The sequence below is a fragment of the Caloenas nicobarica genome, chromosome 15 (genome assembly GCF_036013445.1).
Source record: "Caloenas nicobarica isolate bCalNic1 chromosome 15, bCalNic1.hap1, whole genome shotgun sequence".
Taxonomy (NCBI): domain Eukaryota; kingdom Metazoa; phylum Chordata; class Aves; order Columbiformes; family Columbidae; genus Caloenas; species Caloenas nicobarica.
The window spans coordinates 7,691,932-7,804,326 of NC_088259.1; the positions used below are offsets into that span (position 1 = coordinate 7,691,932).

Here is a 112,395-nt window from a genome sequence, read left to right on the forward strand (position 1 = left end):
AGGTGGAATGTCAAGTCCAACCTGGCTGGCAAAATAATTCCTTTCTGTCCAAGGGCAGGATGAGCTTAACAGGCTCTGCAGAGCTCAGGTAGCACAGGCAAAGGAGCTTCTTGCAGAGTGGGGCTGAGTTCCACCATCCCGGGCTTTTCCCCTCCACACTCAGGAAACTGGTCCGTGCTCCACTTTTTCTCTCTCCTTTCTCCCCGCAGTGCCGCAAACCTTTAGTTAGTGAGAAATCCTGCCTCTAGAAACTCTGAAGAAGAAAGCGAATTGTTGTCAACTAGGCAAGGCACTAGATAGGATGAGAGGAAATGTCCTCAAGTTGCACTAGGGGAGGTTCAGATTGGATATCAGGAAAAATATATTCCTGGAAAGGGTTGTGAAGCACTGGAACAGGCTGCCCAGGGCAGTGGTGGGGTCACCATCCCTGGAAGGGTTTAAAAGGTGTGTAGATGAGGTTCTTAGGGACATGGTTTAGTGCTGGAGTTAGGTTATGGTTGTATTTATTGATCTTAAGGGTCTCTTCCGACTAAAATGACTCTGATTCTATGAGGTACATTAATTCCACTTTTCTTTTGCTCTCCCACCAGGTATGTGCTGTAAGTGCTGGAGATCGCTTCTTCAAACAGTTAGCCTAAACAGAAGGGAAAGTTTATGGCAAAGAAGAAGAGGTGACATGGTGTGAGCCACAAAGAGCCTTTTAAAGAGGGACCTGGGAGGCTGGGGGCTTTCTCAGCTAATAATCCAGGCTGAATTAGTAGGACCAGGGGTCCTACTGAGGTGGGGACAGGGATAGTGGTCCTGTGGCCCAGTTGGGCAAAGCATCTACATAATCCCATGTTTACAAAATGCCCACGCAGTGCTGGAGCAGGACACACTGGGATGGCTGCCTGTGCCAGGGAAATAGGCTTGCTCGGGGTGACAGGCTGCCCGCAGCACTGCACAGGCACGTAGGACAGGAAAACCAGCACAAATATCCTGTTCAAATACCAGAAGACAGCGTGTAATTACCTGAGCTGGGAGCCAGCCAGGACTCCAGGAGTTACAAGGCTGCAAGAGCAAAAGAGCTGAAAAGAGGGAGGGATAGGGGAGGTGGTACCAGAGAACCAGGCATAGAATTTGACTCTTTTTTTAGGAAGACAATAGCACAGCATCTCTGCACTGTGCCCATCACTGGGGCTTTGCTCCAGCTTGGATGGAGAGAGAGGTGGTCCCCAGCATGCCCTCAGCACCGACCCTCAGCCCTGACCTTCCATGTCTCCCTTGGGTTCTTACAGCTGGTACTGAACTGATTCAAAGGCCAACCTGGTGTTCAGAGCTGCATTTCGGTGTCCTCTGGAGCACCAGGCTATGCAGTTCCCTCCGTGGAGACGCAAACAGCCGCCGCCATCTCCTCCTTCCCATCCACATCTCTGCATATCCCATCACACTTTTCAAGAACAATTTTTCTCCTTAACCACCAGCCCCAAGTTTCAAAGTTAATTGGGGCTGGTGAGGTATAAATAGATTCTGGACCAGATGGAAACTCTGTCGTGATTTATAGCTAGCTGAGCCATCACATGTTCTGCTTGTACTCTGAGCAAGGGCACTATTAATTATAACACTGCCCAGGCAGATCGCATGGGAGGTTATGACAATGATATTCAAGCTGAGGACTTAAATATAACCTGGCTGTGACATTTTGCTGAGTGAGCGAGACGCAGAGAGGACCTGCCTGTTGCAGTGGCACAGTTTTCAGGGTGTTTCTCCAGTGAGCCCCAGGGCACCAGGTGTTTTGGAGAGCTTTGGGTGGACAAAACCAATGCAGCTGGTCCTTCGCAGTGACTGTTCCTTTGCAGGATCCTGCTTTCGTCCAGGCAGAGTGTGGTAAAGACAAGGGACGTTTTCTCCATGCTGAGGCTGTGCTTCCTCACTGTTCCTCAGCAGCCGCTTTGAGAAGAGCCCATGTTACAGGCACCCGCTCACTGAAGAAGACAAAACCCGCTCCAAACAGGGAATCAGGATTGAGCTTCACCCACAAGGCTTCACTTACAGTAATTTCCCATCCCTTTGAAGTCCCAGTAATGTGCTTCTGGATCCTGAAACAGCCCTCAGAGGAAGGAAAAGGCTCCTGTATGAGACCCCAGGAAAGGGAGGATGGGGATCAAGTGACGATGGAGGCAGAGCCCTGGCTGTGGCTGCCCTCGCCACACCAGGCAAACGCAGCCCTGGGAAGGGAGCACTGCGTGTTCTTGGCCTGAGGAAGCCCATTAATAAAAAATGCGGTGTGAGCATTTTCCAGCATCCCACCCCACCGCCCCCGCATCCCGCAGCTGGATGCGGAGCATCGTCACACCGGTCCAGAGCACACGTGTCACCCCACGGGGCTGCGGTCCAGGCTGACGAGAGCGGGGGAGAGGGACGGCTCCTCATCAGCGTTTCCAGGGGGGGTATAAGAATCAAAGGACTTGCTGAAGGTCATCTGGGAGAGTCTGGTGCTGCACCAGGTCTCCAGAGTTTCAGGCCTCTTTTCATCACTGCCTGTTTCTCCTTGTAGCCCACACTTAAAACAGCTATTCAGTTATCCATTGTGAATTGGGATTTTCCTAATTACTGGAAGAAAATGAAGCCCAGGGCAAGGGGGGTGACTATTCCTGACTTTCCCCAAGCCCCTTCAGCCTGAGGAACAGATTCTCCATCATTTATGAAACAGCCAGTTTGAGAAAAGTTTGCAGATGTCCTGATTTTTCTGGGACTTGCTGCTCAGTGGTAAAATGAGAACATGAGCCACAGCCTCTTCTTGCTTTTAGAAAGTATCGACCCCTTGCATTCCCAGCACTGCGTAGCTTTCAAAATACATACAAGTGTCACATAGTACTGTCAGATACGAAGAAATCTTTACAAAAGCTTCCTTGGGAACCCTTTGCATCACAAACTGAATAAGATGTGCAATTACAGAGCCATGATTTAAGAACTTAAAGCCCGGCTAAGCTCAATAGAAGGTATCAGACTTACAAACAATATGTAGGGAGAATTTAATTTTGCAGGGACTGCAGTTATTTGAGGGGAGAGATTGTGTTTGGGATTAAGAGCCAAATTACTGCACAAGTTTTTATTAAATCTTTGTATTTTCAGCCATTCCTCATTATGGTTGTTTTGGGACAGGAGCTTGGTTTCATCATGGGCACAAATCCTGAAAAATAGTTGGGATTCGCTGAAACAGGCCAAACATGAACAAAATGGATTTGGACCTTATCTGGGCTGCCAACTACTTTAAGCTCACACATAAGCATTTCATTAAGGTATGTGATTTTTCCAGAAAGAACCAAAAGGAGACCAAAAATATCTAATTTCCCTAGTATTTCTAAAGAAAACAAAAAACCAAAACAAAAATAACCCACACAAAAAAAAGAAAAAAAAAACCCAAAACAAAAGAAGCCCAGAGCATACACACACATCCCTCACTGGGAACCCTCCCTCTCTGTCTGCACTCATGCTGGGCAGCGCATCCCTGAGCATCCCTGTTTTGAACTGATCTCAGCATTGAGGCACCACAGAAATACTCACTTGGGGAAGCAATCTCCTTGTTATCTTACAGCTCAAGGGACCAAAGCCCAGCTCCTCCTGTGGGATGCTGGGCAGGCATTAATGTGCTTTGCATTAATGCCCCAGCTGAACACATGCAGTGGGTTCGCGGCAGCTGGGGGACATGAGGAGCTGCCGGGGGCTTGTGTCTGTGGCTGGGTCCACAGGTACCTATCTGCCACCTGACAAATTAATCCAAACACATCAACATCATGCCTTGGTGTGCAATGGACATACCTGTGCAAGACGAACATCTCATTTAGAGTTGGCATCACCGCTATAGCAGAGAGGGCAGGAGCTGGGACAAGTGCTTTTCCCCCTTAATGTCTCGAATGTATTAAAAAGTGGTTTATGCAGCTGGCAGCTGACTCTGGGACCGGGAGCTGAGCTCAGAGCTGAATAGAGCTGGTTGTCCCCAGCAACAGCGCAGCATCCCTCTCCTGCTGTGTGATGGGTAATGTTGTGTTATTAGAACAACATTGCCTGCAAAAATACTTGGGGAAGTAAAAACGAGTATCCCTGTCTTGATGCAGCCAGTGCTGGCCCCTGTGTCCCCGTGCAGCTTGTCCTTAGTGCTGGTCACCGAGGTTCAAGTGCTTGTCTTGCTGGGCGATGTTTAACAAACCTGTTCATGTCTCCGTATCTCTGTAAGTTGGGTGACAAATGCAAAGTGCTTTGAGATCCTCTGTGGGGAATAACTCGCACCTATTGCCAGGCCTGAGCATGTGAGCATCATTTTATTTACTGGGAATGCAGGTCTGTGCCAGGCAAACATGGATATAGGTCGCATGTCATTAAATGAACCATGGAGAGCAGGAATTGGGAGAAGGAAGGAGCAGTCTGGGATGAAGAGCAAAATACACACTTACTGAGCGGTTTGTGGGTCAAATCCATGGCACCAGAAACACCTCAGCCTCAGCTGCGAATAAATGCGTTTGCTGACATTCAGGCTCCCTGCTAGTTGAGTTGCTGGCTGAGGAGCAAAGCTGCTCCAGGGCCCGTGTGGTGCCGGTGTGGTGGGGACAGGAGGGCTGCGTCCCTGAGCCCGAGCCGTGCCACCTCCCCCGGGCACAGCTCCCGTGCCGGCTGCCGAGACGCCGCTGGGGCCGGGCACTGTCACGGCTGACACGGCAGCGGGAGAAATGCTCTGTTCCCTGCCACTTCTTGCTGGGTGCTGCTGGCTCACCTGCTGCTCTTTAACGGGTCACTCTTCCCGGGTGCATTTGCTGCTTTGCTCTTCCCATCCCAATGCAATTGTTTTATTCCTGCTGGGATTTGCATGGTTTCCTGAGCTGGGTCAGTCTGGGCAACTCCAGCTTGTGCCAGGTCTCAAAGACATTTTCCCCTTTGCATTTGCCATCTGGAGACACCAAGGGAAAGCCACAGCACGCACTGACCTGATGTGGGTACCAGGGAGCTGCACCTGCTGAGAACATCATGGGCACTGTGGACATATTATTTGAGGAAGAGTGTGATAACATACTGCTATGAAAGTGCCCTCCTTGTCCTGCTTGTCACCATGCCTGTGGTCCCCTGCCACTACAGCCTGATCCAGGCAAAGTCCTCTTTGTGTCAAACAGCCTCACAAACGCTGGCTGCTACTCCTAGGCCAGCCGGGCTCTCCTGGCTTTGAATGTCTCCAGGGATGTGGCATCCACCACCGCTCTGGGCAACCTGGGCCAGTGTTTCACCAGCCTCAGTGTAAAAAATTTCTTCCTCATGTCCAGCTTGAATCTCCCCTCTTTTGTCATATCATAACATAAAAATGGATCCTGCAGCATTGTCACAGGGCCGGCACTGCCCTGCCGGGACCAGCATCATCCTCCCAGGGCCAGCACCGTCCTCCCTGCCCCTGCCCACTGCTCTGCCCCAGCACCAGGAGGGCAATGGACAGGGAAATATTCAGCTAGTTCAGGGCTGGCTTCTTATTACAGAGAAGCCTGATTCTGTCAGAAGGACAAGCACTTCTAATTTACAGTGACAGAGGGAAGTAACTGGATGTTTCCTGGTGGCCGCACTCTTCTATCAGCCATAACTTAATCCCCGTTGTGAGCGGCAGACAAGGAGAAGCGATGTCCCTTCCCACCAGCACCTTTGCCCAGGCAGCACCGTCCCCGCCGCGGGGCTGAGCCCCCTCCCAGGGCCACCAGCTCCTTCCCAGTGACCCTGGCTCACTCCCACTGCAGTTGCTGCTGTTCTGGGTGATTAATTCACTGTGAGTAATTCTGGAGCAGATGATCTCATTCACGTGGTCCCTGCTACTTCTCCAGCAGAGTGGAGGGAAGCGGGGAGAGGAGCGGAACATGATGCCCATGAGAGCTGACCCTCTGTACATGCTCGGGGAGCCCGGCACCAGCCCGCAGACCACTTAGTGCCACAGGCGGAGCAGAAGGAAATTTGTTGGCAAATTGGTTTCTCTCAATAGAGAGCAATTGAATCATTTAGGCTGATAAGGACTCAATTATGGCTTTGCAACAAGGCCAGTGTTTGGGGCAGCAAGCGGCTGCCGTGACCAAGGAGCAGCTGGTGTTGCTGGGCTCCTGGGGGGCTTGGGAAGGGCCCCGACATGGGACATGGCACTGGATGGCCAGGACATTGGGGACTGCCAAGCTCTGTCCCTGCCAGGGGTCGGGGAGGCTTTATGAGGGGCTGCAGGGACCCACTGCAGTCCCCCCTCTTGCCAAGGGGAACCCCGGTGGATTTAGCACCCTCTGGCTTAGACAGTCAGAGGCAGTAAAGAGATCTGTGGCCCCGTGTTTGGAGGGATGGGACCTGTGTGGAGATGGCTGTCCCGTTCTGGGTCCCTGGGTGATGGGACAGCCATTGGCCAGGAGAGCAAGGGTGGCACCGCTGCCCTGCCCCGGGCTGCACCACGAGGAAACTGGAGTGAACCCCATGAAATGGGACGAGATTAACAAAGCAGCTGAATTATTCTAAGCTAATAAACTACCCCATCCAGATGGCTCCCACTATGAATACTATTAAAGAGAAAAACTCAGGGCAAATTAGGAGATTTGAGGCTAAGGCTTTTAATTCATGTGCAGAAGCAGCTTTGTGGGGTGGGGAGCATCCCCCTGCTCCCTGCCTGCCTCCAGAGGCAGAGATCTGTTTTTTCCTCGTGGCCCTGGAGAAATGAAGATGTGCTCTTTCTCCCCCAATTTCAGAACCTCGTGCTGGCTGCTCCTGTTGCCTCCTGGCAGCACCAGGTTTGGAGCCTGGAGGTACTTTCCTGCCACACATGTGCCCATGCAAACCCCAGCTGCTTGGGATACGTTTGCAGAATGATTTCCCATCCCCAAGGGTGCTCTGAGTGGAATTTCCTCCCCACCATGGTGTTTGGCTGTGGATGGGCATTTAAAGCACATCTTTATTCCAATGGAGAGAGGGAGAAACTACGGCAGGGAGAAAAGAGCTGTTTTTGCTCTGGCCGATGTGACTGGGGCAACGATGGCTGGTGTGTTTAGTTTTTGAATTACCCTGATGAGATGTTTAAGCTTGTTATTTGTTTTAATTAATGCAAAGGAAGTTGTCAGAGTGCCAGAAAGTAGCGAGAGAGGGGGAGCAGGGAGGGAAGATGGGGACATTTGGAATTGAAGCATCCTATTAATATCCCCGCTGTTGCATGAAAGGTCATTAATAAACAAAAGAAAAATGAATGGGGAGGGAAACGAGAACTGAATCCCTTTCTCTGCCTCCCACCGCCCATCAGGACATCTTCCAAGCTCTGCTGAAGCCCTGCTGTCCCTTGTCCCCTGCCTTTCTCTGCTGTTCGGAGCGGGACTACTGTTGGTGCTGGATGGGCTGAGAGCTGGTGCTTCACCACGCTGACACCGGGCTGCTTGAAACTGCTCCCACCCGCCGACATCCAGAGCAACATCTCCTGCCTTTGCCCCAGGACCTCACCCGACACAGCTTTGCACCCACGATGAGCAGCCAGGCTTGGCCACTGCTGCAAACCCCTGCTGAAGGCATTGAAAACCCAGCCCCAAGTGGTGTGTGGCAGGGAGAGGGGCTGCAACAGGCAGTAAAACCTCACTTGGTGTATTTATCTCGTTTTTTTCTGCTCTTTTGGAGGTTAACGTGACCAGCGTGTGTTCCCAGCACCGCGCTGAAGCTGTGCTTGCCCAGGAATTGATTTGCCACGCTTGAGATGGGAGAAAACAAAGATTAAATTTAAGCTATTTGTTCAGTATCTCAGTTATGCAATTGGACATCGTAGATTAGGGAAGGTGACCTCCTGTAGCACAGGGGGGATTTACTGACATGTTTGAACAAATATTACACTTCCTGGCAACCAGCACAGCTCAGGATGGAGGAGAAAAGGTACCAGCCCCGCGCCCAAGCCCTGGTGATCTCTGTCTTCCCCAGAGCCTCAGACTGGAGGACCCACGATCTCCACAGCAGGGTCCAGCCTTGCTTCCTCCAGCAAGGAGGAAAGGGGAAAAAGGAAAGAAAAGAAAGGTGAATGGGAGGGGAAGGGGAAAATGTGCATTTGCAGGATCTCCACCACCTGCTAAGCATGACCAGAGGGTTTTGTTCTGGTGACCAGCTCCCATGCTCCTGGTTCCTGAGAGCTTGGTGGTGGTGGTGGAGCCAAGGCTTCAGGCTCTTGCTGCACGGAGGCTCCTGGGGACCAGGGCTGGTCCCGAGGGCTGTGGCAGTGGGCAGGGGACAGGCAGAGGACAGGATGCAACACTAGACACCATGGGAAGCTTCACTAGCTCAGGAGGCCATCACTGAGCCAGCAATTTAAAATTTAAATCTATGTGCTTAAAAAAAAAAAAAGAAGAGAAAGCAGCCAGGCAGGACTGCTGTTTGCATTGCAAACTGTCACTGTCTCTGTTTGTGAAAAGGCTTTTGACTGACAGCAAAGTTTGTCAGAGGCATCTGACGTCAGAGCTCTGCGCAGGGAGGTGTCGGAGTGACAGTTTGCCAATGGCAACAGCAGCATCAGCCGCCTCTGGGTAGCTTCGAGCTCTCCTCCTCCTCCTCCTCCTCCTTCTCAGCCGGGTTTCAGAGCACCGAGCAGGCTGCCCCAGCACCAACCTGCCCGCTGCCCATGGAGCTCCTGGGTGGAGGAGGAAAGATGCTTCCATGTGTACTGGGTACCATGTGGCTATGGAGCAATATAGTAGAATAGCTCTGGCAGTGGCAAGGCCAGGACAGAGCTGAGGACAGAAGAGGCGGCTGGGGCGAAGGCGGCACGAATGGCTCGTGTTTGCTCTCTTGATGTGAGATCTTGCAAATGGAAATGATTCCCCAGGAGAGCATCTGCTCCTCAGGCAGGGTCTGTACCACTGCAGGCGTCCTCCAGAGACATTGCTGACCCTTTTTGCAGACAAATAAATCAATAAAAGTAGTGGCTACAGCAAGGGATTTGGCCACCTGTGCTTGGAAACACCTGAGCCATCTACAATAATTGCCCTGTGACTGTGGACCCACGGGTTTTCTGAGCCCCAAGACACCTGCTTGCTGCTGAAGTGGTTTAGTCCATCTATTTAATGCTGCGCTAGCTGGGAAATTGTTTCTCTGCTTTGGCTTTAAATGATGAGTTGTTGCCTGAAAGATTATCCTTTGTTTATCTCTCTTTGTTCCAGTGACCACCTTTGCTGCCTCTCCTCTCACCTCCGCAGGAGATGTGATCGTTCCCAGCCCTGAATATCCCACTGTTCGTCTTTCCTCCAAGCCATCCCCTCCCCAGCTGAAACCCTGCCTCCCTCCAGCTCACGGCTTCTCCAAAACACAGAGCGGGGTCTGGCACTCCTGAGACTAGAAAGGAGCATGAGGAACATGTGACGGCTGGAATGAGAAAGGTGGGGAGGAGAAGGACCAACCTCCATGCCTCCCATCACCTCCTGCCTCTAATCTCTTCCAGGTCCAGGAGAAAGCAGGGGCTGCAAACTGGGCTGGCACAGCCAGGTCTGTGTGTGCTGGGGGACGGAGCTGTGGAGGCATCTCCCTCCTGCTGAGGGCCAGAGGGATGTCCTGGGATGGAGGGACACACGGATGTTCCACCCCAGTTTGGCTCAGGCAAACTCCAGTGGGACTAAGCCAGGCTTTTGGCAGCTCGGCCACTGCTGGCAGGGCTGGATGCTGGGCGAGAAGAGCTGGGCTTGGAACTGGCTGCCAGACCCTGCATGGGTGCTCCCCGCTTCGCCCCAGCACCCCCAGCCCCAGCACTGCAGGCACCCAAATGTCCCCAGGGTGAGGCCACCGCTGTGGCTCTGCTCAGATGATTTCCCTGTCTCCAACAGAATGGTCTCTAGAGGAGGAATTCGCCAACTCGATTTGCAGTTTAGATAATTTCCCTCAGGAAAATCCTTGGGCTGTAACTCTCTTGAGAGGGCCATATATTTTCTCTCTGAAATTTGGCGTGGCTTGCTGCTCTGTCCATGCAGCGTGTGAAACCGTTAAATGTCCTAAGCCAGCTAGGTCTCCTACCCTAAATCAAAAGGAGCAGCAACCCCAAGCCCCAAAACCACCTGTGAGAAGCTTCTATTTCCTTTGGATGTTTCTGAGAACTGGAGCCTCAATTCCCCTCTGTTCCCTGACAACATGGACCAATCAACCACTTGGGAACCAGGTTTTCATGGAAATTAATTTGCAGAGGAAATGGAGCCATTACAAAAAACGAGTTGAATCTCACTGAAGAAGCTTTGCAGCAGGAGCCCGGCTCAGCCACAAGAGCCACAATAAAGAAATGCAGTGACAAGATGGATTCATCTGTAATTTAGTCAGAGCTGGGGTGGGAAATCTGCAGAAGGTCACAGCGACACTAAACAAGTGTCTGGTATTAAACCCAGCTCAAGTTTTCATGTCTCGGTAAAAGAGCTGGAGCATCTATAACTAGTAGCAGGCTATTTTTGGCATCCCAACCTATTTTGTAGCTCCCAGGAGGACCAAACCGCTTCTCTTTGACTTCGCAAAGCCTGGATTTCTTCTCATGTCTGCAGGATGCTGGAATATGCATTTAAATTCTTCTGCCACTGCCTGTCTTGACAAAAACTCGCAACTGCTGTTGCTTGCTTTGCACAGAGCAAAGTCCGCAACCTAGCTGAGGGCCGTGTTGTTCCAGCTGCTGTTCGAAATAATAGCGCAAACGGGGGTCGCAGCCTGAAAACGCCTAAATTCTCAGCAGACACAGCTGCCTGAGGGGTCACTGTCGTTCCCTGTGTTACAGGTCACTGGGCCACAGACATTGGCTCGAGGTCACCATGGAAAGTCAGCAGCAGAGGCTGGTACTAGAGCCAGGGCATCAGTGGTTTCCATGGATCTGTCACCAGGCAGAAACCATGGGGAAACCCCACAACTCTCCCTGTTCCTCAGCGTGTCCTGAGCCCCGGCTGCCCCCACACCGCGTCCCCTCCCTTCCCAGCGCTGTTTGTCAGATGGGTGCCAGATCTCCGGTTCCGCAACGCTCCGGGTGACATCTGGTCCACCTTCCCCCCCCAGCTTCTTCCAAACGGAGAGAGATGGAAAGACATTTAAGCCAGCATCCATGGACCCACCAAAATCAAAGTACTTCACAAAATCAACCACATTTCACTGGAATTTTGTTCTGAAGCGAAACAAACAAACAAACAGATCTGGCAGCATCAAAACATCTTGTTTCAGCATTTTCAGGAGAAAGAAAACCTTCCTGTTCTATTCTGAAAAGGCTTTTCACTGCTGAGATTGTTTCAGGAAATAGCTAAATCAAGCAGAAAGCAAATTAAAAAATCAAAGTCTTTTTGGAGACGGATCCAGTTTCCAGATTTTGCTCTGGTTGTCAGCCAAGGGGGGCCGTGCCACTCCGGTACCACGCTGGTGCAGGCTGCTCGCCCCTGTGTCAACGTCCTCCACAATTTTATTGGAATAAACTAAAACCCATTCTTGGACCTTGTAAGACAAGGTAGTTATCTGTACTGCCAGCCAGCAGCAGATTTATTGACCTCTAAGATGTATTCAAACCATATTTTCTTTCGTATGACAAGTGTATTATTTTATTAAAGCAGTTTTTCGGCAGTCCTGAATCACTGCTGCAACTCCATTTTGTCAAAAGCAAACTGAGGCTGTTTTCCACTGGAGTCAGGGAAATTAAATGCAGTACCTTTGTGAAATGGGGATCATCAAGCCTTTAATGGTAGAATTAAAGTAAAAAAGGGCAGCTTTTCAGGCAATAACGATAAACGCTTTAATAGCTGAATTTAAAAGTGAGGGAGTCTTTTTGGCAGCAAAAGTAAAAAAAATATGGTAAACTGTTTTTACAGTATTTTCACTGAGTATTTGAATGAGTGGGCCTAATATTTTGAAGATTGGAAGCAATTTGGGTGAACTTGAAGAATTCTCCTTGCCAAAAAGTGTGAAACTCAGTCTGAATTGCATTAGTGATGTTGACAACAATGTCCTCAAAAAGGTTGACAAAGGTGAATGATTTGATGAATTTGCAAATGTTAAAAAATCTTGAGATTAAATGCAAAGAGGGGAATAAAATTAAGACTGGTGAGATAAGAAATGGAGGGATATATCCAAGCGCTTGGTGTGAAATATAGTCTCAGTGAAAAACATGAAAACATTAGCTGGGGTTTTACTGGTACTACCAGAACCAATATATCTTTATAGACAGATGATAAGAAATATAATAGCTCTGAGACTACTAAAGCAATCAATGTAAAAATATATTTCCAAGACATGCTCGTAATGAATTTTTTCATATGCTTCTTTAATTTTAAACTTTCAGATGATATGCATGCTTCCCAGTACAAAATCCCTTACATCTCCTCCTACAGTTTTCTATACCTGAGAATTCAGGCAAAGTTGCAACACTCGAAGGAGCAGTCTGTTGACGGCATATATCGATAAGGCATTGTGAAAGGTAGAGCACATTATTTTTGGTTTTTGGACGGGTTACGGCAGAAGATGGAAGAGAGTTGTGCAGCTAAATGTGAGCTTGCTGGTGAAGGTTATTGAGATCTCTGTTTATTTTCAAGCTGATGCAATGTTTTAGGGTATTATGATAAAACTTGTGTTATCACTTGGTTGATCATAACTGGTCTTGCCTTCAGTTTGTAGTTACACAGTTTGAGTCACAGCTTCAAATTATTTGTCTTGTACAGTCTTCTATAAACAATCTGTTAGGGGCTTCTTATGTAACATTATTCCTCTCAAGTTCAGCGAAAAATGCTGCATCGTGAAAAATGTGCATAATGTATGACAAATTTAGCCCCTTCGGTAACTGCAGACAAGAGAACCTTCCTTTCATTTTGGAACATGGTTATCACAGCCTGGAGGGAGGAGGGAGGGAAAATCCAAGGCAAAACAAGAAAAAGGGTAAAAGCAGCCTTTACGGCAGTACAGTAAAAATAGCAATGCATTTTACCAAACTGTTGCTGGCATTTGAGGTGAAGAAAAAGCATTTTTCGCTTCCCCCGTTGCCTTTAGGGTCTCACCCCGCACTGCAGGACACAAGAGCCCTTTTTGGCTGAGAGCAGCCTCAGCACGAGCACAGACACAAGATGAAAACACATCTGAAGTATCCTCAAGTGTCTGCAGTGATTTCTCCCTCCAAGATGCAGTTTTGTGGTAGCCGCTGTGCCGCATCCCCTCTCATTCTATAAATCTGCCAATGTCTCTCCGAGCCCAGAGCAAATCCATTTTCTACAACTGTTACAAGTACTAAAGCCCATCCGTAGGAAGCCACACATGGGATTATTTCTGTCCTCTTCTTATTACAGACGCAGGAGACTAATTTTAAAAACATATTTCACAAACCTGTTGCAAAGCGAAGGGCAGTCCCAAAGCCACCGACTTGGGCAGCATCGCTGACCCCGACGGGAGCAGGAACGCTGAGATGAGCCATGCTGCGGCGAGGAACATTTTGTCCACATGATTATATGTTCTGGCAACTAAAGGACCTGAATCCCAACATTACGTCTAAATTAAATTGCCGTTCGCTGGGCTGCTGAGAGGTATTTGCTCTAAGGGAGGGTTTGTACCGCAGACTGCAGCACAGTGTGGCAAAATCATCTCCTAGTTGCTCCTGCACAGAGCTCACAGACCTTTATCTGCTGGGTTTCTTGGCCTCCTGACGAGGGGCTGAGCTCCCCAAACCCTGTGAATGTGGCTTGGTGCCTTGGGGCTGCCCGGGGCATGGGGTGGTCCCCGCTATGGGATGCTCCATATGGGCAGCTGGGATAAGTTCTGCACCGGGGTCTGCTGAGCTCCAGCACGTGGGGTTTGCTCACAAACATCCTCAGCCAAAAAGCTAGACTCACATTTTCAAACTCGGAAGCTAATATGGGAAAGCTGAGATGTCTATTTTCTGTACTCCTTCCAAGAAATGGTCTAGTCACACAGGTAGCAGAACTTCCCCGTCTTGGCACTGAATATTGACGTTACAACAGTAGTTAAACATTTACTCTCCTTTCACTCATGCAAACATAAGCTTGTGTCTGTGCACAGGGGAACCAGGCGGAGTCTCAGTCCTTTTAATGTGAGAGAAGTAAGCCTGAATCTTTCTAAGCATGACCTGGGATGGGTGCCATACTACTGCTATGTAATTTGGCTGGAGAGCTCTGAGCCATCTCAATTCTCCAGCCATCATTCTTTCGCTTGCTTATCATTCATACATTTCTATATGCTAGTTTGCTTGGAGGAAAGAGGTTGGAAATTTACAGCTAGAGTGGATGACTCCGTATTTTTGGAATTGGAGCTAAATTGCCCACCAGTTCAAGCATTATTGTGTTTTACAATAATTGCTGCTTAAAATTCAAATGCACTAAATTCCACCTGTCATTCCCAGTGTCGCCTCCGCTTGTGACAATGCCAACACCACGAGCGGGTATGAATGAAAGGACTGAAGGAAGCGGTTTGTCTGCATGATTCCATGCTTTCATTCTGCCACAATCTGCTAACTCCCCTCTCCTAAACCCTCGGGATATTTTCCACAAAGTGTCTGCTCCACAGGATGCTTTGTAGAACGAAGACACCGTGGCTCAGGTTTTCAAAAACAGTCTCTTCATTTTCACACACATGCAGGACGGACACCCACCCCCTGAGCTGTTCCATCATTTGTGGCCAGTCAGCCTGCTCCTTTAATACACAAACTCTTACGATTGTTGACTGGGTTTTCAGGTGGGTTTTTCTCTTACGAAGCTTTTCAGAGGAGCTAGATGGGCTGGGCAGTTCCTGTACGTGAGCTCCCACTTATTGTCTCATTTTTGCTCCTCGCCACAGAATGTGTCCCAAGTCCATTCCTTCAGCTCTCCTGAACTTGCTTGTGGCTGCAAACCTTTCTACTGGTTAAACACTCCAGTCCTTTCCTTCTCCTCTATTGTCTCCTCCAGTTCAGCATTTTTGGTGTTCTTGCTTTTGCTATTCCACCCTCTTTTTCCCAGGTGTCTTGAGCTTTTCCTCCCTGTGCTCAGCATTTCCCAGCCTGGAGAGCTGGGGAGCAGCACAGCCCTTGGGGAGGTGCTGTGTTGATGATCAATCAGGGAAGTGGATTAGTAAGTACCTGCTCTTAACAGCATTTTTTTTCCATGCAGGTGTTTCCTCATCCCTTCTGCTTGGGGCTGAATATTGCAACAGACAACACATGTCTGCAAATTACTGCTACCCTACACTTCATCAGTCTGGGTCCACCTTTTAGCCATTGGAAAAGAACCAGCCTCATTTAATATCCATTAACTTATCCCGGGTGTCTGAACCAAAAGAAAAACAAAACAAAACGACCAACCAACCACAACAAAAAAACAGAAACCAAAACAAAACCAAACCCCTCAAAACCCAACATTTGGGAAGGCACAGCATAGCAGAAGATGGTGCCCAGCCCATTCCCACACTGCTGCACCCAGGGGTTGGAAACCACTGAATGGGCTGAACCCGTCCAGATTTAGTAGACACCAACAGTAAAACCAGAGTGCAGCATGTGCCATGAAGCCTCGAGTTCTCTTAACCCTCAGGAAAAGGCTGGCTAGACATATGTGAGAAGAAGCAGGGCTAGCATGGGACCCAGAGCTGATGGCTCAGCATCTGATTACTCATCCTCTTGGCTCTGTCTCACTAGTGGTTTAGCACCTTCTTGGGCTTATTTTTGATAGCTAGAGGCAGAGAGAGATGTGACTCTAAGACAACAGGATATTAGGAGAGAAGGGTGGAGGAAGAGCAAGATTGAAAACAAATCTGCTTCTAGATGGGGTTTCAGGTTTAAATAAGTGCAGTGTACTCTGGACTACACTGTGCAGACAGCGTAGTGTTCTGTCCAGCTCCTCAGGCACAGCAGGGCATGTATGTGGTTGGGCTATCAGTAAACCAGAGTGCTCCTGGTTTGCCTGCATCCCAACCAGCAAGGATGCTGGAAAAGCCTGTCTGGCTTACAATGTCATTTTGCTAAGTTTAGAATATATGAATGCTTGTATTAGTGAAAAGCAGAAGGTAGTCTTGAGATTAAGGCAGGAAATCTGCATTCAATTCCCAGCTCCAACAGAGACTTTCCTGATGTGGTCTCGGGCAAGCCAAGTAAAACTCCCTTCATACCCTGAGCTTGTGCAAGAACAATTATACTGCCTTCTGGTCTTTGTCTTGACTACTCCGACAGCGAGCACTTGGGGAAGAGAAAGGCTTTCACTCTGTGTTTATACTATGCCTGGATCTTCAGGGCATCAGTCTCCCTCAACGCAAATAACAAGAAATAATAAATAAGTTAAAATGTGTATTGTTCCACAAGCATATGGCAATCAAGCCCAGTGAAACTGTGGTACTTGGTGTAGTTGGGCACACGAGTCAGTATCTCTCAGCATCATCCCATATGGATGCAAAGCCACAAGACAGAGGGGAAGGCAATGCCAGGCTGTTCTGCAGCATTCATTCACTGCTTATGTGTATCCCTGCTCAGCATCTCTCACCTCCTGCACTCCGGCCTGCCCAGAAAGACCAAGAAGAACACAAATCAAGTCAGGGAATCAATGAGAGCCCTGGAGAGCAGGGATGATGAGGCTTGCATTTGCTTTTGGGAGCTGGAGAACATCACATAGTGCTGACTATGAACTGCCCGGCTCCAGCAGCATCTTCACCCTGGAGAAAAAAGGGGTAATATTTACCCTGAGTAGATTTATGCACGAGATGTGTTCTCACTAGCAGAGTTTGTTTCTCCGTTGCAGTTGAGCTCCCAGCACCTGGACTCCTTTTTGAGCAAGCAGTGGGCAGACAGGGTAGAGAGAGCAACATACAGAAACCAGGGGGTTTGGTTTGGTTTCCAAACAGGCATACACAGAACTGTAGGTGAGTACAGGAGGGAGAGGGCAGCATAACCTCTCATCCCAGTTTATAAAAACTAACTTCCTAGCCTGACCCAGACACCTAAGACTCAAGACAAAAATATAAGCTACGTGACTAGAAGGAAGAGAAAGAGCCAGCAGGAAAAATCTATCAGAGCTTTCCATGGTTCAATCAGTCAGAGCCTGCTTTGCTGGGGAAACAATCAATTAGCCACTTCCACTAGAGCGGCCACAGACGTGCTATTCCAGAGGCACTAAATCTTTGAGTTTATTTGTTCTTGGTTGCACTCCCAGCTTATTTACAACATCACAGGAATATTCCTCCTTGCTTATCCTCAGTTCTCTAAGTTTCTCCCAAGGATCTCTCTGTCCATGATGATCAGCGAAGAGAAACACTTATGGACTAACAGTTTCCAGCTTCACTGCAAATCCTTATTTCCCTTAAACAGGCAGCCAAAACAAACTGTTTCCTCCAGGCATCTGGAGGGCATTACACCTTTAACTGTCCATCTGATTTCCAGCTGTCAATGCATTTTGTCTCACTTTAAAGCAGATGGTTTTGGTTCAGGGTGGTTTAGCCCAACCAGTAATCAAAGAGCCCCGCAGTACATGAATTAGGCAGATACCTGCCCTGAGGAGCAAAATGTAGCAGGCAAAGGAGAAGCAGATGACAGCAAAGCTGAGGGATGATGCTGAGAGTGCTCAGCCCAAGCCCCTCTGTAGCAGAAGGGTGCAAGAAAGGACTGGAGCGTGGCTGGTCCCACGGGTATGGTAAAGAGAGAGGTGTGAGACAGCTTGGGAAAAAAGGCACAAAAGGAGCATCGAGAAGACGTGACCACAGCATAAAGCTGAGATTAAATTTCCATTCCCCATTTCAGTTTTTCCTCACATTCTTTAAATGAATAGAAAGCAGCTCTCAGCACTTCTGCATAGCTCCTGTGTCTGGGAACCTGGGAGCCGATTTTGGATTTTGATTCACAGATGCCTCTTGCTCCTCCGATTAAATGTGCTGCCAGGGCTGGTAGACAGGAGCTGTTTTAAGAGCTTTCATGCACTTGGATTTGTCCCTATAGCTGCTGCTAATGCCTTGATTGGTGCTACTGAAATCTCTTCTTAAACATATGGTAATACATTCCTCACTGATGTCCCTGCCTTTCAAAACTCAGACCTGGAGTTATCATTGTCTGTAATAAGTTCATTCTGCTCCTTCTGCTTTACTGCCTGCCCAGCCTAGCTTTGAAGGAATTCATGTAACTAACTCCAAAGCAAATTTTGATTAGTTTTTGGATTAAAAAAAACCCAAACTATTTTCTATTGGAAAGCCCTGCAAACTCAGCTTAGCATCTGATACTTAAATGACCTTTGCTATTCTGAATGTAGCACCAGTAACGAAGACTCTGGATGTCAGGGCCAGGAGTTTACTAATAGGCCTTAATTGCCCTGATGAGCCTCATCTGGGGCTCACATTCACCGCTCTGCCAGAAGCTCTGTTTAACCTCCAGCCCTGGGGGCTCCCAGTTCCTGCCTGTGCTAAGTTGTGCCTCAGCCTGTTTAAGACCTGTTCCTGAGCTGGCATTTGGCCTTCCTTGCTTGACCTTGGAGGTGGTGTGTTGATATGACCCATTGCCATCACCACCCTGCTCTACCTCCCATGGTGTGGGACTGTGCCCGGTCAGTGGGATTGTTCCTGCCCTGGATGGGGCTGTTCCAGGGGGAATTGGTAGGATTTTCAGTAGATAGAAAACTCTTAGTGGACTGATTTATTAACTGTTTGAGAGAAGAATACAGGTAATATGATGGGCTATCATTCTTATGTTTCTTACTCTGTATGGAAATAAAAGCAAAACCAGTGTAAGTACAGAATCATAGACTCATAGAATCATTTTGGTTGGAAGAGACCCTCAGGATCATGGAGTCCAACCATAACCTAATTCTAGCATCAAGAAGTAGGAAGTCTCTAGCTCTATTACAGCCTTAAGCTCCAGTGGGGTTTAAGCCAAGTGCTGGGACTGACTGAGCTGGTGCTTTCGAGCCAGTAATCCTCCATAAGGAGAAAAACGCATGAAGCCAGTCTCTGGGAACGATCTAAAATTCACTCTCTTCATGGAGCAGCGTAGCTCCCACCAGCACCTGCCCAAAGGTGTGTGGCAGAACTGCTTTAAACACTGAGCCAGAACAGGCAGTGGCTTTCCAGTTTAATTTAACCCTCCAATCGATCACCAAGGAAAACCTCTTGGTTTATATGCTTTTCTGCCTGGGAGCTTGTATACTTCCAAACAGTGGCTTTTGTTTATTTTGGTGCCGGGGGGGGCGGAAGACTGTTCTGCCGGTGGTGACAATGACCCTTGGGATGGGGTTGGAAGGAAGGGGAGAAAGTTTAATGTGTGGAATTAGATGCTATTGTGGCCTGGTTGGGATCAGCCTTCTCTGGGGAAACAAGAGCCTTCTGATAGCAGCAATGGCTGGAACATCCCTTCAGAGGCGCGGGATGATCTCCCATTGCTGCAGGCTCCACGGGTGCCCAAAGACCCCGACTCTCCTGCTGCCTCCCCAGATTGTGGGGTTGAGCAGCCAGGCAGCTCTTTGAATTACACCAGCGCCGTTTATTTTTTGACACTTTTGGAAAAAACCCTCCTGAAAGTCTCAAGATTATTTTTGGAGGGGACACATAGGGGCGTGTGAGGAGCCGGCGGGGCGGGGGAAAGCCCGTCCCGCTTCCCCAAAGCCTCCTCCGTGGCCCCCATCACGAAGATGGCCGGGGGTTCCGAGACTCCCCCACATTCCCCTCCGTCCCCTCCGCCGGTCCCGTCCCGCCCCTGCGGGCGGCGCTTGGCGGCGGCGCTGCCGGCCGTGAGGCGGGGCGGGCGGGGCGGCGCGCACAGCGCCGGGCGGCAGCAGGTGGGGCGGCAGCAGGTGGGCCCGCAGCGCTGCGCCTCGCTCCGCGCTCCCGCCTCGCCTCGCCCCGCCGCCGCCGCGCGGCCCCCGCCGCAGCCAAGACGCCGCGGGCCGTGCTCCGAGTGAAGAATGGGGCGGCCAAGCTGGCCAAGCCGCCGGCGGCGGCGGGGGAGGCCCCCGGCGGCGCCCCCGGACCGGGGCTCTTCATGGAGCGCTCGCAGAGCCGCCTCAGCCTCTCCGCCTCCTTCGAGGCCCTGGCCATCTACTTCCCCTGCATGAACAGCTTCGACGAGGAGGACGCGGGTACGGGGGAGCGGCGGGGCGGGGGCTGCAGCCCCGTGGGGCCGCGGACGCGTGGGGGTGTAGAAGGGTGGGCGCCCAAAGCAGGGGGAGACCCGGTGGAGCCGGTGTCCGGGGGGTGCGGGTGGGCGCCAGCCCTGACCCCGCCGCAGTTCTGGGGCGTCACGGGTCCCCCCTCCGCTCCCGGCGGGCTGGCAGCGCGGGGTTGGTGTGCAGGAGGGTGCTGGGGGGCCCGAGGGCTTGTGCGGGGATGCGTGTGCCTGTGGAGGTTGAGTGGGAGAATTAATTCATGGCGATGAAACGCTCTCCCGGTCGATGGCGGACCCGGCGTGTTTGCGGATGGAGCGGTTTACGCTCCCGTCCTGCTCTTGCGCCGAGCCGGGCGAAGCGGTGAAGGGCAGTGCTCGGCGAGAACGCGTTTGTTCTGGATGCTGTGTCCAGCCTGCCGCCGGTTTATACACCGTGAACTCTCAGGCTAATTGTTCTGAGGGGTCATTAGCACGATGCTGCTTTCGGAGAGGGGAATAAAAGGGATTCGGTTAAAATGAGGGCAAAGTAGATCATACAACACATACAAAAAGCCTTTCAGAATGGATGCGGTGATTTTTTTTTTTTTGCCCTTTTCATAAAAACCTATCTGGCCTCAAAGAGTTGGCAGCGGTCATGAAATAGGACCAAGCCTCAAAAAGAGGAGTGTTGGTAGGGAAAAGTAGGAAAGAAATGGGGTTGAATGGGAAGGGAAGGGTGCTGGGTGCTGGGAGGGGAGGGCAGTGCAGCAGCTGCGTGCGGAGGGCGGACACGCTGGGGGAGGACGGGGAGCCGTGGATAAGCACTTTGTTCCCTGCAGCTCACCTATAAATGCAGGGTGCTTTTTACAGTACACACTGTACCAGAGACCAGACCTTGTAAGTGAGTCTTCTGAGCGGCAAATAATGAAAGTTGGTGACTAAGGCGTATTTTAACGCTGGCTGTCATGGTTGCATCCCTCAAAATGCCGGCATGCTCCTTTGTCTGGCGGCTCATCACAAGATGTGCAGATGCCAGCTGGAATAATGGGCAGATCAGCCCGCTAGCTGCTACACCTGTAACCCTGTTGTTTTTAAAGGAGTTGACGTAAGAATAAATTCATCATCTGCGTGATTAACCTAGGATTGTCATCAGCATCATGCAGGGGTGTCAGGCACAAGATTGTATCCACCAACAGATGTATTATTTTCAATTTGTTCTCAAATTTTGCTAATGATTTATTCGCAGTTCATGTTTGATTTGAATGCTGGGGAGCGTACATGGCAATAACGGGAGCTTTGGGAAGCCTGGGCGCTGTTGCTTCAGAAATGATTGATAGCGAGACATGCTGGAGTATGGGAGCCTCACACAATGCCTGGAACAGTGTTTCGTTCCCTGGCGTGCGACCCTTCTTGCTCTGAGCAGGGTGACAGTTTCAATGAATGCTCCCTCTTCCAGCACTTAGAAAAATGGTTTTGCACTAAGTGGTATTTATTCACACTTATTGAATGCTTATGCATGAATGTTAATAGGCTGCTCTTAATACAACACGATTACTTGTCTCTGAATTAAATAAATCTACAATTAAGACCTCATTCTGCAGCAGCTTATTACTGGATCTCGCCTGCCTGAGTTAGTCTTGTTAGTAAAGCTGCGTGGAGTAACATTCAGTACAGTGGGGACGTTGCAGTATCGCTCCTGTATTTTGTGCCTGTGAGTGTGTATTCAGACACGTATGAGCAAACAGCAGGAAAGAATATGAGCTGCTTTGTGTTTTTTGCGTTAAAACTGCAGGCGTATAATTTTCTCAATAAAATAAATGTCGTGAAAGAGAAATGATAAAAGAAATGCTGAAATTTTGCCAGACAAGATTCTATATTATTCATACCCATGCATGCTCCTGAAATTGAGAGAGATTCTGACCAGTTTTGGTTGCAGCGTGATTTCTGTCAAAAAAATAGATCTTGATAGCTCATTCAGGGAGATGAATACTGCACTTGGCAAGATGTTCTCCATAGGAGATGGCAGGAAAAAAAAGAAAAATTGATCCCACGAGCATTGACAAAGTAAACAATCCTATTTCAAGCAGACACATCATCCATTTTGTGTGAAGGGGAGAACCACGTCTTTAAGAGAATAGTCATCCTACAGAAAAAGGAGAGGAGCTGATAAATGCCAAGTTTCCTTGAAACTTGACCTTTTCCTCTGAAAAGGGAACACGGCCCAATGTGGGCTCAAATCTAAAAATGAGAAAAAAATATTGAGGTGTTTCATGTAAGTTACTACAGGTGGGTCAGATTAAAGGAGTTTAAAAGGAAATTCGCGGGCTTGTCTGCTCTGAGAGCTGTGGTGATATGCAAACAGCCACATCTGGGTCACGCTGACAATACCTCTGGGTCCCAGTATTTCCCACTTTTAGTCTTGGAAAAATGGCTCTGCTTTTGAAAAGTGCTTTTACTTACGGGGTATTTCCCTTTCTGCCATGGCTCTTCTGTTTTTCTTCGCTGTGCACCTTCTGGACATGAGTTGAGAGGACTCCTCATCTTGCACAGCTCCTCTGCCTCCACACCACCCGCGGGTCTGGTCTGAGTTCCCGGTGATGAAGTGGGTGCGGATGGTACCCGCTTATATATCAGTACACAAGAGCAGGAGAGCAGTGTAGGCAGGATAGCGACAGGACTTGGAGCAAGAACCTGCATCGCTTTCGAATGCTTCCAGAGCGTGACGGTGATTGAGCTTCAGATGTGTCCTATGGCAAATAAGGCCACGTGCCTGCCGCTCCGGAGAGGTGGATGTGGACTGACGCTCCTCTGTACTACACTTTTCATTCCTCAGCTGCGTTACAACGAGGATACTCTGAGCCAACACTGAGCTCTGCTCACCAGTAAGCTGCAGAGAGGCTTTAAAATTACAGAAATTATTGTCTGCGCTCACTAGTGTACGGACTCTGGGCTAATTTTTGGTCTTGGTGTGGTAATGTTTCTGTCCTTCCTGCTGGCCGAGTGCCGCTGTCTTCACTCCATTGAGGTCCCCAGCAATGTGAAGTTAAGGATTTTGAAACTGCAGTTGTTATCATAATTGTTGGTTTACTTATGTAAATGTTTGTCCTTAGTTCTGATAATTTTTCAGTTGTGGAGTAGTAGGCTAAAAAGACGTAAAAATAATTCACACGCTCTTTGTGTGTGCATTTGTAGAAATGTGAGCCTTAAATCAGTGCCTGTTTCTGACAGTGTGAACACGAGTCTTGGCTGTCCTGAGGGTCGGCTGTGTGTTTGATCTTGGTCTTGGCTGGGATCAGCTGTTCGGAATGCTGGTATTTGTGTGGTGACATGTCGGAAGGGACCAAACTAGCAAGTGGCAAGTGCATAGCGGTTAAAAATAGGGCATTGAGGGTTCATGATGACTGTGGGAACCTGCAGCTCGTGAGTGCTGGGTGCAGTTTGTGGTTAAAACCGTGGGATTGTGGAATGGGGGTGCATGAAATCTGCCTTTGACAGGAGTGTCAACACAGCCTTGCCCAGTCCAGGATCATAAAATCATAGAATGTCCTGAGTTGGAAGGGACCCACAAGGATCATCGAGTCCAGCTCCTGTCCCTGCAGAGGAAAACCCCAAAATGCACACCGTGTGTCTGAGGGACGAGGAACATCCTTAACGTTAATGGGGATGTGTTTGCTGGCATGGAGCTGGACCGGCTTGCTCCATGTGCGGAGCACGGAGTTTGGAAGATTTGCAAAAGCAGAACAGAAGGTGCAGTTTTGGTGGACAGCAACAGTAACTGATTTGAAGCTGCAGGTGCAAAACCCGGTGAGTTTTGGGCAAGAAAGTGAAGGTGGTTTAAGTAGCAGGGACAGTCAGCGTGGACCTGCTGGGAAGCCAGAAGTAGTCCTCAGCTCTGAAGAGATGAGAGCTTCCAGACAAGGACCCTGTGTGCTACACAGGACAAAGGCTACACCTAAAGAAACAAAGGTTGGGAAATGCCAAAAATCACTGAAAGGGTTGGGATTTCCTTAAGCCGCCGTGCCTAAACCACAGGATCCAGGAGCAGTTCTGGGGCCTGGTGTGTCCTCCTGCGCTGTGGCATAAGTGGGTGAGATGCAGTAAAGCTCCAGCTCCTTTTTCTTCCGTCACGTGTCCTGGTTTCCTCGGGAAGGACGCCCACTTGCACTGGCAGAAGGCATCCGAGGTGTACCCGGGAGGGACGCAGATTTGGATGTTTGGGAGATTATAGCCATGGGTTGTATTGCAGAGGCAGCTGCCCTGGAGTCCAGATACCACTTGACCATCTGCACGAGGCGAAACTCTTGTCTCTCAAGGGGATCTTGTACCCTTGCAAGTGTGGTTGGCGAGCAGGGAGGCTTTGATAGGAAGCAGGGGAAGGTGCAGAATAGCCGTGAGGGTCCTGCAGATTGGGACCCCAGCACAGGGACTGTCCAGCTTGGCAAATCTCTGCCCTGGCTACCACACGGCAGAATCAGGTCATGCCTCAGCCAGCTGGAACCAAGTGTCTGGCAGAGAGAAAATGGTTTCCAAAGTCAAAATGTCTCCTAGATACTGACGGTAAGCCTTCCTTGTGTCAGCTGCTCGTTCAGAAAAGAGTTGGGTTAGAGATAAAATTCAGCCTAGGCTGCTGCTTCCACACGCTATCGAGTGCTGGCAGATGCGCTGTGTTACAATCCACTGCTTTGAAGAGAAGCTATATGAAATATTATTTTAATGGATTGATAAAAACATTTAAAACATTGGGATGGAGGACTCTGCTGTGGACATGTAATTTAGTTTAGAATCTCTTTTGTCTGGGTTTTATCTGTTGAACTTCTCTATAATTTTAAACATTGAACTTCTCTGTAATTTTAAACATTCAAGTGTCACAAAGTTATTAAATAGAGGCTCTGTGTGTGTTTTCAAGTTGCCGTGGATTTTTCTCAGTTGCAGCACTGTATTAGATTGGGGTACATATGATTTTTAAAGAAAATGATGATTCAAGTCTTTTAACTAGTCCATTTATACATTTTTAAAATGTATATGTATCAAGCATGTTAAGTCCTTTTGATGTTTAGTCTGTTTTTGCTCCATCCCAAGCTACCTTTGAAGTTTTGTAAGCCTCTGACCAGTTTTGTTGTTTGTTAGTTAGGTAACTATGTTCACATGGCAAACATACAGAGGACAAGGGAAGTTATTTGCACAGCTGGAATGTTAACTATTTTTCTTATTCATCCTTTACAAATGAAACGATAGTTCATACCCGTAACCCTGCAAAGACACAGGCTGTAGGGCTCATCTGGCCATGCTTTATCCTGGGGATGCTGCAGGACAAATCTGAATCGATCTTGGAATATACAAATACATAGAGAGTTTGCCTGTGGCTTCGTCCCTCCTGCGCAGGTACCCAGTGCTCTTGGCTGGTGCAGGAGCAGCAAAAGCCGCAGCGTTTCCCTCTTCTTGCACAGCAAGGGGTGTATCCTTGGCCGTAGGTTATCCTGGTGATTGTAAGAAATGCTGCTGTCTCTGCTGGGCAAACTCGAGGTCTAGGTAAGCAAATGGTCATTTTAAAAATGGATTAAAATGAAATAAAAAATGAGAACAGTTTTAGAAGGGCTGCTGTCAATCAGTCTTTTGTCAGAAGGAAGTGTATGAAACGAACCAACCACCTAGAAGATGCCGTGGATGATACCTGCAGAGGCTGGTGCTCTCACACCCTCTCATGAGTTAATCTGGATCATGAATGCAATGACTGATTTACACAGGGGATGCGCCCAGTTGGTGCAGAGCTGGGCAAGCCGTGCTGTTCCATACATCCCCTGGGCACTGCAGGCAGCTTTCTGCTCTCTGCATCTGTTGCCTGCATATGTGATTGGTAAACTGCAATTACAGAGGACGGGTTTTGTCTTCTGCTGTGGCCGTGTGAGACCAGAGCAGAGCAGGAGCCCTCAAATGAGTCAGCACTAGGAAGAAGTGATTGAAAACCCCATCCTCGTTTGTGTGGCTCTTGGTGTTACGGCCACATGCAAGGGCTATAGTCCCGATCCAGGTTCACGCTGTGCTGCTGGGAATGCGCAGCAGAATGGCAGTGTTTGTCCCAAAGAGCTTATGGCGTGTGGCAGCAGGCGCTTCCCTGGTGCTCACCCAGCTGTGGATTTACAGGGAGAGGGGACGTGGGTGAGGTCTCTGTGCTGTCCCCCTGGCACTGCCCATTGCAGCACATGCTCACAGTCATGGAAAGCACAATATTGTCTCCCTTCCTCAAAGGTGACGGCGCCTGGCCCAATGTACGTTATCAGTGTTCGGAGGGTGATCCGTTCCAGCCACGTGTGCAGGATTTGTAGAAGGCTGGTTGTACGTGACCCCCGGCCAGCCGCAGGGGAAGGGTATCTTCTCTTATTTTGCTGTCAATTTACTTCAAAATAGAAGAGTCTGTCCCTGGAAAGCTTTCTGTCTAGGAGAAACTGTTTCCTTAGTGCTTCTATTTCATGTAAAGTTAATTTTAATGCAACATTTATTAATTCAAAAGCACTCTGTTCTCCAGGCTAAAAAAATAAAATTATCTTTACTCTGTCAGATTCCTACATCAGGACAAGTTGTAAAATGCTGTTACTACTTTGCTTCAACATTTCTGTTTGACAGAATGTATGTATCTGCTTTGTGTAGGGAAGAATTAAGTTTGATTGGAGTGGTTGTTTTGAGGAATAATTTATCTGTGCAATTATTTTCTGAAGCCCTATCTGCTCGTATTTGAGTGCCTTTAGTTAGATTTGAAATGTGAACGTTTTAATTTAGGAAAGGGTCTGCAATTTGCTCATGTGTTTTCGTGGGGCAGTGAGACCTGGCTTAGGTGGGCTCCTCAGCCCCGCTGGCTTCTCCTGTTCCCCTCAGCCATCTGTCACGAAGTACCATTCGCATATTTGAATAAGGATTTCTGGTCTTCTGCAGAACCGCTCAATGCAATTTGAATATCCATCTATCCAAATGGTGTTCCTTTGTAGGCTTGGTTTTATTTTCTGGGAGAGGATGTGAAAACCGCACTACACCGTATGGGAACATGTGTCATGGTAGGGATCTTGCAACACAAATGATGCCTCAGTAGGTGCCATTGTTCAGATCACCTGCCAGTGACATGCACAAATTAGGGACGCTCTGATTTTGTTGTCAAACTGGGCTTGCCTTGGGATCTGCATTTAAGTTGTATCTTTGGCTTTGCTTTTGAAACACAGCACGCATGTAAAGGCCGGGAAGCCCTGATACAGCCCAGCTTCGTGTAGGAACACAGCAAAGCTCAGCAGCCCTGTCTTTTAACCATAAATCACTGTGGCTGATAATGTTTCAGCTTTGTGCCACTGGAGCGTTATATCACCGTTGCCCAACACACAGAGAACTGGTACAGCCCTGCAGAAGCCAGCCTGAATGTTTAAGTGCTCAACCATTTGGAGAGTACAGCGTGTACAGAGGTAAACGTCACGTTCTTCTCAAAACTATTTTATGACTAAAAGGGACTTGTGCTAATGTCTGTGTGTCCATATTCTTACGAATATGGAGGTAGAAATGTCCTGAGGAGTCACTTGTGTCTGCTCCTCGTCCTAGCTAACCTCTTCCTGTTGAAGTTTACCCTACAATTTAGCTTAAATAAACAGATTACTGTTATCTTGCTCCTGGAAACGTGGGAAACTGCTGTCTTTAGAGCAACTCTTCACATTGCAAAATTGTTTTTCCTAGTGCCGATATTCCAAGCCCAGAGATGACCATACTCACGACCATCGCTGCCTGGCATCCCTCTCACTCTTTTTGCAGCCTTTTGATTTTTGGACTAAAGAAGCCTGACAGAATTTTTTGCATAGTGCAGTTTTCTGAGCATCGTGTTGCCCTTGTTGCTGGACTCTGGATCTTGCAGGAGGAGCAGTGTGAACGGTGGCTGCTGGCTGGTCCCTAGCAGGGAGGAATAACTGTCCCCCACATCTTGTGTGCAATATTCCTATAAATACACACAGTGCTTTGCAAGAGTGTCCTGACTCGCATTTGGGGTATAATCTGTCCCGCTTTCCAGATCATTCTCTGCAGGACTGCTGCCTGGCTACTCATTCCCTCTCTGGTATTTGTGCACTTTGATTTTTCAATGTTCTGAAGTTACTACTTTTTACATGTGCTTTTATTGAATTTCCTTGTATTGATGTAGAGGGGTGAGCTGTTTTATCCCGTCAGTATCGCTCTGAATTCTGTATGTGTTGTTTAGCAAGACCCGTGCTACTGGGATGTTTGTGGGATTGGGAGGGGGGGTAAATAGCTGTGATAAAGCGCTTTGTCCTTTGGGCTTCAGGAATACTGCACCATTTTGTGGATGATTTTGGCAGCTGGAGGAGAGCTCTGTAACTGAGGATGAAGGGCAACAACCCTGAAAACCTTTGCTTTCAGTGCATCTGGAGTGGCCTGTTTTATCAGGCACCTTCTTGTCGCCTCATTTTGCAATGCTGGGCTCAAGGGGCTGTTGTGTATTTCACACTTAATAGCTAGAATAAAGATAATTATAGTTAGTGGTACTTCACACTGGTGACAGATGAGATTTCGGAGGTTGTGTTCTCCCGCCCCGTGGCACAAGTGACCCGCAGAATGACCCACCTTGGCAAGGAGCCGGCAGCATCGCCGATGGATGGAGCGTGCGGGCACAGCCTGCCCCGGCTCGGCTCCGCAGGCAGCACGGGTGAGGCTGGTGTTTCCCAGGGGTGACAGTTTCCCAGGGCTGTGGGGCTTTTGCCAGCTGCCCACCAGCAGGATGCGTATTTACAGTTATCTTGCCACGTGGATGGAAAACATGTTCATTGTGTTGCAGCCAAGATGTCTAAGAAGATTAAGATTTTTTTTGTTGTTGTTGTTGGAAATCCAGCTCCTCTTTTAGCACTTCTCAGCATCCTAGAAGGATTGTGTGGGTGGGTGGTTTTTGTTTTGTTTTGTTTTTTCATTTTTACTATTTACCTTTCTCGTATTTGATGCATGACATCACAGTGCTACCGAAAATTTAGGAAAATTCGATTCAAGATTTTAAGGCTGCTGCTTTATATCCATATTTGGATTTTAAATAGGTTGTCAGGAAAATAAATGTGAAGGATTTTCGCCTTCCTAATGCCTGTTAGACATCCAGCTGCTGTAGTCGGCTCATTTCTGGATGGTGATATCATGACAAATCAAACCCAGTAGCTTTCTTTGTCTCTGGTGTTCAGTTCATGCTGCCGTCCCTCTGGCTGAAACCCTCGTAGCTGCTGTGAAATCTCACCGGTGGCCTGGGGGATTAGAGCAGTTGCTCTGCAGCGGTTCTGCAGAGCCCTTTCACCTTTATAGAGGTTTTAATTAAACTTATGATAAAGGTGGATGGTGGTCCGGACTAACTTTTGAGGCTTGACAGTATTCTGCTTTCCCCCAGATCCCCCAAAGCTTGAAGAAACTGCGGGAATTGCTGTCACAACCCAGTGTTACATTTTGATGGTGATTTTGGTATGTTTGTCAAAAAACGCACACATTTTTGTGAGGGTTGATCCCCGTACATCTGCCTTTATGAATCCTATAGTCCACAGCTGCGTCCCCGCCAGACTCGGGATTTATTGTTTTGATATAAGTAGACAGGAAAAGATTGGGTAGTATTACCTGATGCGTCTTGAGATTAAAAAGCAAGCTTTCTGCCATGAGCGTAGTTTTGACAAAGTCTGCGCTTGTTTTAAGTATTAAATATGCAAAGTTGGGTATTTTGAAAAATGCCTGGGAGTTCTGCTCTCTAGTACTTGTTGAAAGCGAAGGGTTTTTGGGGCTGTACCTGCCTTCAGCAGTTCAGAACATCATCCCACTGCCCTGCAAGTGTGGGGCCGAGACTGCGGCTCCGGTCACGCCAAGCCAGCTCGAGCAGAGGAGCCGGCTCTCCCGGGGAACCTGCAGTTCCAACAAGCTGCTGAAGGAACATGGGAAACGCTTGTCTGGAAAGCAGGGCAAGCAGCGCCAAAGGTAGGCGTGCAGGCCAGCGCTCAGCCTGGCAGACAGCGCACATTAAATCAGGGTGATTTATGGAACTGTTGCCGTTAAAAGCTTCCTCGTGCACTTTAGGAAGCGGAGCTGCCAGATTGGTCAAAATCCAATACCCAGAGAGTTTGAATTGGCTGCTGGCTGCAGTAATAACCGTGGCGAACGCCGAGCAGCCGCTTCGTGCAGGCGTCGCAGGCTGCCCCAGCGCTGCTGCTTCGCAGAAAACAGTGTCAAAATGTTACGTGGTATGAGGACATCTCCATGGCAACGTTAGCATCCCATGACACCCGTTCTCGTACCGCGGTGTCAGCGCGTGCTGTTGTCGTCGCACTTTCTTCCTCCATCTGGGGCCGTCAGGAACACTGCGGTTCTGATCGGGACGATTTCTTCAGTGCTCGTGGTTGTGGGGCTGAGGGTGGAAGAGGTTCTCTCTCTGGGCTACCAGCTGTCTTAAATAGGGCAGGTATTTTTGCTTTTAGCATACACATAATTCAACTCAAAAGCACCTGATTTTGCTTTCTGCTGCGCTGCTTTTTAGCAGGTTTTTGCTCTCTGATCAGACCCCTCGCTGCAGGGGCTGTTCCGTTCCTGGCGTCAGAGCCACCCGCACTCCCATCCCGCAGCTCTAAGGCGGCTCCGAGATCGCTCGGTTCGTGAAGACACGCCAGGCTTGTTCCGGGTCTGATCCTTTCATCCCGGGGAACACTCAGCACCGATTTCCATCTGCAGCTCCCGGCCATCGGCTGCTCTGGACGCTGCCGACTGTGGGGCTGGTTTTGGAGCAGCCCGAGGTCTTTGGGTAGAGTCTAATCCACAGCTGCCTCCTGGTTTTGTTTTTGTCTCGATCAATGGTTTTGGCCTATAAATATTTCAATACTTTATACTGCAGTAACAATGTCCCACTAGGATTCTCAGTATTCTCCCCGTGGTTTTTTTCCTCTTTTTTGTTCTGTATTTCTGTATTTCCACCAGGTTATACTTTCCAAAATTAGCATCATGGGGTTTTTTTACTGTGCAGGCAACATATGTTTATTGGCTCTTTTCCCTTGACACACAGAAAGCTCTTCTCAATATTTTATTGGTAAGCTGAAGCTTTGGCAAGAAATAATAAAGGTAAAGATGTTTTCTGTATGGCAGCCCATGGCCCTTCCACCATTGCACATTTTTTCACTCTGCTTGGTGTTTTTTAAGAGTAATAAGAGAGAGCTTGGTTTAGTTTTTTGTGCATGTGTGATTTTAGCATCTGGTCTAAAGTATTTCACTTGAAGGGACTAAGAAGATAAATGGGACACTTGAGAAAGTACAGATTGATAATAGGGGAAGGAGCAGAACTTGGCTTTTGATCATATCTGTTCCTCAGGACCCACTTCTGGACTGTTTCACAACAATAATTCTCACCTCTCCCATTTTGCCCAGGGCTCTGCTTTGAGCCGTGACAGAGTCCCAAGTTATCTTTCTATAAACGTGTTTTTCATCTTTTTTTCCACTGAATTCCTGGCTTCTGCCTGGTAGCAGGAGCAGGTCTGTTCCTGTGCCCTGTCTGCTCTGTGTCTGCAGAAACACTCTTACTGCTCCTGGGCAGGAGGCAGCTACTATATCCTAAACTCAGTTTTTCCCAAGACCCAACCCAAGCCAAGTATCTCTAAACCCAGCATCACGGCAGCCCAATTTCACTGTTTTCCTATTTCTGTCTCAGTACTGCCTGGCTTACCTGCTAGAGAGCTTTATGAAATATTGTGTGGTTGATTAAGGCAAAATTTGGCTTGCTGCTCTAGGAATAATACCAGGCAAATTATCTGCAGTCCATTTTAGTTGGTGAATTTGACTCTGTTTTCACAGCCGTCTGCTGCAGAGAGACAGCAAGCTTGTGGGACAGATTGACTATGAAAATCAGTAAGTCTTATTTCAGGCCATAATTTTGTTTAATTTCCTGAAACTATAAAACTATTTATTTCCTAAAACACCTTTCCCCTAGAGCCCTAAGACTGGGTTTCCGAAGATGACCTGTACAGGGTATTAACTGCACGAAAAAAGTTTTGGGGGGAAGTGAATTCTGAAGGTGTGACAACATGATGTTTCACCGATCAAAATATTCATTAATAATTTCCCAGGCTCCTGTCAGTTTTGTTAAGAATGTGCTTTGATGTACGAGTTGACCAATACAAAACTGCTCTGCAAGTGTCAGTAGTGCAGATTAAAGCAGCATTTGGCCCCTTGATGTTCGGTAAATGGTTTGGAAACTGGATTTTTTCTGCTCTAATGCTAAACTACTATGTCGGGAAAGATTCTCAGCCTTTTATTTCAGTTTAAGGAGGGGAAAAAAAAGCTTAACATCTTGATATGAGTGCATTTTACAAGGTTTAGACATTGTAAAAGATTTAGTGACCTGCTCTCTTAAGCTCTTATAGTCATCAGATTTGAGGGGAAATTGCAGTCAAAAGCGAACGTTTTAAAACTCGCTGATGTAAGTGGTCTAATAGTCGACCTGTTTTTTCCCCTTGATATTCCCGTGCTTATCTCTTCAGACTTGCAGGTGTTCCGTCCACTAAGGTGGCAGTGTAGGAAGGGGAAAAGAGCTGCAAAACTAGGACAGACTTGGATTATATTTAACAATGTTCTATTTCGACTTGACAACCAGCTATTGAACACCTACAAGTTTGCGACTGTGATTCACTCGGAAGCTGACATAACTGATGTCACGTTGTATTAATAGCTACAGAATTGTAACTGCTTTTAGCAATGAGTTTCATTAACAGCCTCTACAAACACACTGACAATCGGCTGAAAACTTGAAAATATTAGGTGTATATAAAAATAGATTATGCCATAAAGGAACCTCCCTGTGCTGCCAAATGTGTTTACAGCAAGTTTTTGCAGGTGTTGTGCATAATGATTCCTCTTCATCACTTTCAGTAGGTATTACTGATACCAAAAGGTGTCTGAGGACTGATCCACACCCTAAATTAATTAGGAGCTGCGGGTCTAACGGGCTTGCACGATGTGAAGTGTGCTTCAGCGGCATGTCCACAGCGTCTTTCTTGGCAAGTGGAAGCTGCAGAGGGCTGACGATGTTTTGGGTGGTGTTTGGTCCTTCACTCGTTTTAGCTGGAGGCTTTAGCTCCGACGGAAGGTGTCGTGACAATCGCTGCCTCGACGGCGCTCTCCGGGCTGTACTGAATGCGTCGGGTTCAGCTCCCCTTGGAGCTTCGATGTTTTCTTCGGTGTGGGCTGCCAGCCGCCCCCCAGGAGGTTGTGCGGAGGAGGCGGAAGTGTTCATCGCTTCCTACCGTCTTCTTTGAAGATGCTGAATCAGTAACTAATGATGGTGGCGTGGAACTAGTCCTCACCAGCCTCTTAACTGTCCTCTGGGGCGGGTGAGTCAGTTACTCGTCCAGGCTCTTAGTGAAGTCATCCCTGCATTACGTACGGGCAGTTTTAGGGTTTGCATCACCGGCATGATGGGTCAAGGCTTTGTTGTAGAAGTGAAATGAAAACTGAAATTCAAGAGAGGGAGTGTTCAGGATGGCGTTGGCTCAATGTCGAGTTGTGTAGACTTGTCACTGGAGTAAATCTGTGGACATGTGCATTTGGGCTGGGGGTTCTGATGCTCTGGTGCCTCTGAGACCTTCTCCATTGCTCCTCACAGCATCAGTCATCTGCTTCCCTCGGTTCCTTCTTTCCTTTTGTTCTCTCATATTCATCACAGTGCCTCTTCCTTTTGGCCCCGGATAATCCAGTTGTGATTAAGTTTTCAAGTGGTGTCTTCCCTGTCTCATTCATCTATCACCATTTCTGGCATCTGTCATTTGGATGTGACTTTGCTTTTGCTGACCTGCGACTCTTAGGCTTGTGTGCTGACTTTGGGAGACAGACAGTCTCCCTGGGACCAGCAGAAATGGCTGGCTCAGGACACAGCAAAATTGCAAATAACAGTCCTTTGAAAACGGTGCCGTCCGGCGAGGGAGCAAAATTCCTTATCCTGAGAGCATGGACATCCTGGGCGCTTTTTCCCCTTTCTCATTGTTCTTTTTTTACAGGGTTAGACTTTGTTTTCAAGTTCACCCTTCCTCCCCTAGAGTTATAAGTAGCTGTCCAGATAATTAAGTACAGTTGATCATCTTCTGGTAACACTGTTTATATTTTAAATATTGCAATAGCAAACGATTACTTGGGCGTATAACACAGCAGGCGATCAAACCACCTCTGGCTCAATGTGTCTGTGTTGAAACAGCCCGTGACAGTGAAGGAGTGTAATTAGCAAGACACATAGAATGGGATTGAAAAAAGATGTGAAAATAAGCAGAAGGATTTGAAAAGGATTAGGAGGGTAAATGACAAACCAGTGGTTAAATGGCGCATGATTAATGACTGTAGAAGTAAAAGGTTGACTAAATATTGTGACTCTGTGATGGCTGCCCCAAAGTCATAGAAAATACTTTGTTCAGAAGACTCCAGAAGTGGATTTATATCGACACGTATGCCGACTCTGGGTTTAGACGTGTTTCTTAGGCTTGGCTTAGGTCAAGGTGAGCATCCCCTGAGATACTTTCCTGGTTGACTTGATGACCTGAGATTAATCTTCCATCTTCAATATTAATGATCAGCGTCAAAATATCAGTTACTCCATTGAAACACTGTGAATTTATTCCTCTTCCGAGCCTCGGTACAAGTGGGAGTATCAAAACTGCCTGGAATCACTAGGCAATTGATGGCTCTTTGATATTGAAGGAAATTGTATCTGTACTGGAATTGTTTTTCTTAGTGCTACAAAGCTGGTTTGTGTATGCAAAAAGAATCTGAGAAGGTGCAACTTGCACAGTGTTTAGAGGAGTCAGCAAGGGTTGCTCTCAGTTACGGGGAGTTGCTGAGTGTCAGTTTTTGTCTTGGTACTGGCTTCGTCATGTCTTTTATGTAATGCTTGGTCTGGGACTGGATTTTAAATGTTTTCTTATCACTGCATCTTAAATTCTAATTTTCAAGGAGGTACTGAACTCCTCTGTGTATCTGGTAAATATACTGTTGAGGGCTTTGCACAAACTTTGAATTTTCTCTTTTCTGTAGTATCTGTCTCTTTGCTGCTTTAGGATCAGGGCTTATGTTGTTCCGAGACACATTTTCCCTTCAAACTGGGCCTCAAGCCATTCTCAGATCTGTCCTCTTGTGTCTTAGAGGAAACAAAGTTGTATATTAATGTGCTTTAAAGTTCAAGATTTGTCTCAAACCGATACAAGCCAAAAGAAGTGGAAGTGCCATCCTAATATTGAGATGCTTCGACCAAAGATTTGTGGGTGACGTTAACTCCTCCAGTAGGAACATTAAAGCAGAGCTGCAGGATAGGGAAATTCTGAATGCAGCTGAGTGCGTGGGTTATGGGTATCGTGAAAAGATTTGCTGTTAATATTGCAGCATGGATTCCCAGTGAAATTATTCGGTCACCTTTGGTGGGGTGTGTGTGTGTGTGTTTTCCAGAGGGCCTGAACCGTCTGTTCTGTGCTGCAAAGAACACAGCCAGCATTGGAGGAAGCAGGTTCTGGTTTTTGTGTGTGGTTTGTTTGTGTTCCTTTTTTTTGTTTTTAAACAAAATCTCATTACTGCCAAAAGTAACATTTTTTCCCGTTACCGCATATTTATCACAACAGAGTTGGACATAAGTTATGGTATGTAATTGTCAGTTTCTAATTTGTTTAGCAGGAGCACATTCCACTTCTGTTTCCTTGCAGAAAATTTGCAAGTGAGAAATTCCCCCCACTTTTTGAGGACTTCCATGCTGTGTTGGGAGAGAAGAGAGAAACTTTTTCAAATACATGAATCTGACAAACCACAGAAACTGGAATACTGTGTGAGAGGGAAGGGGGCAGATTTAGGGCTCTGAACTGGTTTTGACTCATTTTTGGAAGTCAATTTCAAATTCAATTGGCCTTTTAAGGGCTGTTTTAGGCACAACCAATCGAATGACACTTTTCCCTCCCAGACACCGCCGGGCTCTGCCGGCTCCTGCCGTCATCCGCAGCCCGTCGGGATGTGCAGCCTGCGATTTGGGCATAGCTGGAACGTCTCACCAGTCACCTGGCTCTTGCTTCTCGTGGCAGATAAGAGGCTGAGCTGGAACAGGCTTTTCCTGTGCTGGGAACACTGATTTAAACCTCTTTTCTGTCTGTGGGTGCTTGCACAGCCCAGCACAGCTGCTGCTTCAGGGATGGACCCACCGCTTGGCTCCAGTGGAGCGAAGAGGGGAAACGGTCGTGTGAAAGTATCCAGAGTCACTGCCAAGCGATGGTACTTTGTTGAGAAGATTGCTACCATCGCTTGCCGTGGTTTAATGGAGAGATGATGTTTCGTCTTTGAGGTTCCTACTGGACTGGCAGTCGGTAGCATGTCAATAAAACCATTCCGAGGGAAATCGGGCTCCGTGTTCAGTAGTTCCCGACTTGGAGAGTTTAGTTTTGTCTCTGAGCACTAAATTGTTTTGAGTTCAATAACTCATGTCCCTCCAACTGCTTTATTGTAATTTGATTTATTAATGAGTTGGCTCAGACAGCTCTCCTGATGATTTATCACTGCAAAGTGAAAGCAGGGGTTGTGCAAGCCCATATTGTGTGACCAGTACAGCACTTCCCTGGAAGTGGTCCCACAGGGACAGCAGGGTTGATAGACTGGGCATGCAAGAACTGGAGCTCCTAAACTCTAACCTTGTTTTGTCTATCAGTGTCCCTTCCCAACACTCATCGTCTCCCTCTCTTTTGATGTAGAAGAACTTCAGATCATGCTTTCTTTTTTTCAGAATTGGATTGTGATGGTTAATCAGATGATGTTTGTAGAGCAGCATACAAAACCTGCCAAGGGTTACTGCCCTCACTGGTATTATTAGAGCTGGAGGAAGACTGCCAGAAGGTATTGATTACTTAGTAAAAACCCTGCAAATTTCTTTGGTCTTTATTCACTACTGCTTTTTATCTCTGCATCCTGCAAACCTTTCAGAGGGTGGATTTGTTTGCCGGAAGATCAAAACAAAATGTTGACAACTACTGGTGCCAGTTTGTGTGGGCAACATCAGAGCAATTTGTGCAGTGCTCTGGAAAGTCTTTCTAGGCTTTAAATCCACTTGGATCCTGGAGCTGTTGTCTGAGCGAGTTACCAGGTAGGTATAGCACATCGAGTATCAAAAATAAGGAGAGAATCTCTTTGGGGCTTGTGAAACTGTATTGTGTATAGAAGCTTGAATATACTTCCTAAAGTTGACGTTTTGATTTGCGTAGTGAAGTTTGTTGGTTAGTCAAGTACAAGCGGAGTCTTGCCATGTGTGCTGGGTGCTGTTGAGAGAGCTGTGGCTCCTGGTGGGGAGGACTTGCTGCCTTCTCTGGGTTCTAGTTCATCTCGGGGATGGTTTTACAGCTTCCCTCAAACCTCACTGTGGAAAACGAAATGTCACACTTTGAATTCATTAAGCAGCTGTGCAAAGGAGGGGGGTTACTGTTGGAAGGGGGAAGCTGTTTTATACAACTGTAAAATACAAGGGTGAAAAGTCACATATCTGTAGCAGAAAACACATGAAAAAGACAAATATAGTATAACATGCTTTGTAAAGTGAAATTTCTAAGGAGAACTGATGCAACAGGAAGACACTTCAAGCAGAAATGTGGCTTACAGCATACCAGAAGGATGTACTAGTCATGTGTAGATCTGGAGGACTAAAATTTAGTGGTAGCTTCAAAACTAAGTGTAGCGTTATGGTTTACTCTGATTGAAATGTGCAGTCAGAGAAGAAGCAAAACGTAACATCTTTCTCCAAATTAGGCCAAGGACAAAGCACAGACCCCCAAACACCTGCACATGTCATGACCTAGGAGTTGCTTTAGCCGGGAGACTAAAGCCAGGCTTTGCTGGAGACTGCCAGGTGCCTTCTGTGCACTTGTCAGAGTCACAAATGGATTTGCCTTGGTTATCACTAGTCCCCTTTGTGTTGATTTCCAACCATTAAGCTTCTTTGAGTGAATATTTGGGTAAATGGGAGGGTTTTAAGCAAATACTGATGGCTGCACTTAGCGGGAGTCATCTGGCGGTGTGAGAACTGACCTGTCATGTAGTGACATCTCATCAGAGCCACCCATTAGTGCTTGAGGGCCCTGAGCTGGCCCGACCTGCCCGCCCGCTTGCCCAGGAACAGGGCGCTGTCTGGGTGTGCTGACCGACATTACTCTTTGATAATCTTGAACAAGGACCAGCTGCTTTTCTTTTAAAACTCAGGACAATTCATGAGCAAAGGAAGGGTGAGAACCATCAGCAGATGCTATGAACTCATTTCCCCGTGCTGGTTGCTCAGATTTCTTCTAGAAGTAGCTAAGGTGTGAGCGAACCTTCTAGCTGCCTGTCACATAAAGTACGGGTGAAACAAAAAATAATTCTGCCTTTTGCTTTATTTTTTATGTGTAGATGCGTAGGTACGTTAGCAGTGAAAGGGAGGAATGGTGCCAGTGCTGAGAAGTGGCAAAGAGGTTTCTATTATTGAAATGTGTCATAACCCATCAGTAACTTTGAGATGGAGAAGAGCTGTGGGGCAGGGGACAGTAAAGACCTGCCAGTACAATTTTAATGTTCTTTCAGTGGAGCTGTTTCTATGCGGTTGCTTGAGGAGATCACTGAATTCAGGTTTTGATGCTGGTGCTGCTAAGCGAGTTCTTGTGTGGGTATTGCAGCATCGTCTCTGATGGTCTGGGAACGTGTGGGGTTAGACATGATTATGTTGAGTGAGAGGGAAGGAGCAGATGCTCTGCGGGGGGACACGGCCTGCCCTGGTGAGCTGGGCACAGACGGAGCACGGAGACCACACGGGACATCCATGAAACCTGTTGCCCAAGCTGCAGAGAGGGAAACTGGGAAGCAGCTTAGGAAGTCAACGGGAGACTCGCAGTCTGAGGACTCTGATCTTTGTGTTGTGGCAAAATGGAAGGAGGAAGAGGTTTTTGAGTCTGGAGAGAGTCAGGGAGATGGTGAGAGAGTCTGACACCATGGAGGAAACCTGAAAGGAGGAGCGTGGCTTCTTGCAGAGCCCCCACGTCTACCAGCCGGGAGTTTGGCTTCTGTGAGCGCCCACCTTGTAACCCAGGGAGTGTGGGTTGCGCAGGTTTATTGGGATGCTTCTTCAGGATGCTGGCCCAGTCGCTGACTCGTGGCTTGGGGACCTCCTCTGCTCTTGTCTTTTTTTCCTCATTAATTTGTCCAGTTGCTTTTTGATCCCTCATTAATGACCAGCAGCACCACAAAGTCCTGCAGCGAGGAGACCTCCCCTCCTGGGCAGGGAGCACTGTCCGCTGCCCCTCTCGCCTCGCGGGGATGTCTTCTCAGTTGTTACCATGAGGAGTTCTTGGCTGTGGGTTGCCACAGAGCTGTGGTGGGGCTGACCCTAATTTTAGCACATTGTGCCGGTTTTAATGACAGTAATAGAAAGTCAATTTATAGGCAAGAACAAATTGCCTTTTTACACAAGGAGGAGGATAATTCCTCCCATGTGTTGCATTATTAAATTTGTAATCTTCATTTCTAATGCTTTTCAAAAGTGAATATTAACAGAATCTAAAATACAGATCTTAAATTTATGAGCTGCATTTTTTTTCCCCAAACTCCTCAAGTTCTCTAATTTATCTTTAAAGGTGAACTTCAGTGAGGTGGTTTTTTGGTTTTTTTGTTTTTTTTTTTTAAACTTAATAAATTAATATCCGTTACTCGCTGCCTATCTCTGGACAAGCTTAAAGGCTCCAAAGATGCTTGCATTTTAAATAGCTATAATAGATATCTATTTCCATCTTTGCCAAGTGGTGAATTCTGAGCTCAGGCTTATTCCCTAGTGATAAAAGATACCAAAGAGAAGCAAATGACACATTTTCTTGTGCCATTTGCTAGTGAGGACACTGTTGTGATGCTCTTTTTTGTTGCCAAGGAAACAGAGGCCTGAACGTGTGGCTCCGCAGGCAGGAGGGGGAGGAAAGGACGTTATTTACCTCCTGAGCTCGCTTTGCAATTTTGGCTTGTGATGGGGGACTGGGAATGGGTTGGGACCAAGGGCCTCTCTCTGAAGTTCACCCTCAAAATTGTGTGTCTGACCTCCTTTACGTTTGTTTCTGTGTTCAAATGAATGTGAAGGCTGGAACCTGACGGCAGAGCTCACCCTGGTACCCGTAACCTGGGGTGGGCAGCTGGACGCAGGTCACCAGCGTGGTTGTGGAACAGGGATTGTGCTGCCCCGGACATGAACGTCTCTGAGCTTGCCAGGGCCATCCCGAGAAATCCCAAGGCCTCCTTATGTCAGCCCAGTCTTTAAGTATGAGCACAGAAGTGTAAAAGTTACCTGCAAGTATCAGAAGAAAGCAAGTTGTGCAGATGCTTCGTAAGTCAAGGTTAATGCACAGTGTCCTCTTCTGACCTCGTGTCATTACTGGTGGTCAATTATAAAGAAGTTCCCATCAAACATTTGTTGTTGTTGTTGCTAGTTATGTTAAAGCTATTTTTTCACTCCTAAATAAAGATAGATATTGCTCTGTAGTGCATGTTTGATCTTCCTGAGCTGGCAGTGTTGTCTGCAAGACTGATATCAATTATATCACAAGTCCGTACTTCTTTTATTTCTTCTTCATCCTCTCTCTTTTCTGCTCTCAGAGAGAGACAAGTCGGTAAGGCACTCTAAAGTGTTTTACTCATCTCTGCTCCTTCTACAAAATGTATTTAGAAGTATTTGGCACAATTAATGGCATTTTGGAGAACTTGCTGCCATATATTTGTCATGGGGTAGCCATGCTACCAACAGCCATCTGCTGCTTATGGCCGTTCTACACTGACTGATTTAACACAGATTCCATTTAATACAATATTGAACACCGTAGTGTATCTCTTCTTTGCAAAGGACAGATTCTTTCTGCATCTAATGGTTGATAATTGAAAAGATTAGATCTTGGTATTGTTCTTAAAACATATCAATCTGCACTATCAATGGTTTTGTTGGGTTTTTTTCCTCAAATCCTCAGTAATCTTCAGACAGGCGTGATATTTTGGTTGGTTTCCCACGTTCTCCAGTATCTTTCAGCGGAGATTAAGACATTATGTCTGTTTTCCAGCTCTGGCCACAGGGCTTTTTTTCCTCTTTTGGAAGCTCGATACTCTGCTTGGACAAACAGTGAACTGAATTTCCCAGTGGACTTCAAATAATTTGGAGTGCGTTTATCTCCAAGTGCTGCTTTTGTGCATGTAGGAGGCAGATGTAGTTAGATGTCTACCGGGTTCATCTGTGGGAGAGCTTATCACTCAGGTGAGTCTGTGTGCATCTCTTCAGGGTTTAGGCTGTGAAAATTTTGCTCAAATTTTTTTTGTTGTTGTCGTTAGGAGGCTGCCAGTTAAATTTCAGCGCCTCTTTTTGGTATTGGGTGGTGTTTTCTGTATTTAACAGCTTGACTTGTCACGGGTTGAAGGTACTTATGATGTGTGACTGGCAGGGCTGGTTGCCGTGAGATGAAACCTAGTGTTTTGACCACTTTGATTTCTTAGACACCATGAATTACTTTATATTATAAGGTGCTGCCACAACGCGATGGCTGGTCCTGTCCTGCGTCTCAGCATGGAAGCCTGACCCTCTCGTCCAGCTGTCCAGAGATGCCTCCAGCCAAATTACCACGGTCATGAAGGGCAGGGTGCTCTCCTTTCCCTCCACCCGAGCAGAACCAGGCACATGGGCTGTACTAAAGTCATCCCAGATCCTGACAAGGGATTTGTACGAGAGAACAGGAACGAGCTCAGTCCATTTGGAAGAGCAGAGCTCTCATTCGAGGGTTGGAAGAGCCGGTGAGTGAGTCGGGCTGCTGCTGCGCCAGAGCTGCTCTGCGCCTGTCGGGAAGCACCGAGCTCATCCCCAGGCTGTCGGGAAACGCAGCCACCCTCCGTGCTCACCGCTTTGGCATCGCAGGCGTGCTGCAAGCTCAGGTTTTCATCCTGTTCTTTGTACCGCTTGGGAAGAAAATGGTCCCCACCTCTGGTGGGATGTGGTAGTCGCCCAGCAGAAGGGGCACTGCGTGGCCGCGGAGCTGCCAAAGGATGCGCACAGCTCAAAGCAATGTGTAGAATTGGAGGGGGAAAATGCGCTGGCCTGATGGCTTTCTTTAGCTTTTGCTACACGTATTACATGACAACACCTTTGGTGAAGGCTGACACAGGTAGTTGTATCATCTGGTGAAATTGCCTGGAATTAGAAGCCGAATGACTGAAATTGTTTGACTTCTCTGGAAACCAGACCATCATCTCCTCCTCTCTGCTTCCACAGTGGATCAAATAATTGCTTCCAAATGGATGCAAGTTATTAAGCAGTGTGTATAATTAAAGTCAACTCCTTGTGAATTTGATCATTCGCTTCCTTAAGGAAAATATGATGAAGTAGTTACAACCCAAGCTAAACACAAATCAAATGCTATTCTAAGCGCAATTCTGCATTATGATTCTAGTTTATGAATGACTCCAGGGTTCTGTGGCTTCATGCCTGTTAAAGAAATGTGGCTGTGTTTTTAATTGTTTATAACAAATGAACAAGAGGTTGCATGACTCATTCACTGTGCCAAGGCCATTCTTCACTCTTTGTGTTCACACACACGTGGTCTTGACAGAGCTGCTTCCTCCTAAAAGAGCATCAATGGGACAGAAGAAAAGGGAAAAAATCTTGTTAATAAATCTGGCCTTGTCAGCTCTTTCCCCCTGAATTTTACCTTACCAGAAACTAAACTTCACCTGCTCTAGCTGTGAATTTGAGGGAGTCAATTACTTCTTTAATACATAAGGCAGAGCCCTGTCCTCACCCTCTCCCCTCTCTCCATCATTCCTATGAATGTAGCACATACTTTCCAGTTTTAGGACCAGCCTTATGCAAAGCTCCCTGGATCAATGAAATGTAGGCAGGGCAGCTCTTTCATCTCATGCCATCCTTCCCTTACTATGACACTTTCTGGCGGCTTAATTTTTGTGCAGTCATCTCATTTTCGTCATCTTCTCCTAAATGGAGAGGTTTTCTGCAGCTCAGGCTCGTTCATATTTCAGATCCTGGACTTAAGCAACATCCTCAGAGTTATTAATAGTGTGAGATGGACGGCAGAATTAGGACAGAGCGCTCTGGTTCAACTCACTTGTAATTAAACAGAGATCCTGACCTGGCCTTGGTGACTAATGTTGGGCAGCTGGAGGACTTTCCAGCCACAGGGACACGAATCGGCTCCACCTCTGGTCCTGCTTGTGAGATAACAAGAAGAAAGCCCTGGGATGGCCCTGGCAGACAAACTAACCACCCACCTTTTGGCTTTTCATGTTTTCCTGATGCCCAGACCTTTATAGCTGGCAAAGTTCTAAGAGTTTTGAACTGAGAACATTTTGTCGTAAAGCACTGCTGGTTGTTAGTCCTCCGTCAGGCATTTCCCCCAGCTTTCTAGGGAATAAATGCTACAACTTTCTAGGGAATAAATACTACAACGTAGTAGTTTAAATAAAACCAGTTATTTGTTATTAATTGTCTGTGGCTGTTCCAGATGTACCTGTTCTCTGAGCCCATCAGTTAAACTCTCCTTGGCTTGGCAGACTCTAAGATAGACATGGCACACCCCTGAGGGGGTTAAACTCTTAGTCAGGCTTAAACTACAAAATCAAAAAAGTGGAAAGATTGGATCCCCTCCTGGCTGTGCAGTCAGGGAGTATGTGTGTGTATATAGAGATATGTGGTTTATTGAATGATAAATATCATAGTAAGTTGTTGTGGTTTATTCAGTCATCAGCCCTTGCCCAAGCACAAAGCAGCAGAGGATGGAGAAGGGCCTGGGCTGTGTCTGTCCCAGCCGGGCAGCAATTTCAGGGACAACCGGGGCAGCATCAGCCATCCCGTGCTTGCCCCTGGAGACCTGGGCCCGCAGCCGGGACAGCGTTTGGGTCTCGTTGCTTGGCTGCTGACAAAATAATACGGTGGTGAATTTTCTGTATGCGTACAGACATTGCATTTCATCAGACTCTCCTGCAAAGTGTGGCAGATTGGGGGGAAAAGAAGGGGGCAGCGTGTTCTGTTTTCTTATAAAAAATCAAAACGCAGAAGCAGACGGCAGATGAAGCTATTTGGATCCTGCTGCTGCAAACAGAATAGAGACATGGAAGGAATTCTGAAGAGCTGGATCCAGTTGCAAGGTGGTTCCCATGAAATACTCTGAAAGATACCCATGTTTTTGTTAGTGTTATGGTACTGTAACTTTTTTATTGTGAAAAGCTAAACAATTTTTTTATCATAGTCAAAAATTGTTTAAAAGTCATTGACAGTGGAATATATATGTTTACCTTTTGGTTTATTAGCTTTCTCTCTTGTCAGTGAAGGAAAAAAACTCAAAGTAATTTTCCTGGCTACATGGTAGTTAAAGAGCTCTTTCTTTAGACATTTTTAAATGAAAGTTTTGGCCATTTAATTTTGTTATATAGATGAATTATCAAAAAGGTCAAAATTAAAAATAGTTTCATGGGAACTATTTGGATTTAGCCTCAAAAAGGAACAGGAAAAATGTATCGCACTATTCTCGTTTAAAATACAAAAATGGATCTTGCGAAGATAGGAAGCAAAAGCAGTGCTTTACTAGCGCTCCAGCCAACCTGCAAGAGGTGGTAACATCTCACTGAGGGTGGAGATCTGCTTAAATACAGATATTTTAAAACAAACCGCAGCCTGGAGGAGAGAACACTTTCTGCTTTAACGTGGGTGAGGAATTGGGGGTCTGGGCTGGGCTGGGGGGTTTTGGGCACTCCAGGCAAGGCTAAAAACCCCCGGGGGGTTTGGTGCTTCCCCTGCCCACAGCCGGGTTTGGTGCTTCCCCTGCCCACAGCCGGGGGTGGCAGAGGGTTAGAGGGTGAAACGCTCCTGTCCCAGGGCTGGGGTGGTGGAGGGACAGACAGGCTGTGCAGGGGCTGTCAGATCTGTGCTCTGCTTTTAGTGTTTATAGGAAGGAAGAGGAAGAAGGTTACTGTTGTCCTACTTAAATTAAGCTACTGTTAGGCTTTAAAAACAGGGCTGTTGGGTTTCTGAAGACTTGCAGAGCTCCTGTGCTGTCTCCAGCTATGGGATGATTTGCCTTTCTGCAGCCAGAGGAAGTTTTCTGCGGTGCATCTCCAGCTCGGGGCGTGAGGAAGGAAGGCAGCCCCGCAGCCTGCTGCCAGCTGCTGCCTCATAAAAATAACCCTGTGAATGGGTTTTGGTCCTCGTAATAGTGAGGAGGAAGAAGCAAAAATCATGTGTTCAGGGGGAGTGGGTTTGACATGCGTGCATCTGGGCACAGGTGCGACCACTGCCTGTGGGCAGGGTTGAACACTAGGATGAGAGAAAGGGGTTTTTTTGTGCTAGAATATCAAATACCGTAGTGGCCCAGGAGCAGTGGGATGTGTTGGTGACTCTGCTATGGGTGGGAGTTCAGAGGAGGTGTCTCGTTGGCTTCTCCATAGGCTGCCTGGCTCTGCTCTGCATTCCGCTGGGCTCTGTGGCTGTCACAGCAATACAAATAGTTGCTAATTTTACTGTTTTCTGGCTCTCACAAGAACAGTTGACTGATCTTTCGAACCCTGTGGATGTATTTAATTTGCACAGATTAAGAATTAACATGTTGAAATATATATATATATATTTTTTTTTACATCTCATAGAAGATTTTCTGCTTAATTTGGAAAGGTTGTGATTTTATTAGTGTCTGAAACTAGGACAAGGGAAGGAAGCAAACAGCCTGATTAGTGCCCCTTCTTATCCCCAGCCATTTTCTGTCATTTCTGGTGGATTATTCAGGCTGTGATGATATTCTGGTGTGTTCTGGAGCGCAGTACAAACTGCCTCTCTTCAGGTGCTCATAATTCACGCTCCATTAGGATGTCGATGTAGGGAATACTTGGCAGGATGTCAGAGCTTGCCAGGCATGGCGAGATCGAGTTCATCTCGTTAAACTGCGTTCTGAAGTGACAGTCCAGTATTTATATATATGTATTTTTTTTTTTTTTTTCCCTTAGCAGTAGCATCCCCTTAGGAGAGCAGCACGTCTTGCCCCGAACACAGATGCCGATGTAGAAGGGCGTGCGATGCCCACCCCGACAGCTGCTCCCTCAGCATGTGCCAGGCTGTCGCAGGTGTTGGACAGTCATGCAAGGCTGTGGGAAGACTTTTCTTTCTTCCCTTTTGAAGCCGAACAATGGAGTTATTTTATCCACTTCAGAATGGATTCGTGGCACACAAATCTTAGCACACATCTGTAGGGACTCAGCATCTGACTAAACAGAAAGTAACCTGTTATTTTTAAACCCATTAGGAGCAACAGTGCAGTGACAAAGTTTGAAGCGGAGAAGCTAACATGTTGGCTCTTTTATCAGAGCATTTGAAAATAAGTAGTAGGTAAAATGGTCAGCACACCAGCAGTCGCACGGTGTGCTGAGCTGACTCCCACTGCTGCTTTTTCCCACAGATGTGTCAAAGACCGGTTGCTGGACTTGCGGACCTTCTTCCTAATCTCAACAGGTGATAATATCCAGATGAGTGCTTGGTGTTTTCCCTTTTCAGCCCCAAACTAATGTGCATCATCTTTTCTCTGGAGTGGATCTTCACGAAGAAGAAAGCAAGAATCGACTCTTTGGTTTTGACCTTAAGAGCGAAGTTTGTGGCTGTGGGAAATGAAAGCGCTCGTGAGACCATGTTTGAGCTGAGGGTAGAGCAGGAAGATTTGGTGTGATGTGCCGCGTAGCTCAGGGTGTATCTCCTTTGCAGGCAGTCGGTCCTGTCCCCGCGCTGGATGCTGCCTGCAGAGCGCTCTGCTGCCACAGACCTTCATCCCCTTCACCCCCCTCATCTCTGCTTCTACATGATCTGCAACATGCTCCAAAGGGTGCATTGACTCTGCCAGATGGGTTTTTCTCTGTTTTCCCACTGGGGTTATCAGTTCTCCATGCTTCCTAAGTGCTGGTTTTTACCTGCGCCTCATTTTGGAGCAAAGCTGAAGAACCCGAGTGTGAAACCGGAGAGCAGAGTCTGCCCCGGTCAATACCCTGCCGCGCGTGTGCATGCAAATCGATGCACACTGCTTGGCTTGGGTAAGAAAAGCAATAGAAGTGTAGCCTGTTTGCTCAGGCTTGGACTAGGCTTTCCTGGAAAATACAAAATGTTATCTTTTCCAGAGCTTTGCAATAGGAACAAATGCAACCTGAAAGTAAGTGTCCAACTGATTTTTTTTTTTTGTTTGGTTGGTTTTTTTGGGTTTTTTTGTTTTGTTGTTTGTTTGTTTGTTTTTCCCCTTGCACCCCAAGGTGAAGTTTGGGAAGGACAAAAGCTAACTGGGCTGTTTTGCCAGATCCTTGGTGTGTATTGGGTGGCCTGTGTTGGTGCTGCATGGCCATGTGCTTTGGGTACCAACACGTTCCATGTTTGGAAGCAGTTGGTTAATTTAGGAGCAAAGCTGATTGAGTTGAAATTCATCAATTCCTAATCTCAGGGTTAAATCAATATCAATTAATTCTAAAGTACATGAGGGTCCGTAGCACATGTATCATGCTGGTTTCATTTTGTGTTGATAGCATCCAGCAAACTGAGCAAACATGGAGGAGAAAATTGAAACCAAACTGGAAAAGAGAAGGAAGGCACCAAACACCTGGGTGGAGGAAAAGGAGGTGACAAGAGAGGAGATGGTGCAAGGATAATGGTGAAAGGGGCACGCTCTGTCCCTCAGAAACATCAGCTCACACATCTAGTGTAGAGCGGTTCTGTGTGGTAGTAATAATTACATAATCATGACCTTGTGATGAGCTATTGCAGTACTTGCGTAGATTTTTCAAGACGTGATGTCCTCAGAGCATGGAGAGACCTGTCCATAGCAGAGAGGAAGGGCTTTGAAGAGTCTCCTTTCTCCAGAGAAGGCAAATACAATTCTGGGTGGCAGGCAGTTCTGCCACAGGAGTGGCATCATCCGTGAGAAGAGCTGGAAGTGTATTTAGGGAAGGGAACTCTCCAAAGGATGCTCTGTGCTGTGCAGGGCACCTGCACCGTCACCTTACTCCTCTTTGTCCATTACTGGGCTGTCTGGAGGGAACTTCTGGTTATTTGGTCTAGTGTCACAGAATTAGGGAAAACAGGATAATGAGATCCAATTAATAAAGAACAAAATGATAGAATATAATTAATACCAGTCAAGAAGGACTTAGGGAAAATGGGTCTTAGATGTTTTTTTTTCCCTTGAGTTTTATTAGAAGCAGGTATCTGGGTAAATGTGATAAGTATGTAAGGGTTTTGTCCTAGAACAACATGACCCTAAAAAAATGTGATAGTGATAAATGGCTTAAAAACTTACTTTGCATCTCAAGAAGCGGTTGTCAAGGAACAGCCTCAAAGGCAGGAGGCTCTTTCGAAGGCCTGGTGCTATTCGTAGAATCACAGAATGTCCTGAGTTGGATGGGACCCACAAAGATCATTGAGTCCAACTCCTGTCCCTGCACAGGACAACCCCACAGGTCACACCGTGCGTCTGAGGACGTTGTCCAGTCTCTTCTTGAACACTGTCAGGTTGGGGCGGTGACACCTCCCTGGGGAGCCTGTTCCAGTGTCCAGCACCCTATGGGTGAAAAACATTTTCCTAATGTCCAACCTGACCCTTCACTGGCACATCTTCCTGCCATTCCCTCAGGTTCTGTTATTGTTCACCAGAGAGAAGAGATCAGCTCCTGTCCCTCCTCCCCTAAGCTGCGGGCTGTGATGATATTCAACGTTTTCATTTTATTTGGAGCAAGTATGAGTTTAAACCTTACAAAATTCACAGGCAATATGCCCATTAGCAGGATAATAAATAGCATTGAGAATGGGAGAGTTGCAAAAAGCTGTCTGGACTTTTTGCTGTCTCCTTTCAAATAAAATGTTTTCTTACATATTTCTTAATATATTAAGAATAATTTATTATATTTATTATTATTTATATTATTATTATAATGTTCTACAAGGTTGTACCAGCAGGACAAGCGGGAACTGCAGTGTCCAGGAGAGGTGTGATGCTGTACCAAGAGGTTACTGTGGTCTGCGGAGATGCAAGCAGGAGGAGTGAAGATAAGAATACAAGCCCTTTTTTTTTTTTTTTTTTTTTTTAATATCTCTGTACATGTTTTTTCACTAAAATGCAATCTCCAGTTCTGCTGTGTTCTCAAAAGGGCATTTAAAACCTGGGGAGGTCATTAAAAAGATTCAAGGGCAGAAGAAAAAAAAAATGCTAGAGCATGGGAAACATAAAGAGCTCAGTCTGTTTAACTTGTCAAAAAATACTGAGATGACTTGATAACAGTGCGGAAGAGCCTTTATAGCGAGAACACAAAGCAGCCCCTGCAGTGGAGAAGGGCGTTAGAAAAACTGATGGCTGAAAGCTGAAACCAGGCAAACTTAAGTCACATCTTTAAATGTCGGGTAGTAAAATAAACTGCACAGGCAAATGGCAGATTCTTCATCTCTTGATATCTTCAAATCCAGAGTGGATGGCTTTTTTGGAAGGTATTCTTTAGCCAAACATAAATTGTTTGGCTGAGCAGAACAAAATCTAAGCGCCTGTCAACGCAGAAAACTTGGCAAAGTGGTTGGTCCCTTCTGGCTCCTGGCGTCTGCAAGGTGCTGCATGTCTCCAGCCTGGGTATTTGGGCAAAAAATTTCTTCTTCTCAAGGTCATTCCAAAGTAGAATCTGCTATTCAGCTGCGTGTTGCACTGTATTCTTGAGCAGATGCTTAAGCTTTGCTGTTTACTGCTTAATTGGAAAAGGTGCAGAAAATAAATCTGGTGACACCACAGAAAACATCAGTGCTACTCTTACTTGTTCCAGATACTACTAACAATTAAATAAAGACAAATGGTTTTGCCGGGCAACACCCTCACAGAGGCAAATCATCTGCCCCCTTGATTTGCAAAGCTGTTGAAGCACAAGATTTTGGGTAAGGGAGGAGGCACAGCCCCTGTATGATGCTCCACACTGGGCAGAGAAGGTTGTTCTTGGGTGACTGTGGCTTGTGAAATGGTTTTGGTCCCCAGGCAAGCAGTGCAGCTTCGTACATGTTTATTTCCTTTCCAGGTGTGCCATTTCTGATCCACCCATCCCTCCCAATGGAGGGGGTTAAAACACTGTATTTTTGTAATGTGCTGACTGTGGGTAAAGTTTGACTAAAGGTTTTAAGGGTGTGATTTAGTGTCCCATTTCTGATGGCATCTCTCGTGCTTATGTCCATCTCATCCTGTTTCAGTCTTGACTCTGGCTGCAGTGGTTCAGGAGCTTGCCTTTTTGACAAAAGTTTCCTCCCCTTCTGTTCAAGGGAAGCTTCTGACAAAAAGGAGACTGGAGGGGAAGAAGGCTGGAGAAACCTTTCTCTGGAATATGGGGAGATGGTTTGTGTGATGCAGCAGTTGCTCTGGATACCTGCCTGGAAGAGGAGAGAGGAATAAAGGATTCTTGTCTTCTAACTTCTTATGTTCCATAGTTTTTCCTTTATGTGTGTGTATATATATATATTTTTTTAAAATAAGAATATCCATGCATCATGGCTGTGAAAGCAATCAGGAATACTAGAAAACCACCCCCACGTAGGAAGCCAGCAGTGCAAAGCTGTGCATATGGTGCTACAGCTGAACTTGTGCTGCGCCAGCTGAATCGTCTCCGGTACAGTGTTCTGGCACTGCCCGTCTTCACGGTGCCGCCTTTCCTTGTCTTTGGGCCCTTCTGCTTTACGTCATTAACTTTGAATCAGGAGATGGCTAATAGTGGGCAGCAAGCACCTTGGGTTGCTCTAATGCCCTGCTCTGTCCCAGGCCTCTAGTTTATTGCCAGATGTTGGTGCATAATCTTCTAAGTATGAATGTCTCCAGGCATTAGATTGGGGAAATAAGAGTTGTGGTTTGGTTTTGTTTTGTTTTTTAAAGCAGATGGGCAACAGGGCATTTTTGTTTCTTACATTTGTCATTTGCTGCTTTGATTCTGCCTACCAAGGCTCTCATAAGGACTAACCTTAAAGGCGCAGAAGGATGTAGATGACTAAAAGATCGTTTGTGGAGGCGAATGCGAGACAAATGAAATGGACCATCAAGTCTGCCCGCAAGGCTGTGGGAAGCTCTCTGAGAGGAGCCCAGAAACCCCGTCAGAGGATCCAGCAAAGCTGCACAAGGCTTGGAGGAGGTGCAGCGAAGGGAACCGCTCTGCAGCAGTTGGCAAGTCAGGCCATTTCAGGAGGCGCTGCTTTTGTTGGTGTCTATATTATTATTCTTGCCTGGAGGTTTGGATTTTGAACGCATGTTAAAAATGTTTTGCGTTTGTGTGACTTCCTGATTTATACAATGTGCTCCGTACATTGCTGCAGGCAGGCAGACAAATACAAACCGTAGTTAATGTTAACCCAGAACATGCGTATTCTCTCCTCTTGGCCCACAGGGACGTGCACACACATGCTGCACCGTACGTGGGGACAGCAGCTGGTGCAGAGCCCTGGGGCCAACACGTTTACCCAATTGGAAACCTCATGATACCAGAGGAAAAGGGACTTTATAGCTGTATTTATTGGAGAATTTTTGTCTCTGCGTTTCAGCGTAGGTATAATTTGAGAAGCAGGATAGGAAGCATTTCTGATATCTTACAGATTTTTTTTTTTTAAGTGCCTTTTCACACAAGATCTAACAAGAAGTATTTTAGGTCAAGCGGCTTGCTAGTCAACGTTCTGTGTATTTTAGACAGGTTCTTACAGATATCCTCATGTTTCCAAAGTAGTTGGGAAAGACTTGTTTTCTTTAATATTTGGGGATCCTGAGTTCTCTGGACCCAGTCGTCAGGTCATTTCTTTTCCAGGGGTGGCATTCAAAAAGCTGGTGGCTTTCTGAGAGCACCCTGGGTCAGAGGTTTGTCACCTGGATCCAGGTTAATGGCCGGGCATCGTTAAAGGATTTAGATCATTCCAAAAACTTGTAGCAGATGCGTTTCAGGATGAGTGCTGCTGTATGTGGGATGAAATCTGGAGCTTCCTAACACTAGCTAAAGCAATTAATAGTCATGGTATTCATTACATATTCATTACATAACGTGGTTTGTTCTGAGCAACAGGCCACTCGAGATGGAGGATGAAAATAGCAGCTGTTCATTTCGGAGGGCTGAGCCTCTGCGGGCTGCACCCTGGAGGAACCACAACCTACTTAATTCCCTTTGGACTGTGGCCAAGGGCATCTGCAAAGGGAAATAGTCCTCTCTGGGGTGTTCTGCTGCTGGTGCCTTTCCAGGTGCCACCAGGGAACATTTTGGCCGTGCCCAGCCATTCCCCTATGGCCCGTCTGGGAGGGATCCTGCCTTCACATCACCTCTGGCCTTTTCCTCGCGTCTACTCCCTTGATGGGACCTGCCGCTCCACACAATCCGAGACAGCAACATGGGATTTAGGAGATGTTTTGAGGCGCGGGCAGGCCGTATGCCTTGGCTCTGCTCGTGGGTGCTGCCGTGACCCCAAACCGAGCAGCTCCACGTTTAGCCAGCTTGTGGGCCTGTGTGCACCTGCGCGCCGGGCATAATTAATTGGTACAAATGGTCGGAGCAGGTGGGGTGGTATGTGCATCTTGGGTTTCTGCTGAGCTCTGGCTTGCCGGAGCACTGGGTTGGTTCCAAAGGTGGCTGGGAGCTGCTGATGAAGCAGGACTGAGTAACGAAACGCTGCGTGAGGGCAAAATGCTGCCTGGGTGCCAGGCCTGAAAGACCTCCTCTGCTTCTCCTTGACTCTGTCATGGCAAAAGGCTGTGTTAGCAATAGCTGACTGTCTGTTCTCCCTTTTTGTTCCTAGATGGGGATGGTCGGAGACTGAAAGGAGCCATCCAGAGGAGCACAGAAACTGGGCTGGCTGTGGAAATGCCCAGTCGGACCGTCCGTCAAGCCAGCCACGAGTCCATTGAGGACAGCATGAACAGCTATGGATCGGAGGGAAAGTGAGTCGTCAAAAGGGAGCTGGGTAATCCCTTGTGGGGTGCACTGTTCTTCTTACACTTACTAATTTATGTCCAGCCTGATAGACGATGTATTTGTCTGACTTTCTTATGCTACAGGTGTACTGCCCGCTCAATTCGAGTAGAGTGGATCTTTCTGTCTGCATAGCTGGCACATACTCTAGCTCTTTATGTACTTTTTTTTAGTTTCCTCATTATTCTGAGCTGAAGCAGATTCAGGGTGAATAGCTGAGGCTCATTACTGGTAATAAATTGTAAGCCGATATTCTTTAACGTTGCACAATAGCTGTCCATCTTCCTTATTTCAAAATAGCCATTTAGTTTGGGGGAAAAAAAAGAACTCTGAAGGTGATGAAAAGGATGCAAGTAGCAAAATAATCTTTCTGATATCAAAATACATATTTAGAAGCCTGTATATACCTTTGGTAACAAGCTTTCTTTTGTTTCATCTGAGTTAGTGTTCTAAAAGAATGTATTCTAGAAGGTTTTTTTGACTCTAAGAAAAGTTACACCACATTTTGCTGCACTCAGGCTTTATACCAGAATGCAAAGCAGGGTATCCTTAGGCCAGAACTTTGAGGGCTGACTTGTCTCCAGTTCTCATTTTTGTATTTCCATTATTAGAAGCCATATATGGAGATAATCATCATTTCATTACGATGACCATTCATGGGAATCTTTGGGGGCGAAAAAAGCCCAGTATTTAAAACCAGAGGCAATATATACCATCAGATTCTGTGCTTCTAGGTATGAGGCCAAAATGTTTATATACCTAAAACATGCTCTGTTTAAGCCAAGTACCACACTTGGCATCTCTCTGTACACTCTCTCTAGTCCTACGTGATATTCCAAGTACATTGTGCTACTAAAATGCTAGGATAGTCCAAAGGCGCTCTCAATTAACGTGATTCTGGTGTTAAATAAGTAACAGGCTGTAAATTAAGAGAGACTTTCTTTAGCTTTAGAAGTAGGCTAATCCTGGAAAGGCATTGCAGATCTGTGCTGAAGGTTGGAAATAGTAATGAGGCACAGGCTGCGACAGCAATCTTGTCACTCCAAAGCTGTGATGTACCTTGTCTCTTCTGTGAGTTGCTGTCTCCGGGGAAATATTCCTGCTACACCAGCACAGTCCTGTGGCTTGGAGTTCTGCCTCCTCTATGAGATGCACAGGATTGGTGATTAAGTTCAGTCCCTTGGCAATGTGGGACAAGAATCCACTTTCATGCAGAGTCAAATTCTTTCCTTTTTATATTTACATAGCTTACCCTACTGGGAAAGGGGTATAATTCTACAACAGGTCTGTGTCCTGTCATCATATATGCTGGCTGCTTTGGTTGGGCTTTCTTGGAGTAAGAATTTTTCTGCCAACAAAATATTGCACCCGTACAAGCACTGTTTTATCCTGAAGGCAGGCGGCATGTATCTTATCAGCTCAACAAAGAAAGAAAAATTCTGTCTTGCAATCCGAATGTCTTTATTAGAACAAGTCTAACATTTGGTATTCCAACCCCGAACGCTCTCAGAACATCCTCGCCAGCCCCTCTGCCAGTGACGGACAGTTTCTCCTCTTAATTCTTGGAGAAGTGTGCTGTTTCCTGGGTGCTTTGTTCCTAGGTGGGATAATTGATCTCCTCTGGGAGGCTGGTGGGAATTGCAGCAAATCTGTCTGAGCTGCAAGTGATAAGCAAACAGGGCTGAGAGTACAAAGAGCTAAGAGGGCTCTCTTCTCTTGGAACATGGTGGGAGGGGAACTTCTCTGCTTTCTTTTCCTGCAGCAAAGAAAGGAATTGTTTGGGGAATAGCTCCAAGAGACAGAAATGTGTTCTCCTAAATCAGATTTCTCTTGACCTCTCTCGCTTTCTGTAGCTGTGTTCCCAGGGAGGCAAAATGAAGATTTATATGACTGTGTTAGCAGTGGCAAGTTTATTTTCTTTTTTTAATGTTGGGGATAGCTTGAGCTATCTGCATCTGACTGATGCAGATGCTGCTAGATCCGAGACAGTTTTCAGCACTGAGTGTCAAAAACTGGGTTTTCAGCAAGATGACATTACCCTAGTTCTTCCTACCCATGCATCTCTTCAGTATGTTCACACTGGGAAGAAAGTGGATTCAAAACCTCATCTTCCAAAAGCTTGGGCTTGTTTCCCAAGTTCAATATGTTTTCCTAATCCTTTTCAATTTAAGGATAAAAAGGACAACTTCCAAAGGTGGCACACTGAAATGATCAAAGATTTGGTGAAATTTTGCTGCAGAAGGCCTTAAATACCTGTTCTCAGTCATACAGCCATGCTTTTAAAAGGTTTGCATGTTTGTTGTGATGAGCTGGCTGCAGGGAGTTACAGCTGCTCAGTGCCAGTGCAAAGCATCGCAGTCGAAGAATTTTCTGTAGTGCATGATTCTGAGCAATGCTGCTTTTTGTTTGAATAGCAGAGTGCATGGAATCCACGGGGGTTTTTTTACAGAGAGGCTTGTTCCATAGGGCTGTACTTCTCAGATATGCTAGGCCTTCCTTCAAGAAAATATTCTCTTGAGGGTTTTACCTGGTGATGAAGTATACTGAAGATTAGCTGGTCTAAAGGATGTGTCTACTGGAACTGAAGCTCGTGCGCAAGCCAGTGAGTGCCAACAATGTCAATACGCTGCTCCATTTAATTTTTTGCTATACAAGAAGTCCCCCAGCTATATTACCCAGCTTTTATACTGCACAGTGGTTGTGCTCCAGTGTAGGAAATTAATGTAATAAAACTCAATGTGAGAGCTTACGGAAGGGAAAGGTGATATTTATTCTAAACAAAGCTGTTTTCAGTCATTCAGGCCTCTGGGTTTCGCTCACTTGTGCTCTGAGCTCCCCGGGCAGGTGCTGCGGCCAGGCTGAGCTGCCGGGGGACCAGCAACACCCTCTGCCAAACCTTCACCCTGTCCTCCGAGTTGTTCTCCACAACCGACAAGCTCTGGGAATGGTTTTTTTACACTTTCTAGGACTTGTCTGTTATTATGGGGTGATCTCTCACCTCAGGGTCTTGGTTTTTTTTGGCTTTCGTAGATCCTAAGCAGTGCCGCTGCCTTTATGTTCTCTTGTTTGGGGGATATTTTTGGCTGTAGTCTGCCTCCAGACAGGCTGTGGAAGTGATGTGCTCTAACTCTGTCCTCCCCCTGTGGTCAGAGGACAGGTTTGCTGCTGGCAGGTTGGTTGTGCTTTCACACACACAGATGTTTCCACTTGTAATTCATCCAGACCAGTCTCGGTACTGGTTACAAACCTCTACAGAAGTGGGTATTTTATTCTATGTATGTATTTAAAAACCTGCATGAGAGGGCAGTTACCCCTTGTAGCAGGTGCATATCAGGCAGTCTCAGGACACCAAGATTACTGCAAGGATAAAATTCTGAATATAGGAATAGCTCACAAACAAACCCTTGAGCTTTGACAGGGATCTCCAGCTCCATCCTGGCTCTTGCACAACATACATCTTGTTTTGGTTGCGTTTTGCTGCGACTGCACGAGACCGTGTGCAGTGTTCAGAAGGCAAGAGATTCTGGACTTATGTGTAACTTACTCCTGCCAACCACTTTCCTTTCTGAAAATGGAGCAGAAAGACAAAAATGGAGCTGGAACAAAAGACCACTAGCTACCATAGTCCCTAATAAGTGGTACTTGTCAGCTTTTTTGTTCTTGCTGGCTACTGCTGAGATGATTAAGTTATGGAGAGCTAAGGTGATTTTTACCTTAGAAAAGCACAGCAGGTGATGAGTAGCAAAGACTTAGAGGATTATTCTTGTATTATCTGAGATGAGTCTGCCTGTCCAGCAAGGAATCATCTCGTTGTTAGCCAAATCATCTCTCTTTTCCCATTGTGAGGGCAGCGCCAGGCTGAGCCCGGCGTGAAGCCACCGCTGTGGCGAGGGCTGGAGGCAGAACACAGCCTGGCACGCGTGTGCCGGCAGCTCACGCCTCTCGGTTTTGCTCTGTTTTGTGATGGTTTTGCAAGCTCCGGCTTGTACCACTTATCCTGTCTGATGTGAACCAATGCTGGGACTTAGACCAGCAGAGCTGCCTGCCCTTCTCTGCTTCACTGTGGAGCAGTGACTAAAAGTGAGCTGGAGAAAATACTGGCCTGGCCATGTGAAGATTCACTTTCCTTCACCAAAAATTAGCCATCGTCGTTTAAGAATTACCAAAAGCCTTGATTCCCGAATGCATCGTTCAGGTGATTGATGTCATAGCTATTCACCAAATGTCTGTTTTTCAGTGTCCAAAGCCAGGGGACTTCTAGACTTTTTTATAGCAAATTATGTTTAGAGCTCTCCTTTTATCCAAGTCCTTTTGAAGAAATATAATGAAATGTGCTGTTAATACAGTCCAAGCTATAGGAAATCAAGGCGTTCAGAGATGCAAACCAGGAAAGGCACGGGGATTGTTTCTGCAATATGCCAAGAAATTAGTCAACCCGTTCAGCACCAGCACATTTTTTTTGTGCCATTAATCTTGACCAGCACAGCTCAGAGAGGATGCAACCTTGAGAGCTGCAGTTACAGCAGTAAATACAGTGAATCCCACTTCAGCAGCCTCTTGGGAACAGGCAGTATTGCTCTCTGAAGGCAGGTAGCTATCTTTTATTCAACGCGTCTGAGATGACTTGTGATTGCTAAAAACGGAGTTAGGCTGGTGAGGCGGGGAGGGGAATGGGGGAGGTCTTTGTACATAATTCATTGCACGGTTTTTATAGCTCCGTTTAGGTGGCAGGATTCATAGAGCAGACGGAACCGGCTACACGAGCGGAGTACAGTGTGTTACAGCACATAAGACAGCACGTCACGGTGCTAAAAACGCTCCGGAAAGTGGAGTGCCCGGGAGAGAAGCGGAGCCGGTTGCGAGGCAGAGCAGGTTGTGCGGGCGGTGGGGTGAGGATGGGTTTGGGTCCCGTGGGGATCGCAGCTCACAGAAAACCTCCCCAGCCAACGTGAAGGTTCCTGCGTTATTCACATCGACTCTGACAGGGTAAGGGACTGTGCGCCCAGTCCCCTGACAATACAGTCAGGTGCATATTGCATTAATAATTCCTCATGTGCACCGTGAATATTTTAAAGATTGGGGCAGTGGACGTTAAATTAACCAGTTATGCCATCCTCCTTAGCTGATAGATATCTACTTGGCTTCCGCGTGTAAGATGCGATTTAAAAGAGCTTATCGTGCAATATGGATGAGTGTGATTGTAATACAGAACATTCCTGCTCCCTGAAATTGGAGTTCTGATGGTGTAGTTTTTGGTTTGTTTGGGTGTTTTTAATGCTCAAATAAAACTGTCAAATATGGTATCAGTCTCAGAGGAGACTTCCCCTCCCTTTCTTTCTTCTGGATGAGGGAAGCCTGTGTTGCTGTCCCAGTTTTTAAAGACAGAGCTGGAGAACTTCGCTATATAGGCATATAGCAAATCTGTTAGTTCAGCTGTGCAAGTCAAACCATTCAGTTGCATGGCTGTGTTTAGGCACCTTGCTTATTAATTGCAACTTTGTGTGCTAAGAGGACAAAAAAAAAAGGTGCCTTTTAGAAAATATTTACAAGAACAGAACAATAATTTCTGAACTCTGGCCCCAGACACATCCCATGTACATCCTGGGCACGGTGGGCACCTCTCTTTAAGAGTGTGTCAGCTCTAAAGGCTCGAATCGATGGCAAATAGGCGGTTTTGTGGATAGTGCAAATAAATCCATGAAAAGCACAAGGCAAAATGTTATCTTCTGAAAATAGCTGCTCTCTGGGTGTGCTGGGGGTGGCTCCGGCTTCACCACCCCCCACCTGGCTGAACCCACAGCAGTGCAGCTCGGCAAAAACCAAGTGTGATAGAGAGACAGTAGTGGGGATTTGGTTCAAGGAGGGGACACACAAAGTCCCCCTCTTCTTTACAGAGCTCCTCGATAAAGGAGCCACACTCAGCCTGCGAAGGGAGGAGATGAACACCTCGCTCTGCATTTATTCTGCGTGGACACGGCAGCGAGTGTGTGGCCATTACAAGTAGGTACAATTGAGACCAGTCCCAAAGTGTTGTAAGTTAGAATTAAAAAGTACTGTATCGAGGGCAAAAGAAAGGAAGTAGGTTGGTCTGTGCTGCCAATCGATAACTCACAAATGGTGTTGAGGATTTACGTGCAAAGAGGAAGGACTGGAAAAAGATTTGGAAGGAAAAAGTAAAGCAACGCACAGGAATAAATTACTCAGGGAGGTATTTTAAGAACAGGTCAGACAAGCAGCTGTCACAAATGATGTAGAATAAAGCTGCTCTGGCCTTGGACCTGGGTGTGGACTCAGTGACCTGTGGATGTGCCTTCTTGCCATATTTTCTGCGAGTTTTGCAAGGTTTTGACAAGCCGATTCTGCAGCAGCTTGCAGCAGCATAATGGTATACCTGGCATCCAGATCCCCAGAAGCAATTTAAAAATAGCTTTAGAAAAGAGGTCAGACAAACTCCGCGTGGACAGGAAAAGAAATTAATGATACATTTTCCCTAAACGTGTCTGTGCTGCTCCATGCTCTGCATGCTAATGCGCAGCGGGCGGCGGGGGTGCGGGAGAGGCTGAGCGGAGCCGCATGTATGGCATGAGAGGGATCGGCACGGAGGCTCTGAATTGCTTCGTACCGTTTTATATTGAAATCGGCATTGCCCGTCTAGGCACTCAAATCCTGATCAGCTTCCAAGCGAGCTTTGAGAAGCCGGTTCTCTATTCAAATAGATCTGAAGAAAAGTGACCTTGCTGTGGAGGAACCAACTGCTCGATGCTTCGCATGTGCAGGCGAGGGACATGGATATTTGGGTGGGTTGGGAAATGCTGCTGCCTTGAAGAGAAGCTGACAAAGAGCCTTTAAGCCCCTCTTAAATTATGCTACAGAGGACAGATTTCATATGCCCTGACCTACAGCGTGCAACACAGGAGCGCAGTCTTCAGAGACTAAATAATCAGGATTATGAATGTTGTGTTTAAAAAGACGAACATCTAGGCAATTTCAGCCTGGGTTTGAGCAAATGGTGCCTCAGATGAAGTGAACACGCAGTTTTATTCTGCATATAGACGTGTCATGAAAGAAATAAATATTTTATGCAGTCCTGTTTTTTTCATACAGTCAGGAAGGGTGATCAGGTCCCTGTTCTGCACGGGGGCAGTGTCAGGACATGGTTGGAGCTGCTGCGCTGGGCTCAGGGCTCTGCCCGTCCCGCAGCCTCCAGCCCGGTGTCAGCGTGGCCTTGTCTCCCTCTCGCGGGTGTCCACACGACTGCAGCAAGAGCACTTGTCCCCTTCTGTCCCCAGCTGTGCCTGCGCTGCGGTGCGGAGGTGTCCCCGCCAGCTGGCTGCTGCGCCAGGGACAGGTTTGGCTTAGAAACAGCTGTTTTATCCATGTGTCTGAAACGGGGTTTGCAGCTTGTGCTGAGCCTGGAGGTGCAGGTGGTGCCTGTGCCAACGAAAATTAACGTTCGTATGGGTTTCTGCTGTTGCTGCTCCGCATTAGTGGGCTCGGAGACGCCGGGACCGATGGTGTCCAGTGTTGTCCTGCTCTGCATCCTCACTCACAGCCCAGGGCTGTGTCTGCAGCTCCTCCTGCAACGTGTCCTTTGTTTGTCCTTGACACCCTGGAGGTCTCGCTGCTCTCCCTGTGCCTTCAGGTCGCTAACAGAGTCACATTCAACTTACAACCAATTCCCCAGCAAAATCCGTAAGCTTTAACTTCATTAAAATCACCCTCATTCAGCTGCGGCAAAGCAGAGCACGTGAATCGTGATTAGTGAAAGCAGAGGGCCAGAGAAGAGAGAATTAATTTCTCTTTCCTGTTCAAAAGGCTGCGCTGCCCTTGCTCAGAGGACAATTCGTGCCCTTTAGACAAAAGGCTGATGAGTGTCACCTGTTAATCTGCTCCGTGCGCGGCTGTTTGTCAGGTCGCGGTGGCCCCGCCGCAGCCCCGGCCCCCAGGGCACTGCTGGTTGTGACAGTTGGTTTTTTGCAAGTCAGCTGCAAAACGCCCCCACTTTATTCCTCCAGCTATTTTTAGCACTTCTTTTCAAATTGCAATTAGAAAAAAACGCACAAACATCTCGTATTGGTGATAACCAGGTTGTAGGGATTTCTCCCGCTAAGGGACAGGCATGTTTGGCGATGGGCTTTCCTGGCCCGCCTGCTGGCTGTCACCCGGGATGGAGCCGCCGCTGTCACCTGCGGCAGGTCCCTTCAGGAGCACGTCTCCCTGCCAGCGCACCCAGTGTGCGGGTTCAGCTGGAGAGCTGGTTGCTGGATCAAGGGCAGGTGAGAAACACCTCTTTTTTTTTTTTGCAGAAATTGGGCAGGAAAAATCCGCTGAGCGTGCAGGAGAGGGCTCTTGGGAGCACCAGGGCTGTGTTTAAAGACCTGAAAGAAACCACTGTTGTGCCTGGAGCTCGTTTCCTCCCTGCTTCAGCTGCGTGAAAAGCAACTGAGTGAACGGGGCGGGTCTGTCCCACCGATCTCAGAACCAAACCGTACACAGCCCTCTCACCTCGGCATCTCAGCTTCTCTCCAAGCACTTGACAGACAGAGCTCAATGAGATGGATTTGAGCATCCTAAATTTAGCTGATGCAGCTAAATGGTTCCTGCTGTTTCTAATTCACATGCGTTCTAAATTTTCGCTGTTTTATTTTCCCCTTCCCTCTCCTCTCTAGGGAGAAGCAATGGATTTCTTGGAGGTGGCTTATGATTTTTCCAGACAAAAATTGTTTCCATTCCAGGGTTATTGGCAATACCCAAATTTACGTCCAGGAATTGGTCAAAGCCGAGGAGCCTGATGTAAAGCTGCTGCTTCTAATGTCTAATAAAGTAGCCTCTGAAGGTCAGCCTCTGTGCAACGTAGCAGTCAGTCCTGCCGGCTAATGGCATAATCTATTAAAGAATTAATTCCCTATATTCTCCCTTCCCAGTCAAATATAACAACAACAGGGGACGTTAACTATTTCACCTAATACTGACTTCCATATAGTGCTAGTAAACCTATTAATTGAGCCTGTTATCCAAACTGCTGGAGTCTTGACCTTGGCCTGTGTTTTTAAGCGGGTTTTTGCTGTTTTCTCTCGAGATCACAAAGCAGCAGCAGTTTCATTCGAGCAGCGGCTCGACTGCTCCCCTTGTGATGGTCTGTGCTCGGGGCACAGCCCCACAGCGACATCCTGCCCCCTCACTGGAATTTGCACTGTTCATCACTTCGGGGTCATCCCGAGCCCTCTGAGTCCTGCATCTGTGCGGAGATAAGGGCAACGCTGGCTTTGCTGGGAACACTTCCAGTTGCTGTTGGTTCACCTTTAGCCCAACAGCCCTTGTTCTTATGCTTTTTCGCGCTGTTCTTCATTCTCTCCTGTTTTGCTTCATGTTGGAGTATTGTTGATGTAGGCTGCAGCATCGGTTGCTCTGTTAGCAGATGATTTTATTTGCTCCTGAGCTGCCCCAGCCGCGGGGCAGAGCCTTTGGGAGCAGTGTGGCCCATGGGAGGGCTGAGCCGGCGTGGGAAAGCACAGGCAGATTCTCTCCATGTGTGTATCGGGCACAGGGAAATATTTGGCGTCAGCCTTCAGTGTGATTCTCTCCCCAGCAGGTAAGGGGAAATGGTCTGCTGGCAGGTTTTGGGAGTTACTTTGCGTGTTCCAGGGCCAGAAGGAGGGTTTCTCTTTGTTGTGCAGCGAGCAGAGTTTCTGTGGGCGGTTGTCCCCCAGATTTGAGTCCCCGTGGCAAGGAGGGATCCCTGGATGGCTCTGGGTGCGCTGCAGCCTCTCCCAGCGTTAGGCTTCGCTGAGTCCTGGGCTTCCCCTCCCCTGTCCTGGTCCTCAGCATCTTGTTAATGAGCCCAAGCATCTGTTTTGAGCGCAGCGGCGAACATTTCCCTGAAGGGCTGTGAGTTGTCTTGCCAGCTTGTTATTTACGTGCTGGTTCAGGTCACACACTCCCCAGGGCAGGAGTGAGACCTGAGCTTGGCTCATTTGTCTTCCATGAGTTGAGGAGAATAAAGCAAACATTTACCTTCTGGCTGATAGTCCATTCGTCTTTTACTGAATCTTAGGTCTTTCTCTGTCAGGTCACTTTTTTTTTTTTTAACTATTTTAGGTTCTCTAAGCACTAGTTTTCATCCTTTTTGACTTTCTATGGGCAGCTTAAAATGCCAGAGCCAGCAGGCGTGAGGAGTCTCTGGTCCTCCCTGGAACAGGACTCGCTTCTTCCCTCCTTGTATGGGCAAATCCTGAGCCTGATAAAACCCGTCTGGCTCCAGGCTCCCCCTTCCCCTCCTTTCCCCATCACATCTCCCCGTCCCTGCAGATTTACTGGCCCTGGGGCGGGCGGGCTGGCTGGCTGTCTGTGCACAATCCAGCATCTCTGCCGTGATCCTGTCCTCGGGCTTTGTCCCATCAGGTTTGGCAGATGCCAGCTGGGCAATGGGGCAGGAATTGGGTGGCCCCATGGCTGCCCCTGTCCCTAGAATGGACGGTGGCACTGGGGATGTGCCTTGTGCCCTTGAGGAGTCGGTGACACTTAAAACCAAGAAAAATCTTCTCTGTAATTAATGCCAGTTATAAATCCTGCTTTTTCTGTTGTATCTCAAAAATATCACCTGGAGTGCTTGTGCAAACAGTGGATTCAGAGTGAAAAAACACCCAACCAGGGGAAATCCACCCGGTGCAGAGCCCTTCCCAGGCTGATCTTCCAGCCACCCTCATCCCTTTTCACATAGGTGACACCTGTAAAGAGCTCAAGGGCAGATTTTCGGTGCCGATGGCTCAGCAGCTCCCTGTGTAGCAGCGATAACCAGGTTTCTCAAAGAGCCGGGTCAGCACGGAGGGGAGGTGCGGTGCTCCCTGGAAAACTCTGGCCATTTAATTCGGTGTCCCCGTCACAGCGAGCTGAGCCACCCTGTGAACCTGTCACAAGGACATGTGCTAGTGACATGTCCCTTCAGTCACACGGGCGGCGAGATGCTGAGGTGTGTGTGTTGACTTCCTCACCCGAATAAATAAATATTCCCATGGGGATGAGACCAGGTCTGCAAATAGCTAATGAGAGCTGAAATCCCAACGTGAAATCAACGCTCTTCTGGCTGAATAAGGCTTAAAAAAAATTTCTTTTTTAAATGTAACTGGCTTGCAGGGTGGAATCAGTGAATGTTTGTGGCTGGCTCAGGCTGTATGAGAGCCCATGGTCCCAGCCCAGGGCTCCTCTGCGGCTTCGCTCCTACGCAACGCGTTCCAAGAAATGAATTTGGGCAGCAGGGAGCTGTATCCTGGCATGGGTCATTGTACCCTGCCAAGGACGTTTGGAAAAGTGCAGGGGGTTTGTAATTGTGCCGGATTCCAGCGTGCAGCAGCTCCCGGAGCCAGCGCCAAACCCGGCACGGTGGCGGGGGTACCCACCACAAAGCTCCTGACACGCGTTTCGGTCGCTGTGTCGTGGTTTGGCAGATGCCTGCAGGACAAATGTAGGTGTCGAATGGTGGCCTCGAGCCTCCTCCTTACCATTCTCAGCAGATTTTCCCCACAGCCTCCAAAAGAGCTGTGTAAATTAGGGTGCAACTGGGTAAATCTTGGTTTGTATCAGCGTACCACAGGGTTTGACCCTTTGGTGTTGCTTCACCCACACGAATGCAGTGAGCAGCACCTGTTTCTAGACCATCCTCAGGTGCCTGCTGAGTGGGTTTGGAAGCTCCCTCCCCCCCAACAGCTTTTGTTTTGCTGCGGCGACCGTGGCAGAGGCGCTGCTGGTGTTTGAGCGTGTTGTCCCTTTAGCCTTGCGCCCGTGCTCAGGTCCAGTGGTGGAACTGCATCAGGTCCAGTGGTGGAAGCAAGCGTGAAGACCACACGGTGGACGTGATGGACACGTCTGGGGTTGAGCGGTGGGAAATGGGGCCCTCTGGTCAAGAAGCAGACGCGTTGCTCTCTATGTGTATAAGAAAAAAACAGGGAATTGATTCTCCAAGGGGATTGATGCCAGCAGACTCTTATCTCGCTGCTCTAGATGCGTTATTTCCTCCTCAGAAATGAGGATTGGGAAGGGACAGCTACCAAGAGAGATCCTGTGAGATATGCCAAGAAACTGCACAGATTATAATGCTATCTGGAAGAGGTGACAGGCTGCATGAGAGCCTGAGAGGGCCGAGATTTTCCCTTACAGTTAGTTACAGTTAAACAAGTATTAACCAACTGGTGACTGCAACTATTACTGAGTTTGGGCTTTTTTTGTATGAGGAAAGGGATTTTAAAGGGATTCTATGTAACTAAACCGCCTGGAAATTTGTGAGTTTTGCAAGGGAAAAAGGCTTCCGTAGTTGTCATTCATTTCAAAGATATATTAAATCTGGTTCTTTTGTTGCTGGGTTTCTCTAAAATGCAAATTAACCGCTTGCTGAAATCTATTTCTTTTGCAGCTTGAATTTCAGTGGGGTCCACCTGGCGTCCGCGGGGCAGTTCAGTGACTTCCTGGGGAGCATGGGCCCCGCACAGTTTGTTGGGCGTCAGACCTTGGCCACCACCTCCATGGGTAAGGAACAGAAAGGCGTTAGGCAGCTTTAATTTAATCTTGAACCAGACTGCTTCTACCAGCTGCTTAATAACATGTCCAGCATCTGCTGCCCTCCCACTCCCTGGCTCTGTTTCTCTCTCTGTTAAATCGAGTAAGTTTGGCTGAAGGGGTTTGCCGATTTCTGCGGATGGGGTGTCAGTAGGCAAGCACCAGCTTTGTGCTTTCCTCATCACATCCAAAAGGCATAGACTAAGTAAAACGCGGCTAAAATCCTGAAAATGCATCCTGTGCTTCTTCACGGTTTTCTTGCTCTCTGAGGCCCACTGGGCTCTCTAAAGATTTTCTTATGCTCCACCATATAATTGCATTTTTCCAAAGCAGACTGTAATTCAAGGGGGTTCAGTTTGGGAGAAATGAGGAGGCTCGATGCTGCTGAAGAGTGTGAGACTAAGTCACCCAAGCCATGTTTCTCCTGAGTAGCAAGTGCTGGTACGAGGGGAAATGGCCTCAAGTTGACCAGGGGAGGTTTAGATTGGATATTAGGAAACATTTCTTCCTGGACAGGGCTGTCGGGCATTGGAACAGGCTGCCCAGGGCAGTGCTGGAGTCGCCAGCCCTGGAGGGGTTTAAAAGACATGTAGATGAGGCTCTTAAGAACATGTTTTAGTGCTGGAGTTAGGTTATGGTTCGAGTCAATGATCTTAAGGGTCTCTTCCAAACAAAACGATTCTATGATTCTGTGTTAGAGGGCTAACATTAGAGATTGCTTTTGAAAACGTGGGTTTGAATCACTCAGAGCTGCTCCAGAGAATGCAGGAGGAGATCGGGCACTCAGGGCCCACAGTTTGTTACAGCTTGTAGCAGGCATGACATGAAAATTGAGGGGTTTTTAACATTTTAGTAGCCCACAGACGTATTGTTTTCAGCGTCTTCTGTCTGTTTTTTCATTTTGGTTTAGGGGATGTGGAAATCGGCTTGCAAGAGCGCAACGGGCAGCTAGAAGTGGATATCATTCAGGCTCGAGGACTGACACCAAAACCCGGCTCCAAAACACTGCCAGGTAGTGTGCTTTGACCTCCTGAAGTAATTCACTGAGCCCCAGCCTCCTGTCATACTTGCGAACAGAGAAAACGTTAATTCCGCTTGGCTTCTGCAGGAATAAGCAGTCTGTATGCAGTATTGAAAATAAGGCTGGTTGAGCAAATCGTCTCGCTGCTCTAAATGCCTTCTTTAGAAATAGCTGAGACATGGCACTCTGTCTTTTCTAAAGTGAGCATGAAGATTCTTTCATATTTGACCATATTTATTTTTTCCAGCTGCTTACATCAAAGCTTACCTGCTAGAGAATGGCGTGTGCATTGCGAAAAAGAAGACAAAAGTGGCTCGCAAATCATTAGACCCTTTGTACAATCAGGTGTTACTGTTTCCTGAGAGCCCCCAGGGCAAAGTATTACAGGTAAGATGAGCAAGTCTCAGGTCTGCCACGCTGTCTCTTCCACCTCTGTTGGAAGATATTAAGTCTGGCAAGGGATCTGGATAATTACTATAGACGAGAAAAAGCCAATGTTTAATTGAACCAAATGCACTCAAATCTGAATGTAACAAATGGAAAGGGAAACGTTTTCTTCATACTCAAACTGATTATTATTTGACACCCTACCGGGTAACATGAGTGCCTACCAGGAAAAGGTTGATTTTTATGTTTTTTAATTATTTTTTCCTGCCCAGTTAAGGAGGTAGGTAGTACCTATAGGTGCTAAACAATCTTGCAGCATAGGTTGTCTTCTGCATTTACATGTATTCGGAGCACTCTGCTGTGGCCATCACCCAATCACATATCCTACCTTTAACTGCCTCTTTTCTTTTGCTGCCACACATTTTCTGCCACACTCTCATTTTCAGATCTGCATCTGTGTTTCCAGAGCAAATAGTGATTTGCATTGTTAATTCATACCTAAATCATTTCCATCCAATAAAGCCTGGCTAAAATCCCCTGGTAATACTGATGTAATTAACCTATGAGTTTCTGTTGCTTCCCTCCACTGGCATATGAATTGCCAGTTAACCTTCTCGTTAGTGAACTCTTCCTCATTTACCTTGATTAAAAGCATTTTCCTCTGTTGCAACGAGACAGAACATTTTTAGTTGAAATTGGGTGGGTCTGCCCTTGCCTTGCACGGTTTCCTTACCTGCTGCCTTGCTGCCAGCAAAGTCACTTATTCCAAGAGAATGACACAAGGAGCCTGGCTGTCTGGCAGTGGCCATGCCACCAGACAAACTTTCTGCGGTGGCTTGCTCCATCTCACGCTGACCTGAGTGTTATTTTTTTATCTTTTAATTTGATGTTCATTGTTTTTTTCCTACCTCGCTTTACAGAAAATTGTAACGTGATGGTTATTCAGAGCCTAGGGAAAGGAGTTGTCGGGATTAGCCAGAGATCTCTAGTCACCGTCATAACCCATCGCGCTCACCCTCTCCTCCTCAGAACATGGACTCGCGCTGCTGTCAGTTGTCACCTTTGTCCTGAGCCACGCCGGGACACTTGGTCACGGGCAGAGCTCCAGCATGCCCGAGCCTGTGACCCTCACACATGTCCTTCCACCCACTGGTCTCCGTCGTGTCGTAAGCGTGATTCAGCTCTCCCTGCTCGCCTGCCAGCTCTCTCTCATTAGCCCTTCCTCTGCGTCTGCCAGCCTCTCTCGCAGGCTGTTCTGCCTCCCCTGCATGCCACTCCACGTGTGTCCCTCACGTCACTGTCCCGCTTGCCAGCGCTCGGCTCCTGCCCTTTCTCCAGGTGAGTGGCTGTCCCTCGTCACCATCTGTCACAAGCTCTGAGTGCAGAAGTTAAGACATTCTCTTTTCCTCAGACTGTTGGCTCTTGACCCAAGCTGCTGCCCACCTTTTTTTGTGTGTGTGTGTTGGTGTATTTTTGCAGATCAGGAGCCCTTCCTGCCCTTTTCGCACAGACCACCTCTTGTTGTGTCCAAGGTGTGTTACTGTGCCAGGACCGGGCTTTACGTTCAGGTGTTGGAGCTGCAGCTCCGGGGATACTTTGTGCACGTGCTAGAACAGAACTAGAACAGCAGAATGATGTCTCATCCCCATGTGCATTCACCCCTTTTCCACAGAGGAGGAAAAGAAAGTCTGACAACATCAGGATTTGTAAAACTGTGCTTAAAGAAAAAAAATGAAATCATCAGCCAGAGTTTCACGTCACCTGTTGGTAGCATAAACCTTTCTGCTGTTCTTGGACTGTAGTGAAGCCCTGGGAAGTTGGATGAGTAGAAATGAGGATTTATCAGACTTGTGCTTCCCAAGCAAGTGTACAGGTCGAAGGATTAACTGTGCTCACCCCTCTTGTTCCCAAGGTGATAGTCTGGGGAAACTACGGGCGCATGGAGCGCAAGCACTTCATGGGAGTTGCCAGGGTCCTCCTGGAAGAACTGGATTTGTCAACTTTAGCGATCGGCTGGTACAAGCTCTTCCCGACCTCCTCGATGGTGGATCCCACGACGGGCCCGCTCCTGCGCCAGTCCTCCCAGCTTTCCCTGGAGAGCACAGTGGGACCCTGCTGTGACAGGTCTTAGTGAGTAAGGAAGGGGAACTGCTTTTGTTTTTTAAACATGCTGTCAAGGTTTTGTTTGCTGGAACTCTGACCTCAAGCGCAGTGCATGTTCAATCAGTTCTTGTGGAGCTGGAAGAGGAGGATAAACCAGTGACCTTAGACAGAAGATGAGGGGGGGGGCGCTGAGCCCTCTCCGTCCGAGGAGGAGGTGCCGTGGGGCATGAGTCCTAGTTGTCAAATTAGACATACACCTCTTGTTTCACTTCTCTCGCTGTCATTCTTGGACCCTTGTTTCAGATCAGTATTAACCTTGGAAAGTTGCAGTGTTTGAAAGAATTTGGGGGGAGTAAGAAAGTTTTTCTTAACTGTACATCTTAGAAATTTCTAATACAGTTTCTTTCACGAGGAAGTACCTGAAAAATTCAGAGGCCAATACCTGACCTAAAAAGAGCAGGAAGTTTAAGAGAGGAAGCATTGGGATTTTTTAAGGTCTCTCTTCTCAAAAGGAAGAAAAAGAAAGAAACCTGCAACTCTTTCTTTAGGATCAGTTCCCTATCAGTGAGTCACGTTAACTGTAACACTGTCATCGTTGTGTTTTCAAACCGTGCCAAATTACCAGCAAGTGTCTTTACTGCATTACTTGTCTAACACTGCTGATGAAGCATACTTGGTGGGAGAATAAGTAGCACCTACTTAGACCAGACAGTTTGAACAGAGTTTGAGTTTAGCAGGCTAATTAACTGCAAATTTTCTCAGAAAAAAAAAAAAAAAACACACAAAAAAACCAAACACACCACTAGAAGGAGGAGCCGAACATCAGACTTACAGCTTGAGAAATGTTTTGTATTGTCAGATACAACGTTCTGCAATTTACTGACTCCCTTGTTTGTTGCTCTGCATCCTTCAGTCACGATGCCTTTCATCTCCTGCTTTTCTCCCGTCTCCTTTGTGCTGGTACATATCTGCTGGAGATGCTGCCTGTGGACTGACCTGGAACAGGGCTGGTTTCTCCTGCCACAGGAGAGGAGATTGAGGTTTGTGGGGGTGCAGAAGAAAGAAACCCCAGTTTGTCGTCTGATAAGAAGGTGCTGGAGAGCACGTAACCTTCCTTGTGCAGAGAGAGGTGCTGTAGGCAGTCTCGGGAGTACATAAACTTTGTCGAGTGTCTTGCAAGAGGAGATGCAATCCCCAAAGTATGGAGAGGTGGTGGGTGAGGAATCTGAAGACGCAGTGGTCACAGCATGTGTATTTTGTTAATTGAAGTTTAGACGAATCCTGTAGATTAGGCCGGTAAAGCACATTCTCCGAGCTACAGCAGCTGCTGTTGGCAGAGCCTTGTGCTGGAGTAAGTGCACTAGAGCTTTCAGACAATTAAAATCGTATTACCCCAAATCACAGAGAATCTCCAAAGATTTTCTCTTGATTGACCTGTTTCGGTTAGGTTTTGTCTTGGTTCCTCCTGAGGATTTGACGACTGCTGTATCAGAATAAGCTTTTGGAGATGTTTTCCTTTGTGATTTAAAAGTGAAGGTCCCATGTGACGTTTAGGAATGAGCAGGTTCTTGACCTGTCGTAGAGGCATACTGAACATTTATTTCTGCATGTGGACCTCAGCTTTGTTAGAATAAAAGCATGAGTGTTGAGTGGATGGTGAAAGCAATTTCTTTTGGTCCTAGCTTGTCTGTGGCATTTCAAATTATTTTGAGATAAATTACAGGTTAGATGCAAAAATAATAGGCCTTACAATAATCTCTGTAAAAATTATATAATGTAGAGGAGAGGGAAAGAGGATAAGGGACATAGAATGAATAGTTTTTTGAGTCTTCAGTGGCAAAAGCCTCAACATTTCAGATAAATCTCATAATTTCCTTGATCAAATATGTCTCTGGCCTCTCACTAATTATTTTTTCTAATTGTATTAGACAATTTCTATATATTAGCTGAAGAAAGTTTGTTGCATGCTGATCAAACTATGTTGTGGCTCTCTTTTATTTTCCTTTTTTTTAAAAGCACATTTACTGTAATTCAAGTCAGCATCTTTTCCTCTTGGTATGTAGTGAGTACTAGGCAATATTGTACAATATGTGTATGAACTAGAATAGATTAGGTAGATTTAGTGGTTTGTAGCACTGGATCTTTTAATAACTATGTATTTAAAAGGACTGTGGGGAGCTCCGGGTCCATGCCAGACCTGGCAGCTGTAACGGAGCTTCTGTCTTAAGTTATGCTGAAAACTTTATATTGGCACTTAGTTTGGACATTATCTACCAGGAACAGACAGTTAATCACGGTTTTCCCATGTCCGGTAAGATGAATGCAACATTTTCGCAGGCTTTGGTGGGGAGTAGGAGACTATGTATGCCAAAAATATTTCCCCAGAACACTTTGTCTAATGACTGTTGAAGAGCTCGGTTCCTGTGCGCCCGGCGAGGGCCGCGTGTCTCCATATCTGACCCCTCCGAAAGCTCTGCAGGCTCCAAGACGATCGGTTTAGTTACAATAGGACCACTTAACACCGAGGACTATCATGCTAAAAGGTCACTGTCAGGTAAAAAGAAAAAAAAAAAAAAAAATTACAGTTCTACTCCTGTTATTTTTGTTAACGTCTCAGCTCCTGAAATCTGGAGGCAATTTTAACAGTCTGCTCCGTCCTGTTTTCTTCTGCATTTTTTGTGTAGTCTGGTGGTTCTCGCTTTTGTTTCTCCTCACTCCCAAGTCCCGTTTCTCCCCAGTAAGCCCACGCTGCAGCCCCTGCCCGCCCTGCACAGCCAAGTCCCGTCCACGGGCGCGTGGGGATGATCTTTTTTGTAAAGCGGACTCGCGGGACCCTCTGAGAGCGCCCACGGGCGCAGTGAGGCCAGGGGCATCGCACAGTTCCCTGGGGTCTAAATTCTTGGTTCACTCCTGCCTGCGATTCCTGCACTGACCACGGCGCATTATAGTTAAAAAAGAAGTCTAGTTGTCCATCCAAGGCAAATCTCAGGCCTGACATAGCTTATTTTTATAAAGCCTAACCTTTTTTTTTTCCCCAAAAAAATTTTGACTTGCCAGTTTGTAAGGGGATGCGGTATGACAGCTGGGATTACCAGTGTAGTCGTGTAAAAAGCAGCAGTTTGCTGGAGTGATGAGCAGCTGAAAACTCAGCTTTGGTGCCCTTTGCGAGTCCTGACTGAGTTTTTTTCCTGTGTCTGAGTCTGGCTGTTGGTTATAGTCAGCGAGGGGGAGAGAGGAGGAGCGGGAGACTTAAAAAAAAGAAAAAGTCTTCATAGTATTTTTAGTCTGAGCACAATGGTGAGGAATGAGACTGAGGAGAGAGAAACACCTGCCCAGCTCAGGGCTAATTCCCTGCTCATCGTGCATGAAATCATAGAATCGTTTAGGTTGGAAAAGACGTTCAAGGTTATCGAGTCCAACCGTTAACCTAACACTGCCAAGCCAAAATACCACATTTTAATAGTAATGGGAAGATCGCTTGCCAAAAAAACCCCCAAAATAATGGAGAGCTGGTCCCTAAATGTTACCTTGCATTACTATTGCCATGGAAAACAAAGAAATCCTCATGGTGGGAGCATCCCTGGGAGCAGAGCGATCTCTGCGCAGTGGGAATCTCTGCAGAGCAGAGCGAACCTGCTCACACCCGGCTTTGTGCTCTTTGTGCTCCGAGCAGAACGCGGCCGTGACCGTGTGTGTCCTGGCTCGTTCGGGCAAAAAAAAAAAAGCGATATTTTCCCAGTGTCCTGGCGTTGCTTTCCCTTTGTCCTGACACAGCTGGGATGCTGCAGAGCCGACACAAGGTCCTCACCCTGCGATGCAGCCCCCGGGTCCTGATCCCGCAGCCGAAGCCGCCTGGGCAGGCTGAGCATCCCTGTGCTGCGGGGCAGGGACGGGACCAGGGGACTTCATTGTTTAGCCAAGTACATCCCCACTTCTTGGCCGTGGATTCTTTCAAAAGGACGTTGCAGAATTATTTGCTTTGAATTAAAATATCTATTTATTGTTTCTAGCTACCAGGACCTTTATCAATGTACTGTTCTAAATTTGCAGGTCTTCTGGAGTATGAATATCACAAGTTCCTGTAAAGGAGCTATTTTTAAGATGTTGAGGCAGTTAACAGAATCTCAACCTAAGCGTGTTTAGTAATGTTTAGACAGCAAGAGAACTTTTTTATGAAACTCATTTTAAGTTAGTTTATTACATGCTGTTGGTAATATTTTAAAACAGGAAAAAATATTTTTCTTTAAAGACAAAACGATGTATGTTTTTTAACGGATAACATAATTTAGTGTTTTCAAAAATGTTTAATGTTCTTGGTATGAAGTTTACTCATTCTTTTGATTTCTATGTTCCTTGTTATATTTTATCAACTTTTTTCCAAAAGAAAAGAGGCATATGTAAATAAACACCAGAAAAGAGTCCTATAAGAAATTCTGTTCAAACTGGCCATAAAATTATTAGTAAGTATTTGTTATTGTTCACTAACTCTCAGATACTATTCAGGCCTTTGTTGAAAGAATCGATGTTGTATTTTCAAGATGAGAACTACTTAGCTAGTTTTGTCATAATCCTGTACTCTGTATAAAAATCTTTTTATAAAGAAAGTCTAATAGGCTAACAAGCAATAATATATTCCATTTGGTGTGCACAGATTGTGACTTGCGGGCTGTAGTACACATTGTTGATACAGTTTATAATTGTCTTCAATCTCAATGACATCACTTTTGAAAAAGATCCATATTAACTTTGATTGTAAAAAAAAAAAAACAAAAAAACAAAAACAAAACACCATAACCAAGACTGGGCTGTTGCCTTGTGAGATATATTCATCCTATAGACTTCTCTGTGAGTGTATGTGCCCACTGACGTGAAATCTCTCTTAGTTGAAGAATGAAACGGCTGTAGGTGACTTCATATTACAGAGGTAAAAAGTAGTTTCGATACAAACTTCACGACTGTTTCGATCTCCCTGGTTTTCTTAGGCTATCTAGTGTTTGTAACTCGATGAGAATGGTTCCCACTGCCACTGTAGCCCTGATAAAGCAAAAAAGCCTTTGCACCCCAGGGCCACACGAGTTCTGCCTGACAGCTGCCTGTTTTCCTCGAGATACCGGGGGCAAGCTAAGGGGAGGGTTTTTTTCAGAGCAGCAGATTGAGCTGCTCTTCTTTAAAGGCTTTGTGGGTTATTTTGTCCATTCCATAGATGGTATTTGTCCATTTTGTTAGAAAATTCCACCCAAGGCAGAGAGATTGCACCTTCGCAGAGGATCACGGGGGACTGATGTGTAAAACAGGAGCAGGCTGTTCCGTGCTGTTCTTTAGAAGTTAAATAATGCTGGGCTCGTCTAAAGATTTTTCCGAAGTGGCAGGATCAGGATATTGGATTTTAATTCAGCTCTGTCATTGATGCAGTGTGTAAAATAAAGCAGCTTCAAAGCAGCATCCCCGTTCATTGCCTGTGGATTTCTCGCAGCATTTCCCATAGGAAAAGTCTTCACATTGTTCTCGAGATTGAGAGTCTGCTGGCCATGTAGGCAGCAGGTCACTGGCCCAGTGATGCTGGGAGCCCCAGTCAATGATGAAATATTTTTTTTTTTTCTTTTTTTTTTTTTTGTGAAAAGCTTTGAGAATAAAAAGAGCCATGTAAACGCAAAGTGCTGTCTGTAGAGAAGTCCAGGACACAACACGTTGTAGCACCTTCAGTAATGCAAAGGGCATACTCGGACCTGGAGCAAGCATCTAAAATGAAATCGCAGCTGCCAAATTTGAGCCAAACATTTAGAAAAAAGGATGATCAAGTGAAAGGCTTTTCATGTTTTACCCCAGTGCACATGGGTGTCCGTACGTGTGTGTCTGTACAAATGTATACAGGCACAGGGCACACAGTAACGCTTTGGAAAATGCCGGGTTCCCTTGGGGAGGTGACATCTGGTTGTGCAATCGCTGTCCCAGTCCCTCGGATGAGCCCTTTGCTCAGGACGCAGCAGCCGCGGCCGTGGGACACTCATGAAACCCGGCGTGGCAGAGACCCAGAGCTGCCCTCCCGCGCCCTGCCCGGCTTTCCAGCCTGCGCCTGTGAGCACGGAATTCCTGAGGAGTTTGCCAGTGATTAGGTATTGTCAAAATGTGGCTAGCGAGTCTTAAACTCGGGCTGCCAGGCTCCTCTCTGCCCGGTGGCCAGCGTCCCGGTGCCCGAGCAGCCACACGTCCATCCCTTGCCCAGCCACTCGCCCACAACAGCAGCATCAGGCTTGTTCCCGGGGACCCTCAAGCTTTCCCCATGATGCGGCCACCCCCCTGCCCTCCCTTCCCTGCGGGAGCTGCTCTCATCCTGGTGGAGGAGAACAACTGGGGAGAGTTTCTTGTAGCATTTGGTTCTTTGCACTTTAGCGGCTGAGACTTGAGAAGGAGCCGGCACCAGCCCTTTACAGAGCACCAGCAAACAGAGGCTACGACCTAACGATTTCCCCTTCACGGCTTTCCAGTAGCTAAAATGGCAACCAAAGCTATGTTGTGAAACCCTGCTCTGCCGGGTCGGCAGGCAGCCTTTGCATTTGCACGGCACGCTGGGCACCTCGCGTGGGGCAAGGAAGGGGCTTTATCTGGCAGGGGCAGCACCGAGCTCTGCTCTCCAGGGCAGAAGCAACCCCAGGGAAGGATCAAGGCACGCCTTCTGCTGAAGCCATGCCCACAAGCTTTCCAGGAGCTACTTTTTGTTGTAGTTTGGGCACCACAGGTCAGGATAGCTGCCCTCCCAGGCTCTAGATCCCACTAAACACCAGCCTGGAATTTCAAATCCTGCAGCAGTTTTTTCTTTGGGGCTGTTGCTCCATACCCAGTGCTGCTCACTAGTCTCTGCTGTGGTGATTCCATCTCCTCAACCTGGAGCTGGTTTTGGCTTTGGAGCAGGAGTGAGGGTTGGGGAGTGAATCCAAGGCATGTTCCCCCAGCCCCGTGGCACTGGGCTCGCCTTCCCCCTGCGTTCTGCTCCCTGCGCCCGGTGGGAATGGCACCCTGGGGACACTGGGGTCCCCGAGACCCCTCACGCAGCACTGCCATGGCCTGACGCCCCCTGGGATGCCAGTGTCCTGCCTGTGTTTTGTGGCAGCCCTTAGTTCAGACCGCAGAGGGTCATTCTTTTCCCGTCCTTAGTAGGGACGAGGGGTCTCTGCCAGGGCTCGGCAGCTCACGCAGGCGTGAGGAGCCGTACGGAGCAGGCAGGGAGCTGCCCCTGTCCTGGCCGGGGAGAAGGGGAGCTCCCAGCGAGCTTTCCTCCAGGGTCTCTTTGCTTTCCGCTGCGCCCGCTGCTCCCTACGTGGGTTCTCCCCTCTCGATACGAGGCCTTATTCCAAGCCGAGGGGGCTGATGCTGCCCGCAGCATCTCTGCACCGCAGGCTGCATCCCGCGGGGAGCCGTGCCGCAGAGCTGGCCTCTGCCCGTCCCTGCTCGCCGCCCAGCCCAGTGCCGCTGCTCTGCCTTGTCCCCCCGCTGCCCAGGGGCCTGGCCACGGGAGGGAAATCCGCTTTCATGGGGTTCAGCCTTTTTACTTCATTAATTGCTCCGCAAAACCCCAATACCTTTGCAGGGGCACTACACAGTTGCTACTCCTCCTCCCTTTCCATAGGAGTGGGGGCGGCTGGTTTGCTCTTTTTGGGCTCTGTAACCCTCTCCAAAACTTTTTGGAGGTAATCTCCGTGGAGCTGGAGGGAGCACAGGCAATGGAGCTGGGCAGGCTGCTTGCCACCGTGGCGAGTGGCTCGCGAGGTGCGTGGGCTGCCTTGGGTGGAAGGTGGACGCCGTCCGGCATCGCTGGTGTGCCGCCGGCAGGAGAGGATTCTGCTGTACTTTTTTCCTGTCTGTAGGTTTTATTCAGACAATATGTAATGATTGAGTGATTTACAATTCAGTGTTAAGCTAATGAAAATGTTGATAATGGTGATAATAAAACCTTTTTTTTTTTTTTTTCCTGTGCTGTGTTGGAGGTTTTCTGTGGAGCGTCTCTGCCCTCTCTATTGCCACCACCATTATCTTCAATCTAAGATTTCAGCTGTCCCTTCCCTTCTCCTTGTGCCTACAGGGAATGAGAGGAGCTCAGCTGGCCCAGGCTCCCTCCTGGTGCTCTCTCTGAACCCACCCCAGCTTCAAACCTGCATTTCCCTGCACCATTTCCAAATGTCATTTGGCCGTGGGCACCTCCAGGCTTGCTCCCGGCTTGTGCTCTGCTCGCTGCCCCGGTCATAAAGCCCTGTGCTCCTGGCCTTTCGTGGTCAACACTGGCCATTAGAGGTTGATTTTGAAACCCTGGAGGTGAAGATGCTACTGGCCTAAAAAAATACCCCTGGCCTTGGCTGTTGGGAGTACCAGGAGTCAGGGTAGGTGCAGGGGGAGCCTGGGGACCCTTGGGGAAGGAGACCCATGGGTGTTCCTGGGTGTGCAGGTCCAGGATGGCCTCCAGCTGTGAGCCCTCGGGGAGCATTTGGGGGCTCTGGTTTGACTTCTGCTGCAGGGTCCACAGGAGGAGGTGACGGGAATGTGCAGGGCTCCTCGGGGAGCCACTGCAAGCCCTTTCCCCATGGAACTATGAGGGATTGCAGTGTCCCAGGTCACTGGGAGCTTCAGCCACCCACCCACTGCAGCTACAGCCCTGGCGGGGCAGCGGTGGAGGAAGGAGGAGGATGAGGAGGATGAGTTCTCCCGCCTGCGAGTGGCTGGGAGCTCAGGGCAGCCCAGCCCAGCACTGAGGGGTGAATGGCATCTCCTCACCAGCTTCCCAAAGCAGGATGGGGCTCTGGCCATCACTAAGCAACTAAATTGCCAAGCAGCAACAAACCCGAGCAGGTGCCCTGCTTTCTGTGCCATCAGCTCCTCGCCATCTCCATCCTCCACCCGAAACAGGCTCCACTGTGCAGTCATCGTGCCGCCAGCCCTGGTGCCTCTGCTGGGCTTTGCTTTTGCATCGTCAGGTACCAGGCTCTGCAGCGTGAGCAGGGAGCAACTGAGTGCTGGCAGCACGGCACTGAATCCAGAGGGAGAGCGAGAGGCTGGCTCAGCCTCCGGGTTCTGGTGGTTCTCCTGCGCCCAGCTCCAGACGAGGTGGGCTTCACCGCGGTGATGACACACGGGCTCTGACTCGTGCGGGAATTGGAGAGCTGCTTCCTTCCGTGAGAGTGGAAGGAGGGAGGTGCTGGCTCCATCCTGGCCGCTGCGAGGGTGTCCCAGGGTCAACATGGAAAGGGCGAGAGCGAGATGTCTGTCCCCTGCACGGCACTGATGGCAGGGGCACCACATCACACCCCTGGCTCAGTGAGGGTGTGGGGAGATGGGACATGGCAGCACAGGGGCTGAGCTGGTGGGATCAACATGGAAGAACATCACTGAGGACCTAAGAAGCCAATGAAAGTCTCATTTTTAACCCTGCTGCATACGCTCACAACTTGCTTTCTCCTCCCTCCCCCGCTTTCTATTTAACCCAAGCCTCACACAGCTGGCCCAGATTTGGGGCTGCTGGTGCAAAGCAATGCAGCTGCTGAGCACCTGGGGGAACTGCAGCCAGGGCTTTTTGGTGTTGGGAGGCTCTTCACAGCTTGTGGCTGAGCTCAGGCTCTGTCACTGTCCGTTCCCTGCCTGCACATGGGACGAGGGGACAGGCTGAGGCTGGGAAGTGCTGAGTGTCCTACATGAGTCCTGCTGCCCAGGGCAGGAAGGATGGATCTACCACAGCCACACTGCACCTCGAGCGTGGGTGTAAAGTCCTATCTCTGCCTCCAGTGCAGTGGAGAACCTGGCAGGGACCATCCCCCAGAACGGCAGGGGTGGGGACGCCCCCTCACCCACACAGGCAGCCCCGTCCTGCCAGCACCGCTCTGCTCTCCTGCCAGCGGCCCCGGCAGTCAGGGCTCCTGCCCGTCCCTGTACTTGCTCACTCGGGCATCACTTCTCTTGAAGCCCAAATCCCTGCCATTTCAGAGACTGGAAGAAGAAAGTCCTAATCGCAACAAGCCTGCACAGATTTGGGGTGACATCAAAGCCCAAAGCAACCTCCAGTGAAGCCCAAGCACAGGAAAGGTCAGAAACACAAGGGTCACCAACCAAGGAGGGTGGAGGAGCCCAGGGCATCCCTGTGTTGGGGCAAAGACACCATCCCATGATGGGCAACGAGACCCAGCTGCTTCCCAGCTCTGGGTCAGCCCTTCTGACCCCCTCCTCTCTCTGATGCCCAGACATCCCAGTGACTATCCACAGGGATAATGTCCCTGGATATAGACACTGCGCACACCCCCACGGCAGGGGAGCCAGCCCTGGTGTTCTCCTCCCCCGGCAGGGCTGGGGCTCAGACACATCCCTCTGCTCCCCCTTGTGACAAATAACCAACCATCACCAGCTGGATTCACCTTTTATTAAACTGCCTAGAACAAAAAAAGGGAGAGAGCAAAGCCTGCCCTGAGGCCTTCCCAGTGCTGGCGCTCTGCGTGCCTTCCCACCGGGAAAAGAGGATTTTCCTCCAGGAAAACACCTCGGAGGGTATTTAAATAGAACTAAGAGTGAAAATGTCTGTTTATGGAGGAAAAAATAAGTGAATCAGAGCTGCGACTGCCCTCAGAGCCCAGTCCTGCTTTCTTGCAGACAAGGGAAGATGGGCACAGGCCATGGTGGGGGGGACCAGCTGGGAACAGGCAGGGCTGTGCGGGTCCCGCATCGCACCCGGGGGCTCACACTGAGATGGGCTCACCCCATCCCTCATAACCCCAGCAGCAACCAGCACAAACCCAGGGGGTCATGGGGACTGGGGAAGATGAAGAGCAGACACGTTTGCTGGGCTGCCAGCTGGAGGAAAGGCAGTGCAGAAAAGGGTGATTTTAGCTAACGATCTCATCAGGGCCAAACCCTTTGCAGGTGGCAAAGCCTTTGTGGTTGAGCGAGGCTGTCCCTGGGGCTGTGTCCTTGGCACAGTCTGGGCTCATTGCAGAGGACTGTGGCTGGGCTGGAGGGGTTCAGCTTCCCTGCGAATGGGACATGATGTCCCACCAGCCAGCCCAGCCTGGAGGACCTGCCAGCAGTGAGGTAAGGTGTGCTGGTGGGTATGTAGGTGAGCGTGTGGACCTCCAGCTTCCAAAAATACAGAGCCAGCCACAAGCCTGAGTGCAGACCTGGAGGGCTGGTGTGGGAGACACAGTGCCATGAAGCTGTCCACACATGCCAAGCGGCAGGACTGTCCTCTCCTGCCCACCCACCAGCTGCAAACCTGCTGCATGGCACCGACTTACCTGCACCTGCTGCTAGGGGACAGCTTAAACATCTCCAGCCCTGCAGGGCTTGCTAACACGGGCTTTGCTTTTGATACGCTCTCAGCAAGTGCAATCCAGCCCATGTAGCAAGCAGCACAGGCTGGCAGTGGCCACAGCCAGGGTTAGGCAGGGCAGGAGGGCAGCAACGTCTTTTTGGGGGGGCAGGGAGGTGGGAAAGCAAACCTACAGCTTGCTGGACTTCACACCGGGGCAGCCTCTTGCCAGACCCAAATGCTTGAACCTACTTGGGAAAAGCAAAGAAAAACACAATGTCATCCAGTGCCTGCAAAAAGAAATGATTATTTCTCAACGGGGTTTAAAGGTTCCTGCTGGACCCTGCGTGGGGCTGGCTGCCAGCTGCATGGGGAGGGCAGGAGAAGAAATGAGAGCAGTAAGAGGGACCTGACATTTCTGTTCTTAATTTATCATCATACTAAGACTCGAGCACTGAGTACAGCTCAGCACATGCTCCTAGATGGATTTCCTCCGCAGCCGGGAGAGTTGCCGGCAGTGAGGGCTGCTGGATGATAAAGTGCTCCCCGGGGAAGAGCCGGTCTGACCCCGCGTGCTCAGGGAGACCTCGTCGATTTTGTAGGAAATGGAGTTGTAATACACGGGGTTGGTGTGGCAGCTCAGGGTCTCGGGGTGGGAGGGCACGGGGCTGCCGCACAGCTGAGGTCTGTAGCACAGGCATGTGCAGAAGGAGGGGACGGCGGCCGCCGAGTTGGCCGACTGGCGCCGCTGTCTCCCCGCGTCCTCGTGGACCAGCGGGATGAGGTTCATCTGGCTCGTCCTGTCCTCTACGGGCAGAAAAATTGCATTGCCGCTCCGGCTGTCCTCTTTCGGCTTGAGGTGGATGTTGTTGCGGGCTCTCCTCAGCGAGGCGCGCTCCTCAGCGTCCCGCCGCTCATCCTCCGAGTTCATGGTCAGGAACCGCAGCACCACCAGGTTGAGGAAGGCGCCGATGACGGTCAGGCCCACCAGGATGTACATGAAGCTGAAAGCCACGTACGGGGGCTTCTTTTGCAAAGCCTCGTTCTTCTGCAGAGCCACAAAGTCTCCAAAGCCAATAGTGGTCAAGGTTATGAAGCAGTAGTAATAGGCATGAAAGAAAGTCCAGCCCTCGAAGTAAGAGAAGGCTGCTGCGCCGATGCACAGGGTCCCCATGCAGGACAGAAAGCCGACGAGGACCATGTTCTCCATGGAGACATTGGTTGTCCTCATGCCCAGACACTTCTTGATCTTCTTGAGCAGAAGCCGCACAATGGTGTTCATGCGCTCGCCCAGGCTCTGGAACATGACCAGTGTCAGGGGGATGCCCAGGATGGCGTAGAACATGCAGAAAACTTTGCCAGCATCTGTGCCCGGGGCAGCGTGTCCATAGCCTGCGAATGAAAGAGGAAAGGCAGGCATCAAGCCCCGGCTGGGGTTTCCAGCAAAGCTGCCCTGGGACCAAGAGGAGCAGTAGGGGAATGGAGGAGAAAATGGAAAATGAAACACTAAGAGATCCGCAGGCAATTCTAATGGGGCAATGGGATGCCACATCCTTTGGGCTGATGGCACATTGCCGTATCGTGTGGGCAGAACCTCATTTGGCCTGCAAAGATAAAAGGTGCCCTCCTGACAGCCCCTGGGCTTGTATGAGGTTGTGAAGGCCAAGAGGAGCCCTAGAGCTCGACTGGGGTCTGCAAAGCTGCTGCAGTTCACGAGCAATTCAGAGGCATGGATGCTGTGCTGGTGCCAGGTCTGCGGGGAAACCTGGATCCCCACAGAGCGGGAGGACGAGGGCTCCGCGCGACACTGAGACCAGCAGTGCCAGGTCACTCTGCGCAGCCAGTTGTGTCCACCATCACCCTTGCAGGGCCATCGTCACGTCCTCCTGGCACCCATTCCTGTCCCCTGAGCCCTCCAGTGCCACGTGCATCTTTGACTCTCAGCTATATGATCGTTTACTGCATGGCGTGTTGGACAGGAGCTATAGGGTGCCTATGCTATAGGGCCAGTCCCCACAGGAGCAGCTAAGTCTGGGAGGACTCCTGCAGAGCAACTTCAGATGTACTCCAGTGTCACTAAGACTCAGACCTAAAACACTGCTGGATCATTGGGGAGGAGGGGCTGTGCTGTTTTAAATGCAGGGAAGGATTTATGTCACCACAGCCTTGTCAGACCTTGTCCCAGGGACAAGGAGCTCAGGCAGGACAAGGTTCTCCTTGAACACCCTCTGAGATTTAATTTCCCCACCTTGCTCCAAGTTTCAGAGCTGTGACTCAAGGACACACACAATTATGCCATGAGTCGTAATGAGGTATTCACCGCGATCTTCCGGACTTGAGTGATTCTGCACCCACCTCAATTATAGAGGCTTTACAGAAATTGGTGGCCTCTGACCTAAGTGGATGAGTAACTAACTCAGTGCAAGGGAGTCATGGAGCGTAGGGGGTAACAGCATCCAAGGGCACCAAGCCTTTCTTTTGAGTTCATATCAGAAACTGCCAGGGCTGGAAACTTCCTTCTGAAGGCACCTGCAGGACAGCGCCGGCTCCTTCCCATGCTGCTGCATGGCCTGTTGCAAACAGCTATTTATATTTTCACTTGTTCCAGGTAACCACATGACTTTTGCATCAAAATATGGGAGGAAACCATCCTTTTTTATTTCTCACTCTTGTTCAAAGCTGTGACCTGGCTTCACCTCTGCCTCTGCTGCCAGTGGATTTGCAGGACTCTTAGGGAAGCTGTGAACAGGCGGTGATGGGAGGACCAGAAGATGGGACAGGGCTGGGAGACTGAGGACAGCGTTATCCTCAACAGTGATGTGCTCCAAACTGCAAGCAGGCAGGAAGGGACCGGTTTCTAATTGCTCTGTCTGTTCATAAACCCATGCAATTAAAAATGATAAACTTAATGCCTGCGTGCCACATTTCACATAACACAGAGCAGACATGAGACTGCACTGGCAAAAAAAACCCCAGTCAGTTCCAAGCTTAATAACTGAGTGCAATTATGAGGTCTTAAGCTACAAGATAATACAATGACAGCAATGAGGAGGTAAATATAATGATCCAGAAGAGCAGTAAGTGGAAAAACAGTTGTTGTACCCTGAGAGACTGCTGAAAGAGCATATGACTGATGCTTTCAAAATGACAAAGGGAATTAGAAAGAGTAAACATAGCTACATTAACATTAAAACTGAGATTTGGAGCACAGCCCAACATAAAGAAATCAGACGTGCCAGCCTTTTAGAAATATGGCACCTGGGCTGAAATTATTGATCGCACGGGGTGTGTGATAAGCATAGCTATTGTTTGTCACAGTCAACAGACAAATAATGTAAATGAAGCTATAACCTGTCACAAGATGATGTAGATCTTCACCGAAGCCATTAATCTTCCCCTCCTGCTGGGGCCTGACACTAACTGTGCCCTGAACCCACTGCCGTTTGCTGGCCATGTGTGTTTCCAGCTGCACAAACACCACAGCGGAGCTCGTGGGGGCACACGGAGCCCCCCAGGACAGGGCCTGCAGGGTACCTGCCCCTCTGCCACCTCTTGTCCTCTGTTAACCCCGCACAGTTGATCCCACCAGCCCTTGTCCTGGGGGATGATGCTTTCAGCTACCAGACGTATTTCACCCATCCCAAGCCCCTCGGTAAGGCTAAGCCCTGTCCTACAGACGAGGAGGGGGCTGCTGGCTGTGGAAGGGCAGGATTCGGCCTCAGGGCTCCTGCCTCCAAACCGCGTCTGCTGATGGAAATCCCAGCAGGAGCAATGACATTAGCACAGGATCTCACGCCTGTCTACCCCATGGGATGCTCAGGGTGCATGGATTAATAGAAGTAGATTAATTAAACAATGTTAAACTCCCATGTGGCTAATCTCACCTAGAATTAAGGCAGTCTTCATTCAATTTAGATTCATTCTCTGGCAAAATAGAAGTGGGCAAACTGAGGCTGGGCTCTAGTATGTGTGTGTCTACACAGGCTTAGAGCAATTGATTCACCTCCAAGCTAATTCACACCCATCTCTCTGCAGGTTCTGCTCAGGCAGAGCGAGGTTCAGTGGCTGGTGGCTGTCTTGGCTCCCTGAAGCAGGTGTCATACAGCCAAACATCCTGAGTTTTGAGCTGACAAACGAGCCAACAGTTCTTGCCCAGCTATTCAGCCTGGCTTGCTGGCTACAACACTGCACAGAGGATGGATGTGGCTCCCACCTCTGCCCTCCTACACCCCACCAACTTCTGCAGCTGCCTGCCCCAAAGGCGCCTGCAGAAGCTCCGCGTGCTGCCGCCTCCCTGGGACAACGTGCAGGTCACATTTTCTGGTTCCAGCCATTGCAGCACCCCAGCATCCCCCAGAACGGGGTGTTCCCAGCCTGCCTGAATTACCTCCCCCACCACAGTGCACTGAGGTCCCACAGGGTCAACTCAGGGGGGTGGCCTGAAGAGATGTCCCAGCCTTGTGAGGGTGACATGCCTCTCCCACACAGGCAACTCACCCTGGGGCACCCAAAGGTGGTGGAGGTGTCGGAGGTTGTGGAGGTGCAGAGGATGCAGGGATGTAGGAGTGCAGGGATGTGAGGACAGAGGGGCACAGGACACAGACCGGGATTCCAGCACTCACCGATGGTGGTGATGACCGTGATGGCGAAGTAGAAGGAGCCGGCGAACTTCCACTGCCGCCCGGCGCGGTGCGGCTCGGCCTGCAGCACCAGCCGCTCCAGCTCCCGGTAGTCGTCGGCGGAGAAGCGGTACTTCCTCCGCAGCTCCCCGCGCTTCTGCTCCAGCAGCCGCTTGCGGCCGCTCTCCGCCTCCGACTCCAGCGCATCGAAGACGGCGGCGCCCACCAGCAGGTAGGAGAAGATGCAGAGGATGAGCGCGGCCGTGCGCAGGTTCTGCCGCTTCATGGCGAGGGGCGGCCGCGGCGCCTCAGCCTGGGCTCCGCATGGCTCCGCGCCCACCGCCCCCCGCGGGCCCCGCCGCGCATCCCCCGCGCCCGCCCGGCCCGGCCCCGCGCCCGCGCACCGCCCCCTGCGCGCCCGCGCAGCGCCCCCGCGCACCGCGCACCGCCTGCTCCGCGCACCGCCTGCTGCATGCACCGCGCACCGCCTGCTCCACGCACCGCCTGCTCCGCGCACCGCCGCCTAAGGGCACTGGGCACCAGCTCCTGCAGGCACCGGTACCGGTTCCCATTTGCAGCGAGCCCGGCTCCTGCATGCCCCGAGCCCACCGTGCCCGGCAGCCCCAGGCTGGAGGTGAGCGTTAGCAAGGCCACACTTCATCCCATGTGGGTGACATGAATAACAGTCCCTTTTCCCAGAGTTGCACCTGGCTGCGTGCGCCCAGGCTGGAGGGGTTTCTTGTGCCAGCGTCCTGGCTGAAGGCTGTGACCTGGGGCTGTGTGAGCTGACCCTGCTCCCGTAGCCTGCGGTGCCATCCCCTGCGGTGCCATCCCCTGAGGTGCCATCCCCTGCAGGCAGCCCTCAGCTCTAGAGGTGGGAGATGCCACTTCACACCCCAGCAGTGAGGAAACTGCTGTGGTGCGTGTTATCTTTGTTTTTTCCAGCCGTTTAGCAGAGCAGATGCTCTGGCCTGCGGTGTCCAGTGGTGTTTTAAGACAGCAGAAAGGAACAGAATAACCAGGTACAGTGTTTCTGCTGATTTCTCTGGCGTGTTGATCAGATGCCGCAGGCGCGGGGGGACGCAGGGCCCGCCAGCCCTGTGCTGGCGTGGGGGGCAGCCAGTGGAGCCTCTCCGTGCCGATGCACTGCGGACAGCCTGGGTCGGTTTTGAGGTGCAGGGATATTAGCTATGGGAGGAGGCAGAGCCCACAAAGTGAAGTCCCTGTTTCTCATTACTGGTTTCCTGAGCTTTTACCTAACCCTTATGTTTCACTTTTAAAAATAGAAAGGTGCTTCTCTGAGTTGCATGTTGCAGAAGACAGTTATCGCCTTCAAGAAATAAACTCCTCTTCTTTTGACTGGGAGTAAAACAAACAAGGCAAACAAACCAACAAGCAGGCTTATAGCTTCATCCCTCTGACTTCTCTTTCTGGAGAGGACAAGATTCTTGGGACTTTAGTTGCAGCAAAGGTTTGAATTGGACATAAGAAATTTTTTTAACTATAAAGACAGTAAAACACCAGAACAGATTGCTTGGGGAGATTGTGGCAGTTTTGTCACTGAATGAGTTTAAAAATAAGATAAGCAGATGTCTGAATGTCTGCTAAAAGTACTCTGGGTACAGCTGACACTCTCCTGGAGCAGAAGACAACTTGCTGCCCTCCTGGAGCCCCTTCTGGCCCTGTCCTCTGCATTTCCATGGCCAGCACGAGGTGCCCTTTCCCCCTGTAGTCATGAACTCTTTTTCACCCTGGACACTTGCCACTTCCCTCCTCCTTGCCAAGCCTCCGTGCCAGGACCATTAGTGAAAGTTGTTACTGAAGAAAAAATGCAGGCTCCGGCATCCATCACCAGCAGCACAAGCTGTCGGTGGGTCGCTGTTTGACATTGTAGCACTTCCAGCCTCTTAAATCATATGGCAAAGCCTCTGCTGGAGGAACGTGTCTGGTTTATGTTCTCCATGGGGATGTTTGCAGCCCTGCGAACAGGGCCTGGGGTGCTGTCAAACCTCCAGACCCAGAGCAATGTGGGTGCTGCCTGCTAGAGAAGAAACACTTCACCTGCTGCTGTCCAGCTGCTGATGATTTTTTCCACTGGTCAACAATGACAGCACACCTTGAAAACAGGACACGATGCTGCTAATTGAGCTCCTCTTGGTTCTGTTACAGAAGAAGGAGATCTCATGCTGATCGCATCACTGTGTGCTTGTCAGATATCTTTTAGGAGGGGTTCTGGGGCCTTCAGTGCCTTGCAGTCCAAATTCTGGGGTCTCCAGGTATTATCTGGAGCCTTAAGCAGATGCTGTAGCATGTTGTTCAAAGCCAGCTGCTCCATGCGGGCATTGGACCAACACGTCAGTGCAGGTTCAAAACCCTGAGAGATGCTCTCCAGCCACGGGAGATGGAGCAGACTTGGAAGAGGGTCTCATTACTGGTTTCTCCTTTTGGCATTTGCTTTGACCTCATACAGGTCACAAGCTTCTGTAGAATAAATGCTGCTCAGCAGGAACAAGGGTAGCAGGATCCAGCTCCTGAGAAGAAACTCCCCCAGTAACAAATTCAGTGCTGATCAAAACAGGACCGTGCGGGTGGCAACACGCAGAGCCCTGTGCTCTGAATGGGGCTGCAGGCTTTGCAGTTCAGATGATGCTGCAATCAGCCTGCTCTGATGTCTCACTGCTCATGCATTGCGTTTTCCTGCACGCAGCGAGCACGGGGGCATGAGCGAGACCCAGCTGTGTCAGATCGCTGTTGTGCAAGGCACAGGAAAGTTTCACGCTTTCCCACTGGGAAGCTCCTTCAGTTCAACCTTTGTCTTTCCCCTGACTTCACTGCGCTTGAGAAAGGTCAGGTGGGAGCCGCAGGATCAGGCGGGGCAAGATAATGTACTTTATCATCGATTTCCAGTGAGAAGTTGCATTATGAGATTAAATGTCTCATTTTTATTGCATGGGGAGGCAGAGAGAAGGTAAGAGCTCTGAGAATAAAATAGAAGTCGAAGTGATGTGTTTCTGTTGTAAGGTGCTTGTGACTGGGAACGAACGTACCTTGTTAGTTCAGTGCCTCAGAGGTGAACTTTGCGAAGCTGCTTCCTTCCGAGGTTGGTAAACAAAGTCAAACCTCATCTGTGTTTAAACCAGAGCCTAATTAACGTGTCTAATTTGCCCACATCTACTAATTTCTGGCTGGTGGGGAATTGATTAAAAAGCTTTTCTAGTTTTAATGGATTGAAATAAGCAAAGCTGCTTAACAGTATCAGACAAAAGATGCTAAATAAGCATCAGCAGCGTGGGGCTGTTTGAGTTGGTCCCACAGCCCGCGGTACGTGGGGAGAGGTGGGAGCATCGCGCCAGCTTTGCTCGAGCTGCTTTGGGCACCGATGCTGCCTCAGTCCGCGCTGGCCTGGGCTGACAGCTCCTGCTCCCCCAGCAAGTTAGTTGGACCTGTGGTACCAGATACCCTCCTGGCGTGCTCTTTCTTCAGTTATTTTTAGAGCACAAATAGATGTTTTTCTTTTGCCTTAGTAAAAGCATCAGCTATTCTTGCTTTAATGCCATTTAATACTGAGATTATAGCCCTGCAACACTGCAGGATATTTTTAAAGCAATGGGTTAGTTCATTTCTAAAAAGGATTAAAGACTGGGATGTGAATAACACCCAGCTGCAGCTGCCCAGGTGAGGGTGGGACTCCAAGCCTGGCTGTCCCAGGCCAGGTGACACCGGGACCGATCCCTCCTCTCGCTAAGGGATACGGCCATGCCCTCTTCTGTGGACACAAAGACCCTGATCAGATCCGGGCTGGACATAGCAGTGTGTGCTTCAGCCCCATGTCCCCGTAAACCTTCCTGTGAAATAGCCGTGTCTGTCCTACAGGTTGTGCTCAGGGTCACCGGAGGCTCGGGAACCTCACGGCTTTCTCTCGGCTCTGGGATTTCCCCGCTGCCTCCCCGACTCTTTGTAGCCTGGATGGCTGCAGGCGCTCTGCTCTGCGTTGTCACCTGGGAGCTCAGCGAGGGGATTAATGAAGCATTGGATATAAATGGGTTGCAAATGCAGATTGGCTCCAAGTGGTCGCCATGGATGTGCTCGCAGGTTTCAAACCCCAGGGCAAGTGGACACAGCTCCATGTATGACTGTCTTCAGCCACCTTGCCTGGTATCAGCCATGCTAAACCTTGGCTGTGCTTCCTCCTGATACCCCGCAACCCATTAATGAGCCTTCCCTAATTACCCTTCCTACCCAAAACAGGTCCTGCTGCACAGCCCCATCCTCCCCACCCCTGTTCCCCCAGCAGCCTGAACTACCGGTGCTTGTACATGAAGCAGACCTGGGCTGGAAATGCTGACAGTGTGCTTGACAGTTTATGGTCACAGACTCTATTTTCAGCCTAATAAGTTTTTTATACACTTGGAAAGCTGTCAGTTGAACATCAGCCAGGCACAATGTACCTGCCATAAACTGCCTGGACCGCAACCAAACGGGAAAGGTGCTGCTCTGCTTTAGCAAGTTCTTGATCTCAGCCATTTTACTTGGTTCATTTATTTGTTTTCAGAATCTCAGCTTTAATAATAAAACAAATAAGATAAAATATTAATGCCCCTGCTTAATAATTTGTAGAAATATTTGCTGAGAGCTTGTTAAATTGGAGCTAGCAACTGGTTTGGATTGAGGCTTGGGGATGGGAGGCCTTATAGTGCTGCTGGTGATGCTGGGGTGGGAGCTGCCAGCCCCAGTGACAAAGGAGAGAAGCTTTGGGAATGTGACTGCAAAAAGGTCCCACTCCCTGGGAAGGTTCATTTGGAGATGAGCTGCCATGGCCGCGACCACAGACTCACCATAGAAACATGGGCACGTCAAGCCCTTGGCGAAATGGAAAGCAGAGCCTGATCCTGAGCACCCCTCTGCTCCCCCCACAGCAGCGCAGCGATGCTATAAATGATTTTCCTGCATCACAGCCCACAGGGCTGCCAGGAAGGTCAAGGACGGAGGGAGGCAAAGGGTCTGGGAATGAATTGCAAATATGTGAGGCTCTTTCAGAGGGTGCTCCGGTGACAGCTTTGTCCCTGTCCTGCAAGGCCAGCTCCCGCCACAGCGACACTGCATTGCAGGGATGGGAAAGGTCCTGAACTGCTGTAGGGTTCCTATGGGACACCCCTGGGCCAGTGATGGGCTCTGGTAGTCTGTATGCCACATCATAGCCCACCTGGCACCCGGTGAGCGCCACGGCCCCGGCCAGGAGCCCCACGGGTGGCCTCAGTGCCGCAGGTGTCTGCCTGCATGGCTGGTCCATCGCCCAGGTTCCCTGGCACCCTCCTTCCCGCAGGGGACACGCAGGGCAGCAGCTCCTGGCTCCAGTGCGTGCCTGCCTGGCTGTGCTCGAGGGAAGAACGGCGGTGGCTCCTGTCCTGCTGGCGAGCTGAGCCATGTTCCTGGTGAGATTTGGCACTGTCTGCAGCTGGGATGGTGACCTCATGGTGCAGGAGCTGCGGCAGCCCCATCTGCCACCCTGGGGCTTCGCTTCCCAAGCAGACAGTTCACAGCAAACAGGTCGTTTCAATGCTAAAAATAACCCAGTAGGAAACAAATTGGCCCCCAAGCTCTTCAACTGGGGAAAAGCGCGTTTATTTGTAAAACTCAAGACATCTTTCCTGTTCGGCCTCTAAAGCTCAGGGAGCTGGTGCTGAGATGCCGATTGCACCTCCCGTACAAGCATCAACTTACTCTGATGGGCTGTTTGATTCCACCAGGATGCATTTTTCTTTCCCTGCTCATGATGCTCGCCAGGCTGGTCCCATCCGCCAGCGCCCGCTGGCATCTGCCAGCATCCACTAGCCTAAAGCAGCTCCAGCTTTGGGGCCACGAGCAATTTCCCATCCCAGCGAGCTGTGAATTGCTCTGCAAAAATGCTCCCAGCTGTGCCATGCCTGAGAGCACAGCAGGTTCCCAGTAGGGAATGAATACAACAAAATGAAAATATTTGTTTTCTCTTGTGGTGAGAGCACTGTTTTGAGGCCACATTTCTTCCTCCACCTCAAAATTACAGATTTTACTAGGTCTTGTTTGTATGCAGAGATTTTCCAGCTGCTTCTCTTCAGGCTTGAGACGCATCCTCTCTGAATTGCAAATGCAAAGATGTTCCTGTGTGTGCCTGGCTCAGCTGTTTGTCCCCTGCTCCAGCCCTGGCCCTTTCTTTCCAGCCACGCTCAGGGGCTGTGCGGTGTCCCTGGGGTAGAGCAAGCGGCGAAACAGCAATCCCAGCTGTTCCGGGCATCAGGACGCCAGTTCTGCTGTGAATCAGTTATGGGCAATCAAATTAATGCTAGGCTTTTCTGGAGCCAGGCAAACCGTGTGAGCTACGTGGGAAAATAAACCAGAGGCTTCTCTGGGTTCTGAAATATTTAGCTAACTTTTAGGTCCCTTGTTTGAGTGTCTCTTGGGGTGGGAGCGGAGGCAAAGCAGTGACAGGGGACAATGCTCTTCTGGGTGATTCCCCAGGGCACCTCCGGAGCCAGGCGACAGACTCGGAGCATGGCCATTTTTGCGTTTCTGGCTGGGAACCGCATTTTAATGGTCCTCTTTATGTAGGAGGATTGGGAGCTGCGAGCTGTCCTCCAGCCTGGGGTTTGCAGATGCTGATGTGACAAGTCCATGGCTCATTCCTGTGCTGTGCCTTTGGGAGGGGACACTGTCCAGTCTGGGGTTTATCCATGAACCACCCTCTGCTCCTCACCCACTGGAAAGGAAAATAAACCCTCCTCTTGCCTTCTGTGCTGCTGGGTTTGCTTCTCTTGGGGTTAACCAGAGCTACTGGCAGTAAATCTGAGGATGAGGAGTTATGAAATGGAGACCTGGCAAAGAGGAGGAGGAGTCACTGACCCACCCAGAGGATGGTTCCTCCATCACCAGCTGTGGCCACAAAATCCAGGCACAGAGAGATGGCTCGTGCTCATGCCTATGGACAGACAGGTTAAAACACAGACTTCTCCCTCATATTTCAGCTCATGGGGCCCCTCTGCTTCATTGGGCACCTTGTGCCATTGATGTCCTTGTTCTGCAGCTAGCCCTGGTGCAAATGCACCAGAGCCCTTCCCCTCTGCTGTGGTGGCTGTGGTGCTGGGACTGTTGTTTCTGCTTTGCACGCAGAAAGATGCTTCCCCCAGCAGCCCTGAGGAGGCTGCAGCATCTCCTGCTGGGTGTTGCAGACCTGCTGGGGACTTGGAGAGCCCCAGGCACCCAGATGAGCTGCAGCCCAAGGGCTCTCTGCATCCCTGGCCCCTCTGGGCTCCCAGCATGGCGCTGCATTGCCATCCCAGCATTGCACAGTCTTTTATAGAGGATTTTTGCTTCTACAACCAAATAACGCTTCATTCAGTGAAGGTGCCTGGCTCTTGATATCACCACCAACAAATCTACCCCGGAGCTCTGCTCTGTGCCAGCAGCTCCCCATTGCCATGGGACCTTCCCACCCTAAACATCCTTGACCAGTGCTGCAGGGGAGCCCAGGGTGGGAAGGGCTGACTGGTAGCTGTGGTGTGCAGTTCTCCCTCACCTCTGCTGAGCGGCAACTCCACATCAGAGCAAAGGCATCCAGGATGGAGTTAATATGTCTCCTGTCCTTGGATGTCCTCTGCACAGCATGGATCAGCCTCTCTGAGGAGTTACTGAGAAGCCTGAGAGCTCTCTGATGCTCCTTAGGGTAAACTTTTTGCCCATGAGCCCAAACAAACAGAAGAATTTCACGCTGGCTGGGCTGTGCCCTGGCACGAAGGGCTCTTCAGGGAGCTGGGTCCAATCTGAGCATCTCCTGGTCAGGGCAGAGTGGAGGTGCTGGGAGAAATTCAAACTATATTCTCCTCCCAGGTTGTGTGGTGATGCACAGAGCAGCTCCCGGGGGTTTCTCGCTGCCCGGCTCTCTGTGCTGCCCCTGCCTTGAGCAATGAGCAGCACCCATGGCAAGGGGCACAGAGGGCTTGCTGCTGGGGGGTATTTAGAGGGATGGTGTGAAAAATGGCACATCTGTGTGAAGCCTGGGCTCGCCAAGTTCTCCAGGACAATCCCTGCCTGCAGGTGCAGCCGCAGTCGCTCTGTCACGCACATACAAATGCACGTTAGTGCCGCTGCGCCGAGCCGCGAGTGCATTCCTCAGCTCTAGTCCTCCCCAGGTCCCACACTACACGGCATCACCTATTTATAACTGCATGCGCTGCAGGAATAATATTAGACTGATGGCCTCATGCAGCTATGCTAAATGTTGTTCTATTTATGTGATTCGCTCTTCTTCACAAGCTGTTGGTCTCCCAGATCCCAAAACACTCTGCGCGGCATAGACAAAGACTCAGATTTTTCTCTTTTATTAAACTCTTCACCAACAGCACCAAGCCATAGCTATATTTACCATTTTTTCCCAGGTCACCTGGCATAATTGCACCCACTATTCCTTCCCCAGTCTGGTCGATATCCTTGGTAAATAAGATAACTCGTCAGGTCTGTTGTTGGCTAGAGGAGCCGAAGGTACTTTAGCAATGAAATTGTTTTGCTGAAGAAATAAATGCCTCTCGCTGACTCTGAGGATGCTGTGACCTTTCATTAGTGACCCGAGTGACTCATCCCTTTCAGTGCACACACTGCCGCCTCCCACCACGCCGTAAAAATGCACCACAAAATGCCAGTGCCTTAACAAAATCCCAGTGCCTTAATGGGGAGCCGAGACCCACCGGAGCCTCCTGCAGCACCCACCGCTCGCTCCTGCAGCACCCACCGCTTGCTCATGCTCCCCACCGAAGGCTCTCAGGTCCTCGCTTCGCTGGCTGCCTCTGGAAACACAAAAACCCCGGAAACACAACGTGTTTAGTCTCTTTTTAGAAATCTGTGCAAAAGTGAAATAGAGAATTAAACCAGAGTTGTGTCCTGTGCATTTCGCTGCTGTTGATAGCAGTATTTTCTTCTCATAGAGTGTTTTGCATGCCAAGAAAAACAGTTTTACATTTTAGGGAAAGAAAGTGGTTATACATCTGTGCAGCTGTACATGTGCCTGTTAATTCTGCCTGAACAGCTTCCTGGGGCTGTCAGCTCAAAAGTTCTCTTTAACGTAACAAATCTTGACTGTGTTTGCAACAAAACCTCAACCAAGAGGAGTTTATTTAATAAGGCAAGAAATGCTGCCAGGTTTCCAGGCTTGATCCCAATCCCGTTAATGTCAGCAGGAGAGTTCCCACCACATTTGGTTTGTCGTTTTGGTCTAATCCAGGTGAAGGAGTTAAAAATCTGCCTTTGCAGACAAGTTGATTGCGCCACTGCACTGTGCCAGAGTCTGTGGGAAAAGCAGACGGTACAGGTGGGATTCCTCTCGCCTGATTTTAGGCATTTTCAGGCCAAGGGAGGGAAAGAGGAACATTCAGATCATCTCAAGCCAGGAGCCTAAAAGAGGTGAAATTAATTTATTTCTTCCTGCAGATCCCCATGAGAACGTGCAGCTTGTGTAAAGAAACCTGCCAGCGCTGGAAGGTCTCCGCGGCAGAGGAGAAAGGACCTCTCCCACAGCCTGAGCAGGGCTCCAGGGACAATCCCACCGCTCTCCTCCCAGGAGATAAAGAGCACTGGGAGGGTTTGGAGGGGTCGGTGGTGCCCACGCATTTTGGGCAGGTCCCCAGCAGTGACCATGTCCTGTAGTGTCCCACTGAGCAGTGGCTGCTCTTTGTGAGGAAAGGAGCCTCCCTTGATGGTGAGGGTTGGAGGGAGAAGAGCTGCTTTGCTGCCCCATCACCAGCTGTGAAAGCCAGCCAGGCTGGCTCATGTGCCAGTGGTTGGCCCTTAATTACACATACAGCTAATAAAGGGAAGGAGCTCGTCTCTTCAGTTCACAAATGGAAACAATATTGTCTGAGGACGAAGGGGAATGCAAGGCATGAGATACCAAAAAACCTCCCATAACTTGGGGCTGTCAGCCCAACACACAGATCCCTCATGGCTTGTGCTGATTTGAGGGATGCAAGACACAGAAAAATGAGCAGATTTATGGCTGTGACTCCCCCTGGGGCTCATAGATGCTTCTCAGGATGCAGATCTTTAAATCATCATTAACAATGACATGAGGGGGCACTGGAGAAGACAGAGTTGGACACAGCAGTGCAGGAGGTGAGAGCAGAGTTTGCTGGCACTTCCTATGTGGTGCTCCTTCCCCAGGATACAGCGACGCTTTATTTTAATCAACCATGCACAAGGTGGGTGCAATGTCAGGGTGTTGCAGCTCCCATGGGCTGTGGGCAGCCATGGGTGGTTCTGCGGGGAGCTGGAGTATCTTAGATGGGATCTGTGTGTGAAGAAGGAAAAGCTGGACAGGTTTCAGAGGTGTGGGTATTTTTTCGGGAAAGGAGGACTAGAGTTCAGAGTTCTGGAGAAGCTCAGATCCGGGGTGTGTGTGCGAGGAGCAGAGGTCAGACCTGGTCCTAACGTCCCCACGACTGCGGAGACAGAAGAACATCTCATTTGAGAATTTAAGCTTTGTTTTTGCGTTTCCTCTGGATGAGGTGGGAACTGAAAGTTTCAGGGCTCTGCTGGAGCCCCGCCAGGTGCTGAGCAGGCTCTGGGACCTGCCTCGGTGCGTGTCTGGCCCAGCTCTGCTGATCTCCAGCTGCCTGCAGCCTCACCGCGCAGGCAGGGACTGTTCCCGGCTGCAGAGCCCTGGGAAACTCGTCACCCCTACTCCAGCCTGCTGACCAGCTGGCTCCTGTGTTCTTGTGAAGCTTTAAAAGAAGCCAGACGACTCGCGACTGAAAGCGTTAGGTGTTTATTTGTACTTTGGAGATATTGACTCCATCGGAAACCCAGCTGCAGCTCCCTTTGCACAGCAGCAAAGGTGGGTCCGAGCAAGGAGCAGCTGACTGTGATAGACATCGGGCTTTGGTCCAACGAGCACAGCGTCCGTGGGTCGGTGCTTTCCCAGCGCGGGCTGGTTTTAACTCACAATCTGCTTCCTTCAGCTCAGCTGCAAGATCTGCTGTTGCAAATCATGTTGCTTTTCTCACAAGGACTAAAACGTTCAAGTTGTTCGTAGTGGGGAGCGCAAAGAGCAAAAACCAAAACGCTGGTCAGGAAAAGACCCCTGTGCCCCCCCAGCAACAACACATGGACTGTTCGTGCTATTGAATCTTGCCTTCACAAGCCTTCAAACCAGCATCGTCTCTTTTCTTTGCGTGTCTAATTTTTAATAGACACATCTAATCCCCTCTCAAGGCTGGATGGAAGAGTGAGATGCAGCAACCCACCTGAAGATTTCAAACCTCTCCAGGATTCACCTGCTGAAAGCAGCGGTTCAGGCTACTGCAGCCATTCACCTTGCAAAACATCCAAACCCAACCAACAGCCTCCAGAAACTTTAAAATGCCAATTTGTTGTCTGCTATATGCTCTTCCAAAAAAGAGTGAGTAATGCTAAAATACTTACTTTCTTCTATGAAGGAGGTGGGCAGATCCTGAAGCAGCTCAGTCACCCAGGAACAACTAACCCAGGAACTGGCACAGCTTAGTCATGTATTTAAAACCTGATATTTTTATGAATATTTCCATTTCCAAAGCACTTCCCCCTGCAAACATTCCCCCTCTCAGCTGTCCTGTGATGCAGAGTTAATTACTGCTGCCTTTTCCTTGCATGAAGGAGGGAATCCTGTCTAAAACCCATGTCCAGTGGGACAGAAGAGGTGCAGAGGTGGGACAAAGCATTTTTTCACCCCATCCCACACTCACTGAGGAGCTCGATGAGTGACCAGGGAGCCAGGGCAATGTTAACCAGCTCTGAGCACTGCACTGGAGGCTGGACTGAGAAATACTTCAGGACTGGAGTAAACACAATGTTTGTCTTTCCATCTCCAGGTGTTCTATAGGAAAAATGGTTGGGTTGAGCAGCTTTCCTCTAAAACCTGTCCCCAGTCTGCTCTCTGACGCTACCAGTCCTGTTTGTCCCTTGTGTGAGACTGGAGCCAGTGATGCTGCAGTCACCATCTCTGCAAAATGGGCATCGAGGTGTGGGGGGCTGCTCCCAAGAAGGGGCCAAGCGCAAACTGAAGTGGTGCATCCTTTGGAGGAGGTGTTGGGTACCTCAGAGCTCATCAGAAGCCTCCTCCTCACAAAGAATGATGCTCACCTTCTTCTCATCCGCCTGGCAAGAGTTATTCCTCCTGAAGGTGGACCCCAGGGACTGGCTGGCGCTTTGGCGGATGGTTCTCATACGTGACATGCAGTCTTCGCTGGTCATCACGTAGAGCAGAGGGTTGAGGGCGCTGTTGAAGCTGGCCAGGCCCCGGGTCACCTGGTAGGAAATGTAGATGTTCTTTAAAGCCTGTGTGCAGGACCCTTGCAGCTGCCAGCCTCGAGACAACAAGTTGAGGTTTCTGAAGATGTGGTAGGGAAGGAAGCAGATGGAGAAGAGAACCATCACGAGAATCACCAATCTGATGCTTCTTCTCCTGAGGCTGAGGTCCATGGTGTCGTTCTTGCAGAGCACCACCACCACATGGCAGTAGCATCCAATGATGATGAGGAACGGGATGATGAACCCAGTCACGGTGATGGCCACGGTGTACGGCAAGTAAACACCCAGGTTCTCGTGCCCCGTCGTGTCATGGCACTGTGTCCCCGTGTCATCCATCTTGCTGAAGGCGAAATCAGGAGCTACCTGCATGATGACCCACCCCCAGACCATCGCGCTGAGCCACGCTGAAGAGGTTGCTCCCTGGCACCTGCCCCGTGCCTTCAGCGGGTGCACGATGCCCAGGTAGCGGTGCACGCTGATGCAGGTGAGGAAGCCGATGCTGGCGTAGAGGTTGAGGTGGAAGAGCCCTCGGGTGGCCCGGCACCAGCCCTGCCCGAAGAGCCAGGCTCTGCCCTGCAGGTAGTAGCTGACGAGGAAGGGCAGTGTGCTGACGTACAGCAGGTCGGCCAGCCCCAGGTTTCCCACCAGCAACCCCAGCGGATGGCGGACGCCCCGCCGGGGCCTGCTGCAGAGGTGCCACAGCCCCAGCCCGTTCCCCGCCAGCCCCAGCGGGATCACCACCAGGTAGACAGCGGGCAAGAAGCGCTGGGCGAAGGCAGTGTCCACAGGGCACAGGGACCCGCTGCCGTTGCCGGGCCACGGGGTGAGAGCCTCCCCGGCCATCGGCAGCCCCGCTCCCGGGGCGGTGCAGGTGCCGGTGCCTGGTGAAGTGGAGCCTGTTGCCAAGGGTGGGGTGGCACTGTGGCGCCGTGCCCAGAGCCAGCGCGGTGCTCCCGGCTGCCCTCACCTCCCCGCTCCTGCGGGGTTTGGGGCACAGGGCTCCCTCCCGGAGCCCGGGGAGGACATGGCGAGGGCCGCCTCAGCGTCCAGTGCTTCCGCAGCTCTCGGCGCCTGCCGCCAGCCCACTTGAGATATTTTGAGCCGGGCGCCAGGGACACGCAGGGCTCCGGCTATTTTGGATGCTGTGCGTGCCTGGAGGAAGGGAGCAGGGAGGCGGGAGTGGGGCTCTGCCTCTGAGAGGGTGGGAGATGTCTGATGGTGAGGGCCAAAGCTTTCAGCCTGTTCTGTCCCACTCAGGTGCGGACAAACCCCCTGTCCCTCCAGAGCAGGGGCTGCGTGCCTGCACCCCGGGAGCCCCTCGCTGCCTTTCTCCTGACCACACTGTCCATCCAGAAATGCGGGGTGCAGGGGTAAGGCAGGGACCGGCTCCTTCTGTATCCCTCCCCGAGCACAAAATTCCTCTCCCTCCTGCCCTTCTTCGAGCAGTTTTGACCCACGCGGGGAAGAAATGTGAGACAGACGGTGACCTTCCTCCCCTGCCCTCCCTGTCGCACGGGATGTCACACAGAAGATGCCCAGATACTGTGAGGCTGGGGTGAGAGCTAAAACCAGTGGCCCCAAAGAGGACCCCCAAGGCAAGCCAGCCCCCGTTAGCATTGCTGAGCAGCTGCTGCCACATAAACAAAGCCAGAAATAACTTTATCTCCAGGCACAGGAGTAAACAGGCAATCAGGAGGGAGAAAGTTCACCCTGGCAAGCCATAGGGAAATGACTTAGCAAAACAACATCAGGTGGAGGGCTGGGCCCAGGAACAGCTTGGCCACCTGCTTTCTGGGAACTTAATCCAGGGCAAGGGGTGGGAAGAGGCTGATGTCAGGGAAGGAGATGGGTGAGTTCTGCTGAGCCATCCTGACTGCCTGTCCCTCAAGAGCAGCCGAGCATCTCTGCTGGACCATACTCGGGCATGGCAGATTGGGGAAGCCCAAGATGTGGGGTGGTGATAGCTGCTTATGGTGGGTATTGGTGTGTTGACTCCAAAAAGCGTTTGCTGGAGCAGATAAACGATGGGAAAGGCTGTGTGTTATTTCCTGCCTACGAGATAACATCTGGCCGCTACAGGCGTGCTCCGAGAGGTGAGGCTGAAAAGCTGTTTCTGTGGGTGAGGATATGGGTTTTCTGAGGTTTGCAGAGGCTGTGGTGGGTCTGTGCTCCCAAGGTAGCAGCAGAAGAGGAGAGGGTCTATGGGGGCTCACCCCTTGGGAAAGCAGTGCTCCGTCCTGCCCCGCTCCTGCCTCCTTTGCCTCCGTGCATCTCAGCTGCTCCTGCAGCCTGGGGTTGGCATGGCATTTGCAGAACAACTTTATACAGCTGCAGAAGTGCAGCGAGATAAGAGGAACAAGCTGGGGGCAGTCCTCTTTGTCCCAGAGCATTGATCATTAGGGAAACTGAGGCAGAGATCATGGGAAGGGTCACAAGCTGCTCTCAGCTTATTGAGCACTGCAGTCCTGGTATCTGAAAACATTTAGCTTTAATGAGGGGTTCGTCCAGCCCTTTCTCAGCCAACTCCACACGTTTAAAAATCCTCAGTCATGAGAATGGTTTGGAAAAACAAATTCTGATGCGGGTTGTTTACTCAAGCAGCAGCGCACAGTTTCTCCTTCAGCTGCTGTGTGTGCCTGTGCTGGAATGAGCTGTGATCTGTTGCTCACCGCTGGTTCAGGAATATGGTTGTCAAATCACATGCCATTGATGTGTGCAGATGTGGCAGTGTGCCTTGAGGACAGGGGTGACTTGTCTTCTGGTTTTTATTATTATTATTATTATCTTTACAGGTGGCCATAGTAATATGTGGATGGCAGAGTATTCATCTACTGCCCCGCACGAGCAGGCAAAGCCCAGGACCTGCTGCGTCAGAGGCTGCAATAAAAGTGATCCTCAAATAACCACGTGTTTCCAGGGTAGCAAGGCTTTAGAGCGAACAGCAAATATTGTGAGACTGGCAATCAAATTGCAAGAGTTGATTTGTCTGTATTCTTAGGGAAAAATAACTCTGATTTATTTGGATTCATTAATTCATTATTTAGGTGTTTTCTGCTTAGGGAATCAGGGAGAAATGACATTTTGCAGGAAAAGAAAAAAAAAAAAGAAAATTATAGCAGAGGTGTGTTGAATCATTACTGTTGGAGATGAGAATTACAGGTTGCTGCTTAAAAAGTGACCTTTTGATTTTTACCATCATCCAGAGGCAGCTGGGCAGGATTTGGGAGGAGGCGAGTGCCCTGGCAGCACTCCCTGCCAGCAGCTCACCCGGCCTCGCTGGCTCTGTCACCATGTGCTGAAACAAGAACTGGCTTAAAAACCAGGATTTTCAGTACACAGAATATGTCTTATCCATGTCAGTCAAGGAACATTGTGGGTTTATGGTCCACAAGAGCCTCATGTCACTGCTTTTTTGGCATGGCCATTGCAGAGGTAAAAAAGCCAATGAAAGTTGCACACCAGGCCACGTTCATTCTGCGATTTGCTGCCTGCCAGAGGTTCACCGCATCCCCATATCAAACTGAATTAATGATTTGCATTTGAGCAGAGCACCAGATGCTTACAAAGATAATTATTTACTGTGATCAACATTTTACTGCATGAGCAGTGAGACTTTTTTTCCCCCTTCTCCCCAAGAGGTTACTGAAAAACAACCTTGACGTTAATTTTATTTTCAGCACTTGCAGGGGTCGGGGGAGTGGGCGAGTGGCTGCCTTGGGTGGTGGTTGCAACCCACCCCTCCTTGGTCACTGCACTACTGACTACCAGGGCGGTCAGATGTAATTTGGGGAAAAGGGTTCCCATTGTTTTTTGGGAGGCTGGGAAGAGGCACGGTTGGTCTGTGCCTGCAGGAATGCAGCTGGGGCCGTGCTGTGCTCTCCCACTCATCCTGGCAGCGAGCGAGACCCGACACCGCTGTGGCCGGGGTCAGTCCTGTCAGCAGAGCTGATGGGGCTTACAGCTGGGAAAAAGCAAAGGAGCAGAATTTAATCCAGGATATAATATACTGTAATAATGTTTCCAGTGCTTTGATTCACTTTATTTTTCTCTTTTATTTCCTTATCCTAAGCAGCCTGAATCGAGGTGCCTTCAAACTCCCTCATCCTGGGTCAAGCCTCTCCTGCCGCAGCCAAGCTGGTTGGGAGCAGCAGGGCTCACCGGAGCCAGGCTCATCTCACACAGACAGGCCTAAACAAGCTGTAACCTAGATGAGCACATCTTTATTTTCAGTTCCACGAATACACAGCTAAACTGTCCAGATCTCAGCTGGACATGTCGTTTAAACCACTGCTTCTTTCCAGTTGCCATTCCCACCAGCCATGGGACACTCGTTCCCTCTGCAAGCTCGTGTGAGGCCATTAGAGGGCATTTGGGTTTCATTTTTGAATCACCCAGAAGGCTTTTGCTGTGAGAAAACAAAGGCAGAGCTGCCGAGCAGCTCTCCTGTGCTGACTCTTGCACAGCTGGAGCAGCTCCAGCCTGTCAGGAGGTGGCGCCGATTCATCTTTGCAATTTGTTTTCTCTTTTTTCCTGCTTTTCTTTTGGCCTGGGCTGGTGGGGTATGTGCCTGGATGGCAGGCGATATGTCTGGTGCTGTGGAGCCGTGTCTCCTGCGTCTGAGCTCCTCGCTCACCGAAGCCCTGCCAAACCGCCAGCGCTTGGGAGAGGAGGAGGCCAGGCAGAGCAGGAAGGTTCGTGGTTATTCTGGAGAGATGCGGGGAAGATGAATTAGAGCTGCCATCAGGAGGGATGCCTCTGCCCGTGCCCTGGAATGCTGCTGCTAGGTGAATGTGGTGGGATGGCTGAGCTTGTGCACGGTTGAGCTGCTCAGCCTGGCACGGCAGTAACTTGTGGTGTGCAGCCCATTGTATCTGCTCCATCCCAGGGGGGCCAGGGCATGAGAGCTCCCCCCAGAGATTCGGATTTCCAGGTGCTGGAGACAGTCCCTCTTGCAGCCCCTGCAGAGCAGAGCTGCATGCGTGATGTGGCAAAGGAGCAGCATCGTCTCTCAAAAGCCCCACCGATCCAGGAAAAGACCAATTCCCAGTTTCTCAGGTGTGTCCGTGCTCATGGCAGGGTTTCCCCATTTCATTCAGCCTAAGAAACTCAGGGATGCTGCCCCGTAATCATGCCTGGCCAGCGGGGATGCACAGAGGGGGCAGGTGCTGTGTGACATGGGGATCTTGCTCTCTGTTTCCACCCTCTTTTGCAGCCAAAGTCCAACAGTTCTTCCCCAGTTTCCCAAAGGGCATGTCCTACATCTCCAGCAAAACCACAGTGCCATGGCTTTGTGCCAGACTCTTTCCCAGGATGAGGCGTTGGCTCTGGGATGCGACCTTTGTGGGCACAGCTACAGATGACTTCTTCTTCCCCTCTGGAAAGGCAGAGAGTGACAGGGTGATGGAACAGGGTGGTGGCATGTCCCCCATGTCTAGGGAGCAGGGGCATGTGGCAGTGCAGGTGCCTGGCCCTGGAAAGTGCTGGCTGCGTGTGAGCAAGGCAGTTTTGCACTGTTCCCACACTGGGGCTGTGTCAAGCTAACTGAGGGGGTGGCAGAGCCCTGCCTCTCGAGTGTCCCCAGTGAGGAGCTGCAGCTGCATCTCCAGCCACAGGGGCAGGGCAAGCTCACCTGCAGGGCTGAGTTATGTGGGATCCATGGTGCTCTTGGATTCAGACATCCAGAGACCCCCAAATTCAGGTCTGCATCTGCCATCAGCTGTTTTCAAAGCGCGGTTTCAGGGCATAGGTTATCTGTCCCTGAGACAGTCAGCTCATGGCTGGGGAGTTGTGATGAGGTGCCCACAGGTAACTGGGGGTCCCATGGCTTGTGCTGCCTGGCATTTCCCTTTCTCAGTGAAACCTATTGCCCAGAGGCACCATGTTCAGCGAGGCACTTACCGCTGGGGATGCTGCCGGCAGAGCCGGGCAGGGTCTGGCCATGCAGAGCCGCCGCTGAGTCTCCAGCCTGCAGTAGCGGTTCTGGTTGGAGACGCGGGTCGAGAAGCCCACGCCACAGGTGACTGAGCAGGCACTCCACTCTGTGCCCCACTCCTGGCAGGGGTACGGCAGCAGTGGGGACACTGCCCCAGAGGCTGGATGGAAAGAGATGAGGGGAAAGGGGTGTTTGGAGCCAGGCACTGTGCAGCGGGTGCTGTGGGCATAGCCCTGTGTGGTGGGGAAATAAGGTGTCTCCTGGTGATGTTCATGGTGTGGGGTGAAGAGACCATCCCCAGAGACCTGCGTGGCCATCCCCTCACTGACACCTCCTGCATCCTACCTGCCCCAGCATCCCGGAGGAGGTGCCGGTCCCGGGCTTCACAGATCCACTCAGGACAGCACTTCCCCGGGATTTCCACACGCCGTGGGAAGGGGCAGTCCGCGGTGGGCAGCCGGACGTCCTCCTGGCAGAGCGGGATGCAGGTGAAGCCTCCGTCCAGGCAGCGGCACTGGAGTTTGCAGCTGGGCTGGAAAACCTCTCCGTCTCGATAGAGCCGGCCGTTCACCTCGCAGCCCTCCTCGCTGTCTTCAACTGCAAGTGACAGGGAGCCCGTTAGGGACAAAGTGACAGAGATGTGGATGGTTAGAGGGGATTGCTGAGGGAAACAATGGTGATGGCATGAAGGGGCTGAACTGGGGGGCCACAGAAGTGACTGAGAAGTGTGTGGGGCAGGTAGAGGTTTGCAGCAGCTTCCCTACCTCCTCTGCTGATCTCTTGTTTTTTCAAAGCAGCAGCTCACCAGCTGGTAAGAAACTCCCTGCCCTTTGGGTCTGACCCTGCCTTTCAGGATTTTCAGGCTAGAAAAAGCTCCTCTGAAATTTCTCTGCTGGACCTCTAGGTTCCAGCCCCAGCAAAGTGACTGCAGCATCTCCAGGACCCCTGTGTCCATCCCTGCTCAAACCACCCCAAAACCCCGGTCTGTGAATGGCACAAGAGCTAGCTGGAGCTGCAGCACAGCCCCACAGCCAAGCTACTGCATCAGCCTCAATAAAGCTACTTTCAGAGCCTTAATTCCTTCTCTGAAAGTGCTGTGGGATGCCTGGCATTGGCTGGGGCCTTGGATGGAGCTGGGGTTTGTGCTGGGCTGGGGGCTTGGGGGGAGCGGGCAGCCCTGTGCTCACAGTTGCAGGTGGCTCCTGTCCCCGTGGGTGCCGTGCTGTAGTCGCAGACGAGGCCCTGGCTCTGGTCACAGACGTGGAGGTAGTCGCAGGGCTCTCCCAGGCGCCGGGCACAGATCTTACAGCAGCCACAGCCGTCCAGGACCAGGGGCGACCCGCGGGGACAGCGGGGTGGCACCCAGGGGCAGTAGCATGGTCGCCGGCACAGCTGGGCACACACCTGCAGAGGCAAAGCCGTTGCTGATTCAGTACAGGCGTTCTTCTGGCTAATGGCTGCTATTTTACTGGGACAGCCAGGTAACCCTCTCTCAATTGTTAGGGCAGATTTTCAGTGGAGGGAGGCTCTGAAAATCCATGGGAATAGGGTGAAGCAGCCTAGAAAGCTGTTGTCCTCTAAAGGCACAGCATGATGAGCACCCAAGAGAATTAGGGATGCTCAGCATTCTGCAGGATGGGAACTTAAACACATCACTGCTGTGAATGCACAGGAGGAGGATGGAGCTGCGAAGCAAACAACCCAGGTAGCGGTGGAGGAGGATGGAGCTGCAAAGTGAATGGTAATGGTGGACATTTCACAGGGCTGGCAGCCCTGGAGGTGCCCACGTGCTGCCCTAAGCAGCGTGGGGATGGGGGGGAAGCAGCGTGCCCCCATGCTTGCTACCAAGGGAGTGGGTTGTGCCCAGCTGGAGATGTGGCTGCAGGGGCTGCATGCACATGGTGGTGGCCCAGCACCTCATTCTGAAGAGTCTTAACAGCTCTCATTCATGCCAAGAAACAGGGCATTGCATCAGCAGTGGGGGATCTGAAGCCAGGCAAACCTCATGGCTTTCCCTCCTGGTCCAGCTGCCTCCTCTGCCCATCCCTGGCTGCAGCATCCTCTGCCTGGCCTAGCAGATAAGCACGTTTTCGAGGACTGAGAGCTACATTTCCCTTCCCAGCTAGACTGAGCGATTGCTTCGGCAGGGCTGTGCACAGCAGCCGTTGTTTGCCAGGGCTGTGCCTGCAGCAGTTCAGCCGGGCAGGTCGGTGTTACATCCACGGCTCATTCTGCTCGCACAATTACCCTGGCACAAAGAGCTTTTGCAGGCAGCGGTCGTGCTCCCGTCATGTCGCATCTGACAGGACTGTTGCATTTGGGGCCCGAAGCCAAGGGATTTAGCTCTGCAGTTTGGAGGCGAGTTCTTTGCCAGCACTGGCCTTACAGCACGTGCACGTGTGTGAGCCCCATGCAGCAGCTCTGAGCTGCTCTCTGGCAGCCTGGCCGCTCTGCTTGCTGCACGGCCAGCACGTGCAACACAGACAACAGTTTGGCAAATGGGCAACCAAAAGATTCAGCCCTGTTGCTGGTCCAGACACTAGTGTCTCTGCTGAGACTGCCAAGAGATCGATAGGTTCAGCTGGACTATGTGGATTTTAGATAGCATTGTTCTTTCTCTTCCAGCTTCTCCCAGTAGCATCAGGTCTGACATAACCAGTTAGAGAAGGTGGGTGCTGGGGTGCTGTCTGTTCCCTGTTTGCAGCAGTTCAGATGTTTTTTTATGGAGCTGTATAAATGTCAGTGCCAGGAACTGGAGATAAAATATATCCAAAATGGGCTGGACAATCTGAGTCTTGTTCTAGTTTTATCGGTGAGCAGCATTAGTAGTGTGGCAGAAATGAGAGACAGACTGCTGGCAGGGACCGAAGGACTGGCCTGTGGTGGCCAGGTTTGGGCTGGAGGCACCAGGGCCATTGGTGATTCTCCAGATGCTCCTGAGCACCTGGGCCAGGAGCCATTTCTCCAGCTTACCCAGGCAGCCAAGGGCATTTTTCATCTTTCAGGAGGTTGCTATTACAGATCAATGTTTTAGAAAGATTAGCCAAGCCAACTCCATTAATCCATTTCCCTCTGCTCCTTGTAATTAACTTGTCTTTAGCTGACAATGTGGTTCCTATCAGAGATCTTAACTGTCTGGGAAAGGACTCAAATAGGCATGACGCTGCTGTGATGCCCTTGCTTGTGGAAGATCTGCCTTAGGACTCAAGCAGCAATTAGAAGGACTTGGAGCTGAGATAGCTCAGGCATCTCAACTCTCCTGTTCTCTGCACAGGCAACTATTTTCACACAGAGTCCAAGAGAAAAAAAAAAAAATGAAATCACTACAACCACCCCAACTCTGTCGGAGGCATTGGCTCTGCATGAGCATCGGCTCTGCATGAGCATCCCAGGGAGGGCTGAGTAATGCTGTGGCTGGTGCTCGCTGCTCGGCCCCGGAGCCTGGGCAGGGACCAAGGAGGCTGCAGGAGCCGTTACTGCCGGGCTGCTGCTCGCTGCAGGGACACATACCACAGCCCCGGGGAGCTGCAGGGCGAGCAAACAGAGCGCATTGCTGTCATTCCTCTGTGCTCCATGGACTTGCACAACAGATGCCTTTGGTCCATGAACATGAGACCCCACTGCTTAATTGCAAATGTCTCTCCCGTGCGTAGCTCTGCCCCTGTGGGACTGCATCAATGCAGCCTGGCTGCCAGCCGGCGTTAGCACCGGGCTCGTTATGACAGCCCAGTCCTCCCTGCATCTCATTTTGCAAGAACCAGGTGCTTCCTCGAGTAAGGCTAAAGCCGCCCCAGAGCCCCATCTCCCTTACCTTGGAGAGGATGCAGAGGAGCGAGAGGAAGAGGAGCCGCTTGTCCAGCTGGAGCCTCATGCTGCTCTGCCCTCCACCACTTCAGCACATCACCCCCCAGGCTGTTTGGAGGCAGCAGTGTGTTCGCAGGTTTTAAAGCCCCGAGTAGGTCCTGCTGGTGTTTATACTCTCCCTGCTCTGATGTCACTCACAGGCTCCAATATAAACATGAGTAGGTTTGGACAAGCCTCAATATTTTTTTTTTCTTCTTTCTTTTTTCTTTTTTTTTTTTCCAGTCCACATTCCAGCTGCCATTTCCACTCCTCTCAAGGTGAGAACGTGCTGTCCACTGAGACAGCGAATGAAGGGAAGGGATGCTCTCCTGGGGGAGTACAGGAGAGGGTCTGGGCAGCCAGGCTGCTGGGGTGAACCGGCTCCTTGCTGCCAGCCACGACCGGGAGAGGAGGTCTGTGCCTCTTCCTACAGAGCAACGTCTGCCCAGACACAGCCGGTGTCTTCCTCTGGGTTTTTTCAGGGTTTGGGGGGGCTGTCCCTGCCACCATTGCTCTGGGATATTGCCACAACTGAGCAGGGGACCCATCCCTGTATTTCAAGCTGAGTGCCATGTGTGGCAGGCTGTGGGAGAGGGGTGAGTTGTCCATGCTGTACAGAGCCCTGGAGTCCCAGGCAGGATCCTGTCCCTCTCTCGCTGGCGATAGTGTGTGAGACTTGGATTTGGTTGCCAGCAGCTGCGGCAGCAGCTCCAGGCAGCAGTGATGCGCGTCCCTCTCCATTTCTCTCGCACAGCAAGAGCTGGAAAGGGATTTGCTGTGGTGGGGACGCTGCCACAGCATCCCCTGTCCTGAGTGGGGCTGTGGCTGCCCGGGGGGGCGTGGGGGTTGGATGCACGTCATGCTCATTGCCCTGGGGACATGATGAAGAGAGGGCTGCAGGCTGGCCCTTGCAGAAGTGCTGCTGATTTCAAGCCTTGTAAACCCCAGTTCAGCTCCTGAAAAATTACAACTGGCTTAAGCAACCATGACAATTTAAAATTAAATTTCAGGGAAGAGCAGCGGGTGCTCAGCAGTTGCCTCCCAATACTTTACTGCTTTTCAGTCTGTCCTGTGCAAGCTTTCCTCGGGCCTGCTGTGTCTGGGAACTTGAGGCTGGCTTTTAGGAAAGAAAAAAACCAAAACATCTCAAGACTCTCTGGAAACTGAGCCCCTTCTCCACGTTCCCATCCCCCAGATCTTATCACAAGACGCAAGAAGGACAATTTGTGAGTCTGGAGCTCGAATGAAAAGTCAGCTTATGTGAGAATGCAGGGTGCCCTGCAGCTCCCTGGCTCCCCTCCTGCACCACTTGCCTGGGGGATGAGGTCTTGGGGCTGGGAGCGCTGCTCCTGCCCTGCCCCAAGGGACGGATCCTGGTGACTGCGCACAGATGTCCTGGTCTTGCAGGCACAAAGAGAACTGCTGCTATATATCACATATATGTTGGTAAACAGGCAGGAGAGTCTGGGTGCCATAGAAGCAGAGCACTGAAATTGTGCAACTAGGAGTGATGCCCCATGCTTCTTTCCCTCGTTTTTCCCACTCCTTTTGCTTTTTCAGAGGCAGGTGACAGGTCCTGAGTCACCTGAAAAGCAATCCCAACCTCAGCTCTGCCACTTGCCATGGCGCGGGGCAGGGAGGAGTGCGCAGCCAGAGCTCTCCCATCACCACCTGATTCTCTGCCTTGGTTTTGCTTCGTTAGCTGCAGTCAGTCTGTTAATGAGGTCATGGCAGCTTGTGGAAACACCAGGCCACCTTCCAAAGGCTGCTGTCACTTATCCCAGCGCTGGAGTCCCTGCTCCTCGTCTTGCAGCCCCAGCTCCCTGCATCACTCAAGCCCTGCCCGTCGCAGGGGAGGTTCGAGGACCACACGTTGCTCCATCCTCACTGACATTGGGGTTCAGGCCCTACCGACAGGTGCTCACAAGCCAGAAGGTTTGATGCCAAAACTGGAGGCACACCTCATGCTGCCCTTTGCTCCTCCGCTCCTGGAGCTGATGCCCTCCTGCCGGCTGCCGTGTTCCCGATGCCGCGGCTCAGCCAGACATCCCCGAGGTGGCTGCAGTGCCTCTATCAGTACCCAGGGCGGGCTGGGGCTCAGGGGTGCCTGGGGACCCCACTGCCTGCTCTCTCCCGGGTACAGCTTTGATTCTTCACGGTGGGGACCCCTTCTGTACCCTCTCCCTCAGCTTGGGACAAGAGGGGACATTGCTCTCCCCCAGCCTGATGTCACTGAGATTTTGCTGCCACAAGGTGACATCACTGTGATAGTATGACATCATGGTGATGGTATGACATCACCAGGAAGCTAGCAGAGCTCGGGCAGCGACAGAGACCCGCACCACCGAGTCACGCAGCCAGACAGGAGCCAAACCCACCACCCTGCACCCCACCAGCTGCCCATCCCTCAGATGGCATCGGCCATCCCCAGCGGTACCTCTGCATTTTGGAGGTGCCCAGAGGATGCGGCTGGAGGGGGTCTCACAGAGTCCACCATGACTCTGCCTCCCCAAGGAGGATTTTCTGTGGGTGACTTGTGCTTAAGCTTCCCTCTGCCAGCTCTCAGGGTCCCATATGCCGACCCAGGTCACCGTGCCAGGGGTAGGGGCTGCAGGCAGAGCCCAGCAAAGCGATGCAGCCCCGGCACAGGCTTTGATTTGAGAAGCTGCATGAGAGCAGCACATTAGCAGTTCATTTTATAAATGCTCAGTTATAACCCTTCCCCTCTGGAGCATGTACCCCATATGTGTTCTGTACCATATGTGTGATTCCATAGCTAGTAATTAAGTCCATATGTCATGCTCTGCAGTTTCCATGGTATAGTTGTCAGGTTTTTGGGGGGTTGTAATTTTTTTTTTTTTTGGTGATCAGTTGTGAAACAAAATATTTGATACAGAGATCTGAATACTTCTCCTTTGAGTTAGCCGCTGGCAAGCTCTGTTGTTTCTATAGAAATGAAGGAACTGACCCAGTGAATTTACATTTTAGACAGCCGTTGGTTGGTTGGTTGTTTTTCATGTCTGTGCCATTAAAGTGCCATTGTGAATAAAACTGCAAAGCTCTCATTTGTGCACCCTGCTCTGCTGAAATTGCATCCATCTGTGATGGACACAGAGCACATTCTCTCTCCATCCCTTTCTTTTACTCGAGACTCTCCTTTCTCTGCACCCTAGATCTGGCCGAAGTCAGACCAGGGTCTGGATTTTCATCTCTGCTGGAGAGAACCTAGGCTGTCCTGCGTACTTACTGGGTCCATTCCTCTTTGTATCAACAGTGAAATAATGCGTCTAGAGTGACACCAGCTCCATACTTTGGTGGGGAGGATATTCCCTTTGCTTCTGGGCACTCCTGGCTCAAATCCCTGCTGCGGGGGAGCAGGGTTGTCCATGGAGGGTGGACAGCACGGGTGGGAAAGCTGGACAGGCACCCAGCTTGGAAAAGCCGAGAGCCCCGAGACGAAAAGGAGACATCTCAGGTCTCCCTCAGCTGTTGGAGACTTTGGGGGTGGCTGCTGGCTGTTTTTCATGAGACTTCTGGAAACACCCCAGCTTTGGGAAACTTTGAAATACCTTCATTTTTGGCAGGATGGGAAAGTTGTTTCCTACCCAGAATGAATCCGGCTCCAATTTCAAACAGCAGGAGCTGAGGGAGGTGGTGATGGCCATTTCCAGCCCTGTCTGGCCATTTTTGTTCCCTCTGGTTCTCGCACCTTCACTGGAGAGCAGAGCCAGGCTGGGGGGACTGGCCACCCCGAGGGACGGGCCAGGCAATCTTTTACCTTGAGGTCACTGCTTCCAGCCCAGACCCGGGCTAGCAGAGACTGAAAGTATTTACCATCTGGGTCCCGTCCAAGTGACTTGCGAGAAAAGAATTCAGGGCTGCCGTCCAGTTTTCTGATGGTCAGGCGACTGCATCAGAAAAACCTCGGCTTCAGCTGGGACCGACTGACCCCTCCAAGCTCCCACCGCGAGGCCAGCGAGGAGCCAGCAACAGCCCTGTCCCAAGGAGAAAGGGTCTTTTGAATGGGGAGTGATGCGTGGTGGTGGGGACACTCAATCCTTCACCATTTTCCAGGCATTTTTAAGTAGGTTTCTTTAGAAAGGATCACTGATAAATGGGACTCGGTGCTGGTTCTGGTCTCACAGTGTGACATTGCTAAGAGGAAGGAGCAGAGTGATTACATGGAAGCAAACGGACTGTCACAACCAAGAAAGGGCTTGCTTAGCCAAAACTACAGTGAATTCTCATCAGTCAGACTGAGGGGCTTCTCATTTGTACAGCCCAGCCTTGTATCAGCTGTTGTGAAAGGAAAACACTTTTTCTTAACAGACATATCAAACCCTGGGCAGCAATTCTGTGTGACTTTTTTTTTTTCTGCAGTCCAGACGAGAGCAATTCATGATTGTCCCCCTAAGTTAAACATTCGGATAACCCAAAGAATAAGACTTTTTTAAAACAAAGCTTGGAAACTTCAGCCAGATGAGTCTTTCCATTATTATTTGGAACACAGTGTCAGAAATTATCACGTATCAAACATTATGATCCTCTGAGAGTTTATTTTTGATATCGAACATCATCAAACATAAACTTCTTTTAAAAAATCTCACTAGAAGTTTTGTCTTTCAGACAAGATATAAACCCCAGATCCTGACCTTGTGTGGTTACTGAGAAGCCTTTGGTATTTTCCATGGAGCTGCATGGCTAACTCATGTTTCCTGATCAAGTTGCTCATACTTTTTTACTATCTCTGTTTCTCTTGCGGTTTCAGGCTAAAATAGACAGTGTTTTTCCTTCAATTCTTGTCTTGTTCGCATGTGCTATGTGTTCTCAACAGCTGCCGTGTTCCTTGCAGCGTCAAATCTGCTGCGAATTGAGTCACGCACTAAGGTAAGGCCAGTGATGCTGCTTCTAGGTCTTGTCAAACTCACCTTTTAATTGCACCTAGCTCTGCTTTAGAGCAGGACAGCTTAGGTGATGTCTGTGTTTCCTTCCAGCCCTGTTTTCTGTGACTCTGCAAAGACCTTTGAGGATGCAAGTGCTGCACCTGGGGAGCAGGTGGTGCTGGAAGAGGTTTGGGTGACACAGGTTGTGTCTGTTCCCAAATGCCACAGCCCTTCACATCCCCAGGGCTGGCCCTGGAGTCTGGCCCATGCAGGGAAGGGGCTTCAGCTTAGACACGAGGCACATGAGCAGCCTCAGCGGGGTGGGCTGGTCTGGGGGGCACTGAAGAGCTGCCAGTTCACCTGTCTTGCACCAGGGCTTCATTCACACCCAGTACTTAAAATATCCAAATGAGTGGTCACCACCCAAAACCAGCTGGCAAGG

At 49.5% G+C, this 112,395-nt stretch overlaps 4 protein-coding genes across 6 annotated transcripts; 1 reads left to right on the forward strand and 3 right to left on the reverse strand.

Annotated features, from left to right (window-relative positions):
- Positions 1-19,716: 19,716 nt before the first annotated feature.
- On the forward strand, positions 19,717-77,024 carry RIMS4 (regulating synaptic membrane exocytosis 4). 2 transcript variants are annotated; one of them, XM_065645589.1, is made up of 6 exons: positions 19,717-20,018; positions 52,860-53,001; positions 65,439-65,551; positions 66,492-66,593; positions 66,850-66,989; positions 68,902-77,024. In XM_065645589.1, exons 1-6 carry the CDS (start codon positions 19,922-19,924, stop codon positions 69,118-69,120), a joined length of 813 nt encoding a protein of 270 aa, XP_065501661.1. In that variant the 5' UTR covers positions 19,717-19,921; the 3' UTR covers positions 69,121-77,024. The 2 variants fall into 2 exon arrangements, with proteins under 2 accessions (XP_065501661.1, XP_065501660.1); XM_065645588.1 differs by lacking the exon at positions 66,850-66,989 and having other exon boundaries at positions 19,836-20,018.
- A 3,489-nt stretch (positions 77,025-80,513) lies between these two features.
- KCNK15 (potassium two pore domain channel subfamily K member 15) lies at positions 80,514-85,284 on the reverse strand. Its single transcript, XM_065645821.1, has 2 exons — positions 84,993-85,284; positions 80,514-81,762 (listed from the first exon to the last, which is right to left on the reverse strand). The coding sequence occupies exons 1-2, from the start codon at positions 85,273-85,275 to the stop codon at positions 80,849-80,851; spliced, it is 1,197 nt and encodes a 398-aa protein (XP_065501893.1). The 5' UTR covers positions 85,276-85,284; the 3' UTR covers positions 80,514-80,848.
- A 10,495-nt stretch (positions 85,285-95,779) lies between these two features.
- On the reverse strand, positions 95,780-98,386 carry LOC135994992 (P2Y purinoceptor 1-like). Its single transcript, XM_065645953.1, has one exon. The coding sequence runs from the start codon at positions 98,136-98,138 to the stop codon at positions 97,083-97,085; it is 1,056 nt and encodes a 351-aa protein (XP_065502025.1). The 5' UTR covers positions 98,139-98,386; the 3' UTR covers positions 95,780-97,082.
- Positions 98,387-100,722: 2,336 nt separating this feature from the next.
- CCN5 (cellular communication network factor 5) lies at positions 100,723-107,166 on the reverse strand. Of its 2 annotated transcripts, none has more exons than XM_065645939.1 (5): positions 107,039-107,166; positions 104,415-104,631; positions 103,573-103,824; positions 103,194-103,387; positions 100,723-101,256 (listed from the first exon to the last, which is right to left on the reverse strand). In XM_065645939.1, the coding sequence occupies exons 1-5, from the start codon at positions 107,096-107,098 to the stop codon at positions 101,251-101,253; spliced, it is 729 nt and encodes a 242-aa protein (XP_065502011.1). In that variant the 5' UTR covers positions 107,099-107,166; the 3' UTR covers positions 100,723-101,250. The 2 variants fall into 2 exon arrangements, with proteins under 2 accessions (XP_065502011.1, XP_065502010.1); XM_065645938.1 differs by lacking the exon at positions 100,723-101,256 and adding an exon at positions 101,358-102,669.
- Positions 107,167-112,395: the final 5,229 nt, after the last annotated feature.

Coding starts and splice junctions, on each gene's coding strand:
- RIMS4 (XM_065645589.1), top strand. CDS start 19,922: ATGGAGCGCTCGCAGAGCCGCCTCAGCCTCTCCGCCTCCTTCGAGGCC. Junction 20,019..52,859: donor CTTCGACGAGGAGGACGCGG/GTACGGGGGAGC, acceptor TTTTGTTCCTAG/ATGGGGATGGTCGGAGACTG. Junction 65,552..66,491: donor CTTGGCCACCACCTCCATGG/GTAAGGAACAGA, acceptor ATTTTGGTTTAG/GGGATGTGGAAATCGGCTTG.
- KCNK15 (XM_065645821.1), bottom strand. CDS start 85,275: ATGAAGCGGCAGAACCTGCGCACGGCCGCGCTCATCCTCTGCATCTTC. Junction 81,763..84,992: donor CACGGTCATCACCACCATCG/GTGAGTGCTGGA, acceptor TTTCATTCGCAG/GCTATGGACACGCTGCCCCG.
- LOC135994992 (XM_065645953.1), bottom strand. CDS start 98,138: ATGGCCGGGGAGGCTCTCACCCCGTGGCCCGGCAACGGCAGCGGGTCC.
- CCN5 (XM_065645938.1), bottom strand. CDS start 107,098: ATGAGGCTCCAGCTGGACAAGCGGCTCCTCTTCCTCTCGCTCCTCTGC. Junction 104,632..107,038: donor TCCTCTGCATCCTCTCCAAG/GTAAGGGAGATG, acceptor TTGCCTCTGCAG/GTGTGTGCCCAGCTGTGCCG. Junction 103,388..103,572: donor CCTCCGGGATGCTGGGGCAG/GTAGGATGCAGG, acceptor CTTTCCATCCAG/CCTCTGGGGCAGTGTCCCCA.